Source organism: Gymnogyps californianus, chromosome 11, assembly GCF_018139145.2.
Source record: "Gymnogyps californianus isolate 813 chromosome 11, ASM1813914v2, whole genome shotgun sequence".
Taxonomy (NCBI): domain Eukaryota; kingdom Metazoa; phylum Chordata; class Aves; order Accipitriformes; family Cathartidae; genus Gymnogyps; species Gymnogyps californianus.
Window position 1 is genome coordinate 24,321,965 of NC_059481.1, and position 108,295 is coordinate 24,430,259.

Consider the following 108,295-nt stretch of genomic DNA (forward strand, 5'->3'; position numbering starts at 1 on the left):
CCCAGCTGCAGGCAGAGCTGGAGCGGCTGCGGAGGGAATTCTCCGAGCGGGTCCAGCAGCGCAAGAGGTGGCACTTTGGGGGAAGGGGATGGCGGGGCTGTCCCCAGCTCTGTGGGAGACCCTGCCCGCCCGTGGCCCAGCGCCAGCCCCGTGCGCTGCTCCAGCAGCCGAGCAGGCGGCACTGCCGGCAGATACCCCCCAGAGCCCGGCTGCAGGCGGGGGCCTCTGCCAGACCCTGTGCGCTCCTGCCTGCCCTGCTGCCGTAGGGAGGGCCAAGCACGCCCGTTGGGGAAACACTGCCTTGCTCGGCCCCATTGTGAGCACGGGCAGCTGGGAAGCCTGCCCGGAGCTGCTGGCATGTCCCTCCAGGCCCGTTGTTGGCAAGCCCTGTGACGCTGGCTGTCCTTGGGGCTCCCCAGCTGTCCTAGCACCTCCACGGACACCTCTGCCGCCCCAGGCGCAGGGTGCCTGCTGGGTTGGGGGTGGAAGGCCCCATGCAGCCCCTGTGCCAGCTAAGGGAGCAGCTCCCCGCAGGGGCCCTGCCGTGAGGATGCTGTGTCCCTGCAGGGAGCATCTGGCCCTGCAGGAGATGGCAGAGGAAAACCTGGCGTTCGCGAGCTATGTCAGGATGCTGCAGCACGTCCCAGCCTGGTCAGGCAGCAGCAGGGGAGCAGCCACCGGGGCAGCCCGGGAGGTGCTCCTGCCTGGGGGGTGCCACTGCTGTGGGTACAGCCCTCCCCTGGGTCAGCCCCTGCTGCCCCCGGGGCCTCAGCCTGCTCCCTCCCACCAGGACGACGAACAGGAGCCTCTGCAAGAGCAACAACAGCCTGCGCTCAGCCCTGCTGCTCAGCTCGCATGCGGACCCGCGAGTGGTGAGCCCTGCAGCCGCTGCAGAGCATGGGGCTGGCACCCACGCAAGAGGGGAGGGGAGAGTCAGGACAGGCACCCACCTGGGCAAGGGAGGGGAGGGATGCTGGGTGCTGGCCGCCCCCGCGGGGCACAGGGGCAGGCTGGCTCGGCTGCCCTCGCTCGCCCTGCCGGCACCCCTGGCTCATGGGGACACAGCACACAGACTGCTGCCAGCACTCTGGGACCTGCATGAGCCCTTGGAGCTGGAGACCACAGAGCCCCCCCACCCGGGGTACCCCCCCACAGGGTGCCTCCATCCTGAACGCCTTCTGCCCCGCAGCCATCCCCCCCGACCCAGCCACGCAGCCCCCTCGCCGCCCGCCCGGGGGGCACCCGCAGCAGGTGAGTGATGGAGGGTGGAGGGGCAGCACCGGCTGCAGCCCCCCCCCTCCCTGAGCACTGCCCTCCGGCACAGGAGCAGCGGGGACGACTCCCTGCACCGCCTGCTCCCCGACACAGCCTCCTGGGGAGATGGAGACCTGGGCTGCAGCAGTGCCAGCCTCGGGCAGCAGCGGAGCTCGGCCTCCAGCACAGACACAGCCTCCTCGCTCAGCAGCGCAGGCAGCTGCAGCTCAGAGGACGGGCCTCCCCTCAGCTCCCACCGGGGCACCAAGGTGAGGGACATGCCCCTGGCCCAGCGCCCTGGGCTGGGGAGAGGGACACAGCTCTGCTTGCTCGCAGCTCCCGGGCTCGCACCCCTCACCGTGGCATCCGTCACCCAGCAGGCACCCAGCCCCCCAACAGGCGAGGCAGAGGGACCCCACAGCTCTGCCAGGCGCTTCGGCAAGAGGAAGCTTCCTGCTTTCGCGCCGGAGGTAACCGGCAACTCCCCATCCGGTGCAAAGGGCCAGGCTGTGGGGGAAGCTGGGGTACACCCACACCCTGTGCCGGCACCCCACCGCCACTTGTCTCACCAGGGGTGTGAGAGGAGAGAGGAACCCGCACCTCCCTGCCCGATGTACCGGCTGGTACTGGCAGGGGACGGGGGACGGGGAAGTCCAGCTTCCTGCTGCGCCTCTGCATGAACGAGTTCAGAAGAGACATCTCCAGCACCCTCGGTACCCCCCCAAGCACCCTCGGTACCCGCCCAGGGCAGACGCACAGGAGCAGCACCTGATTGTCCCTCCCGGCAGGGGTGGACTTCCAGATAAAGCAGCTGCTGGTGGATGGGGAGCAAACCACCTTACAGATCTGGGACACAGCCGGGCAGGAGAGGTGAGAGCGCCAGGGCTGGGGCTCCTGCTGCCGTGCCAGGCGAGCCAGGGCCAGGTCCTGCTCCGGCAGAGCCCCGCGGGCTGGCAGCCACCGCACCAGTGGCAGGGCAGCCCTGCGGCAGGCCTGGCCCAGCCCCGCAGCATTAGGACCCCCGGCCCCAGGTACCGGAGCATTGCCCAGTCCTACTTCCGCAAAGCCCACGGCGTGCTGCTCCTCTACGACATCAGCTCTCCAAGCAGCTTCCTCAGCGTCCGCCAGTGGATTGAGGACATCAAGGTAGCAGGAAGGGTCCGACAGGCATCCAGCCCCCACAGAGAGGGTCAGGAGCCTTGGGGCTTCCTCAGGGAGGGCTGTGCCGTGCCCCAGACAGTCCTGGGGGAGCAGGAACGAGACAGGAGCTAGCTGAGCTGCTTGCTAAGCAAGGTGGGGGGCCAGCCCCTGGGAGCAGCGGGAGCGCTTCCCCCCCAACTTTTCCCTTTTGCTGGTGTTTGTGCTGGGTCCGGAACCGCACTCTGCTCCCAGGCATGGCACAGGCGTGACGGGAGGCAGCCGGTGCGTGCGGCAGAGCTCTGCGGCTCCCGGAGAAGACGGGCCACAGCAGCGGCTGGAGGCTGCCAGCCCCACGGGGCCCTGAGCCGCCCTTCCCTCCCGCAGGCCACCGAGAGGCCACTGCCGCTCATGCTGGTGGGGAACAAGACGGATCTGCGGCCCAGCCTGCCAGAGGCAGCGGGGGTCCGCACAGCCCATGGGCAGCAGCTGGCCATGGTGAGCAGGCAACACCTTGGGGCCCCCAGGGCAGAAGGGACCCCACTGACGCCCACTGCTCCCCCCAGGCCCACAGCTCCCTGTTCTGTGAGACCAGCGCCAAGGACGGCACCAACGTGGTGGAGGCAGTGCTGCACCTTGCCCGGTGAGGAGCCCTGCCTGCCGCGGCACCCAGCCCTGGGCTGCACAGGGCCCACGGTGGCCGCCGGGCTCTGTCCTGCCGGGGCGGAGGCACCGGCTGACGCCACTGCTCCTGGCCCTGCAGGGAAGTGAAGAGGATGGCAGGCCACAGCAAAGGCCACAGCGCTGGACTGGACCTCAGCATCCCCCCGAGGGCAGCTCCGCACTGCTGCTGGACCTAGCGCAGGGGACGGGCCGGCTGCCGGCTTCGCGTCCTCTGCACGGACGATCCCCCGCTCGGACCGTGCCCGCAGAGGTGCTGCGGAGCAGGCAGCTCACCCCGCTTCAGCTCCTGCACCTGCTTGTCCCACCGGCTGCAGGAGCCGCTCAGACCGTGCGCAGGCCCAGCCGCCGTCGCCCCGGACCCGCATCGCCTGCCCACGACCAGCCCCCAGCCCTCCTTCCCGCCCTCGCTACAACCCGTCCCTCTCCAGCACAATCCTTTCCTGGGTTTCATTCCTCCGGGCTTCCAGCAATCCCATCCTCCCCAAAGCGTTTACCCCTCGCCTCCCTCTGCCCACGCCTCGCCTCCGAGGCTCCCCACACGCCTGCGGCTGCGCCCGGGGTCCCACCGGCGGCTCTGACCCCCCCAGGTGATGCCCGCGGACACCTCCCAGGCCAGGCCCCATCTTTGTTCCTCACCACGAAGGTGCAGCTGCTCCACGCCACGACAGCCGCGCTTGCTCCGTCCCTCCTCTTCACCAGCACAAAACGCGGCCACGGACGCTCCCTCCCGGCCGGGGGGCACGGCGGCGGTGCCCCCTCCCGCTCCCCAGGCAGCCCCAGCCCCCCCCCGCCCGGGCGCACGGAGGCAGGAGACAGGGCCTGCAGGGCTCCACAAGCTACTTTAATAGGAGACGGACCCGAGGCGGGCGCGGGGCGCTGCCGGGGTCCCCGGCGGGGCGGCCCGGCCCCGGGGCTGCGCTGGGCATCCTGCCGGCGGGCGGCCCGGCCCCGGGGCGGCGGCAGCCCGGCCCGGCCGCGGGCTACTTGGCGCCCTCCTTCTTCTCGTCGGCCTTCTTCTGCTTCTGCTGCATGATCTCCGAGTCCCTGCGGGAGAGCGCGTCGCCGGGCTGGCAGCGGTACCGGCACCACCACCGGGACGGGACCGGGGATCGGGGCGGGGGTGGGGGGGGGGCCGGCGGGCCCGGCCCGGCGCTCACCTCTGCTTGCGGGCGGCGGCCGAGAGCCCGTCGTCCCGCCGCTTGCCCTTGCCCGAGTCGCTCTGCTTCTTCAGGTTCTTCTGCCGCGCCAGTTCGCGCTGGTTCCCGCCTGCGACGGCGCGGCCGCCTCAGAACGGCCCGGCCCGGGGCCCGGACCCAAGGCCCGGCCCCGCGGCCCAGCCCGCGCCCCGCGCTCACGGGTCACGACGGCGCCGCCCCCCCGCCCCCCAGGCCGGCCCCGGCCCGCAGGGCGGGTCACGGCTCGGCTCCCCCCGGCCCGGCCCCGGCCCGCACTCACGGGTCATGGCGCCGCTCCCTCCCGCCCTCCGCTCCGCCGCCACGTCCCGCACTGACGCCCCCCGCGCCCCGCCCCGCCCCGCTCTTTAAGGGCGCGGCACGGCCAATCGCCGCGCCGAGCCCGCCCCCGCCGCCCTCCTATTGGCGCGCCGCTCCGGCTAGGCCCCGCCTGATTGGCCGCGGGCTACGACTGCCATTCTGCCGGCGGGGGCGAAAAAGCCGGAAGCCGCGGCGCAGGCGCTAGAGTCTCGGAGCCGCGCCCACGAGCCGGGGGGGCGGGGCATGGCGGGGCCACGCCCCGCCGTGACGCGCCGGGGGGGTGTGCGTGATCGCGGGAGCCGAGCGGGGAGCGGGGCGGGAGTGGGAGGGCGGGGCGGGAGCCGGGGCGGCACGGGGGGGGCGGAGCGGAGCGGGGAGGGGCGGGGCGGGAGACAGCGCGGGAGGAGCTGGGCGGAGCAGTGCGGGGAGGGCGGGGCGCGGGGCGGAGCAGTGCGGGGAGGGGCGGGGCGCGGGGCGGAGCAGTGCGGGAGGGGCAGGGCGCGGGGCGGAGCAGCACGGGGAGGGCGGGGCGCGGGGCGGAGCAGTGCGGGAGGGGTGGGGCGCGGCGGCCGCTTTCCCCTCTCCGCGGTCCGAGGCCCGGAGCCGTTCCGCCCCCGGAGCCGTTCCACCGGCGGCCCCGCAGCCCCTCCTCCATCCCCGGCTCCTCCGGGCGGGCTCCGGGGCGCCGCGGGGCCGCTCAGGCCTCTCCTTCCGCCGCGGGCGGCGCCGGGTCTCTGCAGGGAGGGACGGCCGTGAGCGCCACCCGCGCCGCCGGGACCTAGCGGTCCCGGGACGGGCAGGCCCCCCCCGGCAGCCCGGTCCGCCGGCGCGCCTACGCACCCGGGGCTCGGCGGCGGCATCGGGCCGTGGCGGGGCTCCTGGGGGGCGGCGCGGGCCGGCGGGCTCCCGCGGTTCACCAGCCGCGAGAGCTCGGCGTGGATCACCTGCGGGCGGCGGGGCGGCTGCGGCGGGCAGGGCTCCGGCGGGACCCCCGGCGGTCCCGGTGCCCCCCGAGCCGGGCTCCTGCGGACCCCCGCCCGCCCCGCCGCACCTTGCTGGCCGGGTCCAGCTCCAGGGCTCTCCTCAGGACGAGCGCGGCCTCCGCGTCCCGGCCCTGCTGCGCCAGCAGCTGCGGGGAGAGGAGCGGGCGGTAGCGGGGCGGGCGGGCGGCCGGGCCAGGGGGCGGCGCGGGGCGGCGCGGAGCCCACCTGCCCCCGCCGGAGCAGCGCCCGGCCGTTGTCCGGGCTGATGCGCAGCGCCGCCTCGCAGGCCGCCAGCGCCTCGCCCGCCCGCTCCAGCTTCAGCTCGGCGGCCGCGCAGTTGTTGAGGCACTTGACGCGCTGCTCCCGCAGCTCCTCTTCCTCCTGCGGCCCGGGCGGGGCTGCGGGGCGAGCGCGGCCTCAGCGCCCCCGGCCGCACCGCAGCCCCGGTCCCCCGTCCCGTCCCCCGCCCGGTCTCACCGGCGGCGGGGCCGTCGAGGGCGCGCAGGGCCAGGCGGTAGGAGCGCAGCGCCGCCGCGAAGTCGCCCCGCGCGAAGTGGAAGTTGCCCCGCTCCCTCCGCTGCGCGCCCAGGCGCAGGCGGGCGGCGGGCGGCAGCGGCTGCGGGTCGGGGCCGTCCCGCACCTCCAGCAGCGTCACCTCGAACAGCAGCGGCGCCTCGGGCGGCACGTCGGGCTCCCTGCGGGCACAGCGCCGGCTGCCCCTGCCCCAGCCCCCCCCGGCCCTGCCCAGCCCCTGCCTGCCCCTGCCCAGCCCCGGCCCCCTGCCCGCCCGCCCTACCTGCCCGGGCGGCCGTAGCCGTAGGGGAAGGCGGCGAGGAAGAAGGAGACCTCCCCGGGCTGCATGGTGGGGACGCCCAGCTCCAGAGCCTGCGGACGCGGGCACGGCGGGGCTGGCCGGGCGCGGCACCGGGCGGCCCTCAGCCCGCAACCGCGCCCCGGGGCCGGGGCTGACCTGCACGACGTCGCCGTGGCCCGGCACGAAGGTGAGCCGCGGGTCCCGCTCCACCAGCCCGCCGTCCTCCAGGGCGCCCAGCACCTTCACCGACACCTCCTGGCCCGGCCGCGGCCGCGGCCCGCCCTGCCCGTCCCGCACCACGCGCTTCCGCAGCAGCCGGTCCTCTGCGGGCGGGGGCGGCCCTGAGAGCCGCCCCGGGACCCCCGGGGGCCGGCACCCCCGGCCCGGCTCTCCCCGGGGTCGCCCGCGGGCGCTCACCCGTCAGGTCGCTCCAGCCGTCGGCCGCGAAGAGAGGCTCGAAGCCGCCGGGGCCCGGGGCCGCCAGTGCCTCCAGCCGCCGGTAGAAGAGCCGCTCCTCCTCGCGCACCGACGGCAGCGCGATGGCGGTGTGGGGCAGGCGGAACCGCACCCGCCTGCCCCGGCCGGGCCCCCGCGGCCGCCCTCCGGCCCCCGCCTCCCTCTCCGGGAGCCACCGGGCGAGGGTCCCGGCATGCCCGCCCCCGGCCCGCCTCGCCGCCCGCCGCTACCAGCCGGCCTCGGTCCGGGGCGCCCCCCCCCCGGAGCTCGGCGGCGGGCGCCTGCGACCCCCAGCCCGCACCGGGCGCGTCGCCGCCGGTCCCGCCGCGCCGCGACTGCCCGGGGCCGCCCGGGACGGGGCCGTCGCCGAGCGCATCCCGCCGCGCCGTTACCTAACGCCGGGAAGCCGCTCAGGGGATTAGCCCGGGCGGGCGGCAAAAATAGCCGGCTCAGGCCGAGCCCCGCCGCGGGGCTCCGGTCGCCGCCGCCCCGCCTCGCCGCTGCCCCCCGGGACCCGCCCGGCACCGCCCCGCCCCGCCCCGCCGCGGTCCCGCACTCCGGGCCATGCCGCCGCCGCGGGTGGAGCTGCGCGGGCGGCTCCGGTACCGGGGCTGCGGACCGGGCCCCCGGCTCAGCCTCCTGCACGTGCGGCTCTCGGCGGCGGCGGCGCGGGCGCTGCGCGGCTGCGGGCGGCGGCAGGTGGGAGCGGGCCGGGGCGGGCGGGGGGAGCCGGGGGAACCGGGCGCAGGCGGGACTCATCGGCGCCCGCTGTTGTTGCAGGGGGCACCGGGGCCCGTGATCGCCTTCCAGGGCAGCCAGGGGGTGAGTGGAGGGACCGGGGGGGACCGGGAGGGACCGGGGAACCCAGGGCGCCCACGGCGTGGGGGGACCGGGGGGCCAGCGGGGGAACCAGGGGAGCCGGGGCAACCAGGGAGGCCGGGGGTGAGTGGATTCGGGGGACGGCAGAGATCGGAGAGACGGGACGGGTCCCCGCGGGCCGGGCCGGTGGCGCCGGTGCTCCCGCCGGTGGGAGTGCATCCCGCCGCGGGGTGGATCCGCCGCGCCCCGGGGGACGGGGAGGCTCGGGGGGGGGCCACGGCCCTAACGGCCCGTCCCGCCGGCAGTGCCTGACGGTGCCGGGAGGCCCCGGGACCCCGCCACGGCTCTTCGCCTTCTCCCTCTCCCGCTGCAGCCAGGACGAACCAGCGGCCAGCTTCGAGTGCGTGCGGCTGGCCGTGCCCCGGTGAGCCTGCGGGACCCCCGCCGTCCCGGTCGCCGGCCCTCCGGTCCCTCTGCGCTCGGGGCTGTGCCGGCGGCACCGCCTCGGGGTCAGCCCCAGCTCTGCTCCCACTGGTGGGGCTGCGGACACGGATGGGTGGGAGCGCGGCCCCGGGGTGCCGGGGGTTCGCTCCCGTTCCCCTTGCGGTCCCCGATGGCCCCTGCCGAGCAGCCCGGTGCCTTTGGGGTCTAAAAGTCCCCGATGCCCTCCCCAAGCTCATGGCATCTTGAGCTCCTGGTCCCCATAGGGGCATCCAGAGTGCCGGGGCAGCGGCAGCCCTGGAGACGAGGCCTTTGGAGACAGTCCGGGGACAGACTCCCTCCTCCCTTGCTCGCTCGGGGTGCCCACCTTGCAGGGCCTTCTCTGGGCATTGCATGTGGACAGGGGGAGTGGGCTGGGCTCGGCTGGCAGGAGGTGTTGTCTTCCCCCAGGCTAGGTCAGGGCTGGCTGGACAGCCTGGGCAGCATCCAGGAGAAAATCACAGTCTGTGCCTGGGAGAGCAGCTGCCCACCGCTGCGGGAGCCTGCGTCCCTGGCGAAGGAGCCCCGCGGCAGAGCAGTTGTTGAGCCCGATCCAGCTGTGCTTGGCTACGGTTAGTGGAGTGCTGCGGGTGGCACTGGCCCGAATGACAGTGGGTGCTGAGCCTCTGCTCCCTGCCAGGCTGGGCTTTGATGGCTGCGGGGGCCCTGCTCTCGCCCTGAGATGACAGTGCTGCCTCCTTCGGGATCAGCTGGCCCTGGGATGTGGCGGCCGCTGCTCGCCATGGCCAGGGCAGCAGCTCCGCACATCTGGGGGTCCCAGGCTGCACCAGTGAGCAGGAGGCAGTGGCAGCACTGGGAGAGCTGTACAGTGTTCCGGTCCCGTCAGCTGTGGGGCGGCAGCCGTGGCGGGCTGGGGGTGCAGGGTCTCGGGGAGCTGTGTGCCAGGACTGATGGGGGAGGAAAGCAGAACCTGGTGTGATTCTCCTCGGGGGCTGACCCCATTCTGTCCTGATGTGTCTGCAGGCAAAGGCATCACGGCTCCCGAGAAGGCTGGCGTGACCGGCCTGCCGGGGAAGGGCTCTGTCTGCCATGTCCCCAACAGCAGGAACCACAGGCCTGCAACAGCCAGCCCCAGGGCTTCTCTTCAAAGCCTGGTTCAGCCGCGGGCCCTGCGGCCCCGTCGCAAGCACAAGCTCCTGCAGCGGCCGGAGGCGATGCCAGCAGGCAGGCCCGGCAGGGCACGGCTGCTGGCGGCACTGGAGGAGGTGCGGGTGCCGGCTGCAGCACCTTCTCAGGTGTGGGAGCACTGCAGCATGCCCACCCTGCTGCGCTCCCCCCAGGTCACGGAGCTAGATCCCACTGCCTGCTGCTGCCGCCTGAAGAGGACCCTGGCCGCCCGGGCGCGGGAGGACTGGCCAGGGAACACGGCCCAGGAGCAGCAGCAGGCTGCCCTGCTGCAGCACAGGTAGAGCGGGGTCCTGGGGCAAGCAGCAGTGGGAGAAGTGGGGTCTGGGGGTGCTTGATCGCTGCCAGGGTCCGGCCACAGGCACGATGCATTTACTCCTGGGTACTCAGCACCCTTGGGGCAAGACTGGACCCACCCTTCTGCTGCCCGGGCACTCGGTGTTTGGAGACGGTTTCCCCAGCCTTGGTCTCTGGTCTCCGTTGTCTCTCGTGCCCCAGGAGCCCGGACCGCAGACCCTCGGCCCCGTCCTTCCTCGTGCCTCTGCAGCAGCCTCCGGAGCACAGCTCCCCTCAGCCCACCAGCAGAAACCTTCTGGAGGTGGTAAGTGCTCATGAGCTCCGGCTGCAGAAAGCCCCCGGGGGGGGGGGTGGTGGTGTTGGGAGAGTTGGTTCAGTGTAGCTGCTTCCCGAAGGCATCAGGCTTCTTCCTCTCTGCGCCTCCTTCCCAGCAAAGTCCCCCTCACCCCCCAGCCCAAACGCTCCGGGGCTCTGGACTCTGCCCCTGCCTTGTGTCCCAGCCACCCCTGGGCACGGTGCAGCAGTGGCGGGGCTGGCCCTACTGTGACCCCCCAGTACAGGCCAAAGGACAGGGCACACCTGAGCGCTGGCATGAAGTGAGGGATGCAGCAGCCCTGGGCTGCATGGGCTGAAGCTGGTGCGGGACCCTGCAGCACCGGGTCCCAGCGCAGGGGCCCAGGACAGGCCTGCGGCAGAGCAAGTTTGTCTTTCAGAAGTCCCTGGCACTGCTGGATTTCTCAGATCTGAGAGCCAGCAAGAGGTCCCGGGCCCCAGTGTCCAGCCCTGGCTCGCGAGAGTGGCACCGGAGCTGCCCACAGACGCTCAGCACGCAGCACCCGGGAGCACGGGGCGAGCAGCAAGCTGGGCCTCTGCCCCCCAGCAGCCATGCTGGGGAGCTGGAGAGCCCAGAGAGCGAGGAGGAGGCAGACGATGACCGGGAGGAGAGTGCCCCATGCCCGGGGCAGCACCTCTCTGCCCCCAGAGGTGAGGGGCTGCCTGGGGCAGGCAGCCAGGGGGACAGCCCTGGGGTGCATGGCCGTGCCAGCTCATGCAGCAGAAGCTGGACCGGACCCCAGGGTGCCCTGGGAGGAGGTGGGTGGCCCAAACCAGGACTCCTAGCAAGCAGAGAGGCTTTGGCCAGGAGGCCACGGCAAACATGGGGACAGTGCAAGCCTGGGTGAACGACCCAGCCTCATGGCCTGAGGCCGTCTCTGCTGCAGCTGCACGGCCAAGCAGGGCAGCCCCTGCACCTTGCATGCCACCATCCCCCAGGGCTCCCCAAAAGGCCGCTGGGATCTCCCCGGTGGGCGAGGGACTCTATGCCCACCAGAGCCGTGCGACTGCAAGCTTGGCTTTGGAGAAGGGGCCTTCCAGTGAGCCCAGGGGCAGGACAGGTCATGGCCGAGGTGGAGGAGAGGTGCTCCAGAGAGATTTAACCCTCGTGATCTTCTGCTCCTTGCCAGATGCCAAGTCCCAGGCGAGCAGCTCCTCCTTAGCAGACATCCCGGATTACTTGCGGTAAGAGAGCTTGGCACTCGCTGCCGTGGGGCTCCCTGTTGCTGAGTGTAATTTGACTCAGCCCCACAGCATCGGGCGGGCTGAGACGAGCTATCTGCCTCACCTCCAACGGCAGCAGCAAAAGGGCTACAAGCCCGGCCCTGGGCACAGCCCGGCCACAGCCCTGCCTGCTCGCTGCCCCTCACGCCAAGGCCCTCGGCAGGACAACGTAGCACCGCCAGCCCCCCGCCCCACCAAGAGCAAGGGCTCTGCTCTGCTGCAGAGGTCTTGCAGACCCAGGGAGAACAAGCTTCTCCTGATCGCGGCAGGAAATACCATACCATCTGCTCAGCGGAGCAGCGCAGAGCTTACGAGGCAGCGTTTAGTGCAGACTACACAGAGTACCGCAATCTGCACGCTCGTGTTGGTAACGTGAGCCAGAAGTTCATTCAACTGGGAGCCAAAATGAGGACGTTGAAACAAGGAACGGAGGAACGCAAGGCAAGTGGGAGACCTGGGGCACGATGGCACGATACAGCCACGCTCCGGTTCGGCTCACCTGCTTCTTTTGGGTTTCAGGCACTTGAAGCTATAATTGTGCATGAGTACAGCCACTTCAAGAAGGTGAGGCTGGATGCAGGGCAGGGACTGGGTTCCCTACGAGAGCTGATCCATATCGGTTTTTTTTTTTCCCCTCCAGACTTATCCTAGCTACCAGCAGGAGAAGAATCGCTGTGAATACCTCCACCAGAAGCTGTCTCACATCAAAAGCCTGATTCTACAGTTTGAAGGAAGCGGGAGCTCCTAGGCAAACCGGTGCTGCACTTCTTTTTTCCTTGCTTATCAGGACCTGTCCCTGAAGCAGTGGCGGAAGCAGATCTCTGAGGGTGCGTTAGATTAAGGACAGGGTTCAGGAGTGCCCTGCTGCCGTCAGTGCTTGCCCACAGCCGAGGTGCAGCCACTGCACAGGACAGCTGCCGGGCTGCTCCAGCTGCCTGCTGCCCTGCCAGTTTTCTGCTCCCTGCAGGAGAGCGGGAGGCCTTGGCTGCAGAGGAGAGGCAGAGCCAGACACTCGGAGACCCTTTGCTGAGGCCTGAGCCAACCCTCGTGGATGCGTTACTTAAACCTTTGGGCAGTGGCTGCCCTTTCACAGGGTTGCGCCAGCTTTCCATGCAGGTCTGTTGCTGAAAGCAAGGCCCGTGTCATTCATGTTTGCCGAGTTAACCTACAAATCCTTCCTCAGATGTCTGTTTCTCCTCAACTGAAGCCTCATTAGCTTCAGTTTAATTGCAGCACAGTAAGGGATACCTGGGCAGCCACCAGCACTCCCCAGCACAACACCCTTTCTCATATCCTTTGTCCGAAAGCTTCGCCAAGCCTGTGCTCACTTCACCCCTGCTGGTCCGGGCACTGGCACTGATGCTTACTGAGAAGGCTCTGGGCAAAGCACACTGACAAACTTAAGTTGTGCTTAGTGCCCAGCTGCCACCAGGTCTGAAGTCACAGACTAGGGAGCAAAGCGAGGATCAGAAAAGCTTCTCCTGGCTCTCCCTTGCCGGACACAGGGCAGCTCCCCCTCCATTAAGGAAGCAGTGCTCCAGTTCAGTTTTACAGAAGGTCGTTGTCAGAAGTAGAGCCTGTTGTATTCCCCTGTTCCTTGCACTAGCGTCTGAAGTCTGCAGCCAGCTGCGGGGGTCCTGCCAGCCTGGGGTGCAAGGACCACCCATCATCACGCACCTACTGCCCCCCCAAGGTGCCTTGATGTCTGTTCTGGGACACAGAGCACCTGCTAGCCAGCAGCAGAGTACAGAAGGTAGATGTGGTTTAAGATACCAATGTAGCTGGGGAAGAAATTCTTGTACCGCATAGCTGCTGTAGACAGAGAACCACGTGCTAAGCGTTGTATGATCTACTGTACCTGGAGAATTCCCCTGTTCCTTGCACTAGCGTCTGAAGTCTGCAGCCAGCTGCGGGGGTCCTGCCAGCCTGGGGTGCAAGGACCACCCATCATCACGCACCTACTGCCCCCCCCAAGGTGCCTTGATGTCTGTTCTGGGACACAGAGCACCTGCTAGCCAGCAGCAGAGTACAGAAGGTAGATGTGGTTTAAGATACCAATGTAGCTGGGGAAGAAATTCTTGTACCGCATAGCTGCTGTAGACAGAGAACCACGTGCTAAGCGTTGTATGATCTACTGTACCTGGAGAATTCCAGCAGCAATAAATAATTGGTACACAGCCTTTGGAGTTGTGGGGGAGGAATCCACAGAGAAAGCAAGCACTGGCTCTTACCATGGTAACTGCTGCAACACAGCAGTGCCTTACGAGTCCACTGATCCTTGCTTCAACTCACATGCAGCCCGAGAAATTCAGAGCGCCAGGGCAACAGCCCATCTCTGTTCACCCACCGTCTCACTCCTGACCTTCCCAGTCAGCACGCTCTGGGCCAAAGGAAGTTAGGACTGCCTGTACCCCGAGATGGTCGGTCACAGCCCACACCATCCCGCTGCAGCATAGGATCCTATTCCTCTCCCTCCTGAAGAGAACGCCTTCAAGCTACCAGCCTGCTTTCTACCAAGCGAAGTAATGATCTCACAATTAACTGGTCTTAACTGTCCTAACCACACACAAGCCACAGACAAGCCTACTGGCTGTGAGAAACACCCTCAGCACTGGCCCGACCTGCGTTTGGGCAGAGTATGCAGTTAGTAGCACTCCTCCCCTACACTTGACTACTTTTGCACCAGCTTAAAGGCTGATTTATTGCTGCTGCTTGTATGCTGCTGAGCAAGCCCTATGCCAGACTGCTCTGTATGCCTGCACTTGTCTAGATCCAACGCTCCTGTTAAGTACTACGTACCTCTAAACTCACTGAGGCAGCACGCAGACAGCAAAAGCATTTGTGACCAGAGTGCCTAAGCCCAAAATCTCCATAAATGCAGCACCTGAAGCACAGCACATTGGGACAGCTGCTGCTGCTACGTTCTGGAAGGACTTTAGTTAGCTGAGGAAGAACAGGGTAAAGGCTGAGCTTAATATTTAGAGACTTCTAAAGGCTCACTGAAGGAAACTAGACTCAACAGTGGGAAGTTGCTGCCTACGAAGAGCAGGATCCTGGTGTTAGGTTTGACAGGTCTCCATAGGACAGGTACACTTGGTCTTAAGGGGGTCATTTTATTGTTTCACCTTCTCCAAATGTACAAAAAAAATTAGAAAATAACCCTACCCCCCACCCCCTCCCAAACCGTGAAACAAACCAGTCTGGGGAGCCCCACAACAGTGCAGCTAAGAGACGGCAGGAAATTAAACAGAACTAGATACAGCAGCTGGGTCCCCTCGGCCCGCATGGTCACTGGCTCTCCACAACCCAGAACTGGCCCCAGTCTGCCCAGTGCTTCCCCAATTCACACAGAGCTCATCCTGACAAGATGGCGAGTGGGTACTTTACAAATCCTCCTTCACCTTCTTCTTGGATTTCTTGGGTTTATCTTCCTCCTGCAGCACGGGAGTGTTGGTTGCCTCCCGCTTCAAGTAGCTAATGAAGTCACTCACTTCTCTGCCACCCTGCAGAAAGCACAAGACAATAAGGCAGTGCCTGTACTCCCTGTGGGCTTCCCCTTCGCGAGAGGGGGAGTTCAGGTGCCAGGCAGGAGACCAAAGCGACTGCAAGCAGAGCTCTCCCCGTGGGTCTGCAGCAAGCAGCAGAACATTCCCAGCAGGTACCACCGGGTGCGTTCCCAGGGTAACGGGACAGAGTGCCACCCGCAACTCCAGAGAGGCTCGGCATCGTTTGGACACCTGGATGCTACTCCACTTCTTTACAAAGCAGCAAGAGCAGCAAAATACTCACCTCGTACTTCTTTGGACTCTGCTTCTTGCCAGCTGGAGCAAAATAGATGGTGGGGAAGCTGGGGAGAGAGAAGAGACATCTGAGCTCCTAACGTGCTCTGTTTTCTTTCAGACTCGCAGGCTAGCCCTCACCGAAGGGACTCGCACACTGCATTCCCCTGGTTCAACATGGTAACAGCTTCAGCAGCTCTTAAGCCAGCAGGTATGGCTTCCAAAAGCCTGGCCATGTCCGCAGAGTTGGCTGAGCTCAACTATGTCCAAGTTTGCTAGCTAAACTGTTTTCAGAAAAGCGAGCCCAGCATTGTTTTCATGCTGCCAAGAACAGAATCACAGCGGATTCAAAAGCAGCAAGACAGGCCTCCAGGCATAGCCAGGACACCACAATCCCAGAGAAGCAAGGCAGATGAATGTCCTTTGTTTTCACTCTCGATTTCTTCACACTAAGCAAATGCCTAGCAATCAGATGCCAATCGCCCCCACCCATCCTCCCCGTGGGACTCTTTTCAGCTCTTCTGTTGTGGTTGCTGGTCAGAGACAGAAGCCTGAACTCATCCACTGACACGGCAGTACAACAGCAAGACCTACCCTCTGACTTCATATGGAGAAGGCACATCATTGGCTGTAGCATCCATTTTGGCAATGATGATATTGGGGTCTTTACTGAGCTGTTGGTAGAAAAAGCTTATTAGTAACCAATCCATAGTAGTTAACACCAGGAACTCACCGATCAACATCATCTAAGATGGTGATGTCAGAGGACAGTGCACACGTACTTCTGCATCAACGGGCACAGGGAACAACGTCCCTCCTCAGCCCACTGTGTGCGGCGCACATCTCCCAGTGGTACCTGCTGAATTGGCCTGGTATAACTTCTGGAGAATGCCTACCCCAGAGCAACTGCTTACCTTCCATCTTAGAAAGTGAGCTGTGAGGACATGCAGTGCTCGGGAAGGAGGGGGGCCTGACGGCCAAATAGCAAAAGGCTGGTCAGATCTGGGAGAACAGATTTATTTACTCCACTCGTGAAAGCGTGCAGGGCAGTGTTATCCTTCACCAGATGGGAGACTATAATCATGCAGAGGGAAAAGACCCAAAAAGGAACTTTGGCAGTTGAGGCCAGTCACTGAATCAGGGAATATTTATGTGCCACAGTAAAGGGCACAGGCTAAACCTACTAGCGTAGTTGCTACCACGCTTCCAGATCCTGCTAATGTACTTGTGAACTCACAGGAAATGCCACAACTCAGTCCTCAGGAAGGCACAATTATGCCCCGTTATCATAAAGGCTAGACAGACAGAAGCTGCAGGATTGTTTGCTGCTGCAAAATTCTATTTTGCATTTGCAAGAGAGTCCCAGACCTACCTTCTCCCCCAGTTCTTTGTATTTGGGCTCCAGATTCTTGCAATGGCCGCACCAGGGTGCGTAAAACTCTATCAGGACATCTTTGTCTTCTGCATTAACAATTTCATCAAAGTTCTCAGCAACCACCACCTGATAACGTTTGATCACACAAGTTAGTTTTTTCCAAGTCAAGAGTAAGGCTGTAACATAACACGCTCCATACACTCTGCCCAAGAAAGCCTGGCCCTCCCACTGTAAGAGTCACGCTGCACCTTCACAGCAAGCAGCAAAATGACGAAACACACAACTCTTCACCAAACTGTAACACCCTCAGCTTGCAGGTAAAGACCTGTCATAAGGTACCAGCACTATCTGCAAGTGATGTTTGCATCTGGTATCCTTGCAGGAGGAGGACAAAATAATTTCTTTTTAATTCCAGCAACTTCCAGGCTGAGGAATCAGTCTGGCAAGACTGGCTGAGGCCATTCCCATCCACAAAAAACAAGCAGTGACTTCCACTCCCTTATAAGGCCCTCATCATAAAGCCAGGCCATGGAACACTTTCATTCAGGGCAGAATTTACTGGGAGCGATGAAAGGCAGGAGTTATACTACTCCCCGCAGTGATGAGATGAACATGTAACTCCTCACAAATACTGCAGTCACGACCAACTTGAAGGCCATGCCATGAGGGAGCACAAGCCAAGACAGCAGGCCTTTGCATAATCCCTGTAAAGCTGGATGATCCTGCACATGTAGAGCTGCACATCACTAGTGTGCTCAAGCAGCAGTCACTATGCTGAGAGAACAAAATGGAATCAAAACTGCAAGCTGCATTTCTCCCTTGGCTCAGAAAACTGCAATACAAGGGAGTGAATTCTTCCTCCATCTATCACAGCAGAGGCTTCTCAACATGCCACAACGCAGCCCTTGCAGCATGGGATACTGGCATACGACTAGAAGCCGCTGCTGAACAGTGTTTCTACATCCACTGGCAGGAGCTGCTGCTACGCTTGATGTGGCACTCACCTTCACAGGGCCATCATTGCTTTCAGGGACAGGCTCTGATTTCAGATACTTTTTCAAGTTTCCATCGAAGTAATCTTGCAGGAATCTCTCCAGAGCCTTGCCATCACGGCTGAAAGTGAAGTGACGTTTTACAGCCATCACCACACATACAGGATGAGAGAGGAAAACTTTCAAGGCTGATTTAAGCTCCTTCCACCCACAGAACAGATGCCACCTCCATCTCCGAGAGCATCAGTCTGGGGCTGGCTTAGAAGACCCCAGAACAAGTACAAAGATGCCCGCAGGAGTTTTGACAGGAGGCTGGATGCACATCCCATTCGAAGTTTTAGACCTTCCAGCACCCTTAAGTTTCTCTTCTCAAGAAGAAAGGTACAACTAGTTCCTCTGCCCTTTAATGCATCTTAGCTCCTAACCAGACACTTAAATAACTTGAATTAAATTCTCTAAATTCTCTGTATAACAGGGAGGGGCTGCAAGCTCTCTAGAGGGCCAGAAAACACACGAGTAGGACCCATTTTGACCCAGCAATCACTTCTTCCAGCTGGAACATCCAGCTTTCCCGTTTCCCCCAAGCTAAGGAAGTATGATCTGGTCACAGACCCCCAGACCAAAGTCCATCAAGTGAAAGGCAACTCTGCCAAGTTCAAAAACTTACGAGAATTCTTCCTGCATGACGTATTTATCTCCCTTAGCAGTTCTGATGGCAACAACCGGAGCCTCACCCACGCTGCTGTCTAGACCAAACTCTGAAAGCTCATGGCCAAAGGTTTTCCGACTAGCAACAGCAAAAGACAGTTTGTGGCCAGCATCTAAGAACTTCTTTGCAATCATCATAACTCTGAGGAGAAAAAAACGAAAAAAACACAAAACACAAAGCATGATTCATTGGAACATTTTCTTCCACATGACGTAAAACCCTTCAAGTTGAAGTGCTCGCTGGACAAGGAATTCGATGGCGCGATCCGTTCTGCATAGGCAAGTCCTATAGAAATGGTGTTGAGAAGCAGAGGAGTAAGCTTGTGTCTATTGTGAATGAGGCCTGTGCAAATGTTGTGTGCTTTCATCCTCCACCCGTGGGCATGACCACCAGGGTCTCGGGCACTGGGGAATACAAAGGATAGAATCCCACACAGCACCAGTAACGAAGTTTGTGCTTAAAGTCTAAGGACTAGGGATCCAAAAGCAAGCAGGTGGGGTTTCAAAGGATACACATATTGCATGCTTTGGGCTCTGCAGGCAGCAGCTACCCCAATAGTTCCAACTAGAAACTCAGCTGGAAGCTTTCTGGGAGAGAAGAATTCACATATGAACAACAGGAGAAACTTTGTCAACTGAGCTATGGAACAGCACCGATGCAGGGAAGAAGGGCGAGAGGCCGATGAACCCCCCGCCGCTGCATACCTGTTGCGCCAGTAGTTGGAGCCCTTCGCGTTCTTCTCGTAGTCCACATCATAGTATGCCACCAACAGGTCCTTCCCCTGAATCAAGTCTTTGTTATCTTCAGTCATGTGTGGGCAGATGCCAAAGCTATCAGTGAGACAGATGTTAGCAGCTTCAGTTTCACTGCCCAGAACCCATCACCTCCCAGGAATGGGCTTGATGCAGCACACTCTTGTTTCCCACCCAAGAACGTTAAATGCCAGTAATCAATAAGACCTAAGGAAGAAACACTTTGCTCGTTCCTGTACCACGTTATTCTAAGTCAAATCTCCATCTCTAGCCAAAATGTCAGTGGCTATATCTGACCTAAATAAGGCCAAAGCTGGCATACTTCTCAGGAAGTTCAGTTTTTAAACAGAAGTGTGGTTGTTAGAATATGAGGAGGAAATGCCAACAGCCATGCCAGGATTTCCAGAAAGAAGGTGGTCCCCAAAGGAGACAGTGCGGGCAAGACAGCTCTTCTGGACACTAAGCAGGAAGTGGCAGCAATGCCAGCTAGAGAAAACAAGTTCTGACAGGGCCAAATCCAGCTGGGGCCAGTCTATCACGTTCTCTGGTGAGGAATCACTCACATGTTCTCCTGGATGAATTTCTTGATCTTTCCACTGGTGATTTTGTCTTCTGTGTACTTGATGGAGCTGTCTTCAAACTTGTTCGTCAGGCGTGGGGGGCGGAATAAGACTATACCCCTGAGGGGAAGCAGGTATCATGAATTAGTTTAAAGCGTCCCTGGGTTTCCAAGGATGGCAGCTAGATGAGGTAAGAACCCGATCTCCAGCGACTACCCACATTCACCGTTCCTAGCTCCAACAAGACTGTCTAGTTCCTTGGTGGCACTACTGCATTAGATCTACCTGTCAGACCCTTCTCCATTATTCAGACAGGCCACAAGAAACAAAAAAACCCCACCATGACAAGCAATGGGGAAGCAAAACGCCTCTGTTGAGATACTTCCCACCCAGAGGCAGACACTAACCCTCCAGAGCCTGCAACCATCTGTACCTTTCTATCTCAATTCCAAAGAGATAAAAAAAAAAGATATGCCACTGGCAGTTGGGGAAGAAACAAGACCTTAAGCTACATTCAGAAAGTGAATTCAGTTAACAACTGGAATCCATGAATTTGCTCCAGATGTCTCAGTAACAAGAAATCTTTGTGTTAAGTAACTTACTCTCCGTCTTCCTCATACTTCTGCACCAATTGGTCCTCACTGGTGTGTGCAAAACGGTAGTTATCTCTTAGGTTGTTGGCGGCTTTCATGAATTCTGAATAAGCATCACCAGATGCATCTCCAAAGAAGCCTGCAGCAGAAAGACAGATGGTGACCCCAAACCGACTCAGCAACAGTCACGGCGCAGCCCTCATCATTTATCTCTACAATGCACTGAAAGATCACTTCTGAATCAAGTGCTCCAATGCATGTTCAGGCCTTCACCTTTGACAGCTCCTCTCCCATTTTTATTGGAACCTTTCTATATTCCCTCCCTTCCACCAGCAGAAAGTTACTCAAGAGCCTGCCCAGCTTAGTCACTCAGCCAAAAGGCAGTTGTCCTCCGAGCACCAAGATATCCGTTTGTAACCACGTGACACTACTAGTGATAACAACTGGCAATGGTACTTAATAAAAGTAAGTTTGGAAATGCTGACCAGTACTCATCCAGTTACATTTGTAAGATGGCACCTGATCTGCACAAAGGAAAGCTGCTATTGCCACTTGTAAACCACGGTCAAATCATACGACGTTGACAGCCTACCAGTGTCATGAGATAGCACCTGAATGTACTTTCTAGTAATCCAAAGCTACCTGCTGTCAGCCAGCCGAAAGAGCAACAAGCTTTAAAAAAGAGACACTATGGTGCCAGGAGGTCTGACAGACAGTCAAAGAATCACAGGGCGGGGGAAAAAAGAGAAAGGGAAAAAAAAAAAGTTGGAAGGAATCCCCAGAGGTCACTGAGTCCAACCTGCTCAAAGCAGGACCAGCTTCACAGTCAGATCAGGTTGCTCAGAGCTTTGTCCAACTGAGTTTTGAAAATCTGAATGTTTCGAAATCCCTCTGGGCACAAGTTCCAGTGCTTTATCATTCTCATTATGAAAAACTTTTGCTCACGTCCAGCTGGAATTTCTCTTGCTACAGCTTGTGATACTGCTTCTTATCCTTTCACGTTATATTCTCCAAGACATCTCCCAGAGCCAAGCATCCACTCATTTCAGTGCTGCACTGAATCTACTCACCCACCACAGAAGCATCTTTATCACCGATGAATTTCTCAAAATCGGCCACAGAACTGAGAGCCACCGAAGCAGGTCCCGCCTGTTTCTTGAGATGACTGACAATCCCATCTTAAAAAAAAAGTTAAATGATTAAAGGGATCAATACAAAGTTCTACAAGACATTCTTCAAGCTTCCCAAAGCAAGGGTTGTTTCTGCAGAATCCATACACTTCTCCCATACAATAAATATGACGTGAATTGAAGGAATGCTATCACCAACTTCACATAGGAACTTTCTAGCATTTTCCAGATACTGCCCATCAAGGGTACGAGGAGTTAATGTGGAAACCTTCACCTTTAAAAGAGTTTTAAGGGATAATAAACATCCAGGGCTCTGCCAGCACAAAGAGTTCTGAAAAGGGCAAGGGGGGGGGTGTGGGGGGTGTGTGTGTAGGTGGGAACCTTCTATGTATCCCTCAATGCATATAACGTCCCTGACGCAAGTCTACTATACGTGGGTTTGCCTTCCAGCACCGTTTCGGCAAGCCAGATGCTTGCTGATGAGCTCTTACCTGCTGTCCTGGGCCCATCATAGGTTCCTGCCTCTTCTCCATCTCGAAAAATCTTTAAGGTGGGATATCCACTGACTCCGTACTTATTACAGGTGTTTGAGTTTGCTGTACAGTCAACCTACAGGACGAGAAACATTGCTACTCAGTGACCTAGCCACCCATACGCACAGAAGAAAGCAGCTTTGCCGTTGCCCACATTATCACACACAGAAGTAAAGTCTAGAGGGTCTGAAAGCTCTTGTGTGTCTTTAACCAAGGCTGGATTCCTTTCACATAAAGTGCAAGGATCCGCAAAGCATCTGCAAGACCAAAAGCTGGAGAGTCAAGACTGGGGAAGGAGGTAGCATGGGTGCAATGTCAGGCCCAGAAAAATACTTGAGGAAATACTGGAAAGGTAAGTAGTTGCGAGTTTGGCCAGACTACACACACAAAAATACTAGAAAGGGTAGATTCTGGTAAAAAGTGACAGCCTTAACGGGAATCAACTGTTCTCAGCACCTCCTCAGTCCTAAAGTTCCTACAACACCTGAAGAAAACAGGCTGACCTCAGCCGACAAGGAGGCCATGGTGCTGAGTCCGTGCCACTTCCTGGAAAGGAAGAGGAAGACCCTGATTCAAGAAAACCATGCAAGTTTTCTGGTGGAAAAGAAAGCTCTTGGACAACAACCTTTACTTTGTAAGTCAAGGCACAACACCATGAAGTACAGTACTACGCTAACTCTCAGACTACGCAGCTCAAAGAAGGCTTCTTCCTCCCAGTTCGGGCAAGCCCTCTTTTACACACTCGTACACACCCATTTTATGCTCTGCACACCGTCTGAGTGGCAGCAGCCCTCGCGGGGTTCAGCTTCCAGATCGTTCCCTGGCGTCTAAGTCTTCAAAGAGACGAAGCCCGTCAGAGCTCTAGAGAGCCTCGCAAAGGCCCGATGCGCGCACCGGCAGGCGTTGTGAGCGGACTGCAACAGCAAAGCTTTCACTTGAGCGAAGTCTATCCGTAAGCCGCCCACGGGACAGCACCGCCCTCGGGAAGAGCTGGTGCAGCAAGCCCTCACCTTCACGAGTGGCACGATCCCCTTCAGCCTGGTCGCTGCCGACTCGTACTCCGGCGCCAGCCGCTTGCAGTGCCCGCACCTGGGAGGACGGGGCGGTCAGGCCGGCCAGGAGCTCCCCGGCCCGCCCCCGCCCCGGCCCCCCCCGGAGCCCCGCAGGGCCCGGCCGCCCGCCCGCCGCTCCCGCCCGCCCGCCCCAGGCGGCCCCTCACCAGGGCGCGAAGAACTCCACGAGCACCAGCCCCGGGCGCTCGGCCAGGCCGCTCTCGAAGTCGGCATCGCTGAGCTCCACCACGTCGGAGGCGCGGGCGGCGAGGCCGAGAAGCGGGAGCAGCAGCAGCGCGGCGGGCAGCGGCCGGGGCGCGGACATGGCGGGCGGGGCGGCGCGGGGCTCCCTCCTCGGCGGCGGCGGCGGCTGAAGAGGCGCCGGCGGGGGGCGCAGGCCGGAAGTCCCGCCTCCCCAGCCGGATCTGCCGTGTGGCAGCTCTCCGTTGGGCGCCGTGCCGCGCGTCACACCAGCCCCGGCCAATGGGCTGCTGACAAAGGTGGGCGGGGCCAGATGCGGCCACCCCGCCTCTCTTTTCCCGGGCCGCCGGGTCTCGGCGCCGCTCGGGCCGCGGCGGGGGGAGCGGGGCGGGGGGCGGTCGGTGCCCGGCGCCGGCGTGAGCGGCCTCCTCGGGCTCTGCCGGGCCCTGCGCTGGGCACCGACGCCGATCGCTCCCGGGGCAGCCCGGCTCGGCCGGGCCGGGATCAGGGCTCGGTCCCGTCCCCGAGCCACGGCGTAGCCCTGGGCTCCCTCCCGCCGCCCGGCCCCGTCCCAGCCTCCAGCCCCGAGTCCCGCTGCAGCGGCTGGCTCTGTCCCGCCGAGTGCGGGGCCTGCCCCTGCCGGGCCGGGGTGCCGTGGCTGGAGGCGCAGAGTCCCCGGGAGCTGCACGCTGTGGAGGTGGCTGTCAGTGTCCGAGGGATTTCATTCATTTAATCGCTATGCGTTTGTTAAAAACCCTGCCGTGGCCATCGTGCCTGTAAAGCACACCGCCAGCCTCCAAGTAACACAAGCCCGTGACGTCGAGGGCGTTGTTTGAGCCCAGAGCACCGCACGGGCCGGTACGCAGCAGGGCAGCACCCAGCGTGTCCACCGGCGAGGGCTGTAGGACGTCCAGCGGCTCTGCTCGCACACCCACCCGCGTACACCCACCCGCAGCAGCACCGCTCCTGCATTGCGGAGGAGGCCGGCATTCCCCCGACTTCCAGCACTTGGGTGCTCCTAGCCAAACCCGGGACTGGGTCTTTCCCACGTAATCGCATCAGTCTGCACTTCCAACTTTTGCTGCTTGGCTGCACGGTCAGAAATACCCTGTTCGCTGTTCAGAATACCTGCTGAAGTGCTCGGCGTCACCGGCCAGCTCTGAGCAGGCACACCCTGCTCCCACATCACTGCCACCATGCCCTGGTAGCACCATGGTCCTGCGCTGTTCCCGTACGAGGAATACAACGTAAGAGCCGCGTAAATCTGCCCGCTGTTAACGATCTCATTTGTGGGGATGCTCACTATACAGCAGTTCCGAATCCGTGCTACCACATGCTTTCTCCAAAAGCACAGGAGGAATTACAGTTCCCCAAACACCCCCAGGAATGGGAAAAGGCTCTAGAGATTGTACTTCAAACTGTAGGGTTAAAAAAAAAAAAGATGTTCCCTGTTACGGAAACAAAATAATCACCTGGGGTTTTTTTTGCCTTACAGAAATTGCTACTAAAGGACCCAAAACCAGACCAGGCTAGCAAAAGTTTAGGAAGGTGAGGAAAAGAAGAATCAAGGAGGAAATATTTGTTGAGCTCGTGGTGAGCTGAGAAACACAGAGGGTGGTCTAGGAACAAAGGACAGGAATCAAGGGGACAGTGGTGCCAAGTACACGGCACTGCAGGGATGCGCAGCAGTGACACTGGAGCTGGTGGGGCGCCGGCAGTGCACGGGAAAGGACCTGCAGTGTTGGCCCAGCCGGATTACAGAAATGGAAAGAGATGCAAGAGCAGCTCCTGCACGTAACGAACCGGCACAGGCTATGGAGGGAAGTCTGCTCCTCCGTAACTGCTCATGCTGCCTTCTTCCCCCTCGCAAGAGCATCATTGCACTCCCACACCCGGACCCCGGGACACCTCCCGTTGGAGATGCCCACCAGAGCCCTGCCACCACATTTGCAGCAGGGCTGCAACGCAGGAGCGGGGGGAGCTGAGCCGTGAGCGTGGAAGGGAACAGCTGCCTGGTAGCAACCCATCAGATCTGCACAAGCCGGGGCTCGCAGCACCGTCAGTACCACCGCACAGAGCCTGTGCACACGATTTTGTTTGTTAGTGGTTTGAGAATGGCCTATTTACTGCCAGAGGAATCAGGAATTCCCGAGTTTGAATTCAGCAATGTAACGTCAAGAATACCGGGACTGACAGACCCACAGCACCCTGACCCAGGCATCAGGGCACGGGGGACACAGAGTGGGAGCTTTGGGGACCTGCTCTCTGACACGAAAGCAAAGACCCCGGGGAGATGAGGCTGCCCACCGGCATGCGGCCATCGTTGGCCAGTTCACGTGAAGCGGCTGCACGGATGAATCCTGCCGCAGAGCAAGTTCCCGGGTGCAGCTGAGCCCCTGCCCAGCCCCACTGCTCGCCGGTGCCTGGGCCAGGGGGAGCAGGGAGTGCCAGCATTGCCGGCACTGCGCCCACGGCAGCACCGCCTGCCCGGGTTCCTCCGTGACAGCCCGGATCGGGTGGGAGGAGCAGGGCTCCCCCAGCTCCCTCTGTTCCAGACTGTGAGGTCACCCCGATCCAGTCACTGGGCCAGCAACCTCTGCGTGCGGCGGGGGCGAGGAGAAGCACCCCCAACCATGGATCCTCGTGTAAGGCTCCGCCGGGCATGTCCGGCACAGGCATGCTGCACCCAGCTACCTTTCCTCTCTGGTTTAGAGCACGGAGGATGCTGGCAGAGAGAGGATGCTCCCCAGGGAAGCTGCTTCCCTTCGCTGAGGCCATTCGCTCCAAGCAGGTTTGGACCGTCTGCCAGAGGGATCGCCTCCGGGACCTGAGACAAGCGATGCCGCAACACAGCATTATGGATTTCCTTGGTAACCAGCTGCCTGTCTGCTGGTCTGGCAGTGAGTGGGCAGCACTTTCCACCCCACTGCCTGCCTCTGCATCACTCCCCAAGGTCACGGGGAGAGGTTGTGTGAGAGCTCGGCTGAGCAGGAGAAGGGCAGGTAGTCAGCAAACAGCTCCCGGGAGTGCAGAGATGACTCCCCTCACCCCAGGCACCATTTCCTCCTCAAGAAGCGGGGCTTTGGGCAATGATCTAGCCATTTGGGGCCCTTCAGGTACGCTCAGCTCCCGCACTCGGCCAGCAGCAGCTTTACGTCTTCTCTCTGGTGGAGGTGAAAGGGACAGAATAAAATCCATCCCCTCCCACAGCTCTGCTTGGGTTGCTGCAGGATGGTAAGTCAGCCCAGCCTGAAGGTTTTTTGCAGCTGTGCCCATTCTCTGCTCAGGTCTCATCTAGAGCAGGAGGAGGCAGCAGGGCTCTTCTGCACCCGGTAATTTGGCAAACAGGAGCTGGAGTGTATGCAGGATGCGGTAGTGTCCGCTTCCAAAACACTCTCCCAGTCCATACTTCTGCATCCTTTGCTGTTGGTACCACTGCAGAAAAGAACCTCTTAATGTTCCTGCACATCTGAGCTTAGCAGCCAGTCGCAGGCTTGGCTGAGGCTGCACGCAGAGCAGGGTGAACAGGGTAGCTGGGGAAGAAGTGCCTTGGATGGGACAGGGGCACCTGGACTCCCGGCTCCTGCCACCAGCTCTGCTGTGTCATCCTAGGGCAGCTGCTGAAGGCCATACGTGACCAGATTTAAGGCACGTTCACAGCCCAGCCTGATCCTAGCTGGGTGTCGTTGCTTGTGCTAGCTCAGCATCAATACCCTGCTCAGGGAATTGGAGCACAGCCTCCTAAACTGTCCAGCAAAGCTGGCTTTTTCCCTCTTCATGCTGCAGTGGCCCTTCACGCTCAGTCCCCTGGCCCAGGGCTGTGACTGCAGGCCAGGGCTGCTGCCTTCTCTGTGCTGCTGCCTCCCCGTGGGGCAGCCGTGGGGCAGAGGGCTGCCTGGGTCTGGCTGCCTGCTAGGAGGCCCCACGCCATTTCCCTGCTACAGTCTTTCGTCCCCGAGATGCCGTACCTGTTCCACATGGCGGAGGAGTCTGTCTTCTCGAGGGTCCGCCACATCTTCCACGTCCTGCACTGCCTAAAGCTCTTCTGCAAGTTCCGGCAGATCCAGATGATCCTCATGTCCATAGCAAGGGCCCTGAAGGTGGGCCAGGCACCCGGCACCGGGGTACCGCAGCTGTAGGAAAGCACTGCTCTGCCGCCTCTCTGCTGCGCAGCTCCTCCTTCCACAGCTCAGCTCCGAGCAGCGGTCCTGCCTGCGCCCTGCCCTGCCCTTTACCCACTGCTGCCCGTTTGCTGCCCTACCCCCAGCACTCCCCAGAGCTCAGTGCTCCCGGCTGAGACCCAGCACCCAGGAAGAGGCTGCCCTGTGCAGCAGCACCCCGTGTCCTGCCCCTCCTGACAGTCCTGCCTCTCCCCACCAGGCCATGACCTACATCCTCCTGTTCCTGCTCATTTTCTTCTACATATTTGCCATCTCTAGTGTCTTCTTCTTTGAGGACTACACCCACTTGCACTATGCAGATCAAATCTACAAGGACTACTTCAGGTACAGTGCCTCGGATGTGCCTCCACACTGCAGTGTTCCTTCTCTGCCAGCTGCCCCGGGCTCCCGCTGCTGCCCTCTCCTGCCCAGCAAGAACCCTTGGCATGGCTGGGGCTGCGATGCTGGTACCAGGCACTGGCACCACCCAGGTGCTGCACACCTTGGCCCTCTCCTCCCCAGCAGCGTGTGGGGAGGGAGGGTTGCTGCCACAGCTTGGGCTGCTGGAAGCACTGCTTGGGCTGCTGGAAGCACTGCTTGGAGCCCTCCCGTGCACGCAGACACCAGCGGGTGCAGGCAGAGCAAGGCTGGGGCAGGAGAGCAGCCCCGCAGGGCTGAGGGGAAAGCCCCACAGCTTCCTGTGCCAACCTGTGCTCCGGCTTCCACCGCGAGGGCTGGCTCCAGTGCCCACAAGATCTCTGCTGTCCTGGTGGTCTGGGGGAGCCTGGCTACACCTCGCACCCCCTGGACAGGAGTGCCTGACGGTCGTCTCCTAAATACCCACGCGGACATGGGTGCTCCCAGGCTGTGCGGCCCAGAGCCGTCAGGCAGCAGGGCTGAGCGGGCAGGGGGGCATGCTGAGGGCAGCCAGGCTCTGCAGAGACCGTGTGTCACCCTGCCCCCCCTCACGTAGCCGACGGACGGGAGCACACAGAGGCCACGCGTGACAGAGCCATTTTCTTCTTGCAGTAGTTTTACTGATGCTGTGATGACTGTCTTCATTCTCTTCATGGACCAGTCGCTTAACCTGCTTCAGGAAACTTGGAAAGTGCCCAGTTTGAGCAAGTTCATCAGCAGAACCTACATCATCCTCTGGCTGCTGATCACGTCCTTTCTCTTCAAGAACATCATTGTGGCCATCATGGGTGAGCGCTGAGCCAGGGCCAGCCATCGGCCTCCTTCTGCAGAGCCCCCCAGACAGCTCGCAGGGTGCTTTTTTTCCCAAACACCAGCAAGGCAAGGCCTGTCCCTGCTCCCTCGCAGGGCAGCACCTGGCTCCGGACAGGGGGGTGGGTGCTGCCCTCTGCCACAGCGAGCACTGCGAGTTCCAGCAGGACACGAGCGGAACAAAAAGCAAGAGCATTGAAAGGGGAGCAGAGGCTGCGCCCCAAATCTCTTGCTCACTTTGAATCAGGATCGCTCACAAATGGGAGCCCGGAGGCCAGTGCCCAGCTGTGGCTTTTCTCCGCATGTTCGGAGCTGGGGAGCCACCCCCGCCACCCCCATTCCCCGGGGCACAGGGCAGCACTGCAGGACAGCCCCATCCAAAGGGGCACAGGCAGAGCAGCGTGGGGACAGCCCACAAATCCCCAAGTCCTCTTCACCCCAGGGTGTCAAGACCCTCTTCCCAGCACTCACCACTCACTGTACAATATCGCTTGCCAGTGAGCAATTTCCACAGCATTCAGAGTAACCTGACTGAAGAATTGCAGCAGCGGGAAGCCCTGAAGCAAATGGATTTATTTAAAATGCAAGCTAGAGAGAGGTAGAGATGAGAAGATCCCAACAAACTCCTCCCCAGAAATGCTCCCCACAGGACGTGGGAACTGCAGTGTGGGGGAGATTCTTGCCTTGTGCTGCTCTTCCCGCCTTTGCCCTGCAGGCAGTCCCAGACAAGGCTCAAGAGCCCAAGCGGTATCTCCGTCGGGTGAGTGTGGACATGCTGGGTCTGGACAGGAGGAGCGGGAATCAGAGGGCTTCTCCCCACGTGATGGCCCCGGGAGTGGGGGAAACACGCCAGCCCTGCACCAGACATGTCTGATGATGCTCTCCCCCTTCCCCACTTCAGAAACAAAGCAGATCTGTTAGGGTGGATTTGGCCTAGCTCCTATCCAAGTACCGCAGCCAGGTGCTGGGGGAACACGGCTCCAGGTCAGCCGCAGCCAGAGCTGACTGGTGGGTTTCCCTCCCGCAGAGGGTTACAGAGCCGGAGGGGGAGCTGGGCAGAGAACCCTGCGAGAAGCGCTCCGAACTCAAGCCGCCAACAAAGCCTGTCAGCGATGTCTTCCTGGCTGAAGCCTGGGAGTCTCATGAGCCACAGAGCCCTGCGCCCTGAACCAGGGCAGGCTGGGCAGGCCTCAGTAACGGGGTCGGGCCGGGCCTGTGCTGCGTGCTGGGGCCGGGGGAGACTGCGGCGGGGCGAAGCGGCGGCCGTTTGCGGGGCGGGTTGCGCGGTGGCCGTTTGCGGGGCCGTTTGCGGGGCCGCCGGCCTGACTTGCGGGTGTTGCCCGCAGCGGGCTGGCAGCGGCAGCTCCACGGGGACCCGCAGAACCGGAGCAAGAGCCAGGAGGCGGTGCGGGCGGCCTGGCCGCGGGACTCCCGCTGCCTGGAGCGGCTGCAGCACAGCCCGGCGCAGCGCTGCGGGGCTGCAGGCCCGGGCCGGTGAGTGCGGGGCGGCCCCGCGGGCGGGCGCCGAGCGGGACTCGCCCTGCCCGGCCCTGACAGCCCCGCCGCTCCCCGCAGAGCTGGCGCTGGCGCGGCTGCAGGAGCGGCTCGGGAACGGCACCGGCACCGGGATCATCGCCTGGGAAGAGCTGTACGACCCGCCGGGAGCCGCTCGCCCCCCGCCGCCTCCAGTTAAACGGGCACCGCCAGCCCGGAGCCTGCTCGCCGCTTGTCCCGTTACTCCGCGCCGACGCGCCCCGGGGCCGGCAGGGGGCGCCGCCGACCGCTCCGGGACCGCCGCCGCCGCGGGGGGGGGGGCGGCGCGGGGTGCTGCCCCGCTCCGGTCAGCCCCGCGGGGCCCGCCGCCTTTGCGCCGGGGAGACCCAGCGCGGGAGCTGCTGCCGCAGCCGGCCCAGCCAGCCAGGCTGCCCTCGGGCCGGGCAGTGCCCCGCAGCCCCGGCAGCGCCCCCGCAGCCCCGGCAGTGCCCCGCAGCCCCGGCAGTGCCCCGCAGCCCGGCTGCCCCCGCCCCCGCCGGGCTCCCGGCATCAATAATGCAAGAGCTCGGCACCGTCTGCGGCGGCGGGGCCGGCGGCGGCCTCGGGTTACAACCCCGAGCCGAGGCCTGCGGGAGTCAGCCCCGGCAGCAGGAGCAGTGTGACCGGGCAGGGGCAGGGGCAGGGGCTGGGCTGGGGCAGGGCTGGGGCTGGGGCAGGGGCTGGGGCAGGGGCTGGGGCTGGGGCTGGGGCTGGGGCTGGGGCAGGGGCAGGGGCTGGGGCAGGGGCAGGGGCAGGGGCAGGGGCAGGGGCAGGGGCTGGGGCTGGGGCTGGGCAGGCATCAGGGGCTGCAGCACAGCTCCATCTCGGCGGTCCGTGGGACAGGAGGTCTTTGGGGCTGCCTCTGTCAGAGGAGGGTTGGGAGCTGCAGAGGGTGCAAGAGTGGCAGGGGCTGGAGCCAGGCTACATGGGCAGCCTTGCGGCAGCTGCCAGTGCAGGCCGTGTGGGCCCTTGCCGATCTCTCCCTCTCACTCCCTCTCACTGGCTGCAGGACTCAGGAATGGCTGCTTCCCTTCCCAGCTTTGGGATGCTGCTTCTGCTGTTGCTGTGGGACCCCAGCTCTGGTGAGTGAGCACGACCCTGCGGGACAACAGACCCTGCTGCAATGGAGCCGTGCTCGAGGGTCTGTTCTGCTCTCTCAGCCCCTGCCCCCTGTGCAGGAGCAGGCATGGCTCCTGGGGCAAAGATCCCGCTCCCGGGGTGTGGGCTGCCCTGCACACCTGGGCATTGAGGTCCAGGCTGGGCCCCTGCAACGGTCCAGCCACGGGGGGTTTGTGTCCCACCAGCTCTGGAAATGTGGGTGGTGGTCTCGGGTGGTGACATGCTGCAGAGCTGTCCAGAGAGCTAGGTCCCAAAGAGCAGGGTCCGCATGTCTGTGCCCGCTGGCTGCCTGCACTGCCTGCAGTGCCATGCGGAGGGGCGATGCTCGCAGGGCCCCCGAGGGTCGCGGCCTCTCGCGCAGGGCTGCAGGGGCAGCCGGCCAGGCCGGGGTGGCTGGCAGGGACTGTGCCGTGTGGCGTGCTGGCCAGCCGGGCCTTGTCCCGCAGGAGCTGCCTCGGGAGGGAGCGGTGCTGCGCCCCGACACCTCGTGCCCGTGCTCCAGGCCTGGGCCGGACCACGACCGAGCAGCGGCGTCCCGGCCGTCCCACCGGCCGGAGCCCGGCGGCGCGGGGGGACACCGGCCCCCAGGCAGAGCCCGCTGGCGGGGCTGGAGGCCGCGGGGGCCCCGCCGGCGAGCAGGGCTGCCTTGACCCCGCGGGGCGCTCGGGGGGGCGCGGACGAGCTCTCCCGCCTCCCGCCCGGCCCGGGGCTGGTGGGTGAGCCGCGGGGGCCGGTGCGGCTGCTGCTCCCGCCGCGGAGCAGCCGGCGCCGGGCCGCGCTCCTCGGCCTCCCCGCGGGCTGCGGGGCCGTCCCGGCGGGGGGCTGCCGCCGGGCCGGGCCGGGCGGAGGAGCGGGGCGCGGGCCCCGGGCCGTGCGGGCCCCTCCGGAGCAGCGCGCCGGGGCTGCGGGACGCCCTGCTGCGGGCGGCGGCGGGGGCGCTGGGGGCCCCGCGCACCGACGGCGACGGGCGCTGCGCAGGTGAGCGGCGCCGCCGGCCCCCGCTCCCGGTGCCCGGTGCCCGGTGCCCCGCCGCCGCCTGACGGCCGCGCCCGCCCGCAGGGACGCTGCCGCAGCTGCTGCTCTGGTGAGTCGGGCCGCCCCACGGCCCCGCCGCTACCGGGGAGCACGGTCCCCGCCCCGCGGATCGCTGCGGCCGCCCGAGGCTCGGCGCGGTGGGCTGCGGGCCGGGGCTGGAGGAACCCGCCGCGGGGCACGGCCCGGGGGTGCGGAGCTGCTGCGCCGGGGCGGCTCCGGACCCGCACCCCGGCCGGCCCGGCAGCACGGCGGGAGCGGCTGCTCCCGGGGCCGGGCCGGGATGGGCCGGGCCGTGAACCGTGCTGGGTGCCCCGGCAGGACGGGACGGGACGGGCAACGAGCCGTGCTGGGCGCCCTGGTCATGGGGCGGGATGGGACGGGCAGCACGGGCACCTGGGCCACAGACAAGGGGTTCCTCCGGGGCAGGCAGGGCTGCAGTGGGCAACTAGGTTGGAGAGCAGTGCTGGGGCTGCCCCGGCCAGCGCGGTTGCTGATCTGGTCTCCGCCCTCCAGGGGCTTCCACCACAACCTCAGCTGGGACGCCCGGGGCCTGGGCTTCGCAGCCGGGGTGCTCCCCGCTCCACCGCCGCTCCCCGCCTGCCTCCGGCCTGTCCCCCGGGCAGCAGCTTCCATGCCCCAGGGCCAGCCTTCACTCCTGCCCCCTGTTCTGGAGGCTGTGTGCAATGACAGCATCCCCAGGCTGCCAGGCGTCTCGAACTTCACGGTCTACCTCTACTGCAACCTCTTCAACAGCTCCCGGGGCTCCAGCCAGCACCTAGGGGACCTGGGGGCTGCCTGCTCCAACGCAGCCTGGTACCTCTCTGCGGGCGAGGGAGGCTCAGCATGGGCCCGGGCCTGCTGGGAGCGCTACCCTGCCCAGTTCAACAGCACTGTCTGCAGCAACACCTCCTTGAGGGAGACCCCTGGGCCCCAGCAGGTCCTGCTGGAGCGGCTCTGTGCTGACCCGGCCTGGGGCCTGAAGGGGGTCCGGCCCCCCAGCCACAGCGCCTGCCCGCTGGGTGCGCACTGGGAGGACGCCTGGAGCTGCTTCCTGGGAAGCCGCGTGCTCTGGGGCGCCCGGCTCTGCGGCAGCGGGAGCCGCGAGTTGCTGCCCAGTGACCTCCGGGCCTGGCTCTCCCAGCTGTGCGGCGGACCCCAGGCACAGACGCCCAGCGCCTCAGAGCCTGAGGGTGCGGACCCCTGCTCCTTCGGGGGCCGGAGCCTGTTGGTTCAGGGGAATGCCGACCTCTTGGAGCTGTGCAGGACTCTGCGTCCCAGCTGCTTCCAGGAGCTGGTGTGCACCAACGCCTCCCTCCTGCAGCTGCTGGGGCATCCCCAGCCCACGGTCGGGGTGCCCTGCCAGGGCGCCCTGCCCGGGGGACACTGCCTGCTGCAGCAGCTCCTGGCACTCCTGCCCCTGCCCCCCAGGCTGGACACTGCGGAGCTCTGCCCAGACCCGGGCGCCTACCTGCTGGGGCTGGCCTCGCAGCTCCCGTGGTGCCAGGAGGAGGCTCCAGGCTGGGCCCCCCACGTGAACTACCTCCTGCGCCTGCTTGACCGCAGCCTGGCCCTCTCCAGACGAGAGGAGGCTGGGCAGGCGGCCGGGGAGCAGCTGAGCGAGGCCATCCTCCTCTCCAGCCTCCTGGACAACACCTCTTTCTGGGGCTTGCTCGCAGCGAATGCATCCGCAGGCATCCTGCGAGCTGTGGGCCGGTACCTGGGGTGGGAGCACAGGGCCGCAGCCAAGAGGGAGCTGCTGAGCTGCTTTAGCGTGAGTTGGGCAGTGCTGGGGTGGCGAGCGAGGGCCTCCCTGGGTGCGGGGTGGCGGTCGGGGTGCCAGACCTGGGGAGCCCTCCCACCGACTGTGGGGTCCAGCCAGGGCACGGGCCCCAGTCCCAGGGTCCCTGTCCAGTGCCAGCTGTGGTGGGAGCAGGACCGGCGCATGCGCTCTGCTCAGCCACCAGCGGCTGGGAACGGCCAGTCCTGGATTGGGGTGTCAGGGCTGCGGCTTGGGACAAAGCCACCCCCCTTGCATCTGGGTCAGCTTCCCCCCAGCTGTGGGGCACTGGGCGAGGAGCTCTGGGGGAAGGTGTGGGCTGGGACAGGCAGTGCAGTCCTGCTCTCTCCTGCAGGCTGTGCTCTGGGACCTGCTCCAGGACAGCGAGGGTGCTCCTGCCTTGGAGATCCTGGTGCAGGTACTGCCGGACCCGCCATGCTGGCTCCTGGCCCACCCAGGATCCTGCGGAGCACAGGGCCTGCCTGTCCCCTGCGCTCCTGTGGCCTGGGTCCCTGCCGCCGGCTGTGCTGAGCTGCGGCCTCCCCACAGGAGTATCTGCAGATGCCGGAGGAGAGCTTCCAGGGGCTGCTGCTCACGGCGGGGCCCGAGGCTGTGCAGCGCTTCCTGGCCCTGCTGCACCGCTCCTGGCACCGACTGCGTGGGGAGGTGGTTAGAGGGGCTGGGTCGGGGCAGGATGTGCAGAGCCCATGTGCGGTGGTTGCAGAGCCTGTGGGGGGGACCAGAGCCTGTGTGGGGGGGTGCACAGCATGTGGGGGTACGGCACACACACAGGGGCATAGACCCTGCTCAGGGCAGGTGCAGAGTCGGTGCTCGCCGGAGTTCAGAGCTCCCACGTGTGAGGGGTTGCAGAGCCCATGCATGGGGTGTGTGGGTGCAGAGCCCAGGCACAGGGGTGCAGAGCCGGTGCCAGGGGGTACTCTCCCAGGGCACGGCTGGGTGGCACCGGGCCTGTGCTGGTTGCTCGGGGCTGTGTCCTGCCAGAGCCGGGGCTCACGCAGCTTTGCAGGTGCCGTCACTCGTGTCCGGGGAGGAGGCGCTGCAGTCGCTGGCCGTGCTGCTGCTCCGCAGATTGCCCCAGCTCACCCCCCAGCTGTTTGTCAGCCTGTCGCAGTTCATCCCCTTCATGGCCGTGTCTGACATCGCGAGGCTCCCGCCGGCTCTCCTGGCCAACGAGAGCGTGTAAGCAGCGCTGGGTGCCTGGGTTGCCTGCACGCGTGGTGTGGCCAGCTCCGGCCTGTGCCCTGCATTGCCATCGCCTGCAGAGACCCCAGCCCAGCCCCATGCTGCCCTGTCCCCTGCAGAGCCCCAGCTCAAGCAGGCCATGCAATAGCCATGCAGAAGGCCTCTAAGTGCCCGTGTCCTGGGGTCTGTGGGGCACATGCTTGGTGATGGTCTCTGGGGTGCCCTTTGAGGTGGGTGCAGGCTTGGCGTGGACCTGGGAGGTCTCTCTGCAGCTGTGCCCCAGCACTCTGTCCCCACAGCCTCGCTGCCCTGCGGACTCACAGCGCCCGCCTGACGCAGGGGCAGAAGGCTGCCTTTGCCAGGCGCCTGCTGCAGGCCCCCTTCCTGGGGGCCGTGCCCACGTGGCCCCTTGGCTTCCTCCGTGCCGTCCTGCCGCTGCTGCCCCACTTGCCGCTGCGCTGCTTCCTGCAGCTCACGCCCCAGCAGGTGGGATGCGAGCCCCCGGCCCCCACGCAGGCTGCTCTCACCCCATGGCAGGCGGGGATCCCAACCCTGCACCCAGTGAGCTGGGACCCCTGCACCCCTGGCCCTGCGCATGGCAGGCAGGGATCCCTGCGCCCCCGAGCTGGGAACCCCACGCTGCCCAACCCTGCACCCCTGATCCTGCACCCCCCTGGCTGGGACCCCTGCACGCCCTTGGCCCCGCACGCTGAACCCACAGCCCTGGCTGGGAGCCCCAGGTCTGGTCAGGAGGGCTGAGCCAAGTCTCGCCTTTTGCCTGCCCAGATCTGGGGGCTGGGGGACGGCTGGCAGCTGCTGCAGCTGGGGCTGGTGCAGGGCCGCCACGTAGCAGGCAGCCTGGCGAACAGGAGCCGTGCGGCTGGCTCCGAGCCGGGGCGCAGGTGAGTGTGACAGGGGCTGCCAGTGCCGGCACAGCCATGCCCCGAGCAGGGCTGGTGCGGGGCCTTGGTTCTGCTGCAAGGGCCATGGCCTTGCTGCGGAGCGGGGCCGGGATGGGTGCTGGCAGGCAGCTGTTAGCTGCCCTTGCCTGCTAACAGGCTTTTTCTGTACAGGCTGGGGGCCCTTGCCTGCTTCCTGAGCCCCGAGGAGCTGCAGGACCTGGCATGGCTGCAGGACCCCCGGGGGGCAGTGGAGCAGAGCCTGCTGGCGTGTGCAGCCGCTGGGACCCTGCGGCAGCATGGGCGGGTGAGCCAGCCCCCCGGGAGGGATGCGTGGGCTGTGCCAGGGGGGGCACCTCGTGGACGGGCACCCTGCAGAGCTCAGCTCCTGTCCCCGTGCTCTCTGGGGGAGCCTGGGCACAATATGCCTGCACGAGTAGGGGTGCCAGGGCAGCGGCTCCTGGTCAGGCAGCACATCAGGCCAGGCACCAGCACCAGCTCCATTTTTGTCCTGCGGCTCCTCCTGCGACCGGGGTTGGGGCAAGCTGCCCACCAGCCCTGGGCTCACAGCCTCGCTCCATGCCGGCAGGTCATGCTCGCCCTAGCAGACTTGCTGCGCTCCACCAGCCTGGCCACGGTGAGCCCTGAGGAACTGCCAGCATGGAGGGGCATCCTCCCTGAGATGGGAGTGGGCTTCCTGGAGCGCCTGTCAGCTGCCCAGCTGAACGCCCTCCTGTCCCAGCTGCGGCCGACGCAGCTGACGCGTGCCCAGGTAAGTCCAGCCTGGCTGCACATGCCCTGGGCTGCGGGGCCCCCGGGCCCACGGCACCATCAGAGACTCCAGCATAGTGCAGCCGGACAGCCTCTGAGCCTTACCCCTTGCCCCTGCCAGGGCTGTGCCGGCCCGCTGACCGCCACTGCCTTGTCCTGCCAACAGGCATCCTTCCTGCTCGCACGGGCTGTCCAGAGGGACAACGTGAGTGTCTGAGGTGCCTCGGCAGGAAAAGGACGGGCTGCGGGTGCTGTGCCCTGGTGCCTGAGCACAGCCCCAGATCTCGCACCCCCACACCTGCCCGGGCTGCCGCAGGGTCCCTGTGCGAGGTGCAGCCCTGCTGCGGCACGGCTGCCCGAGCGAGGCCAGCGCGTTTCTCTGCAGGTGACAGCGGGGGAAGCAGCCAGGCTGTGTCCCCTGCTGCCGGGCCTGGGACCCACGTCGCTGGCAGCCGTCCTGGCCCCTCTCCGGGACCAAGGCTGCACGTGCCTGGGGCCAGCCCTACCCCTGCTCTCAGCGGCACAGGTGGCATCCCTGCTGCAGGCTCTGCAGCCCCCGGACGGCTGGCCCCACTGCCTGCTGCCCCTGCTGCCCCTCCAGCTCCTGCGTCCCAGCGCCCAGGCTCTGCGGGGGTCTCTGCGAGACCTGAACCTGCCCTGGTCCCCGCAGCAGGTCAGAGGCCGGGCACAGGGCTGTGGGGGAAGGTGCTGCACTCCCATGCCTCCCACTGCTGCCCCCTCAACAGGCCCAGCTCCTCTGGAGGGAGGTGGGAGCCGGCACTAACCGCAGCCACCGCACTGCTGGGTGAGAGCAGCCTGCCTGTGCTGGCCAACGGGCACCAGCTGGGGCATGGGGATGGGGGTGTCTGGGAGCAGCCTCTGGGGTCCCACAGACGGAAGGGAGCTGGGAGAGGGCTGGGTGCCCTGGGCAGGAGGCAGGAGTCTTGGCAGGGCCCTGGGCAGGGTTGAGCAGGTCTCCGTGGGGCTGGGGGCGGTGAAGCCCCGACAGGGTCTAACGCCGTCGTCCTGCAGTGCCCTGGGCTCACTGGTGGTGGGCATGAGCTGTGCTGCGCTGCAGGAGCTGGGCCAGGAGGATTTCCTGGGGCTCTCCGGACCCTCTACGTGCAGCCTCGCTCCCTGCCTGCCAGCCTGGTAAGGAGCAGGCTCCACGATCCCTGTGGCTCGCGGGCAGCCTGTCCCTGTCCTGCACTCACAGCATGGTGTCCCCAGAGGCGCTGCGTGCAGGAGGAGGTGCTCAGGCGTCCTGCGCTCTCCGAGGAGGAGCTGGCATGGCTGGGACCTCAGTTCCTCATGGAGTTACCGTACGTGTCGGGAGCAGCCAGCCCTGGGATGCAGGGATGTGGGCCACCCCTTCTGCTCCCGCTGCCCCGTTTCCCTGGCGGGGGGAAAGTACTGCCTGTGGGCCTACAGCTCCCTCCTTGGGCCCATCACCCTCCTTGTGTCTCCAAGGGGCCAGCAAGCCCCTGCCCTGCTGCCCCTGAGTGCGGAGCAGGGACTGGTGGCAGGAGCCCTCAGCAGGCACCGCTGCCCTTCTGGCACCCGCAGCCCCCGGTCCTGGCTGACCCTGGGCACAGCCCTGGCGCCAGCCCCTGCCCGGTGCCTGGGCACCCCTGCTGTGAGAGCAGGTCTGCAGGATGGGGCTTGGTGCCGCATTCATCCCTGGGCAGAGCAGCCCCTCGCCGTGCAGTGCCCAGCCATGGTCTGGCTCCTGCAGGGTGAAGCTGGTGGAGATGCTGCCTGATGCCGTGATGCGGCTGGTTCTGGACCATGCGACCCGCCAGCCCCGCAGCCTGCTGGCCTTGCCAGCCACCCGCCGGGCAGCCCTGGCCCGCAGGGCCCTGCACTCCCTGGTAAGGGCAGGGAGCCCAGCACGGGGCACAGGGAGACACAGCCGCCCGCCCTCACTCCTCTGCTCTCACCCTTGCAGCAGCTCCCAGTGGGGATGGAGCTGGCTGGGGAGGACCTGGACCGGCTGGGCCTGCTGGTGGGGTTCCTGGGCCAGGAGAGCGTGGCCCGCATCCAGCCCGAGAGCCTGCTGCCACGGCTGGGGGACCTGCAGGACACCTGCCTGGCCACGGAGGCAGCCACTGAGCTGGGCCGGCTGCTGCTGTCAGAGCAGGCGCTGGGGTAGGTGGCGGGCAGGGGGTCACGGGGCCCCCCAAGCGCCACCTTGACGCCCGCTCCCGCAGGCCCCCCCAGGCTGGCGCCTGCCCACCCTGCAGCAGCTGGGGCGCCTGGTCTTCCTGCTGCCCCTCGAGAGCCTGCGCGCCATCCCCCGGGTGAGCACTGCGTCCCGTCCCAATGTCACCGCATCCCGTCCCACTGCCACCGCACTGCCCCACGGCTGGCCACGCCCCAGCCCCTCCGCCTGGTCCTGCAGCTGGGCCATCCCCACCGGTGCCCCGTCCTCCTGGCTGTGCTGTCCGCACCAGTACCGCATCCTCGTGGCCGTGCCATCCCCAATGGTGTCCCATCCTCATGGCTGTGCTGTCCCTGCCGCTGCCCTGTCCTTGTGGCTGTGCCATCCCCACTTGTGCCCCACCCTTGTGGCTGTGCTGTCCTGGCCAGTGCCCCATCCTTGTGGCTGTGCCACCCCTTCAGCACTCCTGCCCCTGCGGCCATGCTGTCCTTGCTTCTCCGCTGGGCCTTTCTGCTTGTGGGGGCTGTCCTGGCCCCTCTCTCCACATCTGCCCGGTGCTGCCCCAGGACTTGCTGAGCAGAGACACGGTGGAGCAGCTGCTGCAGAGCCAGCGGGACTGGGAGCAGAGCGAGCTGGGACGCCTCTGCCACCCCCCTGGCACCCTGGGTGAGGGCCCCAGCCCGCAGGAAGTACTGGTGGCCCCGCTGGTGGCAGCTGCTGGGCCAGGGGACCGAGGTGAGACCATGGACTCCCCTCCCCAGCTCTGTCCCCGCTCGTGCACCTCCTGTCCCTGGTGCCCTCCCATGTCCTGTGCCCCTGCTGCCCAGTGTCCCGATGCTGTCCCCTCCCTGGGCTGGCCCTGTGTCCCCAGTGCCCAGTGTCCCCATACCTTCTCCTCCCCATCTGGTGTGTGTCCCTCATGCACCCCGCAGCACTCGCTGCGGGGGACCTGGGGCTGGGGCCAGCCCGCTCAGGCCAGCTCTGCAGCCCCCGTGCCCAGCTGTGCCGACATGCGTGCCACCTTCCCAGCGGCGTGGAGCGCGGCCCAGCTGGCTGCCATGGCCCCCCAGCAGCTGGAGGGCTGCCTGGGGCTGCTCAGCCAGGACCCGGCGCTGCGCCCCGACCAGCTCCGGGCTGCCCTGGGCCAGGCCCGGCGGGTGAGGGGGGACATGGACGGGGTTGGGGGGAACATGGGGGGCCATGCTGGTGGGGGTGGTGGGGTTCTGCTGGTCTGGGTGGGCTGTGCCGGCCCTGGGGGGGAGGTGCTGGATGTGGGGAGCTGTGCTGGCCTGGGGGGGAATGTCCTTGGGGGGCTTTGGTGGCCTTGCGGGGCTGCCTGTGGGAGGGCTGTGCTGGCCTTGGGGGACTGCCTGTGGGAGGGCCGTGCTGGTCTTGGGGGACATTGTCCTTGGGGGGCTGTGCTGGCCTTGGCGTTTGTCTGTGGGTGGCTGTGCTGGCCTTGGGGGGCTGCCCGTGGGGGGCTGTGCTGGCCTTGGGGGCTGCCTGTGGGGGGCTGTGCTGGCACTGCCCGGCGGTGCTGGGCTGGGGGCTGCCAGCAGCTGGTGGTGCTGCTGGTGCCGCAGCTGTGGGGCAGCACCCGGGCACTGGAGCCAGCCCAGACCCTGCGCCTGGGCCGGCTGGCCACCCAGCTGGGCGAGCCGGAGCTGCGGGAGCTGCTGCTCCCCGACTGGGGGACCCTCTCTGCCCTGGGGGAGCTGGACAGCTGGTCACCCAAGCAGGTGAGGCCCTAGGGGCCGGGGGGGGGGGAGCGGAGGGCAGCTGGCCCCCGTGACGGGCTCTCCCCTAGATGCGGGCCGTGGTCTCTGCCTTCCTGCGGGAGCGTGGGGCGAGCGCCTGGGACCTGAGGCTGCCCGAGCTGGTGGCGCTGGGGCACCTGCTCTGCGGGCTGCCGGCGGCCGAGCTGCAGGGCCTGGATAGCCGGGAGCTCAGGTGGTGTGCACCCACGGGGAGCGTGGGAGCTCAGGTGGGTGTGCACCCACGGGGAGCGCAGACCAAGCCCCAGTTGGGGACCAAGAGGAGAAGGGCGGGCACCACCCGCTGCTCGGTACAGACAGCAGTGCTGCGCCCCAGCATGTGGCCGCCTGACGGTGCCTGCTCCCCACAGCAAAGCTGCCCCTTTCCTGGGCTCGCTAAGCCTGCGCTGCACAGAGCAGCAGGCGGAGGTGCTGGCCGCCCACCTGACCTCCAGTGCTGCCTTCGGCCCGGCTGCTGCCTGGGGACCCGAAATCTTCACAGAGGTCGGGACACTGGCAGGTGAGGGCTGGCACGGGGCCATGCCCTGTGGTCGCTGCTGCCTGCCCTGCTGGCCCCTGTGCCCCGGGACGGCGTCCTGACCCCACCCGCTGTGCCCCAGCTGGGCTCCCCGACATCATCCTCTCTGCGCTGGTCCCCGAGCAGATCTGGGCGCTCACGCCCCGGGCCATTGCTGCTGTCCCGGCACCCAAGTTCGCAGTGAGTTCCCGGCATCCCCCATTGGCATGCTCGGCCAGGGTGTGCATGGCACCATCCCCCTGCATGCAGGGGAGGGGGAGATCCCTGGCTGGGCCAGCATGGTGGGAGCCCCCCATGCCGGACACTGAGGCACAGAGGTGGGACTTGTCCTGGCCGTGCCAGGGAGCGGGTGCAGGGCCTCGCCGTGGCTGGCTGCCCTCTCCCCGCAGGTGGTGTTTGGCCCAGCTCAGCTGCGCACCCTCTCCAGCGCCCAGGCTGCGGCTGTCACCCTGAGGCAGCGCCGGTGGCTCAGCAGTGCCCAGTGCCAGGCCCTGGCCAGCGCCCAGCGCGAGGGAGAGGCTGCCCTGGACGACCAAGGTGAGAGCGGCAGGGTGGCTTCTGTCCCCACACAGCACCCAGCCTGCCTGCCGCGGGCGGCTCCTCTGCCCGGTCGCCCCTTGTCCCTGCTCTGCACCTCCGGGCTCAGCGCGGGCACCCTGGGATGCTGGGAGGGCTCAGGTCGTGCGGGTTTGGCCCTGCTGCCTGCGGTGCTGCGCTGCGGGGAGGCTGGCCCCGCTGCCTGCCCAGCTCATGCTCCCTCTCGGGCTGTGTCCCATCTCACCTCTGCCCAGACGAGACCTCTCTGGTACTGCTCTCTGCCCTAAACCCAGGTTCTGACCAGCCGCTGTGGGGGCAGCAGCAGACGGTGCTGTCCCTGCCCAGAACTGTGCACGTGGGCGCGTGTGTGCGCACTTGTGAGCGCTGTGAGGGCTCCCAGCAGCAGCAGCAGGGACGTGAGCCCTTCCACGGAGTGCTGGGGCTGGCACACTCAGCTCTGACAGTGCTTTCTCTCCTGCAGGCAGGAGCGGAGCCAGGCCCCAGTCTGGCTTCACCTTGGCTCTCCTCCTCTGCCTGCCCCGCTGCTTTCTGTGAGCATCCCAGTAATAAACTTGTGATGGGCACAAGCAATGAGTTCTGCTCCCTGCCTGCCTTGCAGCAACACATGGCCCCAGAGCACCCTTCCCTGCCTGGCCTTGACTGTCCCAGCAGCTCCTGGCACCCTGCAGCAAGATGCCCCCCAGCCCCAGCTCCCTGCCCACATGCAGTCCCTTGCGGCCCCCCACGTCCCTTCCCCAGGGCAGCAGTGGCTCAGGGAAATCATGGGGAGGGCTACTCAGGGCAGGCACAGGAAACCCAGACCCAGGTGGGTGCCTCTCTGCAGGGGCACAGGGCGCTGGGGAGATCGGCAGGGTGGCGTGTGCTGGGGTAAGGAGGAGACCGAGCCACGGCTACAGGAGTGCACGTTTATGGGGTCTGGCCTGGCGCGTTACAGTTAACAGGACGCAGCGACATGCTGGGCACAGAGATCGCATAAGCTATGGGGGAGCTGGGTCCCGCGGGGCTGGCGCTACCTCGGTTGAGCTCAGTGCCGGAACTGCGGCACTGGGGAGGGGACGCGGATGTCCTGCCCCTTCTCCAGCCGCCGCTCACAGTCAATCAGGTAGTTCACACCGTCTATCACCAGCTGCACCAGCTCCACCTGCACCAGGAGCACACACGTCCTGACTCGGGGGCTGTCCTGGGAGCCACGCCAGCAAGGCACCCGGCCAGCCCCACTGTGCAAAGGGCAGGTGCCGCCACCCCCAGCACCCATGTGCTGCTCCCAGCACACAGCCCCAGAGCTATTTGGGTGCCTGTCATGCACATGTGCTCCAGAACCTCCCTCCCCAAAAGCAGCTCTGCCTGGCACCCACCTCTGACTTCCCCAGCCGGTCCAGGTTGGAGATGTCGAAGACGCTGCCAGTAGCCGCGGTGTCCACACCACCCGTCCCACGCTTCTGTAGCCGGAGGTTCTCCAGGATCTTAGGGAAGCGGTTGTCCTGGTGCCCAGAGAAGGTGTCAGTGCTCAGTGGGACCATCAGCAAGGGAGTCGGGGCTCTGCAGCCGACTGCTCCCTGGGGCAGCCCTCCTGCCACTCACAGGACCCCATCAGTGGGCTCATAATCCCGCCGGGAGCCCTGCCCTGAGCAGACCCAGGTTGACACCTGGGTCCCCGGCCCCTCCAGCCGCGGATGCAGGCCAGGGCTGGACCATATGCTTCCTGGGTGAACCCGAGTGAGGTCCAGGGCCGGGTTCCACGAAGTCCTGCACCTCCCACGTGGCTGGGCTCCCTGCACCCTGGCAGCCGGGGCTCCCCGCACCCCTGGCCTGGCTCCCCACAAAACTGGCCATGGTAATACCTTGCTGAGCAGCGGCAGCTTGATGTGGACGCCTGCTCGCAGCCCAGTGCCCAGGTTGGAGGGGCAGGTCAGGATGTAACCCAGCCGCTCGTTCCACATGAACTCCCAGCCTCGCTCCTGGATTAGCCGCTCCACCTGGGTTAGAGGCACAAGCAGCCGTTCAGCTCCCGGCCATGGGGTGCCCAGCCCTTGGCACGGCAGCACTGCCCAGCCCTGGCTGAGCCAGCGGGCCAGCCCGGCAGCGGCCCTGCTTGCCCCATCCGCCCATCTGCCTATCTGCCTGTCCACGGGGCTGGCGGGCACTCACCTCCTTCAGGCCCCGACAGAACCGCTCGAAGACGCGCTTCATGTTGCCACCCTTCTCCATGGAGATGACGCGTGTGTGGTCCTCCTCGTTGATCCAGATCAGGAAGGTCTTCTCGTTGTTGTGCCTAGGGACAGGGCAGTGTTTGGCTGCGCTGGCGGCTGGCAGAGGCCCCCGTGCCCACCCAGCCACCCGTGCCAGCCCCGGCCGTGCCCCTTCTGCCCCTGCGACCATGGTGCCAGTGCTGCCCCGTGGTCCCGGTGCTCTGCCTGCGCCCGTGGCTGGGAGTGCATTGCCAGAGCACAGCCCGGCAGCAGGCAGAGAGCCAGGAGATGCTCCTGGAGATGGGCCAGCGTTCATCCACACGTGCCGCTGTGGGTGACGGGTGCTGGCTCCAGTGCCGTGGGCTCAGGCAAGCGCTGCTGGAGAGGAGCAGTGTGGTGCCAGCTTGGTGGCAACCCTGCCTGGACTGGGGACAGGAGCATGGCTCCTGCACCATGCAGGGAGCAGGAGGGGGCTGTGAGGTGTGGGGTGCATGTTGGGGTGCTGGGTTAGGGGGCAGCTGGAGCTGGGGACCATGTGTGCTGTGGAGGTGTTTTCCATGAGGCTGCTATAAAGGTGCTCTGCCAGCGAGGGCGGTGTGGGCGAGTGCGTGTGCCGGCTGTCACTCTGCAGGTGCGTGGGATGCTGCGTGGGATGTTGCATGGCTGTGCAGAGATGCTGGGAGGAAGCAGTAAGATGCAATTGTGGCAGGATAATTTGGGGGGCAGGTAGAGTGTGCACAGAGCCAGGAGGAGTGCTGGGGATTGCCTGGGGAACAGAAGGCAATTACAGGTTTTTGCCAGCCTAGAGTGCAAGGTGCTGCAGGATGGTGAGAGTGGGCAGGATCGACAGCAAGGGCTGGCTCTGAAATCGCACTTCTTAGGAGGACGCTGTGGTTTGTGTATGGAGCGGCTGGCTGCGGACTGCAGCACACAAGGGGCTCCCAGGTCAGGCCACAGAGCCCGGGGTGAGCACGGCCAAGGGGCTCTGGTGCCACGTGCGCTGGGGTCTGCGGTGCAGCGAGCATGAGGAACGCGGGTGGTGGGGCTGGGGCAGCCGAACAGGGCAGCAGCATCCCCCGCCTTTCTGCCCTGCTGACTGCCTGCTGCCGGGGCAGATCCTCACCAGATCCCTCGGGCGTCGGGCCAGTCCCGGGCCATTCCTGCTGCCGTCAGGAGTGGGGACACCGGCTTGTCGAAGAGGAAGTGGTCCTGGAGGGAGGCAGAGTGTGTGGGCTTGCCAGGGCTGCATGGCTGGTGCCAGGGCACCCTGTCTCACTGGTCCCAGCCTGTCATGCAGGCGATGCACCACAGCTGTCCCAGGCAGGGCAAGCTCACTTGCTGTCCCCACCTGTGGGCAGGAGTCCCTGCCTTCCTGGCCAGCCCACCCACCCAGGTGCACAGCCCACCCATACCAGGGGCTGGTGGGACACTGGCAGTGTGCCACAAGCCCGCCTTCCCCTGGGCACGGGCAGGGACATGGGGCGAGAGCTGGAGGGGGCCATGAGCTGCCGGGGCTGTGTTCAGCGAGCTCCATCCTCCCCTGGCTTGGGAGGGCTGAGCAGCACCGTGAGCACCCTCTGCACCGCAGGGCAGCCTCGCTGGGGAAGGGGGTCTGGTCCCACAGGGCAGTGGAGCTGGGAAAGGAGGATACGGCCTCCCAGAGGGGCAATGCCGGGGAAGGGGTCCTGCTCCGTGGGCACCCGAGGTGGCTGGCCGGGAGCTGCACCGACTCACGTCAATGAGCTGCTGTTGCTCCTTCTCTGTCATCTCGCTGAGGCGGTAGTACCGGCCTGCCAGGTCTCCAGTGAGGCCGTTCAGTGCCTCCACAGCCACCTTCTCCACCTCTCGCCGCTCAGCGCGGGTGCAGGCTGGCGGCAGGCTCAGCCCACGGATGCTGCGCCCAGTCCGGACCCGGGACGAGAGCACGTAGCGCTCATCGAAGTGGCCAAACTTTATCTGGAACAGACAGGAGCCATGGGGCACTTACGGGGCAGCACTGGTGCTGGCAGGGGCCCTGTCCCCTGAGGCCCGGGGAAAGGCCCCCATGTGCAGCACTGCTGCCCAGTTCATGCACCTTGGTGGCATCCAGGTCTGTGACATGCTTCATGGTGCGGGGGTTGTATCCGTTGTGCCGCTCCTGAATCACTGGGTCAAACAGGTCGGCAAACACCTAGAAGCAAGCAGGATGACGTGCAGCACTGCAGACCCAGCGCCCCACGAAGCCCCTGCCATAAGCTTGGCACAGTCCCGCTGCCAGTGCGGGTGACGTGGCAGCAGGGGGGCCACAGAGGGTGGCTGGGGGCCATGGTGCGTCCTGCAATGCAATAGCAATCCATGGGGCCGACGCTGCCTGGGCAAGTGGGGCTCAGAGGCAAGGAGGAGGAGGTTGCAGGGCTCTAGGAACATCTGCTCTGAAGGAGCCCTGTGTCCCACAGGGACACACTGGGGCTGGCCAGGGGGCCTCTCCAGCTGCCTGGGCTGGGCAGGAGGAGGTGGGCAGTAACATCCCAGGCTGCTGGATGTACTGCAGGTACTGGGACTCCTCTGGCTGCTGCAGGCACCCTGGAGAGCCTGGAGCATGGCAGGGCTCCAGCCGCCACTCACCTCATAGGTTTCTTCATCGCCAGCTACCATGCCTACAGTCTTGATGAAGGGGTGGCCGGGGTTGTCGACACCCGTCTGGATGCACTGGTCCAAGGTCCAGCCATTTGGGGTTGCTTTGTCACAGAGCCTGGCATAGATGGCTGGCGTCAGGTTGCTGGCCATGCAGTTGTTGTGCTTCCGCAGGTCGGGGTACTCGGCGCTGTGGGAGGAGAGACCGATGAGTCCTTTGGGGCCAGGGACCCCCACGCTCGTGCCCTTGCCCCACAGAGACCCTCAGGACAAGTGTGGGCAGGGGAGTTCTGGGGAGGGAGGTCAAGCTGCTCTGCTTGTCTACACCAGCAAACGCCAGCCAGGAGCAGGAAGGCAGTTACGGGCATCGCACAGCGAGGGCAGAGAGCAGCCCGAGCCGAGGGCTGACATTGCCACAAGGACAAGGGTGCATGAGCAAATCTGGACCGGTTGTTAGGGTGCGGCTCCTTATCAGCTGCGTACCAGGGCCCTGGGGTTGGGAGAGCTTGCCAGGCGAGCAGCAGCGGCCACGTCAGCCCCAGCCCCACGCTGGGGCACGGGCAGCTGGTGGGAGCCTGTGTGCTGAGCTGCCAGGGCAGCCGGGCCACGGAGGGGGGGGTCTTGCTCCCCTTCTCCTCCCTGGGGCTGCCCCAATGCCAGCCCAAATGGAGGGTGGCTGCTCCCGCTGCCCCTTTTGCCCAGCACCAGAGTCTGCCCGTGCAGCGAGTGGGGCAGGCAGGGCACGCAGCCCGCGGGGGCCCTGGCATGTCTGGCCCCTGGGCCTCAGCCCGACGTCCTGACCCCCCGTCCCTCCACCCCCGGATGCCGCGGGGCAGGAGATCGGCTGACCCCGATCTGCAGCCGGTGGGAACCGCACTGCTCTGGTGCAGTTCATTGTATTAGTGGGATGCTTTCCTCTAATCAGCTTAGTGGGAGGCCGTCCCCTGACCTCATTCCCACTTTAGCCAGGCTTTGTGCTTGTTCTGCGCTCACGGGGGGGGGGGGGGGGGGGGGGCGGGGATTGGCAGGGCAAGACCCCACAGCGCTCTCCTTGGCCAAACCCCTCCTGCTGGGAGGTGGTGCCTCCGCTTGCCTTGGTGGGACAGGACTAGCCCTTGTCAGCCCAGGAGACCTGGCTGGCGGCCGGAGGGGGTCCCGCAGCCCTGGGGACACCTGCCTCCTCTCCCTGGAGCGGTGCTGCCTTGGGGTGGCACAGCTTGTGGGGGGGGTGGGGTGTCCATGTGAGAGAAGAGGCGCCGAGGCTAGCGCAGGTCCGGGTCGGTGGGAGCAACAGCTGGCCACCATCACCAGCAGCGAGTCCTGGCACCCTCCCGGCGCTCAGGTCCTGCTCCTGGGCTGAGCGTCCGCACAGGGTGCCAGGTCTGGCTGCCAGCGCCCGGCCCCCGTGCTGCAATGCAGAGTGCTGTTGCTGCTGCCGCCTCCTCCCCTGTGTCTGCAGGCCAAGGAATGTGTGTTGGCCCTTCGCCTACGGCTTGGCTACTGCTTGTGGCTTCCTGCGCTTTGCAGAAAGAAAGGGAGGTAGGGCTTACATTGTCTGCTCTGCGTAGGGAAGCACTGCCGGCTCCAGCCTGGACCAGTGCAAGGAGGCATTTGCTCCAGGCAGGAACTCGTCCCAGGCCGTGGAGGCTGAGGGCTGATCCCCCAGCCCACACACATATCTGTGCCATGTTGAGATGCTCCAGTTCAGCTCGATGCTGGCTCGTTGTATATGGGACGCAGCCTGCCCCAGCCTCCCCCACTGCTCCTGCCCCTGCCGTCAGCTGGCTACTGACCCATGTCTCCCCAGGGAGACACATTCTCATAAAAAGCATTTGCTGATCAGAATGGGACACTTGGACAAGTTCCTCCTCTGCCCCCAGCACAGCTAGTGCCGCCTGGTATGCCAGGACCACAGCCTGCTGTGCTTTCCACCCTGGTGGCAGCAGACTACATCCAGAGAGCCAGCAAAGGTTGCTAAGGGAAGCAAGCTTACTTCCAGTAAGCAGAAGATTGCTGTAGGTTTAAGCATGCTGTCTGCTATGGGCAGTCCATACCTTCACTGAGTCCAAAACCCTGAGACTCCAGCCCCTGCATGCAGAGTCTGTGCCTGCTGCAGTGCTGATTTAGCTCCTGGTCCGAATGCACCCTCTCACCAGAACAGCCCTGAATCACAGCCAGCAAATCTGGGGAATCTCTCTTCAGCCTTTCTAGAGCACCCGAACTAAGCTGGATGGTGCCAGGATCAGCAGGGCAATGCAGGGATGAAGGTGCTGAACACCCAGTGCTGTGCTCACAAGCAGTGCCCCGCAGAGCCAGAGCAGCCTGCAGGGCAGACTGCACGTCCCTGCAGCCGGGGCTGCGTCCCGGGGCTGGCATGGGAGGGCTCGGGCAGCAGGCACCGTGCTCCCACCACGCCTCTCCTGGGTGTCTGGGTGTCCTCTGCCACAAGCATGAAGGCAACACTGCACTTGGCCTTACTCGGGCTGCCTTGGCCCCTTGGTTTTAGTCCCCAAAGCTGGTTTTAAAATTATGACCCTTTCAGCACCTTACTTTGTGCCCAGTGCCATGGCACTGAGCGATAGGGTGGGCTCCCCCCCGGCCACAGAGGCTGGAAGCGTCTTCAGTGGAAGGTGGACGTCTGCCAGGAGCATGACTCGGTGCGGGTGCTTCACTACCACCCATGCTGTCCCGCAAGGCAGCTCAGTGCTGCCGTCCTGCCTGCGACCTCAGGGTGCAGCCGCCTGCAGCAACTGCCCTCTCTGCCCTTGCACCAGGAGGTGCTTCACCCGGGAGGAGACCTGCTAAGCGCTCAGCAGGTATTATTAGTCCATCTACTGACTGGGCAGCCTCTCCGGGAGCGGCAGCCCGCTGCATCTCCCCGCAGCTCTTCACCGCTAATCCCGCAGCCTCCAGCACCCTTCCTGGCATCACCGGCTCTGCGGGTGCCCACGCTGATGGCAGCCCCTGCTGCACGCGGCCTCTGGAGAGGCGTAGGGGCGCGTGGGGCGAGCGGCGTGGACCCTGCGCGGTGGCGGCGGGCGGGAGGAGCCGGGTGCCGCTGGGTTGCTGCAGGCAGCGGAGCATGCGGCTTGTTTACGCAGGGAGGAGGGGGCTCGGGCTTTGTGTGGAGAAGATTTGGTGGGGAGCCCCAGCGTGACCGTCCAAACGTGGCACCGTGCCTTGTGTAGGACCCTGCCTGGCAGCGGGCACATCCGTGCCCACGTCTCCTCTGGGGGGGGTGCCCATGCCCCCTCCCCCCCAGCGTGGCCATTTGCACTGCGGCGGCGTGGAGTGTGGCTCAGATCCCTCAAGGCTGTTGCCAATGTCTCTTGTTATTTAACTTAAAGACTAGAGGAGCAAAATCCCCAGGTGGGTTGACTCGCCCCAGCAGAGCGGGATGCTGCGGCTCACCCCTGGGGCTCTGTCCAGGCTCTTTTCAAGTGTCAGCACTGTCACAAAACCATTCCCAGCCGAACAGACCCTCCCAGGAAGCTCATTTTAGAGCTGCTCGGCCACATCCCCTACCTTGATTTCATCCCCTCCTCCAGACTCACCTCAGCCCCCTGCTTCCCACAGATGGTGCCTGGCTGTTCCCCCAGCCCTGTCCTTGTTTTCAGTATCAGTGTTCTGACCTGCTGTTTTTCCCCAGCCACCGATCCTGCCACAGCAACGCCTTCGCAGCACAGCCAGCTTGGCCCCTGCCCCTAGCCACAACAAGGACGCAGCCAGTATTTTGTGTGCACAAGGGGACACTTGTGCGTCCAGGTTTAGCGGGGACAGCTCTCCCCAGGCCCCAGCGCCCTTGCCTGCAGGAGCAGGACACGAGCAGAGTGCCTGCCTTTCTCACGCCAGCCAGCAAGTCTCACAGGTCCCGGTGTTTTTCCCTCACCATCCTCACTCAGTGAAGACCTGATGTCTGTGGCCCTGCAGTTGTTCAGAAAGCTTGAAAATACAACCCTCTTGGGAGGTGAATAAACAATAACATCCAGCCTTCATCATTCTTCGAACTCACTCCATTTCCGTCCCTCGTTTCTGTGGCCCGACCCAGCACGTCTGAGCCCCAGCACTGGCTCTCAGCACACAGCTTTCTGCATGAGCGGGGCTCTCAGCCTGCAATGCAGCGCAGTGCCGCTCTCTAACCGCACAGTGTTTGGTGCAGCGATCACAGCAGCCGCATGTGTTTGGAGCAGTAACGTGCTGCCTCCTTCCCCACTCGGCTCCTTCACTGTGCACAGTCTCTGCTGGCATCAGAATGGGGAGGAGAATCCGCTCCTCGCTTTCCTGAGCTGCCTCTGAGCTGTGCTAGGCCGAGCAGCCAGTGCAAGGTGGAAGGATCGGCCGGTGGCTGCCACGTCCCTCTCCCCTCCTGGCTGTGTCCCTGCCCTGCCCGGTCCTTGTGAGGCACAGGCAGCTCCTGCCTCCAGCCCCCATCTTGTGCCTTGGCCCTCCACGCTCCTCGGGGCCAGGCAGCATGGGGCTGGGCAGGACCTGCCTCCACCTCTCCCGGCCTCGAGGCCCCCGCTTCCTTATTGCTACGGCAAGCGGCAGGTGAGCATAGCGGTGGTAACGCCTCTGCCCACGGCAGCGAAGCGCCCGGCCCTCCTGGGGCCCCGCTGGGCTCCCCCTTGGCAAAGAGCAGTTCGAAGGGGGAGCGATACAAGACCTTCTGTGCTGGAGCCTGAACCTTAGCACCGCTCTGCAGCTGTGACATTTATCTGGCTTAAGGGATCAGGCACCGGTTGTATAAACAGGGCCAGCAGCTCTTGCAGAGCCAGCATTACCCCAAAAGCACCCCTAAGCCAGGCCACGGCCGTGCACGGGCCCGCCTGGCCCGGCTCGGCTCCATGCCCACCTCCCAGAAGTCCTGATTGCACATCTCAGGGCTCATCTTCATCCAAAATCTGCCCGCAGGCTGGGGGCTGCCTGCTCAGCGCCTGCGGGCCACTCCAGTTCTCCCTTTAAAAACTGCCCCTGAGATGGAAGAGCGAGGATCTGCCAGGAAACCTTTTCTTTTAAATAGAGAAGTCCCTGTCCCGAAGGCAGGCGCGTGGGAAGGCTGGTACAGCCAGATGGGGTTGGGCCAGGAGCTGCCGCCAGCCCCCGGGGGCTGCCGAGGAGCCTCTGACTCCGCTCGGACACCGGCTCTTGCAGATGGAGCTCCTGGGTGTTTCGCCAGGAGGAGAAAACGAACCCTTTTGCTCTGTCCTGTTTCCAGCAGGACACTGGCAAGTCTCCCCTGGCTCCTGCGACAACTGGGCCGAGCCCGGGGTACGTCCTCAGCCATGCTGGCTGTCCCAGCGATGCTGCCCTGCCAGGCTGACCCATCTCCTCAGCAGCCCCGGCAAGTCCCCCCAGACCCCAGCCCCGCTGGCAAGCACTTGTCCCCCTCCCGCTTGCCCCGGGCTGGCGGCGCAGCGGCTCGTCCCGGTGCTCCGCGACGGCCCAGGGCTCCTGGCAGTCCCGTGGCTCCCAGCCCGGACCGCCGCCGGAGGGACGCTGGCACCCGGAGCCGGCCCCCGGGCCCGGGGATGGGCCCCCGCAGCCCGCAGGGCCCCGGCTCAGCGCGGGTGCCTCGGCGGGGCCCCGTGGCAGCCCGGCCGGTGCGGGAGGGCCCAGCCCGGCCCCCGCGGGTCCGCGCTCAGCGCCCCGGCGCGGCCGTTGGGACCGGCCGGCCCTCGGGGAGGCCGGGCAGGGCGCAGAGGCCCCGCCGCGGCGGCGCCGGTGCCCTTGGGCGCGGGGACGGCGGGGCCCGCGGCGCCGGTGGCTGGCGGCCCGAGGCGGGGCGGCTCCGTCCAACACGGCCGAGCCGCCGCCGCCGAGCCGCCCGGTCCCCGCCGCCGCCGCCGCCCGGGGCCGGCCCGGGCTCGGTTCCTGGGCGTCCCGGTCACCCCCGCCCGCGGACCGGCAGCGTCCGTCCCGCCGCCCCCTGAGCCGCCCCAGGCTGGAGCTCGGGGGCAGCCCCGCGCCCTCCCCGGTGCCGGAGGGACCGGCCCCCGCCCGCCGCCTCCCGCCCGTGGGCCCCCGCCGCCCAGTACCCGGTACCTGGGCGGGTAGCGCCGCCGCTGCCGGTCGCCCGCGCTGACCGTGTCCCGGGCGAGCAGGAAGCCGGCGGCGAGGGAGCCGGCGCCCACCATGGCCAGGAGGCCGGCGGAGCGGCGGGCGGAGAGGGCGCGAGCGAAGGTGCTGGCCATCGCGGAGCGCGGCGGGGCCGGGAGGCGGACGTGATGGGAATGGGAACGGGAATGGGAATGGGAATGGGAACGGCGGCAGCGGCGGCAGGGTGCGCGGGGGGCGGGGAGCCGGCCAGGCACGGGGGGGGCCGCAACAGAACCGCCACCTGCTCGGCCGCCCCGCCCCGCCCCGCCCGCCGCACCGGGGCCGCCGCCGCCTTCAGCACCGCGCGCCGGACAGCGCCGGAGGGGCGGTTGCGCCCGGGCCGGGCCGGGCCGGGCTCCGTACTGGGCCCCGGGCCCCCGCCCCACAGCACGGCGCAGCCCGCGGCGGCGAGGGTGCGGCCGGGGCAAAGTCCGCGCACCTGGAGCCGGGAGCGGCGGGGCGCGGAGCCCGGGAGCGGCGGAGGCGGCTCCCCGACGGCCCGCAGCCGCGCATGGGATGCGGCCCAGGATGGGTCGCGGGGCCGGCGGCCGGTTCTCGGCGGCCCGGCCTGGCGCGGGCGGCGGTCACCGGCCCTCCCGCCGCGCTCCGTGCCGCTGCCCGGCGCCGGGCGCTCCCTCCGCGGCCCCCGCACGCCGGGACAGGGCGGTCGGCCCGCACACCCCGTGGCCGCGGCACCGGCGGGCCAGGGAGCGCGCCGCGTTCCGCCGCCGCAGAACCCCGCGAGACGGGAGCGGCGGCGGGCGCTGCCCGGGGCGCGCCCGCCCGGCTTCTCCGGCGCACCGGGAGCGGCCGCCCGGCACAGTCGCGCCTCCTGCCCGGGGTCCCGCGGGGCGGGGGCGGCCCGCGCGGCGCGGTTGCCGTGGTAACGCGGGACCCGGCGGCGCTGCCGGTGCCCGGCGCTGGGCCCGCGCCCCACGTGCGCGCGGCACGCCCGCCCGCGCAACGGCCCCCGCCGCCGCTAGGGGCCGCCACGCCGCGCCCGCCTGGGGCCCGGCCGGCCCGCCCCCCTCCCCGCCGATTGGCTGGCTGCGGCCGTCAGCAGGACGTGATTGGCCGGCGGCGGCGCCGGCAGTGCAGGGTGCGCTCGGAGGCCGCAGGTGAGCGGAGGGAAATGGCGGCGCCCGGCGTGGCGCCCCCTGCTGCCGCCGGCGGGGTGCCGGGGCGTCCCCGGTGCGCCGGGCCCGAGGCCGAGGCCGGGGCGGGGGGCGGGCGGCACCGGGCCAGGGAACGGAAGCGAAGGCGGGGGTGGGCCGGCCGGCCGCGCCGCCACTGGGCCCGGCTCGTCGGCGACTGTCGGGGAGCGCCGGGTAGGTGGCCGCGGCGGCCCCCTGGCGAGGCGCGGCCCGGCTCCCCGGCGCGGGGCTGCCGCCCCGCGGGGCTGCCGCGGCCGGCCCGGCCCACCTGCTCCCCGCCACCCGCCGTGGTCTCTCGGGCCCGGGGCGCCCGGCTTCCCCCGGCGCGGCCTGCCCCCCGGCACCGAGCGCGGCGCGGGAGCTGCCGCTCGGCAGAGGGCGCAGCGGGCCGGGCCGGGCGCTGTGCGCGGCGCTGCGGCGGGCTCTGCCCGGGAGGGCCGGTGTGGCGGCGGGCGGGGCCGTGGCCCGGCCCTGCCACGGCTGAGCGGGCCCGGCAGCCCCTCCCGGCCGCGGCGGGGTGTCGCGGGGAGCGGGCGGCCCGCCGGGCTGCCGCGAGTTGGCCTCTCCGTGTCCGTGTCGGTGCCGCCCGGCCTAGCGGCGCCGGTGCATCCCCGGCGCTGGGGAGGGGGGGGGGGGGCGGCTCGCCGGGTGCTTGGCTGCTTGCGGCCGTGCCGCTCTGCCCGGGCCGGGCCCCGGTAGCTGCCCCCAGAGGAGGAGCCGCCGCCCCGCTCCCCCGGGGCCGTCGTGCCGCCGCGCCGCTGCCCTCGGCCTCCCGCCTGGAAGCCTTCGGGAAGGCGGCCGAGCCGGGCGGGTTGGGGTTTGTGTCTGCGCCGCCCCCGGGGTGTGAGGGAGGGGCAGAGCGGCAGCGGTTCGTTCGTTATCAAACCTGTATTAACAGTTACAGTCTCAGAGAAAGTCTCATGCTGTGAAGTTTCACACTTAACAGTCTCATAAATCTCACCAAAAAATCTCATTAAAAACAATCTCCTAAGACAAGAATTGATCTCACTGCTGCAGTTGCTATGTAAGCAACATAACACTTGCTCAGATGTAGAAGTGGTAAGCCAAGAGGTTTTTACTAAATTTGCAAACAGCATTGTCTAGCAGAAGGAGCTCCTGGTCAGGAAACATGAAATGTTTCCACCGTTGCTGTACTCTGCCTGGGTTTGAAGATGTTGGTTGATCTGGAGTTACTGAAAGCGCTGCTTGATCAGGCAGAACTGTACGTTTAGAAGCTTGACTTTAGCTTCCTGGTTGTGAACACATTGAACTTCTATGTTAATGGAACATAGAGAGCTTTCTTTGATACACCAAGTCCAAATAGCTTTTAATTATTAACTCTGGAATAGGTGTTCTTTTTCTTCTGAAGCAATTAAGTGTCTATGATAAGAGTACAGCTTTCACCTTTTGTATGTAAGTATGTAATTAACCTTAATACACATAGCCCTTGTGACAATGGGGGTAACTCTTTGGGCAAAGGTACTTCACTGGTCATGCGGGCAAAGGTACTTTGCTGATCAAGGCCTAAACTTTCAGGGTTGGGGGTTTTTTTGTTTGTTTGGGTGGTTTGGTTGTTTTTAGTGCCCACAGCAGTTTCAGGTAGTTCAACAAGACGTTGCCAGCATTAGTATTTTAAAATGCTAGCTATGTGTATTCTTAAAGGTTACAATCCTGCAGATACTTGACCTGGCTTAAATCAGGCTGTGGGTCTATAAGATAAACCATCCTTGCAGCCTGTCTGCACGCAGTGGTACTCTGTACTCCCTGGACCTCCTGCCTAATGCTCCCTGGGGTGCGCAGGCCTGGTATCCACTCCTAGAGCTGCCCCTTCTATCGCCTGTGGCTGCTGCCACCAGCGATGTGATCAGCCTTGTTTGGTTGTTGCATCTGCACCTACAACAGGCTTTGTTTAAAAACCAAAATGAAACAAAAAACCAACACCCAAACCCACTCTTTTAGTGGTTAACGCCACACTGAGTACAAAGTTAGTACAAGACCTGATCACACCTTCTTCTCTTAAATTTCTGGTACCTCAGAAGTGGGGCACAAAGAATAAGTCTCTTTGCTCTGCGAACATCCTTATCTGAACAGTGCCAGAATGATCTGCTAGGGAACCGGAAAGCAACTTACTATCTCATTTCTTATCACTAATACAGGGTAGTCTAGGGAGCTGAATTAGTCCCAGGACACTTAGAGGAAAGGTCTACCTCTGAGTTTCAGGTTGTGTATCAGCAGCTTCTGATTGCCGTTAGGTGATTACAGTAACCTTTGGTATAATTGTGTAGCAGATCATAGCTACCCTTCTCGGAAGAGAGTGCAAGAATGTCTTTAGCTGTAGCAGCTGGTGCGTACTTCCTCGTGTATCTGTGAGGGAACCAGCAAGCCTGAATATTCCGTACTCAAAGCCAGAACCATCTTTACCTTTTTCATGTGTGTGCCAGAGCCGTGTTAATGCTTTTGTCTCTCTCGGACAATACAGCCAGCAGCGTTAACTCAACACTTAATTTTCTTGCTGTGATTAGTGAAAGGTGAGACCTGTAGCACTCTCAGCAAGTGGGGACTGGTCTGAATGTATGACCTCTAGGAGCAGTTAGCTCAGGAAGCAATAAGAATGATGCAGAACCATCAGCATCGCATACTGTCAGCGCCTCTCATAGCTCTAGGTTTGAAGAAAAGTAATGGTGCGGTGGTGGTGCGGGCTGAGCGCCGTACAGGAACCTTGCTGGTACCATTTCTGTAAGGGAAGTTGCCACCATCCTGGCACAGAAACTCTTTGATAGCCTGGCACTAGAGCTGATTCAGGTGTGGTGGCAAAACCTCATGTTATTAGCCTTTGATACCAGAATAGAGCTCTTTTTTTCCCTTTAAGAGCAACAGTCTGTCTGAGTTTTAGATGCCTTAGTTGTGCCTGTAGCTAAAAGTTCTGTTTCATCAAAAGTCTGTAGTCTCTCTCGGTATAAGCCTAGTCAGATAAGGGATCTACTTTAAAGAGAAACTTGAAAAAGGTTTTGGTTGTACCCACACCAGGAAGAACCTGAGATCATGAGGCTTTCCCTGTTAATACCAAGGGCATGCCTGATGCATCAGTGGCCATCGGCTTCAGTGAGCCTCTAGGTTTTTACCTGGTTCGAGCATGGTGTGTCATGGCCTCTAGAAATAGCTACAGAGCAAGGCAGAGGCTTTTTTCTGGGATAGGAGCAGGAATGTAGAGAACTTGCTGCTTTCTTAGCTCTTAGGGCAAAGGTTTTCCTGCTGCTTGACCTGTTTTTTCCAGGAGGGAGGGGAGAGTAAGAGATTGGAGAAAACAACTCTCCTCCTCTTCTTGCATGGTTTACTTCATTAAATCATCAGCCATCAAGCTGATAGTGTACTTGCTAAGGTCTCGTTCTGTGCTGGCGTGCTGAGGCAGTAGGACACAGGATTGAAAGTGGTTCCTGAGCGTGTCGGGAATCTTACTCTTGTCCTCGTGTGGAAATAGTAGGGCTATACGGAGCATGCAGTAAAATGCCTGTATAGCCTAGTCTGCCAGTGCTGTTGCTCCCACCGGCAGAGAGCACTGATGGTGAATTACAGCTTTAACTCTCGCTGATCGGGACACTTTTCTGTGCCGGGTGTGCACTGTGCCTCCACGTTTGTGTGGGAGCAGGCAGCACTGGGCTTGGTGCACAAGCGGAAGACTGGAGTGAGCTGGGAGTCAGGCGGAGGAGATCGTCCTTGGTGCGGTAGGTGCAAAGCCTGGGCTTGCTCTGTCACCTCTCTGGTTTCTCTTGGGTTGGTGTCAGCTCCCCCAGTAGATCCGGCATGATAACCGACGGGCTTGCTGTTGAACTAGTGCCTGGTAGCATGGCTGCGGGACCTTGTCTGGCGTGCTTCTGCTCCAGCACTTTCTCTGAGCGCTTACCTGCTACATCTCTTGTCCTTTCTGGGAGCGCGCACAGCCTTTCTGCGTGGAGGCGTGCTTTATTTTTACCCTTATTTCCAGGAGGATTTCACAAGCAGCTGGATTGCTCTGTGTGTTTGTTTCTTTTGCCCATTCCCACCCTGCTTGAATGGATTAAGGCAATGTCCCTCCATTGTTCCTGGTGAGAGGATTCTCACCTACCATGAAACCGTGCTGGCAGCAGGCCGATGGCATTTGGGTGTGCCTCCTCTGCTCTGTGAAGGAGAGCTGCCAGAGGACTGGGAACTGACAGCGGTATGTGGCAGTATAGTCTCCTACAGTGTACTGGTTGTAAGGGAAAGCATGCTCAACAGAGGAGGAAATACAGTAACTCTCGGTCTGGGGAACGCTGGAAATCATGTGAGAGCATGAGAAGCAGTGGTAGAGAGTCTCATGTCCGTTTTTAGGAAGTACTTAATAACATGAGGTGTCACAATGTCCTCTTCTCAAGGTTGCACTTAGTTACGTGGGAGGAATGCTTTTCACCACTTTATAGTTGGGGAAAACACGGTAAAGGGCAACCACTTGACATTTATGTACGTGCAGCTATGGTCAGAGGTGAACAGCTGTGTCCTTGGTGCGTACAGGCCATGGGTACTGTGTATTCAAACTCTGTCACTTCTGCGGCAGACAGTGCTGCTATTGTAGGTGACAATGCAAGACACACTCCTTTCCTGGCGTTTATAAAGCATAGCTTGTATCCCGACAATCGGCTTCCATGCTCACAGAGTAAATCAGAGCCAGCTTGCAAACCCAGAAGCCCTGACCTGCAACCCAAACTGTTGCTGATGCTTCCTCTGTGTCCTCTTTCCCCGCCAAAGAGTTGTCACTTCTTCCTTCTCCCTCCTCCCTGCAAACTCGTGCGCCTCTCAAACTGGTCTCTCTGTTAATGTAGGTCTTCTTGAGCTGAAAGGATGAAAATTGGCAATTGGAAAGTCACCATCACTGTCCTAAGCTTCATCCTAACTTCTGGAGTCCCAGTTGATGTCTTTGGGTGTACGAGCCTACGAGAGTGTCCACTGTCCGCTTCCGTGATTTAGACAGCGGCTTGGAGCATGCATCGTTGTAAGGTTTACACGATTTCAGCGCTGGCGGTGACACTGTCCCTTCCCCAGTCAGTGCAAAGGGGTTAGCTGCACAATGGAGCTGCCTGTCTAAAACAGTCCTGAATCCCAGATCCCCTCCCACCCCGAGGGTCTCTTCCTGCTCCCTCCTTTTGTGCTGGGCAGCACGTCCCTGGGCTCACTAATGCCAGACCAGTCCCTGCCCTCCCCACCGTCACCTGCTTCCAGTAGCACAGCCGGCCCCTGGCTCGCCCTGCATCTGACCTTCTCTATCCCTTTTTGCACGCTGTGATTCCAGAGCGGGATGGTCGGCCACCGAAGCTGCAATGTCGTCCCTGACGACCTCCAGTGAGGGAGAGAACTCCACTCCCAGGTTTGTTGTCGGTTCCAGGGATGATGAGACAGACTTTCTGGGATCAAACATGAAGACAGACGAAACCGATTTCTTTGAAGATGATGAAGAGGAGGAGTCGGTAAGGAGGTCCCGGCATTCTGGGTTGGAGCATCTGTGCAGAATTCCTGGGCCTCAGCCAGGGTTTGCGCGGTTGCTGCTGAGGCTGCAGGCTGTTGGGACTTCAGGGGACATGGCACCAGGCTGTGTGACACAGCAATGGGGAACGGCAATGTCATTTCTGACAGGACGTATTGCATTGTCATGCTGCCATACTCGCTGCCTCATGCTGCAGTAAATCCTAGCCTTTTAACTTGCAGGTCTTTTTCAGGTACTATAGCGGATTTCTTTGTCCTAGCAACTTAACCCTGACACTCCTGTAAATCTTTCTGTTTCACCAGGGAAGTTTTTCAGGAAAACTCTGGAAATTGTGAAAAGGGCAAAGTTGTGTCTGCAGAAAGGAAGCATTTGTTCTTTTCTGTAACCTCCAGGAACAGGATGCAGAAAGGAGAATGATCTCCAGCTCCTGACTGCTTTTGGCCCCTATGCAGTGTTATATTAAATGTTACATTTGCTGTTCTGCACATGGGACTTGGATGCTGCAGGGACGTTGCTGCTGGCTGTGCGAATTGCTGGGACCATACGCCAGTGCAGTGATTGTTTCCATTGCCTCTGTACCCTGAGTCTCCACTACAAGTGGGTTGTTGACCTAGGAGCCCACGTGGGCTTCCTTCAAACCCACGCAGTGTTGTGTACCTTGGTGCTCAGTGAGGAGCTATTTATCAGGTGTGGTGAAGGATTTGGAAACCCTTTCACTTCCCACATGTTGTTTTTGCTGTGGAACCTTGGCTTTGCAAGTCAGTGCAGTAACTTCTAAAGTCTCAGCTTACAGTTTGAAGCCACAATTGTTTGTGCTGGGTAACCCGCAGTCCTGTGTGTATCACTTCAGATGATCTCACTGCATTTAATCTTGCTTGGGCCAGAATTAATCTGACAGGAAAACATCCAGTCTGGGGTTTCTAGACAGTGATGAAAAGTCCGCCGCAGACCTTAGCCTGTTCCTCTGTTATGGTTACCAATGCTTTTTGAATGCACACCTTCTCTCTTGACTCACTCAACTTAACTTCATCCCGCTGGATCTTGTACCTTTGTCAGATATATGGAAGAGCACTTGGTACCGTTTCTCTTCCACTCGTAGATACTTACTGTTGTAATCTTCCCTTCATTTTCTCTCAGATAAGACAAACAGACTGAGCTCCTGGACTTTTTCACTATAAAACATTTGCGGCTCTTCTCTGAGCCTGCCTAAGTCCACCAACTGTCTTGGTGAATTATGGGCCAGAGAACATAATGTGGGATTCCAGTCCCTGCTGCTTGTTCAGGTGCCAGATATTTGTTTCTGACCTTAGCATTAGTGCCCAGTAAAAGGAGGAGGTACATACTGCCTGGCAAAGAAGCGGTTGTTTTGGGCTGCTCCTTAATGATGTCCCCCAGTGGACTCTAGTGGGAGCTGGAAGCATGTACGGGTTCAAGTCTAGCAAGACCTGTGAGTGCATAAGGTTGGAAGAAAATCCCTTCTTTGTTCTGCATTGCTGCGTTTCTATACTGTTATAGTTTAAATTCAGTAAAGTAGTTGACCCTGTACTAAACTGATCTCTGTCTTCCCTTAGCCACCTGAACGGCAGATTGTGGTTGGAATCTGTGCCATGACCAAAAAGTCCAAGTCAAAGCCCATGACACAGATTCTGGAGCGTCTGTGCAAGTTTGAGTATATCACAGTGGTGATTATGGGGGAAGATGTTATTCTGAATGAACCGGTGGAGAACTGGCCCTCTTGTGACTGCCTGATATCGTTCCACTCCAAAGGTAAAAAGTCTGTGGCAGGCCTTAGCCGACTTGAGATCTGGGCGAGGGAGCTTTGTCCTGGTTTCGGCTGGGACAGAGTTAACTCTCTTCTTAGTAGCTGGTACAGTGCTGTGTTTTAGATTTAGTGTGAGAATGATGTTGATAACACTCTGATGTTTTAGTTGTTGCTGAGTAGCGCTTATCTTAAGCCAAGGACTTTTCAGTTTCCCATGCTCTGCCAGCAAGCAAGTGTGCAAGAAGCTGGGAGGGAGCACAGCCGGGGCAGCTGACCTGAACTAGCCAAAGGGGTATTCCATAGCATGGAACGTCATGCCCAGTATATAAATGGGGGGGAGTTGGCCAGGAGGCGCAGATTGCGGCTCGGGAACTAACTGGGCATCGGTCAGCGGGTGGTGAGCAATTGCATTGTGCATCACTGGTTTTTTTTTTTCTCCCCCCCCCCCCCCCCCCTCCTTTTTTTTGTTATATTCCTTTTCATTACTATTATTATTATTATATTTCATTATTACTATTGTTAGTATTATATTTTACTTTCGTTATTAAACTGTTCTTATCTCAGCCCACGAGTTTTACTTTTTTTTTTCCCTTTCCTCCTCCTCACCCCACTGGGAGGGAGGAGGGGGAAGCGGCTGCGTGGTGCTTAGTTGCTGACTGGGGTTAAACCACGACAAGCTTCCACTGATTCTCCCCCACCCCCCTATATTTCAGGATTCCCCCTGGATAAAGCGGTCGCTTATGCCAAGCTGTGCAAGCCATTTCTGATTAATGACCTTGACATGCAGTATTATATCCAGGACAGGTAGGTGTCTGTGATCCGCTAAAGCCCCTTCCCTCTTCCTTTGTCTGATTCCTCTCCTCAGCATGCTGTGCAAACTTCATCTTCCTGGCCACAAGCAAATGAGTGAGATGGGGAGGACGGGGACCTTAGCAGTGGCTTTTAGGGGTTGTTTCTCCAAAACATGGAGGGGAATAGATTTGGGGGTAAAACCGTTGAGACTTGGCATGTTTCGTTTTCTGGTGCAAATGTCTTGTAAGGAACGGCTAGATGAAGTAGGAAGCGGAAGAGGTCTCACAGAACGAGACTGCCACAACTAAGACAAAAAAGACTGGTCTCTGAGTAGGAGAGCCAAGTAGTGGGATGTGGTTCTGGGACAGAAATTGGGAGCAAGGCCAGGTCAGATTCTGAGGAGGGTATGTTGGTCAGACACTTCAAGAGGCTTCTCAGTCAGCTCTTGGTAGAGGCCACCAGCAGTCACGTACTTCAGTGCATACAGCCGGACGGCTTTGGCTGTGTGTGGGTAGGGCTCATACCAGACCCCAAACCTCCTGCTGTGTCTTTGGGTTGTAAGCGGTGTTCCTGTAGGTGCTGACAGGCACCCCAAGGTGTAACTCTAGTGAAAGAATTGCGATTTCCCCACTGACACAGGATGAAAAGAGGCTCTGCTGCATCTGCCTGGCCTGGGTGTTGGGCAGCTTAGCATGACAGGGCACCCTTCGAGAGGGCAGATCTGAGTAGCTGGCGTGTGCTGGGTGCGTTGCTGTGAATTGGCATTTGCTAGTAAATGAGCATCCATGTTTAGGCCAGGTAGAGTTTTACTCTGGGACATCTCTGTCCGGAGTAGGACTGAGGCATGCCCCATAGCCTGTAGGTCTTACCTGGAGAGCATGTGCTGAGAAGTATTTGCACTCTGTCTTGAGGCTTTTTTGTGTTCATTTGACTTTGTTCTTCGTCAGTGGGAGTGAAGCCTTTCCCTTGGCATGTACTGAGGACCTTCTAGACTCTTCTGACACTGTTTCTGTCCTCTACAGGCGTGAAGTGTATCGGATCCTTCAAGAAGAGGGAATAGACTTGCCCCGCTATGCTGTGCTCAATCGAGACCCTGATAGACCAGAAGGTCAGTGTCCAGGCTCTACTGAAAGCCATTTTCACATACAGTACTATTTAAGATATTCTGCAGAGAACAGGTACCGATAATCAGCTTGAAGAGGCCTGATTCACAAGTCTGTTGTTTTTTGCAGACAAAGGTCCCAACAGCAAAACTGGCTGACTGGCCAGGACCGGAGGGCTTTGGCTCTGCACTAGGGCTGTGTCACCCTTTCCTAACATGCTGCTGCTGTGCTTTGTCTTCAGAGTGCAACTTGGTGGAAGGAGAGGACCACGTGGAGGTAAATGGAGCTGTTTTCCCAAAGCCATTTGTAGAGAAGCCAGTCAGTGCTGAAGACCATAATGTGTATATTTACTACCCGACGTCAGCAGGTGGGGGCAGCCAGCGGCTCTTTCGGAAGGTGAGGAGGAGGACTCCAGTTTTGGTGTTGGAACCAACAGATCTGTGGCTCTGAGACCCATGTGGCCTCAGGATGGAGTGTTGGGGCAGGTGAAGGGGAAAGGAAGGTTTTGTGTTGGGGGAATCTAGACCTTCATAGAACTTTTAATTCAACCCCATCTACCTGGGAATTGCAGAAGGACATATTTTAGTGGTAGTGCTGACTTCGCCTTCCCCATCTTCTGTTTGACCCGTGTCCTATCTAGCAGTCATGGAGAACTGTGTCCCTTATTGAATTGCATGCTGTTTTTTCCAGATCACTTCCTCAGTTTATCAAGATGATTTTTTTTTTTAAACTTATGTTCCTGTCCTCTAGCATCATTGTTGCCCTTCTCAGCTTAGTGTAGCTTGCAAATGTGATAAATGCAGTATTTATTCCTAGATTCCACAGGGAATCTGCCCTTACTCACTTCCTACGCTTTGCCAGCAAACAGTTAATAGCTGTGATATATCTTTTTTCCAATCAGTTACACATCTGCCATTAATAATCTTAAAATTATTGTTTCCTTAGCTAACACACAGGCATGCCACTTGAGGTTGTTTCCAAAGCCTTACTAAAAATGAAAACATCATCATCCTCTGTCCATAAGATCAGTCAACTGTCCTAGAAGGAAGTTAAGTTGGTCTGATTATCACCTGTCATCATTTATTTTCATTTGCTGATTAGCTAGGCTCCTGACTTTCTAGGTCTTTATCCGCTGTTTTTTGTTCTATATCTTTGTAGTGATTGGAGTCAACCTAATGGTCTATAATAACTTTTCTCCTCTTTAAAGCCTGGAAAAGGACACACTTACTGTCTGCGTTTTGGAGTCTCTTTTGTCCTCCATAAATAGGTGCGCTGTAATAGCTGGGGGTTCTGAGAGGCGTTTCCCTAGTTCTCTACACATGGGATGGAACTTACTTTTTGTTCTTCCATCTAAGAAAAGGAGCCCCATGCTCTTCCCTGAGATGTTTATTCTGTGCTTTCAGATTGGCAGCCGGAGTAGCGTGTACTCCCCAGAGAGCAGTGTGAGGAAGACAGGCTCGTACATTTATGAGGAGTTCATGCCTACAGATGGCACTGATGTAAAGGTAAGAAAAAGCCTAGAATAGCTCCTTCCTTCTCCAGGCCTGGGATAGCTGAAGGCTGGGCAGCCCTACTTAGTCCTACTTAGGTCCTGGAGTGTTTGTTTAAGCAGTGAGGTGCTGACTGTGCAGCTTGGATCCCAAAGGGGGGAGCAGGTGTTCTGTAGGTCATAACAGGAGGAATGCGTGAGACCGTCTGATCTTCTCTCTGTGTTTGCAGTCTAGGTGGTGATGGCAGCTGTAACTATTTCTCTTCCCAGGTGTACACTGTTGGGCCGGACTATGCCCATGCAGAGGCTCGCAAATCCCCTGCTTTGGATGGGAAGGTTGAACGGGACAGTGAAGGGAAAGAAATCCGTTACCCAGTCATGCTGACTGCCATGGAGAAACTAGTTGCCCGGAAAGTCTGTGTGGCCTTTAAGGTCTGTGTTTTCTCTCCTATGCACGCAGGATACTCCACGAATGTCTGATTTGAATCTCGGTCAGTGTTAAAGCTTGAGCTCTGTTACCCCGATGTGTCTCTGGTGTGGCAGTCTTCCATGCCTGATGCCACTTGCCCTCTCTGCTGGCTGCATGCAGCTGGTCCTGCTGGCCATGGCAGTTTGCTGGTCCGAGATGACTGGGAAGGCAGGAGGGCCTGCAGCAAATGCCCTCTGTGCTGGCGGGTGGCTGGTGTCCAGCGTACATCTGAGCATTTAATATCAGATTCTGAGCATGCCGCTGTCCATCTGACCTGCGGTCGTCCCACCTTTACTGTTTCCTAGTTGTGTTTGTGTGGAAAGCTTGGTCTTTTTTTTTTCTCTGGTTTTTTTTTTGTTGTTGTTCTATTTTTGATCTGGCTTTGGTGCACATTTGTGTTCTGTTTTACAGGTCAGTAGAGTGTGTGAGTCTAGGTATGGTTACATGACATGTTCAGCAATGTCAGCAGAAGAAGCACTTGGCTACTTGTTCCTGCCCCTGCTGCAATCTGCAACCCGTGCAGTTGTGCTGATACAGCTGTGGGCTTGTTCTGCCTTGTAGCCTTTTCCACATAGTGATGGAAGTCTTTGCCTGCACCACTTATTGTCTGTACTTGTCAGTCTGGTTCAAAACAGTTGGATTTAGAGGCAAGAGCAGCAGAGCCATGAGCTGCTCTGCCTTAAGCCTTTACAGCTCTGGGAGGTAGGGGGGTGGCCCTGATGGCTTAGTCCGGGGGCTCGTGGGTTGGGCCTTTGATACGGCTGTGAGGGTGTCAAGGTTCCTCTGAAGGGCCTGTTCCTGCTGGCTAGTGGCTGTATTTTCACACTTCTTCAAGGCTCGTGAGGTAGGCATAGAGTAGAGGACGGCTGCAGCACCAGTGGAGCTGAACTGGGGCAGTGTACGCTGGCTGGGTCTGTGTGTGCGCCCCGCTTGTCTGGGCAGCTGCCGTCCCCTTGCTGCGCTCCCTCACAGTGTGCCTGAGTCCTGTGTCCTGTGCTTCCTCATGCAGCAAACTGTGTGTGGATTCGACCTCCTGCGGGCAAACGGCCACTCTTTCGTTTGCGATGTGAACGGCTTCAGTTTTGTGAAGAATTCTATGAAGTATTATGATGACTGTGCCAAAATCCTCGGGTATGTAAAATCCAAGTTTTGATAGCGGGTAAGGTAACTCATAGCGAAGTAAAATGAATGTGGAGTCCTGATCAGTATGTCGGAGAAGTCTGCAGGTGGTTCATATGGGGACATTTGTTCAGCAGGTGAAGGCTTCGCTCTGGGAGGAATGGGTTAATTATTTTTAGCCCCCAGAGCTCCTGCCTGCATTGGCATTAGCTGTCTGTCTACAGCTAGATGTATCTTACAGGATGCTAAGCCCAGCTGCAGTATTGGTGATGTGAGGGAAATTGGTGTCTCTTTGGGGTGCCCTAACTAGCCCATGGTGTGATAGATGTCTCTGCAAGGAAGGTGAGGAGAAATTCTGTGGCTCTCTTCAAATCTTTCAGCTGGACCGCCTAAGGAGGAGGTGGAGAACCAAGGGAATGGAATTTCTTGTGAGTTTTGTGTTCTAATTTCTTCCAGAAATATAATCATGCGGGAATTGGCTCCCCAATTTCATATTCCCTGGTCTATCCCAACAGAGGCAGAAGACATTCCCATTGTCCCTACAACTTCAGGCACCATGTGAGTACCTGCCATCTTCTCAAAAGTATGCCAGTGATGGCTACATGAGGGACAAACTGCAAACACTGTCCAAGGGACAGACATCACCCAGCAGCATGGCATTCTCCAGCTGCTGTGGTGGTTGCAACCCTGAAATGCCTGTGGAAAGGCTTAGCCATGCACACAAAAGGGGTGATAGTAAGTTAGTCATAGGTTTGATGAATGCAGATGAGCAGTCATTGAAGAAATTACAGAAACTGCTCACATGGCTTTCAGAAGGCCCAAATTCTTGATCAGCACAGGAAACAGATTTGGGCATCGCTGTAGCTGGCTCACTGTTCAGTAGGCTGCTACTCGGAGAAGATGCGTGTTGAGCTGTCAGTGAAATGAGTGGAAAACTGAAGTATTCGCGTTACCTGTACACTTGGCAGACCCTCATTTGGTACTGTTGGCCCTACTAGTTTTCCACCACATAAGGCTAAAAGACCAAAGGTAAAAGTTTCTTTGTGATCCTCAGCACACTTGTACAGTTGTATGAAGTGAACAAAGTAGGTGCTACAGAAAAGGTAGATTGAGAGTATGTATTCATCCTTCCTTTACCATGTGATCATTTCGAAAAAGTTGGCAAACACAAACACTGCACAGCTCACAGGGCTGCTGGCTTCAATGACACCTTGTGACAATGAGACTGATAGAATCGATCCCCGTTTCTCTGGGTCCCTATAAGAAATAGTTGGATATTGTAGTATCTGAAAAAGCAAACTCATGTAGCCCTTCTGAAATTAGCCAGCCTAACTACTGGTTCCTGCAGGTGGCTGATTGCTATGGGATCTTTCTACGTACAGCTCTTATTGGTTGCTCGAAGACAGGACCCCAGCTGTATAACCATTCTTCTGAACCAAGTTGTTTTTTCCTGGGTCTTTCTAAGTGCTCCTATGAGCATTACACAAGTTGGGCATGAAAACAAGCTTGGCACAATTCAAAATGCTGTTTCTGTGGATTCTGTAACATCCAGCCTGGTCCTTTCTGCTGCCTGTCATATTATGGTACTGTGGTGCTTTTCCCTGATAGGAAACCACATGACCGGGTAGTGTCTGCAGTACTTTGACTGCTTTTACAGCCTTGGCACTTGTGCCTGGTTTAGTCTGGGAGAAGTTCTGCCACTGATGAGGAAAGCAGCTGTCAAAAGAATGGACCTGAAAGAACAATGGGAAGCTACTTTCTGGTGGCAGTTCTGGAGTGTAGGGGCACATTTGTCAGGTGTATCTTGTGTTTCCCCAGGATGGAGCTTCGTTGTGTTATTGCAGTCATCCGGCATGGAGATCGCACCCCAAAGCAGAAGATGAAGATGGAAGTTAAGCATCCCCGGTAAGAGTCAAGGCAAGAAGATGCTGTACTGCTGGGAAGTGAGGAGGGCCCGTTTTCTGAATCAAGAGGAGGAGCAGAAGGGCTGAGAGCATGGGAGGCAGTGCTTTTTCCTGGCTCCGTTCAAGCAAATGCTTTCTGCCCAGTTGAGGGAGCCCCCTTTCCCCATAAGGATCCTGGCACCTTCTGTGTGAACACTGGAAGAAAGAGTGAAGGTCTGCTAGGTGCTGCAAAGGGAAGTGCCCCACTAGATGGGAAGCTAGTGGCTGCTTCCTTTTCGTACCTGCGGCTGGGAACACTTGTTTTTTTCAGAATTCCTTCTGAAGCACAGGAAGGAGCCAGTGGGCCTGCTGGTTCTCCCTGAAGAACAGAGCGTGAATGCATATGTAGGGATGACAGTCCCTGTAGCACTGAAATAGCAGAAAATGGACCAGGGTTCTTTGTTGTCTGTTCAGGTTCTTTGAATTGTTTGAGAAATATGACGGCTACAAGACAGGGAAGTTGAAGCTGAAGAAACCAGAGCAGCTACAGGTGAGGGGAGTCCTCTCTGGGGTTACCGTGGGACATGCAGGTAATACGGATCCCAGTGCGAGGCAATTCTTTGGGAGGGTGGCAACCCTCAAAAGGGCAACAGTCTGTTGCACAAATGCTCCCTTTCTCATTCCCCACCCCGTGCACACTCAGCTGGGTGATAGTATGAGAGCGGAATGGAAGCTGTTCCTGGCTGATGTGAAGACTGTCGGGTGGGGATGACCTGATGCTGCTTGCCCATCTGTTGTGGTTGCCTCTGGTGAAAGACGGGTCCAGGCTAGGGAGTGGGGCAGTTGGAGGCACCCGCTTGGTTCTGAACGGGGCTGGAGCACAGGGTGGGGATGAAGCAAACTGCAGTGTGAAAGTTTGTCCTGCCTGAGCTGTGTCTTATGAAATGACGTGTCTCTGACGAGTGTCTACGTGGACCTGATGCTGGGTGAAGCCGTCTGGAGGCCTTGCAAGAGTACAGTGGTGAGTCTGAGGCAGAATTGCGGGATGCTTGAGACTGTCTGCTCTCCAACAGGAAGTGCTGGACATTGCACGGCAGCTTGTGGTGGACCTGGGAACCCACAGTGATTGTGAGATTGAGGAGAGGAAATCCAAACTGGAACAGCTGAAGAGCGTCTTGGAGATGTAAGGGTTCATATCTCGGGGCACTGTGAGTTTGTCTCAGAGCCGTGGGTCAGCATGTGGTGTAGAAACAAGCTGTGCTGCTGATGTCCTGGCCCGCTGGCTCCCCAGAGGTCAGAGTCTGCTCCATCCCCTGTTAGCAGCTGTACATGAAAGGTGCCATGCTCTTAACGTTTTCTCCTTGGCATCAAAACCAGTGCTGATTCTTGTTCCAAGTGTGTTTGGCTTTTGGCTAAGCAACTTGAGACAAAACTGAGCTTCCTTTGCTGCAGGAGAGGAACTGCAGTCCTGTAGGGATCACATTGATGTGAAGCATTTTGATAAATTTGGAACAAATCTTGTTTTAAATAAGGTCGTCCTGGTGCCAAAAATTTAACAAAAAGGAGCTTGGAAAACATGAAAAGATGTTTGTGTCCTCGTAGGTTTTGTACAGCCAAAATAAAAGACAATATGGTGGTGCTGGCATCTCAGAAACAAGAGAAGGGTTTCTCTCAGAACTATATCTCGCTGTAGCATACACAGGCAGTCTGTGTTCAAGCCATGTCTGTGGAGCACAGGGATGAATTTTTGCTATGATTCCTTCCCCTGCTCTTTCTGCTCATTAGAGATGTGGTTATCCTCAGAGCAACTGGCAGATTGTTTTTTTTTTTTTTCCCTTTGATCCCATTAATTCACTTGTTAAAGATGTAGATCGAAATTAACTAAGGTTGATTAAAGCCCCGGTGGGGTATGAGAGCACAGAGTGCTGTCAGCTGAAGAGCAGAGAAGTAAAATGGATCTTTGAATTTCATTTGGGGGAGTTGTTTGGCTTTTTTGGGGGGTGCGTGCCGGGTCACAGGTAGATGGCAAAAATGTTCATGTTCTGTGGCAATTGATGTTGCAGCAGAAAGTCTCTTGCCTGCACTGTATTTTTGCTGTGCGCTGCCTGGGGACCTCTGGGCAAAGGGTGAGTGGAGTTGATTTGTTTAAATTTTTTTTCCCCCTCTCCTTGTGACAGGTATGGACATTTTTCTGGCATTAACCGCAAGGTTCAGTTGACCTATCTGCCTCATGGACATCCAAAAGCTGCAAGCGAAGATGAAGGTAAAGAAAACTGTTGTTGCTGCCGTGATCTTCAAGCCTGGTGTTCAAGAGTGCATGCAGCTATCCTACCTATACGGGCCTCTGGATGTGCAAGCAAAATTAGTGACCCATATCTTATCTTTGCTCACATCGTATGAAGGCTTGGAGTGATTCATAATGTAGTGTACCAATATACCCTGGCTGGTGCCACAGGGCTTATGCTTCCAATTTCATGAATGTCAGCCTATACCTTCGAAAAGTAGTGACTCTTAATTTTGTACTTGCTGGTTTGGTTCCTGGGGATTTTGGATCAGGTTTGTGTTGAGGACGCTCTGCAAGGTGCTGATGACAACCTCTTCTTCCTCCCTTCCTCTCCCCCTGCAAGCTCAGCTTTGAGATCTGATGTAGTGAGTGCCTGTTTGTCTCCTAGAAGCTCGTCGAGAGTCTTCCCCATCCCTTCTCCTGGTGCTTAAGTGGGGTGGAGAGCTGACACCAGCGGGAAGAGTCCAGGCGGAAGAGCTGGGGCGAGCCTTTCGCTGTATGTACCCTGGTGGCCAAGGTGAGCTTTGTCCATGTGTCTCCGGCCCTGTCCTGTGACTGTGCCAGGCTGCCCAGCCCGGGTGACTAACCACCAGCATGAGGGATGCTCAGACATCTGTGGGCTGTGTGCAGCCTGTGTGACTCGGATCATCACTGGTTTTGTTCTTTTGAGTTGACCTGGTAAAGATAAATAATTCAAGTGGGTTTTGCACCCAAAGATCCCTAAGCTGGCTACAGATGTCTGCTGTATCTTCTAATAAGATACGTTCTGATGCAGCAAATACGATTCAAAATTTATGTGTGATTAACAAGGAATTTAGGTCAGATGTAGACAACAGAGGAAATCTATCTTGGAACACAGATAATTCTGCCTTGAGAGGAGAATAGGAAGGTAACTTCTCCATATTTTCTCTGCTATAATTCTGTGACTCTGAAAAGCATTTAGTACACACACAGATCAAGAAGATCCCAAAGGGGAAAAACCAAAAAAGGCTGAGATTGCCTTTTTCATCCACGTGAAGAGTCAGAAGTAATACACTGCTACTGTATTGATCTGATGAGACCATATTGGATACTGCTTATCTTTGACTTGTATGTTTAATTAATTCAATTTAATTAATTAAATTTCAAATTAATTAAGCTAATTTAGATTGAATTGGAGAAGATTTCCTCCTGGAATAAGGAAGAGTTACCCTTGGTGGAAGAGGATCAGGTCAGGGAATACTTAAGCAATCTGGACATACACAAGTCCATGGGCCCTGACAGGATGCACCCACGAGTGCTGAGGGAGCTGGCAGATGTCACTGCGAGGCCACTCTAGATTATCTTTGAAAGGTTGTGGGGACTGGAGGAGGTGCCTGAGGACTGGAGGAGGGGAAATGTCACTTCTAGCTTCAAAAACAACAAGAAGGAGGACCCAGGGAACTGCAGGCTGGTCAACCTTACCACAGTCCCTGGGAAGGTGATGGAGCAGCTAATCCTGGAAACCATTTCTGGGCACATGAAGGATAGGAAGGTGCTTGGGAGTAGTCAGCATGGATTCACAGAGGGAAGTCATGCTTAATCAACGTGATAACCTTCTACAGTGAAGTGATGAGCTTGTTTAGATGAGGGGAGAACAGTAGCTATGGCCTGCTTTGACTTCAGTAAGGCTTTCGACACTGTCTGGTAACATCCTCATAGCTGATGAAGCATGGGCTGGATGAGCAGACAGTGAGATGGACTGAAAGCTAGCTGAACGGCTGGGGTCAGAGGGTGGTGATCAGTGGCACAAAGTCTAGTTGGAGGCCAGGAACTAGTGGTGTAGCCCGGGGGTGAAAACTGGGTCCGATCCTCTTTAATGTCTTCATTAATGATCTGGATGATGGGGCAGAGCGTACCCTCAGCAAGTTTGCAGATGACACAAAACTGGGAGGAGTGGCTGATATGCCAGAGGGTCATGCTGCCATCCAGAGGGACCTCGACGGGCTGGAGAAATGGGCTGGCAGGAACCTCGTGATGTTCAACAAGGGGAATTGCAAAGTCCTGCTTCTGGGGAGGAACAAGCCCCTGCACCAATATATGCTGGGGGCCAACCAGCTGGAAAGCAGCTTTGCAGAAAAGGACCTGGGGGTCCTGGTGAACACCAAGTTGAACAGAGCCAGCAATATGCCCTTGCAATGTGCCCTTGCCACAAAGAAGGCAAATGGTATCCTGGATTGCATTAGGAGGAGTGTTGCCAGCAGGTTGAGGGAGGTGAGCTGTGAGGTCAGATGCTTGTGATCTCGAGCACATTTTTAGCAAACGGGTGAGGATAAACTTTCTAAAAGACGAGAAAACTGGATGCACATGGTGTTGCTTACTGCAAGGTGCCAACAAGTAGAGCAGACTGTCAGTGCACAGAGACTAAAGGAGAGGGAGCAGTAGTGGACAGAGGATCTTCATGACAAGGCCTGTGTGCAATTCTTGAAGACGGGAACAGTGAGTTAGAAAGGCTGGGGACTTCCTGGTGCTGTTGTGGATCTCTGAAGCCCGGAGCTGAGAGGATCAGCCACTGACTTGGACAAGAGATTGGGGAGATCAGAAGACAGTGTGCAGAAGAGGCAATTCCAGTGGAAGTACAGGGAGTAGATTGCAGCGTAATGAGCCAAAACCTGAGAGAAGAGAGCTGTTTGCAGAGCTCTGGTCAGGTGGAGTGCAGTTACCAGCAAGCTGGGCTGAGCCCTAAGGTATGGTCTATGCCAATTCTGAACTCCATATCCGGTGAGCACCGAAGTGGCTGCCCTCTTGCTCACAGCAGAGCTCAGTCTGAGCATGTAGAAGGTGACTTCAGTCCTTCTGAATCATGGCTTTGGAGACTTCTGCTTCACGTGGTCATTCATGGAGAGGGAGAGATCTTATTTTGCAGTGAGATGCTGTGTTCCTGGGTAGCAGTTGGTACATGGCAGCTTTGTCCAGATATACAGCTGACTTCTGGCTGGTGTCTGTCCTTGTCTAGCAGGGTGTTTCTCTGAGTCGAGAGCTCAGAGCTGTGAGCAGTTTTCCCATCTTCTCAGGCAATGTGACTGGGTACTGTGCAAAATCATCATGGGATTCCAGGCAGCAGCAAATTAGTCACCACTGCAGTGTCTTTGGAGGGTCAGACTCAAAAGCTGCATGAGTTGCTTTCTTCCATTACTGATCTGACTCCTGTGGTTGACTCAGCCATCATAAATAAACCGGCATTTTGTGCTGCAAGATAATTGTAGCTCTACAGGATATGCTTTGGAAGCCAGGTGCCTCCCTACTGAATAGCTCTGCCTGCAGTTCTGATGGCAGCAGTACTGGCTCCTGTGCAGAGAGCAAGTAGAAGGAGGCAGGTTTTTTTCTGCACTTTATTCTGCACAGGGGTATTCAGGCTAGCAGAACAATTATGGACTGTTGGGAGAGGGTTGCTGCAGAATTTGGGCAGCATCAGATTTGACTGGTGAGTGCTCACTTTTTTGCTCAAAATAAACTTTCCCAAGTTAAGCAAAGATTTCTAGTCACCACATATGGCTAGAATTGTCTATTTTGGAGCAGCCTAAATGCTGGCTATGAAAGTGATTAATTCTCTACATAACTTTGTTACTACAATAAAGTTTGTTGTCTAAAGCAGTATATTCAGCTGATAGTTTTGCAGGTGTCAGAATCTTAATTTTGAGTTTGTTCTCTGTTCCAGGTGATTACGCTGGTTTCCCTGGATGTGGCTTGCTCAGGCTGCACAGCACCTACCGTCATGACCTCAAGATCTACGCCTCAGATGAGGGACGAGTTCAGATGACAGCAGCAGCTTTTGCAAAGGTCCTTCCTCCCTTTTGGGCATCTGTTAGTTTCTGCTACGTTAGTCTTAAAATATGCCAGTTCTAAAGGAGAACCTCTGGTGATGAGGAAGGAGCTGTCCTAGGAGCTTCCCCCTCTCTGTTGGGAGGGCGGTGGTACGCTATGCTAATAGCAAGTGTATGGGGCGGTACTGGAAATCCAGTGTAGCTGCACATGTATGTTACCTTTAGTATCCTGTCCAGGATAGGACTCTGACCAGAGAAGGAGTTATTTATGGAGTATTGCTGGTGTTTGGTGTTGGAGCACATCAAACCTGTTGCTGAGTATTAATTACCTACAAAATGAGTGTTTCTTGGATGACTGCCCAGCCAGAGGGGTTATTCCTTGACTGCTGGATTTAAAAGGGGAATGAAATGTCTTTGGTGCGGTGTGGGGTGGGGGCTGGGGAGAAGACAGGTTCATCTGCAGTTAAAGCTTGAGCCAAGGGGAATCCTCTGGTGACCTTAGCTGTTCTTCAGAGCCTCTGCTGTATCAACATGTTCCAGCAAACTGAGTTGGCTGCTCAACAATTGCCTAGACAAATCTGGGGCTGCTGCAGGCAGAGCTGGCCTTTTGCCTCAAATAGCTCTAGAAGCATGCCAGAGTCACTGGTGACTGTAGGTGCTGTTGCTGTAAAACTGCTCTTCAAGGGCAGTTGTGATTTCGCTCAAGTTGACTGAAGGCTGGCTATGGAACTACCAGAAATGTTTGTTGCTTGGGTTGCGCATAGCTGAAATCTTGTCCTGTGTTGCTTTAGGGTCTGCTGGCCCTGGAAGGAGAGCTGACCCCCATCCTGGTGCAAATGGTGAAAAGTGCCAATATGAACGGTCTCCTGGACAGTGACAGTGATTCCCTTAGCAGCTGTCAACACAGAGTGAAGGCACGACTGCATGAAATCATGCAGAAGGATGCTGAGTTCTGTGAAGACGATTATGAAAAGGTAAAGCACCTGTGTGGCTTTATTGCTTCCTGTATCTGGAAGGGGAATAGCATTGCTCCCGTGGTTTGACGTGAAACCTGCTGGTATGTGAACAGTAGTTTGGTTAGTCTGAGATCAGTTCTGGTCAAAATTACAGGATATAAACAGAATTTAGGAAGGGAAAGGGCAGGTGAATAGCCCCTGCCCTCCTCCAAGTGAAAATCCTCAGTGTTGCTCGACTGTCTCCTTGAAGAATCATCGTGGTACCTTCCTCTCCCTTTAGAAGTCCCAGGGCATTTTATTCTCATGGGTGTGCTAAAAGAAGAGTTCTCGTGGTTTACTGCATGCTGCCCAGAACAATCCCAGTTGCTGTGGACAGGGAGTATGTCTTGCCGGATTCTAGATCCGTGCTCTGTGCATGTGTGAACTGATCTTTTGGATACAAACCCTTTTGTGGTCTTATCAGTGTCTGATAGCTGCAGAGTAGAGAGCATGGGCTACATCCAGCACAGCAACCAATAAAAGCACTATAGCTGCTTCTCCAACAAGTCCCCAAAGCACTATTTTTCCCAGAGTCTGGGATCTGATTACCAGACTGAAATCCCTTCCCATTAAGGAACATATTTATCACGTCAAAGAACTACTTAAAACTTCTATGAAGCCCTTTCTGCTCAAGCACAGAAGCAAAGTGAGACGAGTGAATATTGTAGGTGGAGGGAGGTCTGATCTGATAGAAGCAGTTGTTTGCTCCCTCTGAGTTTGGTCCTGAGGAAGTTTTTAAAACGTGCCTATCTACCCCTAGGAATAGGCCAGCTTATTACGCTCAGCTGGGAGCACAATTTTTGTACCTAATCAGAAAGCAGTAGAGCTGCAAAAGGCAGACATTTTGTGTTCCCAGTTTGTAAAGATACTAACTAATCTCTACTGGTATCTTCTCTCAGCTAGCACCTACAGGCAGTGCTTCTCTGCTCAACTCCATGACGTTTATCCAGAACCCAGTAGAGGTCTGTAACCAGGTGCTCACCCTGATTGAGAATCTCACCTCCCAGATACAAAAACGTCTGGAAGACCCAAAATCTGCAGGTGAGCATCAGAACTGGAAAGGGTCTGGAGCAGATTCATTTATTGTTACATCTTCAGAGCTCCCAAACACCACTGTGGTTTATGTTTGTCTGTAGCAAAGAAACTCTGAAGTGAAATTCTGTGTGCTATTGATGTAGAAGGCTCCTATTCCAGTTTCAACTACTGTTAAAGAGAGCTGTAATGTAAAGGAAATGATATGTGCATCTTGGGTTTAGAGTGAATGTAAACAGCAGCAGTATAGCCTGTAGCAGTATGCCTGATTTTTTTCAAGCATTTCCTGGAGGGGAGCTCAAGACTATAAACAGCAAGTTTTTCAGTCACGATCTGCTCATCTCTGAGAACTTTCCTAATAATAGTGCAGAGGTTTTAAAAAGGCATCTGTGGGACATTCCACACGATTTATGGCAGACATTAGCCAACAGGCAAGCAGTTTCACTTTTCTCAAGTATTTCGGAAGTAGCTTATTGCTGCAGGTTAAAACTCTGTGCAACAGGTCCGGTGGCTTTTCCAGTCTAGAATTCCTGTGGGTGACATAATAATCAGAGCTGTTCTCTGCTGGGAGAAGTCAGTCGTAGCTGTCACTTGAAATCTATGCAGAAGTAGTCAGGATGTGAATGTGGTTGGTGTTCTCTGCTGTTTAGACCTGCAGCTGTACCACAGTGAGACTCTAGAACTGATGCTGCAACGCTGGAGTAAGCTGGAGCGAGATTTCCGCATGAAGAATGGGCGTTACGACATCAGCAAGATCCCTGATATCTATGACTGCATCAAGTATGATGTACAGCACAACTGTGCGCTGAAACTGGAAGGCACAGCTGAACTCTTCAAACTCTCCAAAGCCCTGGCAGATGTGATCATACCCCAGGTATAGCCTGTGTGACGATGTCTGTGGTGTCGGTTTCTGACCCTTTCCCTGTCTGTTCGTTCTCGATTCTTTTGCGCACTAGCTCTCAAGGCGGCATGTCACAGGTATTTCTCAGCTATATCTCTTAGTGTTTGTGTAAGGCCAAAGCCTTTTATGACTTAAGATGTGGCAGGGCTGGCTTCCTGGATGAGGGTTCTGGCAGTGTCAGAATAATGAACAGCTGACGCAGCAGCTTTTCCATGTTCATCGTAGTGCATTATAGCACAGCTTCGAGCTGAGTGTGTGTGCTATAGCAACACCCCATTCTCCACATACGAGACTGTACAGGGAGAGATTTCTGTGTTAAAGTGAAGGCTTGCTCTGGCAAGTTTGTTATTCTTGTCAAACTAGAACTGGTTCAGTTTGCAAAGTTGGCTTGCTTCTCACAAAGTTTATGCCCATGAACATGGGAGGGGAAAGGAGGGCCACATGCAATGGATCTCTGTATTCACCCTTGTTCTGTCCCACTTCTGGCAGAAATGCTTCGTTTACACAGGATGAGCTTCTACCAGCAAGGTCCAATTGCACTTGTGCCCATGTAGAGCAGAAGTGGTCTTCTAAACTTTTTCACAGTGCTCCTGATGAGATGCAGTTTGGCTATTTCCAGTATAGCACTTCAAGTTTTATCTTTGCAAATAGCAGTTTTTGCATTAATGCTCATGCCTGGTCAGAGTATAAGTTTGTGTGTCATGAGAGGAGGTTCCCTGATGGTACTTGCACCTCTCAGCTGTTGGAAGAATATTGACAGTCATGTCTGGACAGAGTGGGATTCTTGGGGGAGCCTCTGTTCTCTGTTACCCTCTGCAATATGTGGAGAAAAAAAAAGAGAAAGGTGCTGAGTGACATTCCCCTTTCTGTCCTTGCTTAACTGTAGTGGTGCTTGCGGACAGGACTGTTGAAGTCCAGCCTCCTTTCATGTGAGGATGTGGCAAAGAACCAGGGCTCAAGGGTATCTATTGTTTTGTTCCTGCAGGAATATGGGATTAATAAGGAGGAGAAACTGGAGATTGCTATTGGCTTTTGTCTTCCTCTCATTAAAAAGATCCAGTTGGACCTACAGAGAACCCATGAAGATGAGTCTGTCAACAAACTACATCCCTTGTAAGGATTGTGCTGCATGCTGCTGCTGCTGATGGGGAGGGCAGCTTTGGAGCAGTGTGTGGGAACCAGGCCAGAAGAGTGTACTGGTGTGGAAGGAGGCACTGAACATACACTGAAGGACACACCGAGAGGGAGGCCTGTTGGTGCTCCTAGAACTAGAAGGGAAATGGAAAGGCGCATTGAGACTGCTGAGCGGGAGCACGGTGCCACAGAAGCTTAAACCCATCGTAGCTGGATGGCGGTGCCTTCATCCCGGTCTCTGCAAGGGGCAAGTGCTAGTATGAGGAGGCCACCTCTGCCCCACCATGTGTCTGCATTAGGATACCATAAAACTTGCTGCTTCTGTGCCCAGTGCTCTCGCTGTTCTGTTCCTGCTGCACTTTGACAGTTCCCAGTGTGGGGCTACCTTATTCCGTTAAGCGTGCAGAAATGCTGCTGTATGATAGATGGCAATTCATTGGCAGGCTGTGAGTAACACTGGGCTGATTTTTTGTTTAGGTACTCACGAGGAGTTCTGTCACCAGGTCGCCATGTTCGGACACGGCTCTACTTCACCAGCGAGAGCCATGTGCACTCTCTGCTCAGTATCTTCCGCTATGGGGGGCTCCTGGATGTAAGTGTCCCAGCAATGCTCACAGAGTAAGCCTCCCTGCTTTTTTTCAGTGGCCCTTTCCAAGGTGGAGAGTGTATGTTTGTAGGTTGCCCCTCTAGCCAGCTCCCCAGTAATGATGTGCATCAGTGGCCTCTGGCCAACTCTGTCTCTGCTGTGTTTGCATGCTGCAGCTTCCTGCCTTTCTGGCATGTAGGAGGATTGTTCTTTCTCAGTCCTGACACTGCCTGCCTTGCTTGTACAGAGGCATGTTTTCTCCAAGAGCTGTCCTGCTGGTTTCAGATGAGTAGACCACTTACCTGTGTAGGAGGATAGCAGTATGAGGCAATGGGAATGAGGGAATTTCTCTCTTCCTGCTTCCTTCAACCCTTTATTTCAAGAGCTTAGCCCTGTTAAAATTGACAGAAAGTCACTAAATAAGTCAAGAAAATCAGTTTGCTTACAGAGGAGGTGACTTGAGGTTGCAAATGCATAGGGGGTGCTCTGTACCAGAGGGACAGGTGACACATTTTTAAGGGACTAACTCATCCACTCCAACCTTCACTTGCTCTCATAGCCTGCTTCCTGAAGGAATTGGCATGCAGACCCTGAGAAAAGCTCTGCTTTAGACTCCTCGAAAGGCTCTCTGATTTGTCTTCCCATTTTTAAGGATGGTGTTCTGAAATGCTTTGAGAGTTTGGGCTTGCTTAGCAGGCGTGATTTCTGATGTCTGTGGAAGCTCAGTGTATCTGTAGGCAGTGATCACGCAAGTACCTCTGAACTGCTCACTGAATAAGATGCTACTTTATTCCCTGACTTGAGTGTCAGAGGATGCTGTGTTGCCAGCACAGGGATATTGGGCTGCGTCTGGGTTCGTTTGTACCCGTGGGGTTCATTTCACGTCCATCAAGGTGGTGAGATGCTCCACAGCAGCATGAGTGGCACTTCAGGTACTGCCGTTCCCTAGCAGTGTTGGGAAACAATGAGGGGTAGGCTGCCTGCCTTGTGGAGCCCAAGGGTCCAGCGTGGCTCTGTAGACTTTTCATTCAGCATCGTGTAAAAGCAGCTTCACTTGGTCCCTTATTTAGCACAAGTTCATCCCTTGTGCTTTTTTTGAGATTTCTCTAAAATACTCCATTCTGCAGGCCACTATTTGAGAATGACTGTGTGTGGGAACCTGCGGTGGGTTATGCTTTTCTCCAGTCAGCATGGCACAGGGGGCTTGCAGCTGGATGTGCTCAGATCTGCACGTGGATTGTATGGGTAGCTGTAGTGTCCCTCTATGCAGTTGCTCCTTACTGTAAGCACCCTGCCCTCATTGCAAGGTCATCTCTCTTCATGCAAGTTAAGCAAGGTGGTTTTCGTCCTGACAATGTTGTTATCTTGTGGAGAGACAAACTCTCTCAGACCCATTTCACTGAATGCTGCAAGGTGTCTGCTGTTGCTTATTCCATGCGACTGTTTATGTGTATATATCAGGAAAACAAAGACCAGCAGTGGAAGAGAGCCATGGACTATTTGAGTGCTATCTCAGAGCTGAACTACATGACCCAGATTGTTATCATGCTCTACGAGGACAACAACAAGGTGAGGGATATAGCTGTAGGATAAAATCCTTCCTGCCATGATGCAAGGCACAGTCCCCGAGAGATGAGTTCAGCTGGGAAGTCTGTAACCTGAGCTCTCTCCGCTTGTGAATAAAGATGGACGGATCATTAACACAACTGCTAGTTTTTATTTTTAGGTGGGAGGCAGTGACCCAGTTAATGCTTGTTACATGTAAGCAGAATGCCACCCTGAGCAGTAATACCAAACTTAAGTAATCAATACTATCTATTTTAAAGCATTTCCTAAAGCAAGATAATTTGCTGTTTCTTAATTACAAATGAACAGTAGGAAAAAATAAATAAAAACAAATTATATTTGGCAGTTTTTTCCAAATATTTCTAGAAAATATCCAGAAATTCCACGTTCATAAACTTTTTTTGTTTTAAGAATATACTGATATAGTTAGGGAAGTATATACTGATATCTTCAGGAAGTAAAGAGAATCATTTAAAAAACAGCCGGAATGTGGAAGCTGATGGTGATGACCATAAGCAGGTCTGGCACCCAACTGCACGTACTGAATCCCAGGTCCTGTGACTCGGGTCCTGCACTGCAGGAGGTTGTAGTGGGTGAGGGGAGCAGTCCCTTTCCTCCATACGCTATAGAGTTAGAATCTTGTATTCACAGAGCTGATGTGGGGTTCTAATTGTAGAAGTGAAATATTTCCTAGTGCTGTTTGTCAAAAAAAAAAAAAAAAAAAAAAATCTGAATAGAGCTCTTAGGAGTGGTGTAAATTTGTTAGTAAGTAGAGATGGTGAAACTTTTGGTTTTACATCATTAGTGCGGGATACTGTAAAAGCTCTGACTTCCTTTAAAAAAAAACCAAACAAACATTAAAAATTAATATTAGGGACAGTTGCTTAAGTCTTGGAACAACCTGACTAAAGGTCCAGGAGGGAACCAATCTCTCCCTGCCCCAGTGTGTGCTGGTTTTGCAACAGGAGAGGATCGGTAGGGGCTATGTTTTATGTTTGTATACATACATACATATAGCCCAATTCTGTTTTGGTCCTCTGGTGGCTGTTGTCACAAAATAACAACAATTTGAATGCCTCAGCTTTGTGCTAATAAGGGCTGTCCTTTTGGATGAGACAAACCTAGAGCCATTATGTTCGTGGTTTCTTGTTGCTTCCGCTTTCCTTCCAAAAGGATGCGCTTGGGATGCGTGCTGCACCGGCATGGCAGGGTGGCCCAGGTCCAGACCATGGCCTATGCTGACAGTGGGACCGAGTTTTATTTATTTACTTATTCCCTATGCCTCATGTTCACAGGACCCATCTTCAGAAGAGCGTTTCCATGTGGAGCTGCATTTCAGCCCTGGTGTGAAAGGCTGTGAGGAAGACAGAAACGTGCCCACGGGGTTTGGCTTTCGGCCTGCCTCCGCGGAGGTGAGCACGCTGCCTGGACGCAAGCTGCCCTGCCTGCTGGGGATGTGGCGAGCGCGGGCCCGTCGGGCACCTTGCTGCTCTGCCGGGCTCTGCTGCCGTCCAGTCTCCAGCAGCAAATTTTCCTCTGACCTTTCTCTTGTGCCCGCAGGCTGTTAGCGGGTTATGTTCCCTGCCTAACTCCGAGGGTTTGTCAGGGCAGTCTTTGAGAACGCTGGTATCCTCCTGAGCTCAGCAGAGCTGGGAGATCCAAGGCTGGAGTCCGTGCCTGGGCAGTGCTTGCGAAGGCCACGTGCCTGTAAGTGTCAATGTTTCTGCAGAATGAGGACAAGAAAGCAGACCAGGGCAGCCTGGAGGACCTCTCCAAAGAGAAGGGCATCGATGAGCCAGACCGCGCACAGCAAAGGTCTCCGCAGCCTTGTGAGCCGGTCAGCATTCAGCGAAGATCACCGCTGATCAGGAACCGGAAGACAGGGTCCATGGAGGTAACAATGCGATGGGCACCCTTGGTTGTTCTAATGAAGCTCTTTTGCTTGGTTTTTGTTTCCTGGCATTCCTTTTAACGTGCCAGAGTTTGAGTTGATTCTGGGAAAGGATCTGCAGAAGTTAAAGAGGGATTTTTTGGAAGGCAGACCTCCCAAACTCCTGCTCGTTGAGGAAGGACAGGGGCAGCACAGGTCAGAGGAACTGATGAGGAAGAGCAAGTAAGGAAATGCTTGAGAAACACAAGAATTATTTGGGTTACGTGCTCTGTAGAGGCATTGGTGTAACCAGCTACAAGATTGCATGCAACCTCTTCACCTAGCCACGGTGACATCTTTGCCTTCCCTTAGACTCTAGCCTTTGCCTCTCACAGTTCAGCCCACGTTTCTTGTTCCTGTCTGCCATCTAAGATTTCATGCAAATCGGAGGTCCCTGCTAAGCGATGGGTTTATTACAGAGTGTTTAAACTGTCAGGGTTTAGAACTGTCCCATTCACTGATCTGCTAAAGTAACAAAGATCAATTTTACTGTTCTTACTTCTCTCCTTCAGAGCCATTATGTGTCATAAGGCTAGCTTCACAGTCAGCGGGTAGCTGGCACCTTCAAAGTGCTCTAGAATTGCCCCCCTTTTGGAGGGGCTTCACAGGCATTTTTGCTATCTGTTTTCTGAACCAGTGAAAGCAGAGAGTTAGGGCTTGAGGTATTTGTTAGCTGGCTTCCATCTCTGTGTCACCCATGGTGTAATCTTTGCACGCAGCACTCGAGGGCTCTTTGTAACAGGCACATACTAAGTTAAAGGGGATACGCTTTCCTGCTGCTAAAGAAGGAAGTCTATGTCCTAGTAATCCCAGCAGGAGTCTTGGGAGCCAAGGAGCTCAGTACACGAGTCCCTTCATACTTTTGAAATCTCCACTGTTCCACAACCCAACACAAACTTGAGATTAAAATTGAGTGTGCACTATCACAATCTTAGCATAGGAGTACCTTTATGCTTCTTGAAAATTGTGATTTTAAGGAAGAGACGTACTTTTCTTTACCTTCAATTGATGTATAAAGGCTTTTGAGACCAGTGGGTAACTTAAAGCACGACACTGATTATACTATCTGTCTTTGCAGGTGCTATCTGAATCTTCTTCCAAATCAGGAGGTTATCGCCTCTTCAGCACTTATTCCAGGCAGTCTTCTGAGATGAAGCAAAGTGGCTTAGGTACTGTACTTGACCTGTAACCAACCTGCTCACCTGTACCTCTGTGTTTCTGTGGGCATCTGTCTGTCTCTCCACATAGACATCTGGCTTAAGTTCCTTGTATGTCTCTCTGTGTGTATTATGTCTTCTTTTAGTGTTACTGTTTGGACCACTGTAGAGACTATCTTACTGTATTTCTTTTTGTGTATGATTGTCTCCTTCAGCTTCTAGCAACCGAAGATGCACTTTTCATCCTTTATAGTATGGGAGCAACAGAGCAAGCTGTGTACTTGCAGGTTGGCCTTCTGGTTCCATGTTGCTATCATTTGTTATATCGTTTCTGTACTTAGTAGGAAGAGATGATTTTACGTGAGAACTAGCGTGCTTTCTGTTCTGCAAAACAGTAGTTCACGTGCAAAGCTGCTCTTCATGTAAGACTACTATATTTCTACCTTTGCTTCATAAAGATCTCTTGTATGGAACAGATCTGTCATCTGCAATGGTGTTTGACAGCTCTCTAATTGAGCTGGAATCCCTGGTTAGCCATTCTTTGCATGGTAGCCAGCAGAAGATCATATTTTGGGGCACTTGGTGTTCTTTGCCTGTCCTTGAGAGTACCATTCCCTGTCGTCCTAACCTAAATTATGTCTCAATAGTTGAAATTCTTCCTGAAATATTTTTGCTAAAGCAAGATCTATTTGGAAACTGGAAAGCTGTCTTTGCTGTCATAAGGTTCAAAGATAGCTGTGAAACCTAGATCTTGCAGATGACTAATAGGCACCAGGAGGTGGAAATGCCCAAGTTATGGCCACTTTCTTTTTCTTTAAAACTATTTTTGCATTATAGCATGGCTGTAGACTTGCAGCAGTTCTGACTCATCAGTTCTTTACTCTGTTATGTGGACGTCCTGCAGCCAAGAGATTTCTGAAAGGCCTGATAATTTCTTTGTCACTTTTGAATTAGTGGCTTCTTTGGAAGCTAATTCTTACCAAGTAAAGGGAATTTTCTTCAGAGTAGTTAGGAAGTATCCCTGGAGTCTTCCAGCTATGCTCCCAGCCAGTTGGAAAAATCTCAGAAGGAATGGCTGATGCATGTTATTTTCATAAAGGCACAATAGCCTTGGCTGTAGTGGTTTTTGAATGTGCTGTTTCATGTGGTGCATCTACTTAGGTCTGCCTTTCACAGACCACCTGCAGGATTAAGTAAGCTGTAACAGACTGCCTTGCTTAGGCTTGAAGAAACCTGTGGTTATTCTGTGAATCCATGTGAATCAATAGGAGAATTTCTGAGATGGCACACAGTCAAGGAAGTGCATCTGCTTGGAGTACATCAAATGCTACATGCAAACTATCCTTACTGTTTGCATGTCTGAGTACCAGAAGGCATGTGCTCTGGAAAGCAGATATTACAGCGTATTTACTACAGCCTTTTCCAGGTTTCTGAGGAAGGTGTGTTTGGGCAATAGAGAAGACTACTACTCTACTGGACCCTTGTACAGTACTACTTTTCCTTGACAGCAAAATTTGAAATGTGATCCCAGCAGGTTTAATTTCAGGTTCTTGTCTGACTTGCCTTGCTGGGAAGCCTGTGCTGGTCACTCTCCCAGCTGTGAAGCTCTGCAGAGATAAAACTTTGAGCAGGAATTGAGAGACCTGATCTGTGACAGAAGACCTCTAGCTGGATCCTCAGTCCAGCCATCATTCTTCTCTGTAGAGTCTTGCAGCTGCAGGCACAGAAGGGTTGAGCAGGAGACCCCTGTGGTGCAACACCAGCTTGCACAATCCCTGGTTATTAGGATGTCTGTGTTTCTGTGAATTTCTCTTAACCTGAGAACTGTTAAGAAGAATGATGCCTCTTTACCTGTAAAAGTCAAGCTCTTCGAGGAATCTTCCTGATTCCTTTCCTGCTTGTTTTGTGAAATCTAATTTCTTCCCCCTTTAGGATCTGAAATGTGCTCTCTCTGTGAGAAATAATATAGAACTCATGGGAGCTTGAACTTTGGCTTTAATACTTGTCTCAGCAGCTGTGCTATGAGGGGGTTCATTCAGATACTACCTGCTGTTTCTGAGCTTTTCTGAAGTTGAGCCTATCTCCTGCTGCCTGACCTTGTCAGAGGCTGGCTATCATTATCTCTGGGAGAATGGATTCTCTGGGAGAATGTCTGTTCAGGTATAACCTCATGTTTAGGCATGCAGGAATGGGGAGCAGGACAGAGCTCCTATAATAACCCTGCTGCCATACCTGCCAGAACTGTGTCTTTGCTGTAGTTTAAAAAATGCCTTGAAACGTCTGTTTGGAAAAGGGGCGGGCTGCAGCTTGCTTTGTCTATGCAAAGTGGTGCTTTGGAGTATGCCACGTTTTTCTGGGCAGGAGCAAGTGCATTATTGTGGATTGTCTGCAACAGTGTGTATGCTTCTAGCTTGAGAAGCCTAGGGAAGTTTCAGTGCCTTTCTTTGCTTGCAAGAACACTTCAAAATGGGGTAAAATCACTCCTTGCTGTTTGAGCAATAGAGGTGGTGTATTGCCGGTGGACATGAAGCTTTGTGCTGAGACTCCCATAGGGAAATAAGGGATGTCCATTTTTTTAAACATCTGAAACATTGAATGTACATCTGAAAATTAAATACACAAAAAAGATCCAGCACATACAGTAATTTCTAGCAAATGTTGCTACATCTTAAATCCAAATGGCTAGTATACCATTATGTTCTTTAGGATGCATGTGTGTGTGTGTGTGCGTGTGTTAACTTTGGCTACAGTGGTCTCCTAGAGTTCACTGTAGACAATGGCTGTCGTCCATAGAGTCATCTTTGTAAATTCTCTTCTGGCTTAAGGGTGCTAACAAAATGCCTCTGTCTACTGTAGGATAGCAGAAACACTGGGGTATCCTCAGCTTAATGATTAGTGGCATGAGGTTGCTCAAGATAGAAAGTCATAAAAATGTTCTGTTCCATTTTTGTCTGCCAGTAAATGAGTCTGTTGGGGTTTTTCCTGTTATTTGTTTGTTTGTTTTTAAGCCATGGAAGGACGATTAGGAGCATCATCTTGGCTGCTGCTTGACAAAATTTTGTCTGCATTCTGACAAGATTCCAGTTCATGCTGAGTCAGCACTGAGCTTCAATTTAAGGCATTAGGAGGAAATTTTCTAAGACTTGTGTCTCAGTCACCCTGCAGACAAGAGTTCTTTGCCTGTTTGTCCAATGACACGTATGTGCTAGTCTGTCCTGTGGAAAGCTGCCAGCAGTGTCACAGTGGTGGAATAGCTTAAGTTCAGTGCATATGAGAACCCTTTTGGTCATCCCCCACTGTTCCCAGGAGCAGATGTCGTCAGCTTAGACTGAGCTTACATGTGAATAGCTCAAAACTCAGGATCTGTGTGTTTTCTCCAGAGAAGCTCTGGCTAAAAAGGAGCTTTGCAGAGAAAGACCTGGGGTCCTGAAGAGCAACGAGTGGACATGAGGCAGCAGTGTGTCCTTACACCAAAGAAGGCCAACGGCATGCTTTGCTGGATTAGCAGGAGAACAGCCGTCAGGCTGAGGGATTTGGTTCTTCCCCTCTATTCACCTCTTGTGAGACTGCGTCTGAAGTACTGCTGTCCCGTCCTGGGCTCCCTGGTGCAAGAAGGGTGTGGATGTGGCGGGTGTCAGCCCATTAAGGGGCAGTGGAGGTGGATGGGGGCTGGAGCACGTGGCCTTGGAGGAGAAGCTGAGAGGGCTGGGCTTGTTCAGATCAGAAGCTGTGGGGAGTGGAGACCTTAATGCTGTTCCACCACCCAAATGGGAGGTTACAGAGAAGACGGAGACAGACTGTCCTCCAAGGCGCGTGGTGATAGGATGAGAACCAACAGACACAAGTGCAGCATGGGAAATTCCAATTAGCTAGGAGGAACAAATTTTTCACCGTGAATGTGCCAGGTGTTGGAACAGGGGCCCAGAAAGGTTGTGAAGTCTCCTTTCTTGGAGGTATTCAAAACTTGAGTGGACCAACCCTAGCAAGCTGATCCAAGTTGGCCCTGCTGGGGCATTGGGGAAGAAGCCTCCAGAGGTTCCTTCCAACCTAAATCATGCTATGATGCTGTATTTTAGAATCAAGAGCTGCTTGCAATATAGGCAGGATCTTTTTAACAGTAGTAGCAGTTGCACTGTTCCAGTTAAATACTAATAGGCAGTATGTCAGGTTTTTTGCCTTGGCAGACAAGGTGGAACAAGATCAACCTGCTTGTTTCTGGAAGCCTTTTGTATGTGGGAGTAATGTTGTTTTTAGCAGTTGGTATTCTCAGTACAGAATGCAGCATCAAGATGGTTTAGCAGAGAATTTATAGCCAATCAGTGGCTTTGTCTGGCCAATAATAAGGTTTTGTCTCACTCACAATTGCTTTCCTCAGTCGAAAGAATCCTGTTTCAAATGCCTGATGTTCCCTAAATATCACATAAAGTCAAGTTACTCTACAGAACACTGTGCCTTGGAGAAGCAAACACCAGCAGCTGCCAAAGCCACCGGTATTAGGTTGCCCTCCTATGCATGAGACCGTCTTGCATGCCATGTTCCTCGCCATAGGGTAAGCAAAGTTCCATGCTGTGTGCGCATCTCGTGCTTTGCAAGGGTAGTTCATGGAACAATTGGACCTACTCTGGAGTAGCAAGACATGACCAAGTGGATGTGAAATATCATCTGGACAGCAGCTTGTGAAAGAAAGCTCTCTGGTCACGTTGCTTTCCTTACTGCTTGACAGAGTGATTAATCCACGTTTGCTGATCAACAGATCAGGCAGTCCTTTCTTCTTCTCGGTGTCCTACAGAAAAAGGAGCTTTCCAAAGAGAAAGGGCAGAAGAGCAGAGAAGTGAAGCCCTGTGACATGAACATCAGTGATTTGCCATCCTGGCTTTTCTGACATGAGTATGTAGATTTGCTGACTGGAGGATGTCAAGGTGTTTCTCCTAGGTGAGGGCAAGAAAGCCAAATGGAAATAAACCCCTGGACAGAGTTAGGAACTTTCCCGGTGCTGAGTTTTGGGCTATTGTGCACTTGGCATGAGTGCATTTGGCACTACTGAATTTAGAATGGGGAATACTGCCTCCCTATGCTCCCCGGCATCATTTTTTTTCCCTGAGATTGCCTGCAAAGTGGCCAGTTCATTCCTCATTCTTTGACTAACCCTGCTTTTCTGTAGTTGCATGCAGTGGAGATATAATACTAACACCTTCCATGCCTTTCCAGGGTCACAATGCACCGGCCTGTTTAGCACCACTGTGCTGGGAGGCTCCTCCAGTGCCCCCAACCTCCAGGACTACGCACGCAGCCATGGCAAAAAGTTTGCCAGCAGCCTGACATACAAAGACGGTATGTGTGTTCCCCGTGCAGCAGGTGGTTAATTTGTGGACTTTGGTGTCTCAGGATGCTACTGAGGCAAAGACTTAGACTGCTAAGAAGAATGACAGTTGAATGTGTATATTCGCCGCATCTACAGTAAAGCATTTTATTGTATGCCGAAGAAATCATGATCCTTGCTAGGACAAGACAGGAGCTGATGTTGTGCGAGGAGCTTTATGCTGATGTATGGTATTGCTGGGGTCTGATTTTGGTCTGACATTTTAATACTACTTGCTGTTGTGGAGGAGGATTTATTGGTCTAGATATTAAACAGGTTTGTCCTGGTACGGAAATCCAGCACATCACATCATCTTGCTTACCTTGGTTATCTTGCTGATGCTAAACGAAGCTTTTGTGGAGACAGTAATCCTCACCCTATGGAAGATGGAGCCATCCCAAAGGCAGAATGATATGCTTGGGGGTGGATAAGATGGGTACTAGAGTAAGGCTGGGCGCACAGAAGAGTCCGAGGTAGCTGTCAGAAAGCAAGTTTAATATGCCTGAAATGCTTGAGGTATGTGGGATACTTGGATGAAACGCTGCAAAAGCACCAGAAAGTCTTGTTATTGTGCAGTTCTGAAGAAACTGCCTTAAAGTTCAGCAAGACAATCTGGTAAAATGTATTTGGGTCATTAGTATAAATGTTGCCCAATGCACATGGGTGAAGGGGTGTTGCCAGCTGCGGATTGATCTGCAGTTAGTACTAGCGCGTTATGCATTGAGAAGCAGAGAGTGTGTTGCTACTTGCAAGGAAATTGGAGCACAGGGAAAGACTGAGATATCCTGGAGGAGTTGGAGGGGTGTAATGCACAAGTGCAAATATCCATTGCGATCCCGATAAGAAAGGCACTCAGATTCTTTAAGTACTGATTAACATACCATTTGTTGGAACGCTGAGTTGAGCAGCACTGAACAAACCGCCCCATGGATAGGATCTGCACAGCGTGCTGTGCCCTAGTTGGAAATCCACGTAATGTTGCACAACTTGGGCTTCCCAGCATGTGAATGGATGTAAGATTATCTGTTCTCTCTTTTTCCTTTTTGTGTTAGTTCTAACAAATGGTATTTTAATCAATACTTTACAGAGTCTGAGTGCCTTTCTTATCAGGCTCATAACGAACACTAGCACTGGTGGATTACAAGGTGGGGAGATGATTAAGGCAGCAATTTGGGACCTTTGGGGAAAACAGGAGGTTGGTTCGTTTGGATTTTTGTCCAGTTTTGAGGCAAGGAAAATGGCCTAGCAAATCAGGGCGGAAAGATGCTATCCAATTCTCAGACCTATTGGAACCTCAGGAATGCCGTTGTATTGAGACCATTATGTATACTGGCTTTCTGTGCTGCTTTTCACGGTGTAAGAGAAAACTGTGTTGCTTCTCACCTCTTCAGGGAGCTCCCTAGCACACAATAGGCTGTGAGTGATAGAGACAGGGAGGGTGAACTGGGAGGATTTTAAACCCTGCTGTACCAGTCTGAGCTGCTCAAGGCAGCAAGTGCTGGCTACTTATAGGTCCCAGAAGAAGCTTGTGGTGTTTGGCACAAGACCGGGGTGTGAATACCAGGAGAGCCGCTGAAAAGGCCAACGAGGGCTCTGGCTGCTTTTCTTCCATAACTCTGCAAGCAGCGTGAATCCAAGGCGGCACTAATTCTCAGGGAAAAGCATCAAAGACTGCTTGCTCCGTACCCAGCTGGGAACAGAACAGATTCTGCTCAGTCCTGGTGCTGTGCTGCCTTTCTCTGTAGGCTGTGTAGTAGGAGTGTGTCTGCAGCTGGCTACTCGCATTCAAGGTCCAGAGCAGAGTCCTGCTGTATTAGCCTAAATTCAGTGACAAGGTCTCTGCGTGCTGAGACGCAGTTGTACCCTTAAGTACTTAAAAGGCAGACTTATTTAACTAGTGACTAACACAGCCCAGAATTATTCATCTTGATGTTGCACTTCTTTTTTCATGTTTCTTAGTGTGCTATGGCACCCTGTGCCACCAGCGCCTTGCTGCAATAAGAGCAATTGTGAGGAAGAAGCGGGAGGCTTGGAAAAACAAGTAGGAGGCAGAAGGGCGTTTAGGTTCTGGGGAAGGTAGTTTGGAATGTGAAATAAGCCCTTGATCTGCATGTTCCTGCTTAAATGAGCACCAATGAAATGCTGAACAATGGCATTTAAACCAAACATCGCTAGAGCTGAATACAGTAAGTGACACAGCAGCTACAGCAGACTCTTGGAGTACATTTGTATCAAGGCCTTTTTCACAGTCATCAGGCTAATAATGTTTAAAAACCTTCAGATTCTGGAGCACATCTTTGCATGAACTCTGATATTTTTTCATGGCTGTGATGCTTCAAGGTGTGGTGCATGGCTTATAGCACTTCATCAAAGACTTGCTCGAGTGAAGTTAAAATGGCCCTTATTTCTGAAGTCTTTTTTGCTTGGGGCTGGACGAGGGCTAAGGAACACTTCAGTGGAAAGTTGTGTCCCAAGCTCAGGTTGAGGGAGGGTCCACTGATGGTTGTGATTTGAAGTTGGCTTGTCTGAAGCCAGGGATCCAGTAAGCTATGTTGCAGTACCATTTAAATTGATGTGCTGTAAAGGCAAGGGGGAGATGTGGGGTGAAATGGAGATGGTTACCAGCTGGCTGACTGCAGCTTCAAGACTTGGACGCTTCTAAGGGATTGCATGTGTAGGGAAGATTGTCATGCTCTATTTGTTGAGTTTAAAGAAAGAAAAACAATTTTTAGGGCTGTTACGCTGACGAAGGAAATTGCAGCAAGTTTGAGAGTTGGTTTAAATATATTATTTGGCCAAGTCAGTGGATGTAGCTAGAGAAGCACAATGGGGGTGTGGAGCATAAATTGATACGTGTATCTCCTAACCTTGGTGTAGAGGGATAGGCATACAGACCCTATTGACTAGGTAGAATGGACACATGAAACATGAAAGACAAATAGAAGCATTTTCTAATATTTCCTAAAAGTTCCTAAATAGCATCAAAAGGTATGATTGGCTGGGGTCTCACATCAAATCCTACATACAGATGGTCTGATCTAGGCCATTCTTTCCCATGATAGCTGAGGAATTTCCAGAGTGGGAATAAACTGAAGTTTTCAGGCTTTTTTTTTTTTTTTTTTTTTTTTTTTTGGTGCATATGGAGACTAATCCTTGTCTTTTAAAGCTCATCTGTTTGCACCCCATCAGATGCATAGAATCTGTCCTTGCACTGTCTTTCCGATGTGTGATTTCTGTGGGAGAGCTTGGCCTGGCCTGGGACATGGCCAGGAGAAGCCTGAGGACCACTCTGACAGGTGTATCCCAAAACCTCTTCTGTACTGAAATGCTTTGAGCAACAGAACTGTAGAGGCATGTCTTCATGGGTCTTCTGTTTGTTCCCTAATTAGTTAGTTGATTTACCTTTAAACTCATAAATAGCTCTGTTTAGCTTGCATTAAGAGGGTGTTTGGAGCTGCACTTACCTATGCCAGAGCTCTTCAGTTCCTCTGCAGAACGGTCGTCGTTTTCCTTGGGCAGAGGTGAATCCTGAGAACTATCCTCCTGTGGTGCTGCTGCTTGCTTGGCCGTGTCCTCCTGTGGCTGTGAGCACGGCCTAACTGCATCTTGCACTGGACTGAGCCTGGTTTGCTCTCAGGATGGCTGGAAGTGTGGTGGGAAGGTATGAGGTGCTGTCTCTGACTGAGAGAGTGTGGCTGAGGTCTTTGTAGTGTCAAGGGAGACCCTGGCAGGGCAGTGCAAGGGAAGTGGGGAGCTGGCAGAGCATGAGGAAGCCAAGAGGTTCAGTCAGACCCGCAGGCAGATAGTGCCCGGGGTGCTACGGCAGTGCCAACGGGAGCATGTGTTATGGGGGTCAAGAAGAAGGTGAACCTGAAAGGGTAGTTGCAAGCATATGAAGGTCGGGGGATCCTTAGAAGCAGGCTGTTAACTGAGATGATCTGTTTTTATTTCCTCAGAGCTCTTGTCTATGCCAGCCGTAAAACGATTTTCTGTGTCGTTTGCAAAGCATCCGACTAATGGTACGTTTGCTTCCTTGATTTGACGTTCCCTCACACTTGTAACCCCATGCTCACATTCAGTTCTCTCTGCACATATTCTCCTCTCAGCCTTCTTGTGGTTTTTTTTGTGTCTGTGTATCTGATGTCCAAACATGCTTCACCTTCCCCCATTGTCTCGTTGTGACTAACGTGTTCATTCATCCTCTGTTACTGCTCAGTGGTTCCTCTGCTGTTCCCCAAGGCATTTGTGTCCCAGGTGAAAAAGCAAGAGCAGTGGCTCTGTGAATGGACTCCTAAAGCAGCCTTTAATTCCGCTGCTGACATTAAGGCCTTCTTTCATGCTCCCTTTCGGCGGGGTGGGGGTCGGGGGAGAATACCGTTGGATTTGGAGGGGGAGATATCCATTCCATATCCTAAGAGCATCAGCAGCTTAGGTCCTCAGTTTCTGCAATGCAGATTTGCAGGACCAAAACAAGGATAGCCTGAGGCTACCCATGTGTCACCTGGAAGGGCGCAGTGTATGGTGGGAGAGAAGGAGGTGCTAACAGCATTCCCTCTGCAGATGGTATTCCTCAGCACAGTCATCTTAGGAGTACTGGTAACCTCATGGCCTCCTATTTGCAAACTTGTCTGTTAGGGTGGTCCCTTGGTTACTCCAAGCATGGTGATGTTGGTGGGAGTAGGCTCACCTTTCCTGCAGACATTATCCTGGCAATGGTGTCTCCCCAGAGCTTTCACTCGTCTGCTGTTGGTGGACAATGCTGGCTTGGGCCTGCCGCCTTCCTGAGGTAGGAGGGGATGAGCACCATGCCACCCAGGGTGATGTAACCTGCTTCACTCCTGTCATGCTCGTAGCTATGAAAAGGCTTGGTAAAGGACGTCTGACAGTGCTTCTGTTGACTCACTGTCTCTGCTTCATATTGCTACTAACCTGACACCTGAACTGTGAGTCTTTTGAGGTTAAAGACCACTAGCTCTGTTGTAGCAGATGCCTTGAACTAGTGTTTATTATCCAAGTCTTGCACAGAAACTTTTGAAAAGGTTTGTTTCACAGCACCACTCCTACCTCATGGCTCCTGCTGTTGAGACAAGTTAGAACCAAAGCAGATCACTGAAAGGTACCAGGTTAAGTATTTCTGTCTTATGTGATCAAGGCGGCTTCTGCAATCTTGTTGCTTAGTAAATGTGAAGATACTCTGCTCTGCGTGATCTGGAAGATGAAAGAAGTTCAGAAGACTGTTATGAAGACCAAAGTTTTGGGAAAGATGAAAGGGGAAGGGGCAGCTAAATGTGGCTTTATCGTTTCAAATAACTGAAGGGAACCTATTTTCTATGTTTGCTTGGTTTTGTTTTTCCCAGAGCGGCCACCTGCTCAATTTGTTTGTATGTCTGGATTCCATCTGAGCTCACGTGGTGTATGTCAGCAGGATGTGTTGTTCTATCTTGCCAGCAGAACTTGTACTGAGCACCGGTCTTTCCTAAGCCACACTGTAAAGCAACTGCCCCCACCCCAAATACAATAAAGTGAAACTGGGCATCAGGTTTTTCCCAAGAACCCAATTAATATTTCTAATGGCAAAGTGCTCCTTAATCAAGAAAACAAAGACAGAGGTCCAGCAGGTGTGAGCTTGAAGTTAGGCATATTTGGTCTAGGCTTGGCACCGTTTTTAGCAGGAAGGATGTTTAGCCACATGAACCACTTGCCTGAGGATGCAAAAGCTATTCACAGCTCTGAATCTGGAGTTTGTTTCTGAAGAGCTGCCTCTCTATGGTGAAATGGGATGGGTGAAGCAGAGCAGTGGCCAAGCACAGCGTCAGGCCAGATGGTTTATGCCCTGGTCTTGTGAGCCTTGGGAGTGTGACATGAGTCCTGAGGCTGTATACGTGGAGGAGAAGACATACCTGCATGCTAGTACCTTGCCTGCCATGCAAGGATATCACAGAAGATTGCACAGGGCTGTTCTGAGAGTCTAGAGAGGGGAGGTCAGCACTTCTGTGCCCCCTCTGTTCTTCCACTCTCTAAGCACTATGCTCTCAGTCAAACCCTGCTGTCCCCCAGTGTCCCTTTCACAGCCTCCAGTCGTTTGATGCTGGGCCATTTGCTCTCTTCCATGTGCTGAGGTGGCTGGCTGCGCTTGGATGCAGGACTCGAATGGTCTGTTGGCAGTCTGGATTTCTTGTCTCAGCTGGGGGAGGGTGAGTGTGGGCCTGACCCTCTTATCTAGCCAAACCTGAACTGTATTGGACTTGGAATGTGTCCTAAAATTTATTCACTTGCCAGACTTTCACTTGCAAAGATGAAACCTCGCTGCTCGTGGACTGCCCCTGCACTGCAGCTGCGTTTGGCAAAGGCTGGGCTGGGTGGGAGGCTGGCCTGCTGCAATGTGACTGGGGGTGTGTAGATCTAAGGGTATTCCTGACCTGCTCTCTGCGGGAGGGATTGGGCTTCAGCGTGTGGTGTGGGTCTTTCCCACCCAGCGGCCCTGCTGCTGGCAGCTCCATCCCCACATCTCCGCAATGTCTCTATCCCCAGCTGCACCTGCCCCTCTTCTCTCACTCTCTATGGCCCCCTTTCCTCCAGATGCGTTTGAGCACCACCACGTTGCCCAGTTGCTGCGCCGTTTTTCCTCTGACTATGCCACGAGCCGGAACATCTCCCTGGATGCCGCTCTAGCCCATCACGTCCAGCAGTGCTCCTACCACCTGCGCCTCTTCAGGAGCTGGCTGATCTCAGGGCAGGATGACTTGGAGTGTCTTTACGGTACTGCACGCTGCAGCTGCCTTGGTCCTGTGCTCTTGTAGCTGAGCAGGGACCACTGTCTGCTTGAGAATGCAAAGTATGCTTTGCTTCTAAAAAAGGAAAGCATTTCCCTCACCGCATCCCTTATATCTCTCGGCTGCTGCTGCAGCAAGCTGTGTGGGCTGTTGCACCCAGCGTTTTTGGAGCCTTAGGCAGTAGCCTTTCCACAGGGAGCCAGTGCTCTTTGTGTGGCTGTAACTGTGCTCTTTCCATCTTTGGCAATTGTTTGTTGCCTCCTTCCTTTAGCCAGGGTAAGCCCTTAAGCTTCCTTCAGGTTAAATGCCGAGCTCCTACCGGTGTGATGCCCTGCTGACATGATACCTCTGTGCAGGTCCCAGTGGGGTGCCGCGAGGTGTCCCATTATTAACGGAGGAATCAAAGTGAATAGTAAGAGTATGGGACAAAAGAAAATTAAGGAGGTGCTGCAGCTGGTCACATACGGAGTGAACTTGCTGTGGAAATTTTTGGGAAGTGAGTGCTTGTGGGATTGTGTTGTTTCTAGAGAGACCGAGTTAAGATAGGGTAGAAACTGAGCTGCTGTGTGGCTGCATTGCATGGCATCTGTTCCGCCTGTTAGGACCTTTGCAGCGTGTCATGTCTCTGGTGGGAAGAGGTAGGCGATTTCAGCATTGAATCTAGATGTTATAAATCAAAGCTTGCTACTGTTTCTCTGGTATTTTTCGGCCTCTGGCACAGACGGGAAGTCTGATGCATTGAGGTCTCAGTGCTTCTAAGACAAGTAGAAAGATTCCTCTCTGAGAGGGGCAGCTAGTTAGGGCTGGCTGTTAACGTTTACCTTGCACCATAGAACCTGCTTGGTGCATGCGGCTTGCTGAGCTGTGTGGTGTGATGCATGGACCTTCTTTTTCATTCAGACCCGTAGGTGGAAGGGGCAGAGACAGTATAGCTTTTCATGTAGTGAAGCAACAGGATCAAGCATTTTTGGAGCCTGCAAAATGAGAATTTTCCTTACACAGTCTGTTTTTTCTTGATATGGCCCTTTCTGTCAAGCAGGCAATTTGGAGATGGCAGTTGCTTTTCATATATAATGAGCACAATCCTTGGTCTCCTAGCAACAAATACTAAAGAGGAGCAAAATTGCTTCAAGGGAAGAGATGCTGGAACACAGCAGACTGCTCCAAAGCCAAAGCTGAGCTTCCCCTGCTGCAGATCTCAGCCATCTCCTATGAGCTCTGGTAGGGAGAGGAAATGAACTCAGTGCTTTGGGCAGCAATATGCCAAATATTGCAGCATGGTGCTGGGTTGTGCAGCCTGCCCTAATGCAGCCAAACGTGTGAGTTACGGACCTCAGTGTAGCAGCCTCCCTGTGCAGAAATCAGATCTCTGCAACCAGTGAGTTCTTTCTTGCTGTTTTCTCAGTCTGTCATCAAGCCCACAGTTAATTAGCATGTTTGGGATTCCTGCTGGGGTTCTTCTCAGAGCAGACTTTTCTCCAGTCTCTGTAGCTGACAGCCCAACTTCCCCCCCTTGTGAAAACTACATACTCCTATCCTCTCTTTCTCGGCTTTCAACCGTACTTCTATCCACACAAAGAAACCATGAATTAAAAGATAGAATCAGGGAGTTAAAAGTATGTATTTGGCATCCATAGTTGGAAAGATCAACGGTGGAGCCCTGAAGCAATCTGTCTGGGAACCTGTGCTTATCTGTGTGGTCATAGCTGGGAAAAAGAAGAGTGTGAAGTAAGTTCATGTTGGTAATGAATTACAGTGGTACTGAAGCCAAAGGTCAGCTGTGACGAAACAGAGAATGGCCCTGTGATAATGAGCGGGCAGTAAAACAGCAGGTGATGTTCAGTGTAAATAAATTTAAATCACAAGGGGAAACAGCCCCAAATTCATATATAAAATGGTGGACTCTGATCTGACCATCACCAGTTGGGACGATGTGGAAAAGGTAGAAACTTGCAGTCTGGGAAAGATGTTTGTTATAGTGGTCGGAGTGGCCTGGAGAGGGGTGGTGGGGATCCGCAGTTCAATGTCTGTTCCTGTATAGGAGCTAGGAGGTTTCTAATGGAGTGAGTAGAGGCAGCTTCAGACAGAAGTGGTTTTTCCCACGCAGAGTGAAACTCCTCACCACGGCGCATGGGGGGGTTAGGAGCTTAACTGAGTTCAAGGGGAGACTGGAGAATATGGAAGAGACACATCAGGTTCAGAGCAGTTCTGAGCCGCCGGCCACTGGAGTTTGGGGGACTGCTTGGGGGAAGAGTCACCACATGCTCTCTAGTCTCGTACCCCTTCATTCGTAGCCACTTCTGGCACTGTGGGCAGAGAGGTGCTGAACTAGGACAGACCTTCAGGCTGACTGTATGCCGTGGTTTAACCCCAGCTGGCAACTAAGCACCATACAGCTGCTCACTCACTCCCCCACCCAGGGGGATGGGGGAGAGAATTGGGGAAAAAAAAAAGTAAAACTCATAGGCTGAGATAAAGACAGTTTAATAGGACAGAAAAGGAAGAAAATAATAATAATGGTGGTAATAGTAATAAAAATTATAATAATAATAGTAAAAGAATTAGAATATACAAAACCAGTGATGCACAATGCAGTTGCTTACCGAGCGATGCCCAATCAGTTCCTGAGCAGCGGTCCCCAGCCAGCTTTCCCCCCAGTTTATATACTGGGCATGACGTTCCATGGTATGGAATATCCCTTTGGCCAGTTTGGGTCAGCTGTCCTGGCTGTGTCCCCTCCCAGCTTCTTGTGCCCCTCTAGCCTTCCCACTGGCAGGGCATGAGAAACTGAGAAGTCCTTGACTTAGTATAAACACTACTTAGCAACAACTAAAAACATCAGTGTGTTATCAGTCAACATTATTCTCATACTAAATCCAAACCACAACACTGTACCAGCTACTAGGAAGAAAATTAACTCTATCCCAGCCGAAATCAGGACACTGTACAGGCTTAAATTTAGAAAGGCTGGTTAGCAAAAATCCTAGTTCATGTACATATCGTGTATGCATATATAAACACATACAAATATACATGTGGCATATTGGAGTTCTCCCAACAAAATAAGGCTGGACTGACCAAGCATGTTAGAGAGGAACTTGCTGAGTGTGCTTGCTTTCTCCCATGCCCTTCAGAATCTATGCTGAGACTGAGCAAGTGCTTCTTTACTCCAGAAGAGCTGGCATACAGACCTTTGGCGTACAGACCTTTTGGGGATGTGCTAGGTGCCGTTGGTCTGCCTGTTGCTTTCAGGATCTCCATTAGAAAGGAGCAGGCACCCTCTCCACTCCAACGTAGAGTTCACAACCGGAGAGCTAGGTAGTCGCTCGGCAACTTCTGCTAATCAAATTATGTTTAGTAATGTTCAGAACTCTCAGGCAAAAATATAATACACAAAAAGGATTGCTTTGGACCAGAAAGACTTCTCACCTGAGTCTTCCTTGGCCTCTGTCTTTGTCTGTTAGCTGACAACAGTTTGGCTGCTTTCTACTTGCCAGGCTGCTGCAGCAGCAAGTACGTTCTCTTAACGATCCCACTCTGCTAGTAGAGAAGCTTGCCATATTTGGGACCTCAGCTCAATCTTAGTAAAGCTGAGGAACATGCCATTTGGACTACTTGAAGACTGCTCCTTTCTCATGCCCACTAGCCAGAAAGTCTGCTGGCTCCCAGGTGATCTGCTGAATTACCACCTCTGAGGGATAATCACACCAACACTGATTTCATTTGGGGGGGGACGTGTTCCATATAAACTCAACATTCCCAACTCATATTACACAGTAAGCTTTCCTCTTGTCTCTCTGGCGCTTACATAGAATTTAGGAAACTTTGTGTTACCTTGATTCAAATTAGATGTTTCCTCTTAATGAAATGGTATTGATTTCCTTTTGAGGGTTTAGACTGGGATATCTCCTGCAGTAATCAAGAAGATGCAAATGAATTCAAGGTCTTGTTTTCTCCCTTGTTCTTCCCTTTTCCCAGTATAAAAATCTGCTTATTTTAGTTCTGCTGCTGACACCTTTGGTTGAATTTTCTTTCAGACCTTAGGGTGACTGAAGGAAATATAGCTAAATGGATGAAAGTGCATGTCACATTTGCAGTGAAAGAGCAGTAGGGTAACATAGCATATAGGGTTCACTCAGAGATCTGTAATGTATTTGCTTGGCGTTCAAGCCATGTAATCATAAAGTAGGTGTTGGCTATTTCAGAATTCATCATTGTGTAGTCCAGGTAAAAAGGTGGTGCTTCTTAACTCTTTCTTTGAGGTCATCTGCTAAGAGGTGGCTGTTCACAGGAGTTGTATCTGTGTGTTCCTACTGCCTGCTGGAGTCTCCTAGAAATCCGGGATTCTCTGTTTTGGATGGAAGATGTGAGACAGGTGCAGGTCTCCATTTGCTTTATATGGTATAGTGTGATAGATGACCTCTGCAAAAGGGTCCTTATATCCAAATCACCTTCTCAATACTTTTATGAAGTGTTGTGTGTTGGTACTAGGCAGCTCTGAAACAGTATTACTCTAAGGGGAGAGTCACTCCCTCCTTGAACATCTGGAAGACTTCTTCATAAACCCCGATTACACCAAGTAGACTCTCTGACAGCGTGCAGTAAAGTGTGCACAGGCCGGGAACGTGAAGCTCTGGGGAGAAGAGCTCAAACTGGAACATAGTTAACTCAGCTGTAACGTGAGTGGGCCTTCAGCTTTGGTGTCAGCGTGCCTGGGAGAGTCAAAACAGGACTTGTAGTCCTCTAGCTGGATTGTACCTCTGGTGCTCTCACCTGCAGAATGGCTCTTCAGGCAGTACCATTCTCTCTGCTGCTGTGTCAGGATGCTGCTGCGGTATGGATTCAGAGTGGAGATTCCCCCATAGCTGCTCCCCCACATCACACGCAGTCTCCTTGGACATCCAAAATAATACATACTCAGCAGACTCCTCTGCCTTGTGTATCTTAAGGTTTTTCCCATAAACAAATCTTGTTTTCTTTACTCTAACAGATGGTTTCTTCCTATTTTACTGAACAAAAATTTTGGAGACATAACCACACTGTACTCCTTGCCTGGAGAAGATTACAGTTGACTTTGGGATTCATTTTCAGCTACTCTGGTGTGCAGACCCCTGCCATGTGCCTCTCCCTGCAGGGCAGGCCTAACTGTGGAGGAAGCAGATTGCCCTCTGCATCCCTAATGCAGCTAGTGTAGTCAAACCTGAATGAAATGAAAAATGAAACTTGTTCCTCTGTGGGCTGCTGTTCATCTTTGATACAAAATGAATGGAATTCTGTCTAATTTCTTGTGCCATTGTCCGCATTACAGACTCCTGTCCCGCAGGCCCCGGGAAAAGAGTTTCAGGAAGCATCAGCAGTAGCCGAGCGGTCAGTGCTGGGTGACTGTCAGCCTGGAAAGGTTCTTGTGGTTTGCGCTCATGCTTTATTTTTGTTGCCCCTTCCTAAAGATGTCGGTTCTTTGCGAAATGTGTGTGGTGCAGCAGTGGTCAGAGCCTTCGCTGCGGACTCTGGTTGCTGCTGTGATACACGTAAGGATTACGGTCTGTAGTGGTAACTTCTGCTTTGGCTCTGCTGTGGTAGTGTGAAACTGCCGTTGTTGGCCTCTCCCCAGCAGCTAAGCAGGTCAAGGGACATGTGCAGGGAAGTGGGCTGCCATACACAAATGAGAGGGATTCCTTGAAAATAATAGTGCTTCACCTTGAGAAAGGAAACTTTTGCCTTTTTCTCTACTTGCTTGAGACCAGTTAAGTGACAGAGTGCTGAGCAGAGCTGTGCGAGCCGGCATTTGGCACTTCAGGGATATAGGTGTTACCGTTTCACATCAGTAGCGTTGTCCGTGTCACATGTTTCCTTTAATGCTGGACCTTTCGTTTCCTCTTTTTATTAGAGGAGTGCCCAAGCACTCAGATCCCCATCAGTGCCTCCAGTGTGTCTTGTAACTACGTTGCTTTGCCCTATGCTATATTCAAACTTCTTCCCTTTTTCTTTGGAGACCCCAATAGCTGAGCCAACTTTGGCCCCTCTTAAACCAGATTCTGTTGTGAAATGACATTAGCCTCATACTATGCTGCTCCACACCCATCTCCACATGGCTGCTCATTAAGTCTTGCCCTCACCCTTTTCCTTTAGCTCTGTCTCCCAGAATGCCTATGAGAAAATAATGAACAGATACTCTTCATTATTCAGCACTTCCACTCTAAGGACTTCTCAGCAAGGGACAGAACAGTATGGTATTTTTCCTGTGTCTTACATTCCTTCATCCTAGCCAAGGATTTGTTATCCTTCATGTCTTGAATTGATGTTTGTAGGCCCTTTGTGGCATAGGTAACCTCTCTGGACTGTCTGAAGGGTTCTTTATCTCCGGTAGCTGTCTCTGCAGAATGTCTCTGCAGCACTGCAAACAGGTGATGATCTGGTCTGCAGCCTCCTCATATTGCATGTGGATTCACTCTGAATACCATCTGCTGGCTCATGCTCCTTGCTTGTTGCAGAACTGGGTTAGGTGAGCGAATTGGAGCAGAAACTGTCCTGGAGGTGATTGGAACAATGACTACACTTAGCAGATAATCCAGGTGCTCTAGGTCTTCTCCTTAGGTGCTGTCAAGCTGCAGGGATCAATTTTAGCCTGTCAGTGTGCTGGGCAGCAATCCTGACACAGTAGTGCATCAAGAGCTGTTGTACTTTTTGCATTTCAGAGTAATTTTCCTTCTCTGTAGGAACAAACCCAATTCCTTCCCAGGGAGTCACAGAGTGGGAAGCCTAAGCTTAAGAAGTTTAGAGGCCTTTAAGATCAAGAGGTGCAGAGCAGGAGGAGGCCTCATTCCCGTATGCCCAGAGACTCATTTGTTTCTTCCTTGCTCCTCTGACAGTTTCAGGTTGGCTTGGTTCCACAAAGCATTGCCAGGAAGCTTGGATGAAGAGGAATATGCTTTGCCATAATACTCCGCTGGCTTGAGTAGCAAAGAATTTATTGTGAACGGTTGTGATGCAGCTTAGCTCTGGGCAAGTGTCTGTTAAATGTTGAGATACCTATTTCTACTAATTCTGGGTTCGCTGGCAGTGAAGTCTTGTTAAGGGGACAAATAATTCAAATGGTTGCCCAGCCCTTCCTTGGGATACAGTCTGTCAGGCGTACACCGGAGGGTCTGCTGTGAGAGAGAGAGGTTCTGCCGCTCTCTGTGTTTGTAGCAGTGTGCACTACCTCGCTGATGGGGAGAGGGTGGACTGTGTCCCAGGTTGGGGTGTCACTAGTGGTGGGAGTCTTTTTATGGAAATTCTGTTGACTTCACTCAAATTCTGTTTAGCTTCTGTAAAGTGTGGGCACCGTGCCAAGTTCTCCATCATAACATATATTTTAGCAAAAGGGTCACAGGCTTTGCAGCAAACACGGCTGCTGCTAGATACGTTTCCTCCTCTTCCCCCTCCTTCTGCGTGTGCCTGGACGCTTGCTTTCAGGTCTGTTATTGCATGTGATTGCCTAGTGGCGATTTTCTTGGCCTAGAAGAGGTGACCTTGGGCCTGAGTGTGCCTGTTGTTTGATTCCCAGACTGCCCAGCTCCTTCAGCCATGAGTGGTCCTGCATGGATTTAGGTTGCTGTTTGCTCTATTCATTTTCTGATTGGGTTTCTTTCCAGGTTTTGAAGGCTGTTCCATGGTTCCCACCATTTATCCCCTGGAGACCCTGCACAACTCCCTCTCTTTGCGACAGGTCAACGAGTTCCTGACGGCTGTGTGCAGGAGCTGCAGCGAATCGCATGTCCAGTCTACTGCAGGTACTGGTGAGGTGGGCTTGTCTCTGGGTAAGCCAGAACAGAGTCGAGGCAAGGAGAACTTTTGGTCTTTTACATTATCAGGACAGATCAGCCTGACAGGACTGGCAATAAGCGCAGTCTCTGAAACCTGTTCCAGGGTGTTCTAGCCCAGGAGTGAGCTATGGGATCCAGCTCAGAGCCATCCTAGGCCACTTACTTGAGAGACAAATAATTGGTCAGGTCTGTCTGTAGCTGATAAGTACGGTGACGTGGATACAAACTCCAGCTTGGGAAACCTTAGCCTCAGGTTTCCAGGAGCTGATGGACAGGCATGGCTCTGAATTTGCACTGTTCTTGAGCTCTTCCTGGAGTGCCTGCTCGTGGCTGCTGGGCTACGAGCCATTCCTTTATGTCTGTCTGAATATTACTGATCTGTGTGTTTTTTTTCTTGAAGCTTTGTTTGATTCAATGATTGGCAGCCAGATACCAGGAGACCCCTTTATGTCCCAGCAAATCCTGTCATCATCCTCTTTGCCATTGCGCCAGCGTTCGGATAAGCCCCCTTGGTGTGAGTGTGCTCCCTTCTTGATCAGGGGTTAATGTGATGGTGAGGGAGGGAAGTAAAAGGTGCCAAATGGTGGAAGCCAAATATTTGTGCTCAGGGTTTCTATGCTCTGCCCGTGAAGGAACAGAAACAGAAAGGGGAAATAGGTAAAAGGGAAAGTAGTCGTATGCCCTGTGAAAAAGCTTCCAAAGAAAGATGCAAAAAAGGACTCTGTAGTATTGTATATCATGGGAACATCTACTGTTGGATGGATGCTGTCTCTCCAGACATCCTCTGCTTTGTGCACTAGGACATGGAGGGCCTGAATGCACTTCGTTTTCATCTCAAGTTTTGTGGTTCTCCATGACACATGGCCAACTCAGTGTTGGCACATGGAAATGCCTTCTTTTCCTAACCAGCCACGTACATGCCTCACCCAGAGCTCCGTAGAGGACAGCCAATCATTTAGTTCTTCACTTACAGGCTTTTCTGCAGCTCCTGGGCCTCACTTGTCACAGCCTCTGCAGAACTGGTGACTGTTATTAGTTCCTTTTGCAGATCTGACTGGAACTCGAAGGGGAAAGGGTTAGCCAACAGTTGCACAGCAAGTGCCTTAACACGAGTCAAGGTTGCCACTGAAAGAGCAGTCCTACTCTTCTCCTGGCTGTACGCTCCTTGTGCCAGGAGTAGTGTGTGTTTGTGTAGGCAGCAAGGTCAGGGAACTGATCTGACTGAAAACAGTTGTTTAATGCTTCCCGCTTTATTGGATTAGATATAATCTGGATCTGTTCTCTAGTTTTGCTCATTGTACAATATAAGGCAAGAATAAGCATTAATGGAGAAGCAATATTTCTTCTTCCAGTGGTGACTCTAGCTCAACATTCAGGGATTGTGTGTGTCAGGAACCAAGAGGAGCAAAGCTGAAGCTGAGAGTGTTCCATAATAATGAGGGAATGAAAGAAACTGCTTTTCAGCTCAAAGCCCAACATCACACTTCACATTTTGCTCTATAATGACAACAGAATCCACTCTTGGCTGTATGCCAACATAGCACTGTATGACAAGATGTAATTGTGGTGTTTGTGCTTGGGTTTCCATCAGCTGAGCTGCCAGAAGCACCCCTAAGAGCAGCTGCAAGCCCCTGCCAGGTTGCATGGCATGTAGACAACCCTCACCTATTGGTTGTAGAACAGTGGGACTGCGACAGCTTGGGTCTGCCCAGACTTCGGGCTGGGGAAATATCAGCTAAATGTTTAAGATTTTTCTTCCTCTTTGCAGACAGCAGTGGCCCCTCCAGTACTGTCTCCAGTGCAGGCCCGTCCTCCCCAACCTCTGTGGACAACTGCGCTCGTTTCAGCTTCACTGAGAAACTTTCCATCAGTCCCCCAAAAAGTGAGGAGCAGCTGACTAGCCAGTCCCCTGAGCAAGAAGAGAGACAGCCTCCAGGCCGAGGGCTTGATGTGGAGGTGGGGATGTCTGGCTTGTCGGTGGCGGAGCCAAGTGCCCCAGAGACCCTGACCTGGAATAAGGGCCCAGAGCCAGGCAGGGTCCTGGAGCTGTGCAAGAAGGAGCGGGCGGAGGAGGACTCTAACCCAGAGGAGAAGAGCATGGTGGAGCTGGATGAAGACGAATCAGCTGGGGAAATGTTAGAGCCAAGTAACATAGGGAACCCAAAGTGTGGTGCAGGGTCTGATATAAGGCTGGCTGGGGAGAGAGGGAAGCCAGGGGATGGGTACATAGGGGGAATGACTGGCCTGGACCAGTCAGGGCTGTCCAAGGAGCTCTTGGTGCCCTGTGAAGAGGAGCTGCTGGGAGAGGTGTTAGACCCGGAGCATATGGGCGATGAGCTGCTGGGAGACAGTGCTCTGTCAGGCCGGCTTCTGTCTGGTCACCCGTGCCAGGTGCAGCCGCTGCCTCCTGAGAAAAGCGTGGAGGAGCTGCAGCCGCTCTGTCGGGAGGATCAGCAGTATTAGTGGCTCACTGGACAGCACACTGCAACCGCTTCTAGCCTGGAGGCAGCCCAGCTTCCTGCACAGCACCTCATGCAGCTGGCTGTCCACAGCACCGAACAAGCCATGTCCCAAGGCCACAGGACTCTGGGGCACGGAGAGTCTGTTCTGCTCCTCCACAAGCCAGCTCTTTGCCATTCGGCAAGAGACAATGCCCCATCTGCCTTGTTAAATGAACAACAAATGCAGTCTTGGTAGTGGCATGGCACCTCCATGGAGCAGGGACATGGGGCTGCATTGGTATCCCAAGGGCTGTATGCTCGCTGGGACAGCAGAGTTAGAGGATTGGGACAGCCAAGGCTTTTGGGGTCGTAAGTCCAAAGGGGACAGATGCTCCCTTGAGATTTTGTGGCCCATAGCCTTCAGAGAAAGGTATTCTGGGCCCAAAGTAATTGGATCCATCACAACCACCAACCTCCTCTCTGTTCCTTCCTTCTTCCTCTCTCAATTCCAGCACTGGCCACCAAAACCAGGTCCAGAGAGTCCATGGCAGGAAGACTAGGAGAAGCAGAAAGCATTCTGAATGAGTGTGGGAAGGAGAGCAATGAGGGGATCAGGTTCAAGACTGCCACTTGCAAGAAAACGTCTCTTTGGCGTGGACTTGGATGTTTTCCTGCTGGGCTGGGGCAGGCAGGCAGGAGCCTGGGGATCCAGCCTGAGAGAGGTGGGCAGGGAGGACACACACGGGTTTTTTTCTAGTCCCCAAGGGTCAGGCAGGGTATAGCTCTGAAGTCTTGGTGACAGAAATTAAAAGAAACTGCTATTTGAACAAATCAGGATTATTAGAAACCAATAAGGAGAAATCTTTATTATATATAAAATGAAAAGTATTTAATACATATTTATGTAAATGACTTGTGAGCACAAGCCTGAGGGCAAGATTGACACGGGTGTCCCTGCCGCATCCTGAGTGCAGGCCAGGGCTGTGCCTCCTGCGCCTCCTGTTATTTATGGACAAGTCTGCGTGTTTGTCTGTAGCTAGGATCTGTGTTTTTGTGAAGCTGTGCCCAAAGATCTCCACGCTGTTTTGTGATGATGTGTGTTCACAGTAAATCTATGCTGTGGGTCCGGCGTCTCTCTGTCTCTGATGCTGACTTGTGCAGCAGTGTGTGTGCGCCAGAGCTTGCAGGTGCCCGGGACAGCAAGCCCTGCTTGTTCTCCGCCGTCCTGGAAGAGGAACTGTGGCTGAAGTCACAACTGAAGTGAGTGCACAGGCATGGGGCTTTGCTCAAGAATGCCAGACGGCTCTTTTTTCCTCCATAGAAGAACTGGTCATACTGGGGAAGCGGTCCTGGCTTCCCAGGTCCCAGGGTGGTTTGTGGTAGAATGAAGAGGCCGGGGCAGCATGTTTGGCTCCTTTCGCTTGGTCCACACCTTCTCGTCGGTTCCAAGCACGTCCTGGGTATCATGTCCTCTTCCTCATGCCTGATAATCCCTAGCTGCCAGTTTGGGTATTTAAGAAAGGTCATGTTTACTTGCACTTGAAATGCAGCAGTCGTACAGCTGCCTCGAGTGCAGCACTGCTAGGAGGAAGCCTGGCCCCTCTCCTCCACAGGGCTGTGCCAGCCTGCTCTTGTGAGGATGTGTGCCGGGGCCTGGGAGAAGGGCCTGCCTCGTGCTGTAACGAAGCCCTTGGGCTTTCATTGGCAGCCCCGCATTAAAGACCTGGAAGAACAGGTACCTTGGCTGGTGCCTGTCGGGCCGAGGCCACGGGGCTGCAGCGTGCCCCTGCCCCGAGAGCTGGCTGTGGGAACGCGGGAGGCAGAGCGGCACTAGATCCCGCTTGCGCCCCTCAGGCAATGCCCGCGCCCCTGGTCCCGCCGTCCTGCCCGCACCCTCCCGGGGTCAGCAGCACGTGGCACCCGCCACCGCCAGCACCCCTGCTCCAGCAGCAGGGTCCCTGGCGGACACAAGAGCTGCGTCTCCTGCCAGGATTTGTGTGGTTCTGTCTGGGGGAGGCAGCACCCGCCTCTGCACCCACAGAGCGGAGACTGTGGCCCAGGCCGGGGCAGGGTGGTTGCCCTGATGGAGCCAGCATCGGCTGCTGCAAGCTGTCATTGCTGAGAGGGGCACGGCTCCTTCAGCGGTGGCATGAGCAGGTCATGGAGCAGGGTCTCGTGGGGTGAGGGCCTGGCTTTCAGGTGCTCACCCCCACGCAGCTGGGAGCGCGTCGCTTCTAGGGCCCTGGAGCCTCCTGGTGGGATGGCTTTACGGTGTACAAATGCCCGGCAGATCTGCTGCCTGTCTGCTCCCCCTGCGCTGCAAGAATATGGCCGTGCTCTCAGTGCCAGCCACCCCCCTGCCATACTGCCAAGCAGCGCAGGAGACAGACTGGACTCTGGGTGCCAGGGGAGCCTGGAGGGCGCTTTGTAGTCGGGAACCCTCTCCACCAGAGAAAGCAGCTACTGGCTGCAGTGTCCTTGTGCTTCCTCGGCTTGGCAGGGGCAGCACAAGTGCTGCGGTAGCACTGCCCTAGAGCTGCTGCTGCAGGGTGTGCCACGCCATCCGAGTACAGAAGCGGCCTTTCTTGCGAGGCTCTGAAGGCCACGTTCTGCAAGAAGGGACAGCTGAGTGCTGCAGTACTTGAATTCCTGGGTAGATTGCTGCCACTCACAAGAACCACTGTTATTTATAATGTTCCCCAATCTTCAGCCCATTTCTTCTCCTGGAAGGAGACGCAAAGGGAATGACGCTTGGGAAGCAGCTAGCAGCTGTGGCTCTGCTGTGGCTCTACAGCTCAGTGAGAGATCAGGCCCAGGAGAGAGGCCAGAAGGGTTTTTGTTGTGATGAAAAATACA

General features: G+C 56.7%; 5 protein-coding genes across 7 annotated transcripts; 2 read left to right on the forward strand and 3 right to left on the reverse strand.

Annotated features, from left to right (window-relative positions):
- Positions 1–3,895: 3,895 nt before the first annotated feature.
- On the reverse strand, positions 3,896–4,574 carry SERF2 (small EDRK-rich factor 2). Its single transcript, XM_050903476.1, has 3 exons — positions 4,531–4,574; positions 4,233–4,341; positions 3,896–4,119 (listed from the first exon to the last, which is right to left on the reverse strand). The coding sequence occupies exons 1-3, from the start codon at positions 4,535–4,537 to the stop codon at positions 4,056–4,058; spliced, it is 180 nt and encodes a 59-aa protein (XP_050759433.1). The 5' UTR covers positions 4,538–4,574; the 3' UTR covers positions 3,896–4,055.
- Positions 4,575–7,385: 2,811 nt separating this feature from the next.
- On the forward strand, positions 7,386–11,868 carry ELL3 (elongation factor for RNA polymerase II 3). The gene is made up of 10 exons (XM_050903545.1): positions 7,386–7,520; positions 7,946–8,064; positions 8,532–8,692; positions 9,105–9,546; positions 9,765–9,867; positions 10,277–10,547; positions 11,027–11,081; positions 11,390–11,561; positions 11,640–11,684; positions 11,761–11,868. Exons 1-10 carry the CDS (start codon positions 7,386–7,388, stop codon positions 11,866–11,868), a joined length of 1,611 nt encoding a protein of 536 aa, XP_050759502.1.
- Positions 11,869–14,294: 2,426 nt separating this feature from the next.
- PDIA3 (protein disulfide isomerase family A member 3) lies at positions 14,295–22,949 on the reverse strand. The gene is made up of 13 exons (XM_050903614.1): positions 22,763–22,949; positions 22,554–22,632; positions 21,502–21,619; positions 20,951–21,058; positions 19,890–20,019; positions 19,291–19,407; positions 18,680–18,805; positions 17,934–18,116; positions 17,279–17,387; positions 16,272–16,400; positions 15,494–15,573; positions 14,910–14,967; positions 14,295–14,623 (listed from the first exon to the last, which is right to left on the reverse strand). The coding sequence occupies exons 1-13, from the start codon at positions 22,918–22,920 to the stop codon at positions 14,504–14,506; spliced, it is 1,515 nt and encodes a 504-aa protein (XP_050759571.1). The 5' UTR covers positions 22,921–22,949; the 3' UTR covers positions 14,295–14,503.
- A 19,489-nt stretch (positions 22,950–42,438) lies between these two features.
- Positions 42,439–52,524, reverse strand: CKMT1A (creatine kinase, mitochondrial 1A). The gene is made up of 9 exons (XM_050903325.1): positions 52,376–52,524; positions 46,325–46,523; positions 45,795–45,890; positions 45,455–45,676; positions 44,844–44,929; positions 43,680–43,803; positions 43,373–43,507; positions 42,887–43,012; positions 42,439–42,672 (listed from the first exon to the last, which is right to left on the reverse strand). Exons 1-9 carry the CDS (start codon positions 52,522–52,524, stop codon positions 42,556–42,558), a joined length of 1,254 nt encoding a protein of 417 aa, XP_050759282.1. The 3' UTR covers positions 42,439–42,555.
- A 6,367-nt stretch (positions 52,525–58,891) lies between these two features.
- PPIP5K1 (diphosphoinositol pentakisphosphate kinase 1) lies at positions 58,892–106,557 on the forward strand. 3 transcript variants are annotated; one of them, XM_050903046.1, is made up of 29 exons: positions 58,892–59,060; positions 60,649–60,844; positions 61,553–61,643; positions 62,654–62,739; positions 62,976–63,130; positions 64,138–64,239; positions 64,494–64,655; positions 65,702–65,823; positions 66,268–66,369; positions 67,630–67,716; positions 68,169–68,244; positions 68,768–68,877; positions 69,872–69,957; positions 70,367–70,495; positions 73,655–73,776; positions 74,552–74,734; positions 75,655–75,796; positions 76,438–76,661; positions 77,674–77,801; positions 78,300–78,414; positions 79,870–79,977; positions 81,270–81,386; positions 81,704–81,868; positions 82,983–83,073; positions 88,270–88,416; positions 92,395–92,439; positions 102,828–102,965; positions 103,399–103,512; positions 104,767–106,557. In XM_050903046.1, exons 1-29 carry the CDS (start codon positions 58,914–58,916, stop codon positions 105,459–105,461), a joined length of 4,185 nt encoding a protein of 1,394 aa, XP_050759003.1. In that variant the 5' UTR covers positions 58,892–58,913; the 3' UTR covers positions 105,462–106,557. The 3 variants fall into 3 exon arrangements, with proteins under 3 accessions (XP_050759003.1, XP_050759004.1, XP_050759005.1); XM_050903047.1 differs by lacking the exon at positions 92,395–92,439 and having other exon boundaries at positions 88,270–88,392; XM_050903048.1 differs by lacking the exons at positions 88,270–88,416; positions 92,395–92,439.
- The last annotated feature ends 1,738 nt before the right edge of the window (positions 106,558–108,295 follow it).

Excerpts from the sequence above, each read along its gene's own strand:
- SERF2 (XM_050903476.1), bottom strand. Across the intron at positions 4,120-4,232 it reads GCCGCCGCCCGCAAGCAGAG|GGACTCGGAGATCATGCAGC; the intron begins GTGAGCGCCGGG and ends GCTCTCCCGCAG.
- ELL3 (XM_050903545.1), top strand. The coding sequence starts at position 7,386 with ATGCCGCCGCCGCGGGTGGAGCTGCGCGGGCGGCTCCGGTACCGGGGC. Across the intron at positions 10,548-11,026 it reads GCACCTCTCTGCCCCCAGAG|ATGCCAAGTCCCAGGCGAGC; the intron begins GTGAGGGGCTGC and ends GCTCCTTGCCAG. Across the intron at positions 11,082-11,389 it reads GACATCCCGGATTACTTGCG|GAAATACCATACCATCTGCT; the intron begins GTAAGAGAGCTT and ends TGATCGCGGCAG.
- PDIA3 (XM_050903614.1), bottom strand. The coding sequence starts at position 22,920 with ATGTCCGCGCCCCGGCCGCTGCCCGCCGCGCTGCTGCTGCTCCCGCTT. Across the intron at positions 19,408-19,889 it reads AAGTATGAGGAAGACGGAGA|GGGTATAGTCTTATTCCGCC; the intron begins GTAAGTTACTTA and ends GCTTCCCCTCAG. Across the intron at positions 14,624-14,909 it reads AGAGTCCAAAGAAGTACGAG|GGTGGCAGAGAAGTGAGTGA; the intron begins GTGAGTATTTTG and ends TGCTTTCTGCAG.
- CKMT1A (XM_050903325.1), bottom strand. The coding sequence starts at position 52,524 with ATGGCCAGCACCTTCGCTCGCGCCCTCTCCGCCCGCCGCTCCGCCGGC. Across the intron at positions 45,891-46,324 it reads GCGATGAAGAAACCTATGAG|GTGTTTGCCGACCTGTTTGA; the intron begins GTGAGTGGCGGC and ends GCTTGCTTCTAG. Across the intron at positions 43,013-43,372 it reads AGCTGCCGCTGCTCAGCAAG|GACAACCGCTTCCCTAAGAT; the intron begins GTATTACCATGG and ends TCTGGGCACCAG.
- PPIP5K1 (XM_050903046.1), top strand. The coding sequence starts at position 58,914 with ATGTCGTCCCTGACGACCTCCAGTGAGGGAGAGAACTCCACTCCCAGG. Across the intron at positions 66,370-67,629 it reads CCTACAACTTCAGGCACCAT|GATGGAGCTTCGTTGTGTTA; the intron begins GTGAGTACCTGC and ends GTGTTTCCCCAG. Across the intron at positions 78,415-79,869 it reads GCTATGGGGGGCTCCTGGAT|GAAAACAAAGACCAGCAGTG; the intron begins GTAAGTGTCCCA and ends TGTATATATCAG.